The sequence below is a fragment of the Sminthopsis crassicaudata genome, chromosome 1 (genome assembly GCF_048593235.1).
Source record: "Sminthopsis crassicaudata isolate SCR6 chromosome 1, ASM4859323v1, whole genome shotgun sequence".
NCBI lineage: Eukaryota > Metazoa > Chordata > Mammalia > Dasyuromorphia > Dasyuridae > Sminthopsis > Sminthopsis crassicaudata.
Genome location: NC_133617.1, coordinates 301,223,041 through 301,344,936, shown reverse-complemented (window position 1 = coordinate 301,344,936; position 121,896 = coordinate 301,223,041). Strand labels below are relative to the sequence as shown.

Here is a 121,896-nt window from a genome sequence, read left to right as displayed (position 1 = left end):
TTCTTCTTCTTCTCTCTTCTTCTTCTTCTTCTTCTTCTTCTTCTTCTTCTTCTTCTTCTTCTTCTTCTTCTTCTTCTTCTTCTTCTTCTTCTTCTTCTTCTTCTTCTTCTTCTTCTTCTTCTTCTTCTTCTTCCTCCTCCTCCTCCTCCTCTATCCCTATTTCTCCAATTCTTCCCCCACCCCTTCCTCTTCTCTTTCTCTCCTTTTCTCCTCCCTCTCTCCACAAAAGGTGAAGTTTCCAGCAAGTACATATCTCTTTTGGTCATATACTTCTACTGCAAGATGTTTTTTGCCAATGACATAGGAGAAGAGAGAAAAATTCCCCAACGTGAAAATACTCCTAAAAGCTAAGAATCCACTCACTTGACACAATAGCGTTTTTAACTCCATTTACAATATCTGCATCTCTTCCATTCTCTCCACTAGATGAGTGAACAGAAAAGAAATACCTAAATAAGCCATATTTATGAATAAATTTGTGGTGTCAACCTCGTTTCCAGATCACTTCATATGCAAATGAAATACCCAAATTCTGGCACCCTTAATTTCAACCAGGGGATAAGGGATCAAGTCCATCTTGACCACCACCATTCCACCCGCGGCGGCTTCCCCAACAACTTGTGTAAGCAGAGATTAGTGTCCTGACTGAGGATACAAAGATATTAAGATTTTGAACTCTGACCTTAAGATTCCAATATGTTTCTCTTTTAGGCAAATCACTCAAGAGTCCTAAAGGAGATAAAAGAGTACTTATCATCTGTATTATTTATTTCAGGACCCAGGAAATGTTTTGGTTTGGTTTATTTTTAAAATATTTTTAAAGGGGGTTTTCATTGCATATGTGAAACCTGTGGGTTCAGGCTCATTACGCTAAAAAGTCAGCTTAGGAGCCAACTATTTGGGACAGGAAAGCTCAGACAAAGAAAAGGATTGAGTAAAGCAAAACCTGTACTTCCTTTTTTTTTTTTTTTTTTTTTTTGTTAATCTCGATCCCTCCCTTTTCTCCTTTTTACCTAACCTTTTAATGCCCCAGTCTTTTTTTTTTTTTTTTTTTAATCAAACTCAACTTCCTCACTTTCCTGAAAGCAAAGCCAATCCCCCTTGGCATCAAGTGCTCCTCTGCTCCCACACCCACCCCCTCACCCACACCTACACAAGCAAGGAATCTCCACTTTTCCAGAAAATAAGGGGCTGAGAAATAAGGGGTGGCAAAGCGATCCTCTGCTGGGAGGAGCGAGCGTGGGAGGACTGGGGGTGGGCTCAGCAGAAAGGGGGTGTGAACGGGTGGAAGTGCCGCAGCGCCTGCCTGGGGGGACAGGTGGCTGTGGCCGGTCCGAGGAAACCGCTGGGCAGCGGACAGCTGGGGAACTGGGGAGCTGGCGAGGGGAGGGCCGAGGGAGGGAAGAGGACCGAAGAAGGGAGCTCCAGCGAACGTGGGGCAGCGAGGGTGGCCCCGAGACAGTCCCTGCTACCGGGAAGGCACTAGAGGGGAAAGGCGCGGGCACGCGCCATGGCCCGGTTCTGCTGGCGGCGGCCCCTCTACAGCCTCCTCCAGCTTCTCGGGCTGTGCATCCTGCTCTCCCCGCTACAGGTAAGGAGTCAGAGGGGGCTGCGGGGACCGAGGTAGGGTTGGGGATGGAGGAGATCCTCCGCCTGGCGGAGCGAGTTGCGGGGTGTCCCTCAACATAACTGGGGTTGCCTGATCTGTTAGAGGCTCCCGACCACACACACATACACACCGAATAACACATATATATTTACGTACTCATACTTACACACATGCTGCTATTTATCCTCCCCGGAACCAAAACCTAGAGTCTGGCAGTGAGAATCTCTGGGAGAAGGGACGGAGGAGAATCCGGAGGGAAAATAGTGCTGCCACCGCCGACTGTGACACAAAGCCAGCCTCATCTAGCCTGGGAATTGGGCAAGGTACACTTTTTTCTCTCTTTTTTTAGTTAGTTTGTTGTTTGTTGTTTTGGAGTTTTTTTATTATATACTGTTAAATATCTGTGAGTTCATGGGACGAATATTTCCTCAGTCCGTGTAGATCATGGCCCCTCCACGTATATGCCTTCATTTCCTAAGTTTTAATGGCCAAAGGAAAAGCTTTTTCCTAGCGTTTCTAGATGTCCAAGTTTGTAGTAATGAGCCTTTCGGACATTAGCCCACTGACCCTCTGACAGAAGACAACCCAAATTGGACCACCTGTAATTGAAGCCTTGTCAGTTTGGGAGAACTTGCCAAATCTTGAGCTTCCAAGTGGCAAGGTCGCTTCCGTACCTTGCTGCTGCTGAAGCATAACATTTTAGTGGAGGATTATTATTAATAGTTTGATGGGAGCGGTGGGTAGTATTTTATTTTATTTTTTTAAAAAACAAGCACCGATGCTCATCTCCGTAATTAACCAATCAGTATCTGTAATTCAGTGCAGCAATCGAAACTCTAACCCTTCTTCTTTACATAACTTAGAAATGATGACCTCCTTTCTCCAGCTCCCCGAATTGCTCACTGGAAAAAAAGGGAGGGGTATCTAGGGTGGAGAGAAGTTGAAAAGGGGAAATCCAGAAGCCCTGGTACCAAGGTACGGGACACTTTTCACAGAGGAAACCTTCCACAGCTTCCAAAGAAGGAAGGACAGAGTGGTGTGATAGTGAGCAAGCCAAAAGCAGGGAACTAATTAGAAAAAAGGAAAGCAAGGATTCCAACTGGGATGAATGAGTGTTGAAGGTTTTGGGCTACTGGTCTCCTGACTCCATCCAACCCATTTCTTGCTACAATCCTTGCTTGGAAAGAAGGATGCTGCTAGAGAAGAATGTCTAGCTAGTGAGGAAAATTTAGAAAATAAACTATGTGAACCATAGTGATAATATAGCATAGATATATAATATCTGTATACAAATATCTATAGATAATATGGATACATAATAGCACTTAAAGGCCTGAAAGGCACTTATGTTATTCCACTTGAGCAAATCATTTAGGAGTCAGTTATCCAGGTTATAGATATTTAATACTTCTTCCTTCTCTATGTTGTGGCCCTATTGTGTGTGAGCATTTTTGAGTACCTATGTAAATTTCACTGGTAATTATTTTATCTGAAAAACTTTGGGAGGGGAAGAAAAAGGAAGCAAATTCAAAATGGTAAATTATATTGTTTGCAGCTAGTAAAGGTAGGAGAAAAGGTGGAAACTAGTTTTCTTTTACTTCCATTCTTTACCTCCTGACAGTAGAAAAAAATGAAGATTTGACAGGGTGTGTATGTATATGTGTGTCTGTATAAGCCTCTTACTAGCTTTGTGAACTTGATCTGGTTGCCCAACCTGTTCTGTGGTGTTGGTCATATAGATTTTATTAATTTCAATTTACACAAGAGTAAAGGGTCTCAGATAAGTAGGGAAGTACTGTTTAATTTTTGTCTTTGTATTTCTAGCTTCTAACATAGTATTTTTCACATTGTGGGTACTTAGCACAAGGCTTGGCACAAAACGGGCACTTAATAAAGTCATAAAAGTAATAAATGCTTGTTGAAATGAATTAAGTTACCTAGACAGCTTGGTGGTGCAGGGGATAGAACTCTGGAGCAGGAATTGGGAAATCCTGCTAGATATTTTCTAAATGTAGACCTCTATTAGAGAATATGTTAAGCAGTTTTCCTCAATTTCTTCATCTGTAAAATGGGAAGATACCTGTCTCCCATAATTGTTATGAAGTTCATGTGAGATATTTGTAAAGCACTTAGCCAGTGTCAGGCATATAGTGCTTGTTATATAATAAAAGTTATCCATTACTATTTCTTGTTCGTGGTCACATGGCTATTCATCAGTCTTAGAACCCAAGTATATTGATTCTGTGGCAGCAATGTTTACTACATTATGCTACCTCTCTTTAGGAGTGAGTTAGTGACAGTATTGCATTTTCACAGTTAGGAAAATGAATACTGAGAATATCAGGTAACTGTGCCAGAAAGACATGCTAGGTTTCTGTGACAACTGAATGGAAGGGTGATGACCTGAGGCTAATGGGGGTTAAATGCAGTACTTCCCTGAAGCTAGAGTAGTTTTGGCAAAGTCTTTTTGTTTTAGGTCAGGTTTGCCCTGGACTAAGATCACTTCCTGGGGCCACCTTCCAATAACAACATCCCTGGGAGCTCTGAACTAGTTCTGAAACATCCCTTATCTGAATAAATAATAATTTTAAATTTACATTCATTAGCACTTTAATGTTTACAGTGGATTTTTATGTATATGTAAGCCAACTTCACAATCACCTGGTAAGGTCGGTAGTGCTAAGGATTGTCTCTATTTTACTTGAGGCTCTGGGAAACGTATTAATGACTGACTATGACTGAGAGAGAATTCAAACTCATATATGGTAGAATGAACTCTCAATTTTAAGACACAAAAACCTGGGTCACAGCTCTCCCACTTTATGACCCTGGAGAAGGTACCTCTTCTCTCTTCATCTGTCCCTTCACTGTTAAAATAATAGATCCCTTCTCTCTTGAACATTATGATTTTATGATTCTGATTCTATCTTCTTTTTTTTCCCCCCTGAGGCTGGGGTTAAGTGACTTGCCCAGGGTCACACAGCTAGGAAGTGTTAAGTGTATTTGAACTCTGATCCTCCTGAATTCAGGGCTGGTGCTCTATCCACTGTGCCACTTAGCTGCCCCCCTGATTCTATCTTCTAATGTCAAGGTACTTTTAGGACTCCAAACTGCTTATCTGGACATATTGATTTTGGAGGATGCTAGTTTTATATATTCCCATGGTTTCAGTTTGAAATTAAATGAGCTATTCCTCAGTCTGCTGAGCACCCACCCATTGTCCCCAGACTTTTCCCTATCCGTGATCAAAATCTAGAAACAATTCAATTTGTTCAGATCAGAGATTTTTCTGGGTTCTGTTACCTTTACCTGAAAGAGTCCCTAGATTCTTTGTAACCCTGATAAGGATGCTTTAAGTTGAATATCGATTTAGCTTTTGGACACTGTGACCCTACTGGTAAAATAACTTTTCCAAGTTTGTATTTAAGATCTTTTGAATCTTAAACTCCTTGAAACTATTTCATCACTAAATCATCCAGTATTAGCATTGTCAATTAATTATCTATATACTTCTAAAGGACAGCTATGGTATAAAGTCTAATGTAACAACCCAGAAATCATTTATATTTGATTTGGCCATACATAATTTTTGTGGGGAGTTTGCATGTATGCTGTTTGTATGTAGATTTGCTTGCTTTATTTTGTCTGTCTTAGTCTAATTTTATTAACATTACTTTGCAAAACATGCAGCAGTACACAAAATCATGAAGTTATTTCCTTCCTTTCCAGCCTTATTAAATCTCATTCCCCTTTTTATACTCAGTGAGCCAAGGATTCTTGCCTCCTTATAATGCCTTATACATAGCATTCTATCCCCAACTTTGTTTATTGTCACTGGCTGGCCTCCATGCTTGAGATTCCCCCCCCCCTCCAACCTCTCTGCCTCCTGGCTTCCTTCAGATCTCAACTAAGTCCCATTTTATATAAGAAGCCTTTCTTGGTCCTCCTTAATTTTAACCCAATTTATCTTGTATATTGGGTTTCTCCATTGTTGTTTGCAAATTGTTTCCCCTCTTAAATTATAAATTCCTTGAGATTAGGCAATGAATTTTACCTTTTTCTGCTTCTTTCACTTAGCATATAGTAAAGGCTTAATAAATGCTTATTGACTTGTCTTCATTTGGCCTTGAAGAATGCTGAGTGGGAAGCAGAAATCTATTTAGAAATAAAAGCTTCTCACAGGTAATTGAAAGTTGACTGCATCCTGAAAGTTGGAAGTGCAATGAAAGTTTATTTTATTTAATATCTATTTTGATTGACAAAATCAATAGGACAGCTAGGTAGTGAAGCAGATAGAATTCCAAGGCCTGGAGTCAGGATGACTCATCTCTCTAAATTCAAATCTGGCCTAAGATACTTATACCATGTGTGCCTCTGGGCAAGTCATTTAACCTTGTTTGCCTCAGTTTCCTATTGGAGAATTAGAGAAGGAAATGACAAACCACTCTAGTATCTTTGTCAAGAAAACCCCTAACAGGATCTTGAAGAGTTGGACACAATTGAAAAACTATCAAATAAGTACAAAAATTTTGGCTATAAAATCATCTGAGATGATTGGAAATGAAGAAGGCAGAAAAAATCTAATGGATAAAAAAAAATAGACACTTCAGGTGTTGCTTAATATGTTTAGCAGCTTAGGCAAGGGGCTACTTCATTTGAACTGAAGAATCCTGCTCAAATGAAATAAAATCTTAGAAAAACCTGCTGTGGCCAACTAGTATGTAACCACATGCTTTTGTTGGGGATTGGAGATGGAGTCACATTTCTATAAGTGATGATAAGCAATAGTGCAGAAAATGTTTCATTTTTTTATTGGTATCCACTAAGCCATGTGCACCTAATAAGTTTTCAGTTAATGTTTGTTAAATCGAATTAAATTGTAAAAAATAAAAAGGAATAACAACTCAGATTCTAATGAGAAATCACTAGAAAAACAAACTATATTTTCCTAAGGTACAATTGTCCAGCATGAAATCCCTTAGCAGTTCTCAGCATAGACCACTTTTCACAGATTTCCTTTAGACTCTTTTAATTGTGCTTATCTGCAACTGAACAGGATGCTTCTGGCAGCAGGAAAAAAAATCACTGCACTTGCCAATTAAGCAAAGATAATATTAGGGTGAGGGTTTACATGCATGCTTTACTGACTAATCCCAGCCCCCCAGACAGACTTCTACTTGTTTTGAAAAACAGATCAAAATGCAGTGTTCAGTACAGTGCTGATGATGACTCTTTTTCCCATGGGTCAACTCCATTCCTCCCAGTCCTTGGCAGTATCATTTATAGCCCACTGAAATGTTCAATGTATATAGCTCCTTCTGCTGCTACAGGTACAAGGTTTCCTAGAGACTCTATTGTTTGACTCATGAGAACACAACTGGGGAATTTCTTGTGCATTATAGCAAAAGAGGAAGTTTCGAGCAAGTACCTTTTCCAGAAAATGAAGTGCTACTTACTTGTCATTATTACTATCATTGTTATTTCTCAGTCACCTGAAACAGATTCATATTCTCTCAATATGGCAAAAAGCCTTAACTTTAGGAGGGGAGGGCTTAAAAAAAAGAACACATAACAAAAACACAACTTGTTCATACTTTTATTTATATAACTACATGAAATTCACATGAGAAAAATTCACTTCCAGAAAAGATAAGGGACAATTAGCTGACAAACAGAAAAGTTTCATGTAATGCTGAAAGTCAGGGTACCAAAGGAACATAAAAGGGGAAGGAAGAGGGAGAGAGAGAGACAGACAGAAAAGCATTTATTTGGCAGCTATTATGTGCCAGGTGCTGTGCTTTTACAAATATTTTATATGATTCTCACAGCAATGCTTCAAGAAAGGTACTATTATTATTCCATTTTATATTTGAGGAAACTAAGGCAGGTAAAAGTTAAAGGACCCAGAATCTCACTGCTTGTAAATTTATGAAGCCAGATTTTAATTCACATCTCTCTGACTATAGGTCCAATGCCCTATTCTCACTTGTCCCATGTAATAAAGAGTATTATAAATAAACACATATTCAGCAACAATTGTATTTTGAACATTAGAAGTTTTATGTGAGAGCTATTATCTCTGCATGTAACAGTAGACAAAGGAGTCTTATCACCACCAATCCCTTACCTTTTTTATGACTTTGCAGATAGTAAATATATATATATATATATATATATATATATATATATACACACATACATACATGCACATGTGTGTAACTAGTTCATGAACACACAACAAAGAATTGTGCCTCTGAACTTTTATAGTATCTCAGTACATAAAGATAGCACAGATTTTATTGAGGTCGTCATAAGGAAGAAGCCAATTAGAAACAAGCATATTTGTATTTCAGAAGATACTTCATGTCAAAGAAGGATCCATGGAGAGTCCTCAGGAAAAAAATCACCAGACTGTGGAGCCCTCTCCCAGTTGATCTTTGTTGTTATCCAGTCATACTCTGAGTTTTGCTTGTAGGAAACAGTGAGTGTTAATGCAGAGAACCTCAGTCCTTTTAGAATCACAGCAATCCATGGAAATTTTAGTTCCCTCTTTTGTTTACCAAGAACGTTTAATTAAGATTCTTTCCTAACACTCTTCCCCACCCCTCAAAAAATTTTTAAAATCATTTTATTAAAAATAGCCTTTGTGTTGACAAATGAATAGCTGGGCTCAGATTTCCTTATCCAATTCTTATCAAGAAAATAAAACAATAAAGATGTGCCTTCGAAGGCCAATAAAGACATGTTTTATGAGACCAGGAAAAGGGAAGTCCCGGAGTTGTAACTGCTCTGCCTACCGCATTGTTGTAGAAGGTGTTAGGTGAACTTTAGCTGCTGTGTCACTGTTAAAATTCTATCTCTCCCTGCTTCTCTGTCCTTTATTTTCCTGTTCTTAGGTTGTGGAAAGTAGAAAACAGAAACTGTTTCTCTAACATTTTTGGACTTGTGACTTTTATCAGTATAGGGAACACCAGGTAAGGAAATTGCCTCTACCAGTTCAGTAACTTTTTTTCAAATTATAGGGCAGTTGTTTGTTTGTTGTTTTTTTTTGTTTGGTTGGTTGGTTGTTGTTTTTTTTTTTTTTTTTGGGGGGGGGGTAGAAGGGCACTTCTAAGAGGTGAGTTGCTGCTAGTACCTGTCAGTGGCCAGACTTGAACTCCAGGCTTTTTGACCCCAAGGCCTGCCCTACCTCTCTCCATCCTGTATATCAGGTTACTTATATTCTCCAACATGGTATTCTTAATTACTGGAAGAATAGTGTTATTTTTGCTTTTTCCTTGTATTTCTCCATCTACCTTCCACAAATAATACATCTCCTTGAGAAAGCTGCCTATTATTAGGAGCATTTGTGATAGAGAAAGGCAGTATTACTTTGAAGTAACTCTGATTGCCCTCCATGTCTCCCTTTACCTATCATTCTAAAGATAGTCATTCTTCTATGTTCATAAATCATAGAGAAAGTACACGGTATTACTTGTTCAATTGGATAATTTTTTTCTTTCTAAAACCTTTACACTAAAAATTCATCTTTTTGCAAAATTTCACCATTATAATCTCTGTATATTTTCCCCTGGTTACAATATATAGCTCTTTTAAAATATATAAGGATGAAGCCATAGTTATAATTCAGTTTTTTTTTCCTTCTGATTCAATGTTTAGGGGAAAGAAAAATAAATTTAAATAAAGCAAACAAAAAAACAGAGAGATTTGAAAGTGCTTGTGAGATTTATAGATAATTGGACATGTATTATATATGAATGTTTGCCTAACTTTGTGCATGGTGTGCTCTCATCAGAGAAGATGCTGTGCTCGTGAGCAAAGCAGAATTGAATTAGCTCAGAAAAAAACATGAGATGTGCAAAGTTAGAGAAGCCACCCCAAATGTTCATAGGAACTCTTTGTGTCTGACTTGTGACAGAGCATTCTGGTCTTGTATTGGTCTGGTCAGCCACAGTTGTATACACTGTGACCCTAACACAGTGATGTCATTTTGGTCCTCTTTGAGAACAAAGAACAATAACCAACCAACTTTGTGTATATATATGTGCACATTGTATTTTGTATAGAGAGGTATGTCCCTCTATAACCTATCTGTCTGTTCTGGATCAATACTTCTAATTTAAGTTTCCTGCAAATAAGATGGATCTATACAGACATCACTAAGCAAGTTTCCCCTCAATCTCTTTTCTAATACAAATTACTGGCATCTGTTGTACTTTTGTCACAGGGATATGTTACTTAGAGTCTGCTCAACACTGAGAAGGCCCTAATCATGCCCTAATCAGCAGACATAGTTTATGACTGTCTGATAATAACTTATCTTTATTGGTTCTGTTAGTGATCATTGAGACCATTCTCTCTGCCTTCAGTTGCTATTTAAACACCTCTCAAGATGACATTTAATTACTGAGGGTAGTAATACTGGGGTATAGGGATCATGTGTGTCTGTTTTTTCCAGATTGCTTCTACCATAAAATAGAAACTTGTTCAAGGGAGAAGCTAGGTTCTCTCTCTGTAAGCCATGTCAGAAAGTTTAGATACTTAGGTTTTTCTGTGGAAGGAAGTAGCAGGGATGGATGGAAGCATTTGAGTGAAATTCCATTGATGATAGTCTCTTACATTCCAACATATGCCATTTATAGCTTTGTGATTTTGGTTACTTTGCATTTAGGAAAGTTAGAATGATCAATCAGCACAAGCTCATGGTCTAAAAAAATTAACCTGCACCAGCTATATTCAAGTAAGATTATGAATGAAAATAGAAAATATAATCAATAGTCCTGGAAGCTCTAGGGATGACAACACCTCCCCGGGTACTGTTAGTATTCAATCCAGTCCTCACAATCATTTTCTGAGAAAGCAACCCCTGTGGAGAAAGGGCCAGCCATACCTACCAGTTGCCAACCAACAGCTACCCACAGATCAGGCAAGCTATCCCAGCTCAAACAGTAAGGCATCTTGAAGGAGAGATAGGAGACAATATGTGTCAGGCAAGTTAGACTACCACTGTCTCTTTGATGGCCATTTCCCCTCAGATTTGGTAGAATCATTCTAGGACCCTGAATCTAGAAACCCTGAAAATGGCAATGCTTCTAGCCCAGTCCCGTCAGACATTATCCTGGGAAGCAGCCTGACCACAGACAGCTTCCTGCAGGGGCTGCAGTCACAGGTAGTGAAGACCCCGAAAAGAGTTCTTGTCACCAAAATCCTTAACATTGTCACCTGCTACTATCACATCAGAAACATAAAATCTTATCAATGGGCATTACATTAAAGGAGAGGCATTAACATCTATTTTGCTGTTGCATCTTCAGAACCATGAGCCTTTTCCATCTGATTCTGAGCTAAAATCTTCCATTTGTGTTGTCTTCCTCATTAGAATTTGAGCTCTGTGAAAGCAAGGGGTGCCTCTTATATTTGTACCCCTTTCACTTAGCACAGCACATGATACATAATATGAACTATATCATTACTATAAACACATCATCCATTTATTTCAGGTTTTGACAGGTGTAAATGGTGAAATTGGTTGGTATTGTTATAACCAGTCCAGTTTTATGTATTTATACTACAGATAACCCAATAATTCCCCAATTTTTGTGAGTAAAAGACAGCTTTTTTTCAATGATTAATATGCCAAGTTGGCCAATAAGTAACTTTTAAATGGTATGCATTGCTTACTTTCATAGGCTAAAATGGAGGCATAGCATTTTTTACTTACATTTTCAATTGTAATAACCTTCTAAACTCAAAGGAAAGGATGAAAAAAAAAGGAATGGTACTCAAATTTAATGATATTGCTTCTGAAGAAGTGAGCTGTACTTGACATGATACCATTTTTTTAAAGTTTTACATTAGCATTTGAGTGTGAATGCATGTGTGTACTCTGTTCAAAATTCCATCCTGCACAGCTAGTAAAAAAATTAGGGAGCTTTTAAATAGTTTGTTTCTAATACTTGATATTTGATGTTTGCTTCCATTTTGGTCAATGGAACATTTTTTCTTTATCCAAATAGAAATTCTAAAATGTTTTAGATTAAAAATTTATTAAAACACAAGCACATACATATGCATACACAATTTAAGAACCCTGCAACTAAGCACTTAGGCCAAGAAAAAGGTGGGAAGACTCTAAACATGCAGTCTGGGTTGCATTACACAGGACTTTTACACCTTTTTTTGCATCATGATGCACTCCTTTTTTAGCAGTCTGGTGAAAGCAATGGACTCTTATTCTCAGAATAATGTTTTAATGCCAAAGTAAAATTCATCAGACTACAAAGGAAACCAATTGTATGGACACATGAACTTTTGCATTAAACCATAACTATGGTAGCCCCTTCTTTGAGGAGAAGAAGCTGGGCAGTTGTGGCCTACACCTGTCCCAAACATCTCTCTAATCCATCATTCTACTTTGCTTCAGAGAAATAATTTTCATTCAGCAGCAAAGCCAAGGCGGGAACATGTATACTCTGGGCAAAGGTTTTCAGAATATGCCAGAGTACATCAGAATAAATCCATCTGCAAAGCTAGCCCTAAGGTAGGGAGTTCATTTTTTTTAAAGAAATAATCTATTCCTTCATAAGGATATAAAAGAAAAGTAACAAGATCTGACACTATTATCCTCTCTCTCTCTGCTGGAACTTTTAAAGTATAACATTCTGAGAAAGAGTGGGGAATTCTGTGACTTCCTTTAGTATTCTTGTACATGATTGTGTTCCTACCTATCTTTCTTTTACTTCCAAGTTGTGATTGACAACTCAGATCCCTTTAAGAACTTAATGGTTGAACATGTCATGTACTTTGTGGGTGTAATAGATCTTAAGACCTTTTATAATTCCTTCTTGGGTCTATTCCTTACACTTACTACCATCTTCTTTCCTCTACCCTAAATACCATCTTTCCCTACACCTAGCTAGTCACCTACTATTTACATTTTATATTTCTTATGTATACATATTTATTCAAATAGTGTATTCCTCATTTAAGGCCTTAGCTTCAAAAGGTCACTGCATTCAGGGCCATCTTCAGTCTTCCTGATCTATTTCTGCCCATATCAAATGGCTCTGGAAGGAAAAATGAGACAGGTGACCTTGCACAGCCCTCCCTGGCTTAAATCCAATTCACTTGCATTTCATGGCATTACCTCCCAGATGTCATGGTCCTTTTCAAGAACAAAGGGCAAACACAACAACAGAATGCGAGCTCCTTGAGGACAGGGATTTTATTTTTGCTTTTCTTCATATCCCAGGTAGCACAGAGTCAGACATATCTTAAGAGCTTAATAAATATTGCTTGACTAACTGACCTAGTAGAAAATGGTATAGTGGAAACTAGAGGAATAATTATCCCTTCTGGAGAAAAACTCTCTGAAGATCCTTAAGGGAATTTAGATCTTGGCTTAGCAAGATTGTTTAGCTCTGCTTTATCTGCCAATAAAGAAGCTGCAGGGAAGTGCTTGGGGTATCAAAAGATCACTTTTGTCTCATATCACCTTCACTCCAGAGAACTGATTTAGAGAAAAGAAATTCCTGGATTCAAGTTGAGATAACCAAAGATGAGGCTATAAAATTTGCAGAATGTGTTCTAAAATCCAGAAGCCTGACTTCTGTCTCAAAGTTGACGACATTTTTTTTTTAAAGAATACAAGGGCAGCTAGGTGGTGCAGTGGATAGAGCACCAGCTCTGAAGTCAGGAGGACCTGAGTTCAAATCTGCCCTGAGACACTTAACACTTCCTAGCTGTGTGACCCTGGGCAAGTCACTTAATTCCATGGCAAAAAAGTATATTGGGGTTACAGATCAGTGTTGAGAGTCATCTCAAAAGAATTTGTAGTCATAGACATGCTCCAAATTGATGCTGTTAGTAGTAGTGCAGAGAACTGTGGGAACTGCCTCTGGTTAACGCAGGTCCATTGTGAAAAGAATTCACGAACCCAAAAAGTCTGACTGGCAAAAGGGAAGTTTATTGTTGGCTGAGAAGCCAGCTTTGTTAGGAAGACAGACTTCTGAATGGCAAGAGGTCCTGGCAGAGAAATAACAAGAGGTTATCACTGGGAAGAAGGTCTCTTCACAGTGGGCAGGAGTCCTGGTAGGCAACTGTGCCAAGAGGAGAGGTCCCTTGGCAAAACATAATTCTTACTTCCGACTTCTGCAAAGATAAGAGTTTAAAATAGTCTTTTTACAAGAAATCTGAGACTGGAGTTTCTACAGAATGAGATTCCTTCAAATGTTGTCACTGCCCCCAGGCCTAGATTTCCAATTGAATGAGACCACTTAAGTTTGAGCTAAGTAGGGAGTGGTCTTGGGCTAATCTTAATGAAACCACTTAACTGCCTTGAAGGATGGGTCTCTGTCAAAGGAAATTTTCAGAGTTTACCCCAAAAGTCAAGGACAGTTTCAGGGTTCACCCCCATCAAAATCAAGAGGCAAAGATTCTATTGTGCTGCTAAGAGAGAGCTAAATCCATAAGTCTTTAGCAAGGGAAAGGGATTTAGCAAAGGGAAAGGAAAAAGACAAGTTTCCTGGCAATAACCAGGAAGAAGATGCTTTTTTTTTTCTTTTTTGCTGAGGCAATTGAGATTATGACTTGCCCAGGATCACACAGCTAGGAAGTGTGAGTGTCTGAAGTTGGATTTGAACTCAGGTCCTCAGGAGGAGGGCACTCTATCCACTGCACCATCTAGCTGCCTCCAAGAAGATTTTATTAAGGGGAAGATGCCATGAAATGGGATTATGGCAGGATATGGCAGGCTAATTCACAGAGGTTAGCAAGGATTTACAGTATGAGCAGATCTTTTATAAGGGAAATGAATAGAGGTAAGGGAAGGGAGGGAGAAGGATTGATATTATAACTTGACTTTCTGATTAGATATAATAAAGGTGGAGTGTCTAGAGACTTACTCCTGGGGTGGGACTGTAATCAAAAGTCCACTTGAACAAAAGGACTAAGCAAAACCAAAAGGGTTCACTTATAATCTATCAATGCTCTTCCCTGCTTACTTTCTGGAATAGCTAGCTTTCCAGATTATCTACAGAAATTCAGGCATTCTCATCCAGCACCCACCTGGCTACCCAGGACCTTATCAGTAACATGGTATAGCAAGTGAAACTAATCGGGTTAAAGTCAAGAAAATATGGGTTCAAATTTTTTTTTTTGTCCACTTACTGGCCTCAGTTTCCATATGTATTAAAAAAAGGGAGTTTGATGGCATGACTTGTAAGACCTCTTCAATCTATAAGTGTGTGATCGTCTGATAAAGTATATTTAAACTTAATATTCTATATAAGTGCTTGCTATTATTATTACCCCAAGTTTTTTGGTGTAAGCAAGAATCACTGAGAACTCTCAAGATTGAAAAATCCTGAGCAAGGTCAAGGATAGATGAGGCATGAATTAATTCTAATATTCCCTGTGTCCTTTGTAAAAAGCACATCCAAAAGGAGACAATTTGTAAGATGGAAGAAAGCCTAACTTTAACACGTTTGTTTTTTTCTCGGGAAAATGAGATGTTAGTCTAGATGTCTTGTAGGGTCCCTTAAACTTCTATATACATGATGTCCTTCAGTGACATCTAGACAGTTAAGATAGCAGGATGCCTTCCAATAACAAAAGCCAACTAAAACTATCTGTTCTTTGCCTCAGAGTAATAATAACTATAACACTTCCTGTTCTAAATGCTAGAAGTACAAGAGCTACTTCCCCAAGTTACCAAAAATTTGAAGACTTTCCATTAAAAATGAGGAAGAAAAACTGTAATTTTGATGAATGAGATGGCAAAACCTGGCAAGAAGCAAAAGAGGGCATATAGTATTGCATAAGTCCCTATTCGTACCCCTAAATCTTTTGGGTAATACAAGGTTCCCCCATAAGGAAAAAGAAACCGACAATTTATATAATGCAGTATTTTTCATAAAACATTTTACGCTACTGTGATTTCTACACTTCCTTTTCTAATAGAGATAACAACTGATTTAAAAGAACATTACCCCAAAACAACGGAAATTATCTAGTTTAAGTGATAAAAGTCCTTTAGCTAATATTAGATAAGTGCTGGACCTTTAAGAAGCTTGAGAGTAGGTCATATTCTTTGTATTTGTAGCCCCAGCAAGCAGCACAGTTTGACAAGTAGCAGAAACTGTTTCTTGATTAAGTAGCTATTCCCCCACCTTAGCTCCACCTCTTATCTCAAAGATGGCAAAATCACATTGGAGTGAAATTGTTTTTAAACATCTGTAAGGGCTGAACCATTCATTGGTTGTAATTCCTTAAGTATTCCTGGGTGCTGCCCTCTCCTTTCCCTTCTCTGATCTCTCAGAACTTTGGAGACGTCTCATGAGCTTGTCCCATTTCTCACAATATTTCTGTGTAGGCAGCAAGATGATGCAGTGTATAGAGTATGAGGACTGGAGCTTGAAAGACTCATCTTCCTGAATTCAAATATAGTCTCAAACAATTTCTTGCTTGTATGACTCTGAGCAAGTCATCTAATGCAGTTTGCCTCAGTTTCCTCATGTATTAAAAGAAATGGCAAACCACTCCTTTTTCTTTGCCAAGAAAACCCCAAATGGGAACAAGAAAAGTCATGTAGTTGAGAAATGACTGAGCAACAAAATTTCTGTATAATACATATCACCCATCTAAATTATGCATTCCTTGAGGAAGGAACCCTGATACTATTTATCTTTATGTTTTCTTTAGTGTCTATCATAGTATCTTGCATATCACAGAAATTTGGTTGCTGTTCCCACCTTGTAACTATATTCAAATCTCATCTCTGGCACAACCTATGTGAATCTGGGCAGGTCACATAATCTCTCTGGGATTCATTTTCTTCATCACTCTATGAATTCTGTATTTTATTGCATTTCATGATTGCAGATTGTTTTTTGCCTCACTTTTGCCTCATTCCTGTTCCTGTTTTTCTTTTCAGGTTCCATTTTTTCCATTATTTTAATTATTTCTGACTAGGAAATCTAATTCTCCATGTCTTATTTTACCTTTGTGGAACAAGAACAGAGTCACTTTTGTTTTTTCTAATTTGCTACTTTCCCCAGAATATAATTGTGAAGAAATGGAGAGACATATATCTTTTCCCTAAAAAGCGGTGAAGTGGAAATAAATTATTTTTAAATGGGAAAATGTTGCTGTGCATTTATTGTTTATCTCAATTTGGTAATTCTTTGTATGCTAGAACATTGTTAGTTTGTAGCTTTTCTATTTTGTGGGCTCTTTAAGAATTGCTATTAACTAGCAATGGGAAAAAAAAGATACTCTACATCTTTAAGAATAGCTGATTCATCTGGAAGAGAGAGCACTGGTCTTTTACCCTGTCAGTACATCAGTTCAGTCCTGACTCAAGAGGGATGATTAGTGTGACATCTTGAATCACCCATGCCACTTCCTGAAGAAAAAACTGCTTTACATTCTTCATCTCCTTGTCCCTCCCCCCAGAGTACTGTAGGAGCCTGTTTTCACCCATCTTGTTAAAATACCACTTAAATGTGCTATAGGTTAAGTTGTATTCCCCCATACCTAAATTAATGCAATAAAATAAAATACAAAATCATTAGACTATAATTTAAAGTCCTCCATAATGAGACTCCAAATGACCTCTTCATCTTTATTTCACAATAGTTCCTTTTATTCACTGTATGTAGAAAACTACTATTCTACAGTTGGATTCCTTTCTCTTCTGCTGCCTTACATTTATGTGTACCATCTATGTTTGCAGCAGACTTTCTTCTGACTGTTAAATTCTTTCCTCCTAAGAGACTAAAATTGCTGTACTCTCCTGAGACCCTATGGTTAGATATGCGATAATTTTAATTAACATTTATATATCATTGTCAGTCACAATGTTAAGTGCTATATAATTCTCTCATTTGATCTTCACCATAACCTTGGGAGGTAGGTGCTATAATACTGAGTCAAACTGAGGTTAATTAAGTGACTTGCTCAGGGATACTCAGCTAGTGTCTGATGCCAGATATGAACTCAGTTTTCTTGATTCCAGGTCAGCTGCTGACAAAGTAGAAGACATAAATGTACCATATATACCAAATTATGCATAGCAGCACTTTTTGTGATTGCAAAGAACTGGAAGCAAATTATGTATTTCCATCAATTGGCTAATGACTGATTTTGTGGTTCATGAATATATTAGAATATGACACAAGAAAAGATGAATGTGAAAAATTCAGAGAAGTCTGTACTAGACAAATTTTCCTATAGTTCTCTGAATTCCTGGAATCATTGAATTTCCATTTCCTCAACATTGTTTGTTTTTTTAAATTTCTGTTTACTTTATACAAGCATATTGATTATGATAATGAAAATAGGAAAAAAAAGACAACTCTGGACTCATAAAGAAGAGTTGAGGAAATGGACATTTTTCTTTTCTTTGCAGAGATAGGGGACTATGACATGAAATACTGTATTTGCTGTCAGACATGATATGTTAATTGGCTTTTCTAAATTGATTTTTTTTCCTTTTTAAAAAAAATCTTTGTTTTAAGACATGACTCACTCAGCAAGGGAAGAGGAGAAGAGATTTAGAAATGGAGAATAATATAAAAACAAGAGAAAAAAATAAAATAAAATTTAGTATTTCTTCACTCAAGTTCAGCTCAGGTATTATCTCCTCTTGGAAGTCTTTCCTGCTTTTCAGGAAACTTGAGTCTCTTAATTTTCATTGACTCTCTTATGCTACTTGTTTTTATTTAATCTCTATGCATTTCTTACATTGTAACTTGAATAATAGTTACTTATGCAAAGAAATTTGAGGTCTGTTAATCCAACTTCTCATTCTACATTTGAAGAACTATGACCAAGAGAGTTGTAACTTGCTCAATTCACTCTCAGCAGAGTCTGGGCTTTGAACCTATATCTGACTCTAAAATCCAGTGAATTTTCCCTTGTGTCATGCATCTCTTGAGTGCAGAGATTATGGCATTTTTAAGCTTTCTGTTCCTTTTGTCTTTTCTTGTATATAGTAGAGTATATAGTAAGCATTTAATAAATGTTTATTGAATTGAATAAAAGCCTAATGTACCATTACTAAGGTATAAGAATTATTAAACCCTACCTTCCAGCTGTCTAAAGAGATTCTACTCTACTTTAGAGTAAGATTATTATGATTTTTGTTTGTTTATTTTGAGAGACAATTACACACCTAGTAAAGTATTTGAGGCCAGATTTTGAACTCATGTCCTCTGGACTCCAGGATTAGTGCTCTACCCATTGAGCTACCTAGCTATCCCAAGACTATTATGATTACCATCATTCATTACCATGTACTTTGTGTTCATCTGATTCATTCACCTCTAGACAAGTAATAAGAACCCAGGAGAAAACTGATAGAAATCAGGTTCCAATATCAGGAAATGTAACTCAATATTTGATTTTATGCTAGATTCCATTTTTCCCTTGATAATGATTACATCAGATCATTAAGAGGTTAAAAAGAAATTCCTCAGGACACTGGATGAAGCTGTTTTGGAGGAGGACATGGGTACAAGCTGCCTATAGATGAGAAAGGATGAATGGGTTGCCTTCTGTATCTTTATTTTTTTTTCCCCCCTGAGGCTGGGGTTAAGTGACTTGCCCAGGGTCACACAGCTAGGAAGTGTTAAGTGTCTGAGACCAGATTTGAACTCAGGTCCTCCTAAATTCAAGGCTGGTGCTCTATCCACTGCACCACCTAGCTGCCCCACCTTCTGTATCTTTAAAACGGATAGCCACATTTGTGAGATCACAGTTCTGTTTAAGTATCCTGGTCACATCATACAATTGCATGAACACAATCAGAATAAAGCATTCTTTAGGTATTTGGAGTTTTACATATGTTCACAACAGACAAATCTTCTTCCCAATTCTTTTAAAGTAATTTATTTCCCACATTCATGGTATCCATGATCCACCTGGAATCTTCCTCAATAAGAGGGTGTCTCAATCAAATAGGACAATGGGGAATTTGGGAAAGTAGGATGTTTTGTGAAGAAAGAGCATGAGCAGGGTTTTAGATTAATTTCTTTTACATAGATAGTATATCTGTCTGTACCGGGCTAGTCAGGTCATTTTTCATAAGATCGTCTAAAAGTGCTTTGTAAGTGGTATATAAATGTGAGTCATTGCTTGACTTTGAGAAGACTTTAGGTTATATATATAAGAGACCAGTTTCTGTCTGCATACCTTTTGTATTTCATTCTCATGTGAAACTGTCAAGTGACAGAAGGGAAGTCTTCAGAGGAAGGGAGGGAGGAGAGAATGATATTATCATTTAACCACAGTCATGAAGTAAAGAACTTGGTCCAAGCAGCAAGTGAGACTCCTGAGGATTGAATCAGATTGAGACCATAGCAGAGGCTGTCCCCTCTTTTAAATTTTTTATTTTATTATTATATTTTTTACCAGACCCTTGAGTTCATGAATGTAGGGAACTCTTAATGACATGCTTCCTCCACTAGTGTACATTGGCATCTTCTCTCAAAAAAAGAGCTGCCTGTGGGCATGGAAAGACTAAGTTACTCTCCATTATCTCAGGCAAAACTTGAAGTAGGGTCTTCTTAGGTTCTAACCACTAAGGAGCCTGGCTTCTTGTTGGCTCCCTATTGGTGGAATCATAGTACAGTTGTGGCAGTATCGCCCATCTGAAATCAACTCATCCCAGCAATGCTTGTAGAGAATAATCCAGATTAGGAATTCAGGGCAGTGAGGGACAGTTATGAACCAGCATCAGAACCAAGACAAGGTATTTGGAAGGTTTGCTGATGAATTCTTTCTATTTTCTCTTTGCTTTCTGGTTCTAAGCATTCTGGACAATATTCACTTATAATTTCCTGAAATATGGTATCAGACTTTTTTTTTTTTTCCTGATTATAGGTTTTAGACAGCCTGGTAATTCTTTGTAGCTGTTTCTGGTAGATTGCCTTGTTTTGTTTTTCTAAATTTTTTTTTGTTTTATTTTATATTACTTATTGTATTGTTAAGTCCTTTTTTTTTCTCTGGCTTATTCTAGTTTTGAGGGTATCTAGTTGTGAAAGGTTTTCCTTTATCTGGGATAAGGAGACTGTTTTCATTATCCTTCTTGCCTCAAAAAGTGAGAGCTTTTGTATTTCTGTATCTTATGGAGACAGAATGCGAGTTTTTGTTTTTACTACAGTCCGGCCCTCCCACAGTCTGAGGGACAGTAAACTGGCCCCCTATTTAAAAAGTTTGAGGACCACTGCTCTAGGGATTTAATACCTGGGTGTATCTCAAAACAGCGTGTTTTCTCATGGTGTTTGGCGTTTTGTTTGATTGTTCATGGAATTTGGGATAGAGAGGGAGAATGTCTTAAGCTATGTTTATATCAAGCTCCATAAAAATTGGTGTGGGCATGGCCTGTTCCATCCTAAGTATAGTGGCCGGGACCAGGCCCCTCTTTGAAGGGATCCCAGCGCTGCTTCAGTGGACTTTTTCTGGAGTCTCCTCCCTGAACTCCAGGACATCTCCTTGCTTTAAACTTTGAATGGGGTCTTCTACCACTTCTGGATTCAGAGCTACTTCATGCTGGGCTCCCAGCACCTTCATCAGACACTGCTCTCTTAGACCATGCTTCGGGGCTTAGTCTGAATTTTGCCCAGGGTCTTTCTCCTTTAAACTTGACTCTGATGATAGATCCTGCACGGAATGTCCTGAGGCTGCCTACCCTGTTGGGGCAATTTCTGGGTTCGCTCAGACGCAGGCTCAGGTTCCATTTCCCAGGGTACCTTGTTTGGATGCCCTCAGAATACCTCGAAGCTACTCTCCTTAGAGCTGCATTTAGGCATTCATTAGCACTTTGGCTATAGCACTCAGGCTGAGTCCTAATGTTACCTGTCTTGGACACCCAGAACAACTGTCAAAGTCCTTCTTTTCCAATTAAAGATCTCAGGGATCTTGGTCAGACTTGACCAGTACAAAGCATAGATATGCTATGTCGGAATAGCCTTGAAGACTCCAGAGGGACAATTCCTGCAGTGAGCTCTGACGTCTGTGCTATATTCTAGACCTGCCCTGGTTTATGTATCTCAGGATTTCTGCTTGACCTTGAAGGTCCCTGTGTAGGATTCCAGGAGTGCAGTGATGCTAATCAATCAGGAGAGTCATATATCTCTAAGCACCATGGAGTGTGTTTTGGGGGATTCTGAGATCTTTTTTTTAATCTTTGAAAGCAAATGTCTTCCTATAGTCCCTCCCCAAATCCATTTGCAAGGCAATTTGAAGTTTGAAAATTGTTCTTCTTCTGTGTTCCTGGACATCTGGAGTCTTTGCATCTTTAATGGATAACATGCAATTTTACATAATTAAAAACAACCACCACCATCTATGCACAATGTACAGAATGTTAAAGCATTGAAATGAATTTATAAATAAGAAGTGCTATATTTATCTATTTTCACATACTCCTTGTGTTGCATTTTAGATTGCTTTCTACCTCACTTGATCTTAGTCTTAACTCTATTCAACAGTCACTCTTTTCCAGCACATCCACTTTTGTTACTTTATATTATTGATATATTTTTTGAATTAAAAACTTCTTAGCAAACATGCAACAACGCTCCTCAGTTACATTTTTCCTCTCTGGCCCAGTTAAGAAAAGTCACTTAATAATATGATTGTGACTAACAGTATGTGTCATTTCCCATTCATTCCTCATCTCTTTGCCTTTACACTAGCTGTCTCCCACTGCCTGGGATCTACCTCTTCTTCACTTGTACTTTCAAGTACCATCTTCTGTATGGAACCTCTCTTGATTTTCTCAATTACTAGTTCCTTACCTCTCAAAATACCTTGTAGTTAGCTACTCTGAATTTATTCTCTTTATACTTATTTTATATATACTTGTGTAAATTACTGATTTTTTGAGGGAATGACCCACAATGGTTAACTTATCTGAGACATAAGATGAGAAAAACACTTACTGAGTTGTCTGCCTTGACAACTCACTTTCCTGGAACATACATAACTCTGCTTGGAGTTCTAAGAGAAGCTGTTACCAAAATTAAGAAAATTCTTAATTCCATTCTGAGACAGCAGTTGCTCATTTTAATATAACAAGTTGTAGCATATTGGAATGAATGTAAGTTGCTTTCTGATATGCATTTGGAAAATGAACTTTTCAGTTACTAAGTGGGGAAATATGACATCATGGTCATTCTGTGTTTATTATAGAGAAAAAGATGAGTTTGGTTACTAACCATAAATTGGAACAACATAGAACAAAATCTGTGTATTAAAAATCTCTGATAAAAATCTGACACCCCAGATATATAAGGGATTGATAAAACTCCATAAAATTAAAGGCTATTCCTCTGTAGACAAATGATCAGAGGATAGGGACAGTTTTCTTTCTTTTTTTATAAAGCTTTTTATTTTCAAAATATATGTATACATAATTTGACAACATTCAACCTTGCATTGCCTTTTTTTTCAGATTTTCTCCTCCTTTCCCCCACCCCCTCCCCTAGATGGCAAGTAATCCAATATATGTTAAACATGTTAAAATATATGTTAAATCCAATATATGTAAACACATTTTTACAATTCTCTTGCTGCACAAGAAAAAATCAAATCAAAAAAAGAAAGCAAAATGAATAAGAAAACAAAACGCAAGCAAACAACAACAAAAAGAGTGAGAATGTTGTTGTGATCCACACTCAATTCCCACAGTCCTCTCTCTGGGTGTAGATGGCTCTTTCTGTCACAAGATCATTGGAACTGACCTGAATTAGCTCATTGCTGGAAAGAGTTAGTTACATCTATCAGAATTGGTCATCATATAATCTTGTTGCCATATATAATAATCTCCTGGTTCTGCTCATTTCACTCAGCATCAGTTCATGTAAGTCTCTCCAGGCCTTTCTGAATTCATCCTGCTGGTCGTTTCTTACAGAACAATAATATTCCATAACATCCATATACCATAATTTATTCAGCCATTCTCCAATTAATGGGCATCCACTCAGTTTCCAGTTTCTTGCTGCTAAAAAAAGGGCTGCCACAAACATTCCTCTTTCCCTTTCTTTAAGATCTCTTTGGGATATAAGCCCAGTAGTAACACTGCTGGATCAAAGGGTATGCACAGTTTGATAATTTTTTGAGCAGAGTTCCAAATTGTTCTCCAGAATGATTGAATCAGTTCACAGCTCCACGCAAGCTATTCACAGCCATCTGAAAAACTAACAAAATGGCTCTCTCTTTTGTTTTTCTACATTGTACCTTTTTTCTAATTCTAGCAGTATTGATTTGGGGGGGAGGGGATTTGGGGGGAACAATAGCACGGTAGACTGCCTGTCCTAAAGTCAGGCTTCACTCAAATTCCTGAGTTCAAATCCAGCCTCTCACACTTACTGGTTGTGCAACACTGGGCAAATGATTTAACCCTGTTTGCCTCAGTTTCCTCATCTTTAAGACGAGTTGGAGAAGGAAATGGCAATCCACTCTAGTTTATTTGACAAGATAACTCCAAATGGGGACATGAAGAGTCAGGAATGACTGAACAATGACAAATGCTAAGAGTCTTTTATTCCCAATTGCTTCATTATTCCCTTGACCTTCTTTACTTAAAAACCATAATCACAAAGTTCATATGGAGTAAACTTTGTGATTATAGTTTTTAAAGTATTCCATAAAGCATGCCTTTTGATTGGAATAGTACTAAGATCAAGTTATAAATATTAAATATTTCCCAAATTATTTAGGACTTCATTTATATCTGTGAAAATTATTTTGTAGCTATTTCTGCAGATTGTGTTTGTATCTTTATAAGGAAGGAGGTTAGTTCCTTGATATTTAATACTTTTTAAAATGTTAAATGGAATTTCTCTATCTTTCCTTTCCTCTTATTTTTTATTAATAGAATACAGGAATTTTGAAGGATTGCTTTTTGTTTGTTTTGTATCTTGCTAATTAATTCTTTTTTTTCTTTTTCTTTTTATTATTTTTTATTGTTCTTTTTTAATTGTAGCTTTTTATTTACAAGATATATGCATGGGTTATTTTTCAGCATAGACATTTGCAAAACCTTTTGTTCCAATTTTTCCCCTCTTTCCCCCAATCCCTTCCTCCAGATGGCAAGTAGACCAATACACGTTAAACATGTTAAAGTATATGTTAAATACAATATATGTATACATGTCCATACAATTATTTTGCTGCACAAGAAGAATTGGACTTTGAAATAGTGTACAATTAAGCTGTGAAGGAAATAAAAAATGCAGGCAGACAAAGATAGAGGGATTGGGAATTCTATGTAGTAGTTTATGCTCATTTCCCAGAGTTCTTTCGCTGGGTGTAGCTGGTTCAATTCATTACTGTTCTATTGGAGATGATTTGGTTCAAATCATTGTTGAAAATGGCCACATCCATTAGAATTGATCATCATATAATAATGTTGTTGAAGTATATAATGATCTCCTGGTCCTGCTCATTTCACTTAGCATCAATACATGTAAGTCTTTCCAGGCCTTTCTGAAATGACTGGTCATTTCTTACTTGCTAATTAATTCTATTAATAAAGATAGTCTCTCTCTCTTCCTTCTCCCTCCCTCCTTCCTTCCCTCTCTGTGTGTCTCTGTCTCTGCCTCTATGTCTGTCTCTGTTTATCTGTCTTTCTCTGTCTCTATCTATGTGTCTGTCCATTTGTGTGTGTGTGTGTGTCTCCTCTTTTGCCTATGTGGATTCTCTGAAATTTGTTTTTGTTATTTCCATTGCCAGCATTTTTAGCTCTATGTCTAATAGTAGTAATAGTAGTTTTACAGTAGGCATTCTTGCCTCACTCATGGCCTTACTTGGCAAATACCCAATTTTTTCTGTTATAAATACTAGTAAACTCTTGAGTTCATATAGATGCTTTTGATAGTAAGAAAAAAGCCTTTCATTCCTATAGTTTTTACCTTTTAAACATAAATTAGTGCACTATTTTTCTCTGGTTTGTTTGTTTGTTTGTTTGTTTGGTATCTGTGAATAAAAATCATGTGATTTTTATTTTAATTTTTAATATGATTAATTATGTTGTTTTCCTAAAATTGAACCAGTTAAGTTACTTTTAGAATTCAGATTTGGTCATGTTGAATATTTTTGGACATATTTTCATAGCCTTTTTGCTGGTGTTTTATTTATGGTGTTTTATTTAAATTTTTTTGTACCCATTATTGATATAATTTATAAATCTATTCCTCTGTTGATTTCTCCCCAGTTTGGGTAGTAGAATCATCTTTTGTCTCATAGAACAAGTTTGAATGTAATCTCCTTTCTTTCTCTCTTTTTGAGAACAGTTTATATAGCATGGGGATTATTTTTTTTCTTTAAATATTTAAGAAAATTGGGGTAGGTAGGTGGCGCAGTGGATAGAGCACCAGCCTTGAATTCAGGAGGACCTGAGTTTAAATCTGGTCTCAGACACTTAACACTTCCTAGCTGTGTGGACCCTGGGCAAGTCTCTTAACTCCAGCCTCAGAAAAAGAAAAAAAAAAAAAAAAAAAAAAAGAAAAGAAAATTAACTTGTAAATCCATCTGGATCAGGAGTTTGTTTTTTCCTTTTGGAGTTCATTTGTGATTTGCTCAGTTTCCTCTTTCTGAGATTGGGCTGTTTAGACTTTCAATTTCCTATTTATAAATATAGATATTTTATATTTTTATAGACATTTACCTATTTAAGTTTTTTTTTTACCATAAATTGTGTATAGTAAATTTTTATAAAAATGGATTATAATATCTTTTATTTCTTCTCCACTTATTGTGTGCCCTTATCTTTTTTATCTGGGTAACTTGGTTTTCCTTTCATTTACCAAATTAGCCATTATTTATATATCACATTTATTTTTCTTTGTTTTTAGTTTTAATTTCATTTATATGTTTGATTCTCAAAATTTCTATTTTTGAGCTTGCTTTGGAATGACTAACTTCTTATTTTTAAAATTGCATGTTTAATTAATTATTCTGCTCTTTCTTAATATGTTTTCAAAGCCATGAATTTTTTTCTAAGAATTGGTTTAGCATAATCCCATTCATACAACTTGGTTTGCCCCCTCATTATAATTCTCTTTCATTATTATTTCTGTAATTTTTCCCCTTTTACTTAATTATATTTAAAATGTCCCTATTTTGTCTTTATTTTAATTTACATCTTTTGTTCATGTTTACTATATTTGTTATAATTTTTATTCCATTATAGTCTATAAAAGATACATTTAATTTATCTGCCCTTCTGCATTTATTGTTGAACATGTGTCCTAGTATTGGATTAGTTTTAATAAAGATGTGAAAACCTAAACAAACTCATTAAGATACTTTGTCCGTTTTAAATTCAATTTAAATAGTGATTAATTTCTACTGAATGCCCAAAGTTGCTTTAAGTTATATGGAACAAACAAGAAATATAAGACATACTGCTTGCCTTCATGGAAAATTTAAATGGAGAGTAAAGATGAAACCATGAAACCATTAAGATACAATGCCAAATTTAATATAATCAAATGTCATATAGAATACCAACAAGGCTAAATTAACTTTAAGTAATTTGAGGGCATTTCACAGAGAATATCAGCCAAAGCACAAGAATGGAAAATGCCTATGTGCATAAATGCTGGGAATACTAGCCTAATTTGATGGTCTGATTGATTTGTGTTGGGAAATGAAAGATGCAGTAAAATAAAGTGGGGGGTTTTGAATGTATATATAATGTGTATAGATTTGACTTGAAAGACACAATGAGGAGCTACTCCAAATGATTGAGTGGTGATTAACATGGTGAAAATAATATTTTAGCAAGAATAATCTGGCCAGACAGTTGGTTTTGGGTGAAGATTACATGATTTGGGGATGCCAGCTAGGAGGCTCTTTAAAAATTTTTTCCTTCTTATATGGAAAAACAATTTTTTACAATTGCTTTTTGTAATTTTGAATTTCAAATTCTCTCTTCCTCCCCCTTCTCTACCCTCTCTGAGAAGGTAAGACATTTGATACAGGCAAAACATTTTTCCATATTAGTAATGCTGGGAAGGAAAATATAGACCTCTCCCCCCACAAAATAAAAGTCCCATAAAAAAATAAAGTGAAAATTACTATGCTTCAATTGGCATTCAGACGCCAACAGTTTTTTCTCTGAAGGTAGATAGCATTTTCATTAGGAATACATTGTATTGCTCTATTGCTCAGAATAGCTAAGTTACCCCAGTTGATCATGATATAATTTTGCCATTACAATGTTCTCCTGATTCTGCTTACTTCACTGTGGATCAGTTCATGTTCCTGATATTGTCCTCCTCATCATTTCTTTTTTTTTTTTTTTTTTGAGTTAAGCAGTTTAATTTATTTTATTTTTTTATTAATCTTTATAATTAAAACATTTTCTTTGACAGTACATATGCATAGGTAAATTTTTTTTTTACAACATTATCCCTTGTACTCCCTTCTGTTCCGAGTTTTTCCCCTCCTTCCCTCCACCCCCTCCTCTAGATGGCAGGCATTCCCATACATATTAAATATATTATAGTATATCCTAGGTACAATATATATGTGCAGAACCGAATTTTGTTGTTGTTGTTGCAAAGGAAGGATTGTATTTGGAAGGTAAAAATAATCTGGGAAGAGAAACAAAACAAAACAAAACAATGCTCACAGTTTACACTCATTTCCCAGTGTTCCTTTTCTGGATGTAGCTGATTCTGTCCATCACTGATCAATTGGAATTGGATTAGCTCTTCTCTATGTTGAAGATATCCACTTCCATCAGAATACATCCTCATATCATTGTTGAAGTGTATAATGATCTCCTGGTTCTTCTCGTTTCACTCAGCATCAGTTGATGTAAGTCTCTCCAAGCCTCTCTGTATTCCTCCTATTGGTCATTTCTTACACAATAATAATATTCCATAACATTCATATACCATAATTTACCCAACCATTCTCCAATTGATGGACATCCATTCATTTTCCAGTTTCTAGCCACTACAAAAAGAGCTGCCACAAACATTTTGGCACATACAGGACCTTTCCCTTCTTTAGTATTTCTTTGGGATATAAGCCCAGTAGTAGCACTGCTGGGTCAAAGGGTATGCACAGTTTGATAACTTTTTGGGCATAATTCCAGATTGCTCTCCAGAATGGTTGGATTCTTTCACAACTCCACCAACAATGCATCAGTGTCCCAGTTTTCCCACATCCCCTCTAACATTCATCATTATTTTTTCTTGTCATCTTAGCCAATCTGACAGGTATGTAATTGTCTTAATTTGCATTTCTCTGATCAATAGTGATCTGGAACACTCTTTCATATGAGTGGAAATAGTTTTAATTTCATCATCTGAAAATTGTCTGTTCATATCCTTTGACCATTTATCCATTGAAGAATGGCTTGATTTCTTATAAATTAAAGTCAATTCTCTGTATATTTTGGAGATGAGGCCTTTATCAGAACCTTTAACTGTAAAAATGTTTTCCCAATTTGTTACTTCCCTTCTAATCTTGTTTGCATTAGTTTTGTTTGTGCAGAAACTTCTTAATTTGGCGTAATCAAAATTTTCTATTTTGTGATCAATAATGGTCTCTAGTTCTCCCTTGGACACAAACTCCTTCCTCCTCCACAAGTCTGAGAGGTAAACCATGCCATGTTCCTCCAATTTATTTATGATTTCATTCTTTATGCCTAAATCTTGGACCCATTTTGATCTTATCTTAGTATGTGGTGTTAAATGTGGGTCCATGCCTAGTTTGTGCCATACTAATTTCCAGTTTTTCCAGCAGTTTTTGTCAAATAATGAATTCTTATCCCAAAAGTTGGGATCTTTGGGTTTGTCAAACACTAGACTGCTATTTTTATTCACTATCTTGCCCTGTGAACCTAACCTATGCCACTGATCAACTACTCTGTTTCTTAGCCAATACCAAATGGTTTTGGTGACTGTTGCTTTATAATACAGTTCTAGATCAGGTACAGCTAGACCACCTTCATTTAATTTTTTTTTTCATTACTTCCCTTGAAATTCTCGACCTTTTGTTCTTCCATATGAATTCTGTTGTTATTTTTCCTAGGTCATTAAAATAGTTTCTTGGGAGTCTGATTGGTATAGCACTAAATAAATAGATTAGTTTAGGGATTATTGTCATCTTAATTATATTCGCTCGGCCTATCCAAGAGCTTTGAATGTCTTTCCAGTTATTTAAATCTGACTTTATTTTTGTGGCAAGTGTTTTGTAATTTTGCTCATATAATTCCTGACTTTCCTTTGGTAGATATATTCCCAAATATTTTATACTATCGACCGTTATTTTGAATGGAATTTCTCTTTGTATCTCTTGCTGTTGGATTGTGTTGGTAATGTATAAAAATGCTGAGGATTTAGGTGGATTTATTTTGTATCCTGCAACTTTGCTAAAATTCTGAATTATTTCTAATAGCTTTTTGGCAGTCTTTGGGGTTCCCTAAGTATACCGTCATGTCAGCCTCATCATTTCTTATAATACAACATTATTCCATCATAATCCTGCAATTCCATCCATGATCTATAACTTGTTCAGCCATTTCCCCATTGATGGACATCCCCTTGATTTCTAATTCTTCGTCACCACAAAAAGAATATTTTGGTACATATGTGTTCTTTTTTTTTTTAATCTGTTTGGGGAGGGAAAGGGGCCCACATGTGCAAAAATGTTTGTGGCAGCCCTTTTTGAATGACAAGAAACTGGAAACTGAGTGGATGCCCATTAGTTGGAGATTGGCTGAACAAGTTATGGTATATGAATGTTATAGAATATTATTGTTCTATAAGGAATGATCAGCAGGATGATTTTAGAAAGGCCTGGAGTGACTTACATGAACTAATGCTAAATGAAATGAGCAGAACTAGGAGATCATTGCACATGGTAACAACAAGATTATACAATGATCAATTCTGATGGAAGTATTTTTTCCAACAATGAGGTGATTCAGGCAAGTTCCAATGATGTGATGAAGAGAGCCATCTACACCCAGAAAGAAGACTGTAAATAATAGTCCAAGTAGAAATGTTTCAGTAATTAAAATCTTCCCTATACATATAAGAAAGTTGATGGTGAGAAAGTTCAATGCAATTTAGTCGACATTTAATAAACACCTGATAAAAAATAAAATAATTTTTTTTTTGTTTTCAAAGAGCTTAATCATCTCTTGTGGAAATACAATGTATTCAAAAAGAGACAAGTAAGAGGGGCAGCTAGGTGGCGCAGTGGATGGAGCACCAGTCTTGAATTCAGGAGGACCTGAGTTCAAATCTGGTTTCAGACACTTAACACTTCCTAGCTGTGTGACCCTGGGCAAGTCACTTAACCCCAGCCTAAAAAAAAAAAAAAAAAGAGAGAGAGAGAGAGAGAGAGAGACAAGTAAGAGGTACTTTTAGGAGGGGAGAAAGTACTAATGAAATAGAAAATAGAACAAGGAAGATACCACAGAGGAGATGAGAGGGGATTTCAACTCTGAATGCATTCCAGGCATTGACTATGGCTTAGAATGAGTGGTCCTCAAACTTTTAACACAGGGGGCCAGTTCACTGTGTCCCTCAGACTGTAGGGCAGGACTAGAGTAAAAACAAAAACTCACACTCTGTCTCTGTCCCTCAGCCCATTTGCCATAATCCAGCAGGCCACATAAATGTCCTCAGCAGGCCGCACCTGGCCCACAGGCTATAGTTTGAGAACCCCTGGTTAGATAAATGTAAGATTTGAATCTTGAATTCAGAGAATTACTAGTAGTTCAGTTTGAATGGAACAGAATTCTTTTTCTTTCTTTTATTTAAATAATATTTGTTTCCAATTCCATATCAAAATAGTTTTTAACAATCACTTTTATAAGATTTTTTAGTTTGAAATTTTTGCCCTTTCCTCCATCTTTCCCCCCCTCCCCGAAACATCAAGAAATCTGATAAAGATATATGTACAATCATATTAATTATATTTCTAAATAAGCCACATAGAACAGAATTATTTTTTATCAATAACATTTTATTTTTCCGGTTACATGTAAAGATAGTTTTCAACATTCATTTTTGTAAGATTATGAGTTCCAAATTTTTTTTCTTCCTCCCTCCTTTGCCTTCCCCTGTTGTGGCCTGCTTTCTAGAAAGAGCCCCCATACCGGGGTGATTAAAATATTGAGTCCTGCCTTCTAGAGCCCCCAACTTGGGGCTCTTTTCCCTTTTCATACCCCCAGAACCTTATGTAACCAAAACAACACTGGGCATGCGCCAAGTACACACTACTCACAGGGGACCATATAAACAACTTGATATTATATGTAATTTGTCACCTGGTATCACTCTTCCACCTGGTATCACTCTGCTTCAATCACAATACGGTTGTTACGCTCCCTGACTTCTCAGGAAGGTCGAGAGCCCTTAGGGGAGATGGGGAGCTGAACCAGACATTGTCAGCAAGTTCTCTCTGGGCTGAAGGGTCTTATATCTCATCCAGAGTTTCCCCACTGTCTGTGACCCTCTACATTCCTCCCTCCCCAAGAGAGCAAGGAATCTGATATAGGTTATGCATGTACAATTATTTTAAACATAGTTCTATATAATCATTGTGAAAAATTGTAATAAAAGGGAAAAATCAGAAGAAAGAAAAAGCAAATCAAAAAATGTGAAAATTGTATCTTTTGATTCATATTCAGTCTCCATAGTTTTTACTTTGAATGCAGATAGCTTTTTCCAACCCAAGTCTATTAGAATTGCCTTAGATCACTTTATTGTTGACAAGAACTAAGTTTATTTTGTTAATCTTGTTACTGGGTACAATGTCTCCCAGTTCTGCTGACTTCTCAGCATCAGTTCATGTAAGTCTTTCCAAGGCTTTTCTGAAATCAGCTTGCTCATCATTTCCATACCATAACTTATTCATCCATCCCCCAATTGATTGACATCCCCTCATTTCCTAATTCCTTGCCACCACTTAAATTCTAGGTCGGGCAGATAGAGAGGGGAGAGACTGGAAGAAAGAAAATCAATCAGAATTTTGTTATTTCATTACAGGCAAGAGATGATGGAGGGCCTATACTTGTGTGACCATTGTATAAATAATGATGAAGAAAATAAATGGATTATAGTATTGTGGAGTCAGAAGTGATTAAAAACTTAGCCAGTTATTGACTAAGGAGTGTAAGGGAAAAGGAAGAGTAAAGAAAGAGTGATGAAGGGAATAGTTATACAGCACCAATAAAAAACAAAAGGTATGCTTAGTAAAGAAACAGGTTGATGAGAGTAGAAGTGGAAGTGGTTAGAGATTAGCAGTTCTGTTTTGGATATATTAAAATGCCTAAGGTAGAAATGTCTAGTCAGTGGATAATAGATAATTCAGGATGAGATTTGTATGACTTATAATTATTTCCATGTTATCTCGCATTAAAATGGAAGCTCCTTGAGGGAAGAGACCATGTTTTTGTCTTTCTATATCTCCAGCAAATAACACTGAAGTGTCAGGGATTTTGATTCTCAGATCTGTAGGGACCAAGTTGAATTTTCAAGTGATGTCCTCACAGAAGTTATATTTCAAGATAGTGATGTACCCTCCCACCCAGGACACAAGACCTTGACTTTGTGCAGGGTCAAGTGTTCAAGGGCCTGATTTTTTTTGCCTTTGGTCTGCTGGCCTGAGATCCCAATTGGAAAACTAAGACTGCCTGTGAGATACCATAAGACATCACTTTTTGATAATATACAGCTTTACCAAAGGACTCTACAATCTTTGGGCAGAAGACACTGCATACCTCAGAGGGACTCAAATCAATATCACGACACAAGTGGTTTAGCTATATCCCAGGGCAAATTATAATACATTTTTAAAAATATTCCTTTTTATTATTAACCACATATACCAAGAATTCTGTAAATGAAGAATAAATAGAAAAAACATGTAAACTTATGATCTATTATATACAGTTTTTGAAAATTTGTTTTAAGTAGATGATTAACAGGATAATAACAAAACAGCCCTGCTTGTATGTGTCCCTTTCTGAACTTTCTTCTGATTATTTTTAAAATGTTTCATTGACAATTGCTCCCAAATAAAAGCCCTCCCTTATAACAAATAAGCATAGTCAAATAAAATAAATTCACTAATTGGCCAAGACTGAAAATGTATGCCTCTTTGAATCCAACATATATCTTCCAAGAGATGGGAAGAATGTTTCATTGTTAGTGTTCTGAAGTCATAATTGTTCATTGCATTGACTGAATTGCCTAAGACTTTAAAAGTTGTTTTCCTTTATGTTACTATAGTTGTATAAATTGTTCTCCTTGTTCTACTTACTTCACTCTCCATGGTTAGACATTTTCTTAGGGTTTTGTTTTTAATTCTGGCTATGGTAACAATTTTTAAAAATTAAAAATGTTAATGTCTCTTACTTAATATAGCACTTTAAAGTAAAAAGCACCTTTCTACCATTGTGAGATGGATATAAAAGTATCATCATGCCCATTTTCCATTTTGCAGATGAAGAAACTGAGACTTAACAAGTGACTAAATACCACTCTAGATTTGAACCCATGTTTAATAAGCCTAATGCTGATGCCATTATCTCTAAGTAAGCTGGTTTAGTGTACAGGGGTCTCCTATTAGTACCTACCCAACCACAACCAGGCTGTCTCTTGGAGGTCATACAGCTGCCATATTCTTTACTTTTCAGACTTGTGCAGATTGCTGGGAAAGAATGCTGAGTAAAAACTGAAAGGAGAGTAGGGTCGAGAAGAAAAGATGGATAGGTAGCAAAGCATTAGACGCTTTGAAACTGAGGAGGAGGAAGTTCAAGATCACCACAAAAAAGGGAAAATTGTTTTAATCTTAGAAGAATTAAAGGGTGGGATTTTTCAAAATCTAAAAGTGTAGAAAACATCTTTTTTTGAACCCTGAGAACAATGGTAGCATTGAACACAAACAGCCTATTGAACACAAACAGCAAATGATGCTTGATGATATTGTGATAAGTAAAAGCCCTACTAATTAGTATGTTTGCAAAACAAACCATCCCTATGCTTTCATATCATCTACCCCACAGCTGCAAACTTTCTTCACTGTTTGTGTTCCTGAGAAACAAAGAAACTTTCCATTAAAGCCTGTTAGTGTAGAGTTATTTCTTCATTTCCCTTTGGGGTATATATTTTCTTTTCAAAGAGGAGAAATAATAAATGCATTGTTTGACCTGAAGTAAGAAGGTTAAACAAAAATCAATAGACCTTTGATATTCTCTTGTTTAAAATAAGCATATCAAGAAACAACATAGGGGGAAAATGTTAATGTCCTTGATTTAAAAAAAAACAAACATTCAATTTATTTTGTAAAGCAGATTTTTCAAAGCTTACAAAGCCAAAAATTGTAAACAATCCAGAAAGGGGTTATTTGGGTTACTTTAAAAAAAATGATCATAGTTACTAAAAAAATTTTAAGATGTATATTGGAGATTGAACATCTGTGTGAAGATTTTCAATTAAATGATAGATGCTTTGAAAAAAACTTGTGGCAAATTAAAAAACTCCCAGCAGAGTAGTGAAAATATATGTTCTAAACATTTATTCAGCACCAGCAGTTCAGAAAATTAATCTTAGCTTCACCAGCAGCTGATCCCTGTGCCTAGGGACACTCACCTCTGCATACATATTCATGATTTATGTTTTCTATGGAATTAAGTGATGGTCTTGCCCCATCTCTGGATTATAAAGTCATTATGTTCAGGAACCATGTAAAAACCAAACATTGTAAATCCATAGCTCTGCCAATTCAATATTTATTATAAAGCCTACTATATGCAGAAGATTGTACTGTCTTGAAAGGCATCAGTGTAGTGCTTAAATTATATGTTGAAGGATGTGAGGGATTTGATGAAGTGAAAGTAAGATGGTGATGAATTCCAGGCATGGAAGGCAACCAGTGCAAGACTAAGAAGATGGACTGTGGATTGCTGCGTGTGAGGAACCGAGATGGGGCCATTTTGGTTGAACTGCAGTTGAAGGGGAGAAATGTCATATGATGCTTGAAAGATAACTGGGACCAAAATGTGAAGGTCTTAAAACCAAACGGAAGAATTTATATTTTATCCTAGAGTCAATAGAGAGCTTCTAGGATTCCCAGACTTGAAAATGACCTGGTCAGACCTGTACTGATGGAAATTCATTTTGGTTCTTATTTGAAAGATGAATTGGAGCCAGGAAAGAATGGTCTGCATAGGAGACCATTGCATTAGGCCAGCTAGTTGTTGATAAAGGCTTGAGCATAGTTGGTAGTCACGTGAATAGAGAGAAGAGGATTAATGCATAAATCATTGAGGTAGGAATGTTAAGATTTCGCTATTGACTGTATATGTGGGGTGGGATAGTAGAAGTTGAGTATACTTTACAGTCTATGAACCTAGGAGACTGGAAGAATGGTAGTCAAAAAGGTTTTTTTTTTTTTTTGGACATTTTGAGTTTGTAGTGTCTCTGGAACTTTCAGTTTGAAATGTCTAACAGGCTTTAATTTATAGAGGACTAGAGCTAAAGAAGCACCTATGATACATATGTAGATCTGCGATATGTGTAGAGATGAGAATAGCAAATATCTTTTGTATATAGTATTTTAGATTTTACCAGATGATTTACATATATTATCTCATTTGAGTCTGACCCAATGAGTTAGATATTACAACTTTTGATATCCCCATTCTACAGATGAAAAAATTGAGGCTGAAGGTTGGGATAACTTGCTCACAGTTATAGTACCAATAAGTGTCAAGGGTAATATTTGAAATCTAGGTTTTTCTGACTCCAAACCTTACACCCACAGCCCCTGATCTCAAGCTAGTTATCATACAATGGAGGGAAGATAAGTGAACAGATATTTGTCTTTTATTTTCAGAAAGGACCAGTGACATCACAGGTGATATCTTGACTTGCATGTGAATTGAATTTAAATGAGAAGTTACACTAAGTCCTCAGCCTCATTCACTCCTCTTGAGGCACTGAAATATGGTGGCAGAACAAAAGGCATTGACTAGAAGTGGTCTAGAGAATGATCTTGACTCCTTTGACATCTGGCCAAACTCTAAGCACTTTACAATCTCTTCTTCAGCTGCCTTCACGGCCATTGTTACAGGTTGTTCTCATTCACCCATTGCACTAAAGAAAGCCTTTGCATGCTTGGGGTAGATGTCCTCCAAGCTCAGATATAGCTGAGGTTGGTTACCCTGGTTTGACTTGTTGGCTGAGAGTGTTACTGGGATGTGGACTTATTTCAGCTTCTTGAAGCCGCAGGTGAAAAGTGGATGAGCTGTCCTGAAAAGAACTGTCCCACCAGAGGTACTAGTAGTCCTCCTTTAATACCCCATACTCATTGGTTCAGTGAACAAATACTGACTAGAAAAGAGTAAAATAAAAGTTCTTTAAGTTTTCTTTCCTCCCCAAATAAAGTTAATATTGTTATTCTTTTCTTCATAATGTATCTAAATTCTCCTCTTTCTTCTATATTTCCTCAGCAAAATACTCTGAAAAAACCTCTGAATGGAAAACAGACTTTTTTGATTCTGGTTTCCCTTCTTGTGTTGTAGTTTTCATGCTGCTGCTAAAGGTATTTGTTCTCACATGCTCACCTGAGAAACTTCTGTGAGTACCAGTTCCTAGGGCTCTGTCACAAACTACCTTCCTTATTTTAACTCTTCTCCACTCTCCTGATAGGTGGCCCAAGCTTCTCTCACCCTTCTCTTTGTTAGGTCCTCTTATTACTGGTCCAGCACATTGGCACACACTTGCTATGCATGGAATGCCCTTGCCCTACCTCTTCTACCTCCTTCAAAGACCTCTTAAAATTCTCACTCCTTCTGTGAAGCTTCTCAGACCGAAGGAATATGAGTCGAATATGATTCGTTCACCTCCGGGCACAAATTCCAAGAGTGATTTCAATCTTTTTCTGTGCTTCCAATGTTTTTATTCTTGAAATTGCTGTCATATCCTACCTCACTTTGTCCTATGGACTTTTATATATTGACCTTTCTTTCATCTGTAGTGATATTTACTTATTCCAGCATAATTTTCTCAAGGGCAATGACTTTGACTATTCAGTTTGTTTACTACAGCATCAAACATAAAACGCATTAGTGTTTAATCAATATTCTTTGATGAGGATGATTTTAAAAATTCTATAAGAATCAGATTCTTTTATTTAGTCATTTCAGTCATGTCTAATTCTGTGACCCCATTTGGCATTTTCTTGGCAAAGACACTGGAATAGTTTGCCATTTTGTTCTCCATATCAAACACTAGTCAAGACCAAAATTTGCCTCTTGAAACTGTATTTTATAAGTTAAAAGCAAACATTTCAATCATGTACAAAACAAGAGAGTGTCTAGCTAGCACTTACCATGTGCAGAGTAAGCCAATTTTTAAAAAATACACATATGTAACTCTCCTTGAAACTAGTAAGAGTTGGATAGCTCTCTAAGGAAATAATTTGAACCACTACTAGAAATGCTTTTAAGTGGTCATTTCAGTTCCTGCACATCAAAGAATATCAGTACAGGAAATGCAGGTAAAAATATCTCAATTCCATTAGCGGCAAGTTGGGTGTAGCCTTGAAAATGTTAGCAATTTTCACGAACGTATTTATGGGATTTCTTTCAATCTAATCAAATCCCTATGGATGTTTTCCTCACTTTATATGATGGATGAATATGCACCTAAATCAATTCTTTTTTAAAAATTGAATCATAGTTGATTTCCTTTATATACTGGATTTTCATTTATTCAGTTGGCCAGAAGTGAAGCATACTGGGAGCAGTGTGGTACATTTCATGATTTATGTTAAACTAAATCATATATTCATTGAACATTAGAACTAGAAGGGATTCTAGAGATCATCTAATTTAACCTCTACATTTTATAATGGAGGAAACTGAGGCTCAGGAATTAAGTGACTTGCCCAGTGCTTATCACTCACACACACCACACACACACACACACACACACACACACACACACACACACACACACACACGGAGCTAGTAGAAGCGCTGGCCTATAATCCAAGACTTCTAACTTCTTCATATCAAACAAAATACTGGTATGAGGACAAACAAATCAAAATTCTTTCCCGCATAATTTCAGAATTGGATAGTCCCTTAAAACATACCTACTTCATCCTATACATGAAGGAGAATTTCTTTCACAACATAGTAGGTCACTATAGCTTTTGCTTGAAGATCTCCAGTGAGAGAGAACTACCTCCCAAGCAAGCTGGTTCCCTTTAGACATAGTTTACATCAAGATTCAATTTGCCTCCTTTCAATTTCCACCTAGTTCTACCCCCTGGAGCCAAGCAATAGGAGTATGAATACTCTTTCAGGTGGAAAACTTGAAGTACTTGACAGCACTCATCCCTTACCTCCCTAGTGTTTTCTCTAGATCTCATTCTGAGAAGTCAAAATGAAAGAATACTTAAATTAAGAACTTCATAGTGAATCTGTCATCTCATCCATGTGATACTTCCTCCAGTGATATGGCTTACAACCCACCCACAGCTCTTATCCTGTGCGAGTGTTGTCCATTTCTTCCCACAAACCCACCATATAAAATCTATCTAATGATAACCTGGAAGCTTTCCTGAATCCTTTGTTCGATTCAGAAGACATACAGTCCAATCAATCAATCATGAAGCCCCTATCACAGAATCTGAGAATTGAAAGAGATAGCACTGGCTACCAAGGCCTTCCTATATCTTTGATGTGCTGAGCACCAGACCAGGTACCAAGCTGCAGGGATGGGGATATACAATGGATCCATGATTTTATTTGTATATGGAACTCCTAAATGATAAAAAATCATCTACCAATTCATACCCTTGTAAGTTTTTCTAGAAATCAAATGGGTCAAGTAATTTGCCCAGAATCACATAGCTAGTTCTGATGGCTCTTCTGGATCTGATGGCAAGGTTTCATTTACTGCTTTATAGGCGCTAGGGATACAAAGGAAAATATGAAGTAGTCCCTGACCTTAAAGAAGCCTATATCTCTTAAAGAAGTTAGCAAATGTTTAATTTATTGTAATTTAATTTAATTTTGCAGAAAGGACAAATGAGTGTTTAGTGCAACAGGACTTTTAGTTACTTTTTGAGTTTTAATAATCTCATTTTAAGGCATATGTTTTGTTTGTATATGTATGTGTGTGTATATGTATGTATATATATTGTGTATGTATGTATTAGCAAGTCAGATCAATGTCATCTACCAAATAATTCATCTTCTCCTTTGAAAATCTATGAATACCATGTCATCTTGTAAAAGTATTGATCCAGAATCTTAAAATGAGATTACCAATGATAAAAACAATTACAAGATTTTTTTACACTAAATACTCACTTTTCCTTCCTGCAAATGTGTGTATGTGTTGGGATAAGGAAATTGAGGCCAAGGTCACAACTAGTGTGTATCTATCTATCTATCTATCTATCTATATATGTATATATATATATATAGATATAGATAATATAGATATATATATATACACATATGTATTATAGTGGGTTGAGTCCCCAGAAAATGAATATTACTCCCATCAATTCTTTTTTTATCCTCTTGGAGAGAAATCTATATATCTGCACATTTTAAAATCAAAACTATAGTTCATGAGCCTCCTCCAATGTGCTTCCGTTAATAGTTAACCAATAAATACAATTAGTCCTAGCAAAGACATGTACTAAGATAGCATTGTAAGAACAATAGCTTCAAAGCATTCCTATCCTTAAAAACTTGTGACACTTCCTCCTACAAATACATATTATATATATGGGAAGAGTTAGAAGTAGTGTAGAGTTAATGAAGTACAAATGCAGGGAACATATCTAGCTAGGGGCACCTTGTAAGATTTTATGGAAGAAATGACATTTCACCTAGTCTTTGAAACACAAATTGGATTTCATTAGAGGAAATGGAGTGGGGAGAAGATGAATATAACATAATATAAATATTATATATCTTCTGAATATAAAGAGTGGTGGAAGAAAAAGGCTTCAAAAAACATGGCAGTAAATTCTGGGAACAGAAGATAATCTAGTTTAGCTAAGGAATGGGATGAGTTTAAGAGAATAGTTGACTCTGGAAAGATAGACTTCAGATAGGTTATAAAGTGTCTTGAATACCATAAACATTGGAGAATCATAAGAGCTTTATGGCAATTGAGCAACATGATTAGTACTATGATTTAGGAAGATTTCTTTAATATTAGTGTGAAAGATGGATTGTTGAGGGGAGAGATTCATGGCTAGGAATCCAGTTTGGTATTGTCCAAGTGAGAACTATTGAGAGCTTGCTTTAAGGTGGGAGGTGAGATGGGAAGAAAGTTGGGAGCAGATGCAAACTAGATAATAAGAACGAATTCAACAGATCTTGGTAATTATTTGGGAGTACTGTCTTCTTCCTTGAAGTAATTTTGAAGGAATAAAGATGAAGTACCTCAGAAAAGAATTTGCTTAAGCTTAGTCTGAGGTTAGTTTTCATCAGTGGAGGTAACTCTTGCCATCAATCAAGCAATAAACATTTCTGAAGTGCCTTCTATGTGTCAGGCACTGTGCTAAGCACTGGGAATATTAAAAAAAAGGCAATAGGAGTTCCTGTACTCAAGAAATTCACAATCTAATGGGGTAAACACCATGCAACTATATAAAAAACAAGCTAAAACAGGGCCGCTAGGTGGTACAATGGATAGAGCATTAGGCTTAGAATCAGGAAGACTTCATGAATCTTACTGAGCAAGTCGTTAAACTCTGTTTGCCTAGTTCCTCATCTGTAAAATGAGAAAGGAATGGCAAATGAGTTTCTTTGCCAAGAAAAACCCAAATAGGGTCACAAAGAGTTGGACAGGACTGAAAAATCAACTGTGAAGTTATATTTAGGATAAATAGGAAACAGTCAACAGAGGGAAGGCACTAGAATTAAGAAGACTTAAGGAAGGCTTCCTTAAGAAGATGGGATTATCCCTGGGATCTAAAGGAAGTGAGTGAGGTTAATTGTTGGACCTCAACAGGGAGAGCCTTCTAGGACTTGGGGACTGCTAGAGAAAATACTCAGAGCTGAGGATATATGTCGGAAATTCTAGGGTCACTGGGAGTAAGATGTAAAAAGCACAGAAAGGTGGTAGGGTGCTAGGTGACTAACCTGGCTAACTTTCCACCAAGTTTTACAAAAGGTTGTTTAATGTATGTAGTTAAGATTAAAAGGGTGTTGGCATAGGCTTGTCAATTGAAGAGATTATAGTGTCCTAGGCTGCCAAGTTCAGGAACAAAAAACCTGTGGCTTTAAGTTTTCTATTCTACATGTGTTTCACTGAAACTCCAGGTCTTCCTGTTGTAAGTTTGTGGCCAAATTCTTTGCGATGTCTAATGGACAAACCTTTTTCTGTAAAACAATGCAAACCTCAGCAAAACGGTATTTTGTTGAGGCATTTTTAACACAACAGTTGTTTTCCAACTTTTCTTACTTCTTTCCTCACTCCCCAAAAGATGATATCTTGGTTTGAATAAGAGTTGGGTTTCCTATTCCTTGGTAGGACAATAGTCTTCCACTTCATTTTATTCTCAGACAGACTAAAAGACATTAAGGGCTGTGACTGAGCAGGGTCCATTATCACGTGGCTGGTTGGTTCTTTCCTAATTGGGAGGAGAGCAAAGGATAAACCTGAAAAATCCCCATATACATGGGGTATGGGAGGTTGGAATTGTAGCATGAATGGGCCTTAAGCAAGAATCACGTGCTGTGGAGCAAGGAGGACTAGAAATGTCAGACAGTGTCTGAAACAAAAGCAAGTTTACAATCAGAAAATCACAGCAAAGTTCAAGAGGATGTTAGTCAAGTAAGGCTTGGTCTATGGTTCAGCTTGCAAGAGATTGTTACTAGGCAAGTAATTTGAGTGTAGAACTGATGTGAGAAGGGAGCTAAAAGGTTGTTCTTATCTTTTTCCAAAACAGTAAAGAAAGAAGAGATGACGTAAAGATTCAAAACCTTGAGGCATATAAGGAGGATAACTGAAGGATTTCACTTAAAATGGTCTTAAACTTAGAATGATAATGTTGAAGAACTGAAAGAAATTTTGAAGACCATCTTGACCAAGAGAGATAACTTATGTAAACCTAAATAGCTTGTGTTACAAAACCTTAAAGTGCTGTGTGAATGCTGGCTATTATTATTAGTTCAATTGCTACCTAAAATATGAGTGTTACCTACCACAGCATCCCCCACAAGTAGTCACTGAGGAAGTTTCCTCCTAAAAACCTCTAGAAACATGGAATTCACTCAGCCCGAGGCAGCTCATTCTATTTTTGGACAGCTCTGATTGTCAGAATGTTTTCACTTGGATTGAGCCAAATTCTGTCTCCCTGTAATTTCCACCTATTAGTTACAAATTCTGCCCTCTGGGGCCAAGTAAAACAAATCTAATTCCCTTTTCACATGACAACTCTTCAAATATCTAAAGATTTCAACCATGTTCCCCACTAAGTACTTAATTCTGTACTTCCTTTCATTGATTTTCTTGTGTCCCGCTTCCCAGTCCCCTCACCTACCTGATTTCATCTTCCTGTGGACTCGTTTAAATTTGCCAATTTTCCCACTGAAATGCCATGCCAATTATTGGACAAGATATTCTTTATGCCTTTGGTGAAGTGGGAGAAAAGTTATCTAGTGGTGGTAGAACAAGCTCGACTAGATTTGGGCTCCTGAGGAGAGAGCAAAATGTTTGGAGTTGTCACTGTTGGTGCTGGGGGTTGATGTTATAAACAAAGGCAAAATATAGTCCCTACTTTCAAGAAGCATATGACAGTCTGAGGGAAGGAAAGTCTTATAGGGAAGCTGTAAATAGTTTAAGCTACAGATCTTAGAGGGTATCAGTAAGTGCTAAATAGAATGATGTTAGGGAAGCCACAAGGGTTTAACTGTTACTAGATAGCACTGACATAATGAATGAAGCCAGAGCTGTTTCAAGGCATTCTTTTTTAAAGTATTTTATTTTTTCAAATACAAAGATAGCTTTCAATATTCATTTTTTCAAAACTCAAGGCATTCTTCAGACACGATTGACAACAGTAAATTTGAGAAATTGGATGGTAGGGGCTACCTGAGGTTGAAGATTAGCAAAGTGTGAATGATGAAAGGTAATAAGCACAAGGGATCTTGGGGGAATGGGCAGTATTGTACAGTGAAAAGATTAAGGCCTTAGGACCAGAAAGACTGAGTTCATATTTCATCTCTGAGACTTAATAACTGAATGATTCTGAATCTCAGTTTTCTCCAAGTCTTAGTTTTCACATCTATAAAAGAGAAATGAAAAGACCTATTTTAAGGATTATTTTGGTAGGGGGGAGAGCAGAAAGCACTTTATTAACATTAAGGTGGTATGTAAACTTGAATAATTATTTTTTATTATTTCTACTGGTCACCCAAATTGCTAAAGGTCAGGTTTATATCTATAGCATTTCTCTGAGGTTTGCCTTATCAAAATTTCTTGTATTGGCTGTACATCTGATGAAGGCCCATTTTAAATAGTCATCCTTGTTCATCCCTTTGTTTCCAATAGGGAAGAATGTAATAAAAATATAAAGTCCATCATTGTTTCCTTACTCTCAGAGGTTAATTTGTCTGGGAAGAACATATTTCCCTTAATCTTCCATTCTTCAAAATTCTCCACCTCTTTTACCATGGAATAAATATATAAGAGCAATATTGTTTAATTTCTATTAAGAGCTATTTTTCCTCTTCTTTAAAAATCAGAGATGAATCTTTATGAAAAAAAAAATTTCCCCGTGGACCAGGTTGAAAAGTTTTGGCAAAAGACTGTGTTTTTTGTAGCTTTATGTCATGCCAAATGTTAGAAAACATCTGTGAGCATTCTGCTTTGGAGGAAGTTCTAACCCCTACTTAGAAATATACTTTTTTCCAATAACATTTTAAAGTTTTCCCTTCTGTTTCCAGGTATCTTTAGGCTATGGGAATTCCTCTTGTGTCTGGGATGCCTGGCTCCATCATATTGTTATTTCCTTAAAAGTTTTTGACTCCTTTTATCTACTTAATCCAGTCAGTCAGACAGCATTTGATGTTAGTATCTTTTATTATTATTTTGATATATCAGTTCATAATATTTAATAAACAATTGTAGAATCACAGAACCTCAGAGAACTAGTCTGCTTATACCTGGACAAGATCTCTATTCTCCATCCCCCCACTTGTAAACATTGTCTATAAGAAGTTACTTATCTTTCCTTGAAGGAGGGAACCCACTTCTTCCTGTGATATCATGAGATTTCTAAAGAACTTCCTGAGTTGCATCTTCATTTCTCTCTCTTCCCTAGCAAAGCACACGTAGCTCTTTAAGGCTCAATATCATTATTGTCTTTTCATCACTTCTCTCAAAACAGCAAGGGAGAATCTGATATCAGTCGATTTCTATTTGTTAATTGGCTGTTACACTTTAATAAAACTCATTTTGTTTAATGTGTTACATTCCCCACCCCCAACCCAGATCCTTGCAATTTGCAAGGGATGGGGGGGTAAGGAATGAAGCCATCAAATTATATGATTTTCCCAGTTCCCAGTATCCAGTATTCAAATCCTACTTACTCAAAGGCTGGCAGTCTATCCTCTGTGCTGTCTCTAGGGTTTGGTATTCTAAATGTTTTCCCTAGCTCTGGGTTTTGTTACCTCTCAAGGGAAGTCTAGGCGTGCTAGATCGATAATTCCCTTTCCAAATTATCTTCTAAGGACAATGAAATTTTCCAGTGGGAGATACTCTTTTGTCCTTATTTTTGTATCTTGCTTATAATAAAACTTAATAAATGTTTTGAACTGTTCAATCTGCAAGTAAATGTCCGGAGACATGGAGGGTAGGGTACTGAAATCACAGTTTGTCTATTTTTTTGACCCTGAAAGTTCTTAGATTTAGAAGTGGAAGGGACTCAAAAAAATCATGACTGCTGTCACTTCATTTTCCACATCAGGAAAACTGAGCCTTAAAAAAGGCTAAGTGACTTGCCCAGTGTCACACAGACAGTAAGAGGTAGAGCTTAGAGAAGAAGTCAGATTCTTTGATTCCTAATCTCATGCCTCTACACTGTCATTATGTTGCGGCCAAAATAACCTCAATTTAATGCTTTTAGGATGATTTTTGAGGTAGTTTGGGAATGCTAGAAGGTGCCCTTTTTTTCTCCCTAGTTTTTGCTGTAGATAAACTTGGCTGATTAAAGTTACTGAGAAAGCCTAGTTCTTAGTAGGATCAGTTCTAGTTGTATTTAAAATTTAAACCTTTTAAATAGGTATTATTTTCATATTTAGTAATTTCTATTTAACCAGAACTACACCTTTCAGTTTTACCACAGGATTAAGAAATTTGATACCATCCTCACCTGAATAATTTGTAGCACAATTATCATCATTAATGTTATTTTATAAAATCTTTGGAAACTCCCTTGTTTGTTCTTCTAGATTACCTTTTTTCCTGATTTGACAGAAGGGAACAAGTCTCTTTGTCCTTTGTTATGTGTCTGGAGGTGTTTTCCAATGAGTAAGACAAGTCATTTTAGCATGCATAATAACTTGTAATTTTTATTGCTATTGGGTTAACAATGTAGTACCAAAGGCAGATTTTGTTCTGCCTGATGAAGGATAGATTAATTTTCCTCTAGAACATGTGTATGATTTTTCAAGTCCACAGTTCAAGCTTCAATAATTATATGGACTTTTGTCCTCACTGAGGTGATCAATGCAGGTCACAGCCAATCCATGCCTGAGTAAATGTGTTTCTTGTCCATATTCTCTTTACAAAATCTGCTAAATGCCTTGGAAGCCTCTCTTCTGGGCCTTTTAACATTTCCTAACATCAAATTTTCAAAGACTTAAAGACAGAAAGCATCTTTGGAGTCATCTTTTCTAACTCTCTCTTTTTACAGGTGAGAAAAGGTCCCATAGAGATCAAAGAATCATAAATTGAAAGGTGGAATAAACTTCAAAGGCCGTCATTCCAACCAGCCCTTTCATTTTCCAGATGAAGAAACTGAGGCACAGAAAAGTGGACTAGCCAACAGCCACACAACTATTAAGTATCCGAGGCAGCTTTTCACCTTGCTTTCCTGACTTCAAGTCTAATAATCTCCCTTACTGCGCCACCAAGCTCCCTCTGGCCTCTGTAGGATATTCTTTGTAATAAACATAAAGACTGATGATTTAGGGTTTTTTTTAATCTTATTGCTTTGTTGAAGTTATTGTTTCAATTAATTACTTAGGTGAAATTCTAGGGTTCTCTAATTAGAAAATCACACCATTTCCAAAAAAGTGATATTTACTTATTTCTTGCCTTTTATTCCTTCAATTTCTTTTTCTTGTATTATTTGCTAAAGTTTCCAGTGCTATGTCATACAGTGGTGGGGATGATAGACATTGTTGACTTACCTCTGATCTTATAGGAAAGAACATTAACATCTTTCTACTATATAAAATACTAGATCTGCATTTTATCTTTACTATTTCTTTTTTTTTTCCCTTTTCCTTTCTGAGGCTGGGGTTAAGTGACTTGCCCAGGGTCACACAGCTAGGAAGTGTTAAGTGTCTGAGACCAGATCCGAACTCTGGTCCTCCTGAATTAAAGGCTGGTACTCTATCCACTGCGCCACCTAGCTGCCCCCTAGATCTGCATTTTAGAGAAATACTATTTATCATACAGGGGGATCTAGGTGATATAGTAGATAAAGAACTGGATCAGCAGTCAAGAAGATTCATCTTTATGAGTTCAAATCTGGCCTCAGAGACTTACTAGCTCTGGAATCTAGGACAAGTAGCTTAACCCTCTTTGCCTCAGTTTCCTACTATATTAAATGAGTTGGAGATGGGAATGGTGCAAACTACTCCAGTCTCTTTGCCCAAAAAACCCCAAACAAGGTGACAATGAGTGGGGCATGATTGAAATGACCAAACAAAAATAACAACAACATTTATCATATTGAGGAAAGATTTCAAATTAGTCTATTTTGTAAGAAATCATCTCTGACAGTTCTAGTCATCTTTGAGTGTGAGAATGAGCATGTTTTCTTTTCTTAGAACTAGCACACAATCTTTACATACATAAGACACACCTTTTAGGGTATATTTTATCTTACCAAATCAAATGTTTTGTAAAAGATAAATGTGGACTATGTGCTCTCAGTATGTGTGAAGATGTGATTTGTTGTAGGAAATCTGAGAAAGAGTCTAAAAAGAAAATCTATTGAAGCATTCTATAAGTGCAAAGACCTTTCTTGTAACTACTTTATAGGGATGACAAAGCCAGCAAAGGAATATGTGTTTTTGATAGTGTCTTGGTTACCACTATTGTTTTTTTCCTTACTACTTTGGGATCTTCTTAGGCAAAGAGAGACTGCAATGGATAGAATATTAGACTTAGAGAAAGAAAGATTTAAGTTCAAATTCACCCTCAGCCATTTACTAGGTGTGTCACATTGGGCAAGTCACTTAAACCTGTTTTCCTTAGTTTTCTCAACTGCAAAATGGGGGCGTAATAACAGCATCTTCCTCTCAGGATTGTGATGAGGATCAAATGAGATAATATTTGTAAAGCCCTTAGTGCAGTGCTTAGCACATAGTTGGTGCTTAATAAAGGTTTGTTCTCTTTCCTTCCCCATTTTGCTGTATCTTGAAAACGGACTCCTCAGGGCTTTCAAAATGATTTCTAGTTCATTCTTCTTAGTTCATATTAACCTATATCTTGATATTTGGTAATTTAATTGTTTTTGGGTTCTCTATCAAATTGTCCTTCACTTGTGTGAATTTGCATTTCCAGTCTATTATCTCTCTTGTCTGTCTCTCTCTAGACCATTGGGGTTAAGTGACTTGGGTAAAGTTGCGCAGTTAGTAAGTATCCAAGGTCAGTTTTGAACTCAGGTCCTCCTGACTCCAGAGCCAATGCTATGTACCCTGTGTCACCTAGCTATCCCCAGTCCATTCTCTCTCTCTCTTTTTTCTGTGGCAATTGGGTTGAGTGACTTGCCCAAGGACACACAGCTAGGAAGTGTTAAGTGTCTGAGACCAGATTTAAAGTCAGGTCCAGGGGTGGTGCTCTATCCACTGCATTCTCTCTTTTTTGGGTAAGTTTACCATTGCAGATTCAAGTTTTTCTATTCTGCTGATATTTCTTCTATGAAGGCTGTAAATTCTGCTTTCAGAGTCTTGTTTAATTTTTAGATTATTCAGAAATATCCTTCTCCTTTGTTAGTATTTTCCTCTAGTGGCTGAGCCCCAAAGTTGTCTCAACCTCTTAAAATTCTGGGTAATTCACAGTTTTGTTGATCTCTCAGTTCTCTTCCTTAAATGACTTCTGGGGGAGTAGAACTGGCCCCAGGTGGATGCCAGTCTCCTTTGCCTCAGACTTGGTAGTATTCTGCCCCAATTCCACCTGATCCTCAGTTCTATGGCTTAGTACTGTTACAAGAGCTTTGCTATATCATAGTCCTAGGCAGGGCAAGCTTTTGCCTTTTGGTTTTTCCATGCTGCACAGAAAGGGTGACAGTGAATGGAAGAGGGAGTAGAGCTGAATTTGATTGAAAATGTCTGAGTTGGGTTGTGCTAGTCCTGCCAGAGCATGATGGCTGTTGGAGAGGAGTGACTAAGTGATCCAGCTTAAGGATCAGAAATGAGCCATTAGCCTTCTATGTTGTTGGTTCATTGGGTACCTTATTAGAGTTCTTGGCTACACTGTAGAAACAACTAAAGTTTTTATTTTTTTTAATCTAATGTATAGCTTATATTTTGGAGAGGTTTGAGAGGTTGTAGGGAATCAAAGGAAGTATCTGTTTCTCTACATTGTCATATTACTTGCAAATCTTGTTGTCTTCATTATAAAAGTGTTTCTAAGAGGACAGCATTAACTATGTTTAAAATATGGCCTGAGAGTAAGAAATGAATGAGACCAAAGGTTAAAAGATTATTTAGAAGCATAGCATGAATCATGAATTTATTTAAGAAAAGAGTTTGCTGTGAATATGGAAATATGTTTAGAAGAATTGCACATGGTTAACCTATATTGTATTGCTTATTATCTTGGGGATGAGGGATGGGAGAAGAGAGGGAGAAAAAATCGGGAATACAAGGTTTTTCAAAGTTGAATGCTGAAAAATATCTTTGAATGTATTTGGAAAAAAATAAAAATAAAATATTTTGGGGAAAAAAGGAAGAAAAAAAACAACAACAACAAAAGAGTCTGTTGGTATGGAAAATGCCAATTGCACCCAGAGAGGAAACTATGGAGAATGAATGCAGATCAAAGCAAAGTTTTTGTTTATGTGTTTTTCTTTCCTTTTTGGTCTATTTTTTCTTGCATAATAACAGTTTGCTTGCTTTCTTGGGGATGGGAGGGGTAAAGGACTGAGGGGAAACAATTTGGAACACAAAGTTTTATGTAAATGAATGTTGAAAAACTATCTTTATGTGTATTTGGAAAAATAAAATACTATTGAAGAATTTTTTAAAAAGAAAAGAAAAGGTGATAAACATGACAAGCACTGAATAACGTCACTGAAAATGAAACTGATTATATATATCCTAATAAGCAGAAAATGACAGATAGGTAATATATTTGACATTTATGAATCAGATGTTTTCCTGCACTTAGACCATTGACTAGTTGGAGCAAAGATCAAAATCAATAGTGACTTCACCTTTAGAAGAAAGGATAATAAGGAGATAAGAAACTGCATACAGTTACAAAAGCTACAACCCAGTCTGCTTAAATAAAATATTCAATTTGGAGAAAATATGCAGAAAAAGATGAAAGACATTAGCTAATTGATGTATTATGACACTAAAGAAAAAGTGCTGGATAGGGAGTCAAAGCATTTAAGTTAAAATACCAGCTAAATACTTATGTCACTTTAAGGAAGTTCTTATATTTCTCTAGATCTCATTTTCATCAACTGTAAAACCATTGAATTGGACTAGATGGCCATTAAGTTTCCTTCCAGCTTTCAATCTATAACCCCATAGTTATTCCCTTTGCTACTCCCACTTCTCTTTTTGAAGTTTAACTAACTTAGCAGTTGCCAAGAGAGTTTAAAAACTACCACAACCAGAGGGTTTTATTTTCTTGCTGAGTGGTGGCATGCAAAAGCAATATCAATTTGTTTACTTGCAAACCATTATGGAAGAAAAGCATGAAAATTATTATGAACAGTATCATCTCTGCTTTTCATAATTTTTTCATTATAAATTCCAAATGAATTTTCAGTAAGGATTTAAACCCAAGGGTGAAGGATAGGATTTCCACTGATTATATCTTCAGCACTTAGATGGATCTCTGATCTTACCATTGCTTTTGAGATGCCTGCCACTTTAATTCCTTGGAGGTTATAGTGTTCCATGATTTACAGTCTAATAGCATCAATGGAAAAATATTGCTTTAACCACTTCAGGGTGCAACCCACACAAAACAATCATCATTTCAACATAGATGTCTATTATTTACTGTCATGAAAAAGCCTTTAACACATGTGGTTAACATTCTGGAATAATCTTAAGCTAGCCATGAAAATGAACACTGGTCCACATATTCAGAAACAAATATAAAGAAGGAAAGACCTAAAAAAAACTCAGGAAGTCAGTAAACTCCTTTTTTTTTTTTTTTTTTTTTTTCTTTTTTGAGATTTCCAGAAAATCTCTCTTTATAATGTAATTCACATTTATATAGCTCCTAAAGGTCTGTGAATTATTTTTCTCACAACTGTTATGATCCAGACAGTACAAGTATTGAAATATCCATTTAAGAAAAGAAATTATAACTCTTAAAGGTTAAGTGATTTATTCATATTCATATTTCCAGTTGGTATCTGAAATAGAATGTGGATCCAGGACATTTGATTCTTAGTGTAGCAAATACACCATATCATTTCCAGAGAGAAACTTTGAATGTGATTTTTTACAATCATGATTGTTGTAAAGAAAATATTTTATAAACCCTAAATTACACTAAGAAGGGTATAGTGAAAGGTATTAATGAATATAGGCTGACTAGTACAAACTTAATGCATTAAATGGAATATCTATAACTTGGTGGTGTTTAAAAATTATAATACAGGGGCAGCTAGAAAGTCAGAAGAACTTGTGTTCAAATTCAGCCTCAGATCATACTAGATGTGTGACTCTGCGCAAGTAATTTAACCCTGATTGTCTCAACAAAAAGGAAAAGAAAAAAAAAACTATAATAGAACTTTTTATAATGTGGCAGAGAAGTAGAGTAAGCCCTGGAAGGTCTTGGGTTCAAGTCTTGGCTCTGACCTTAACTGACAGTGTGGCCTTGAGAAAAATTACATCTCCAATTTTATACCAAAATATATTAGGGAAAGTATTGACCTGCATTGGTAGATGGAGTTTACTCATCTAGAAGTGCCCAGTGAGATCATAAGTTCAATCCCAGTCACAGCCCCTATCTCTACAAAATATTACCATATATTGTTATCATATGGTTACTATAACTATTATAATGATTCATACTTAATCCATGAATCAAATCATGTATAATAAAATTCTAAAACACATTCAACTCTTAAATACAAAAGAAAGAAACCTGTTTGTTTAATTCAAGACCTTCCACAAATCATCACTAGTCCAGTTTTATATCTTACTATTCCTGTAGGCTAAACTACACTCCAGCTCACAAAAAGCAGGACTACTTTTAAGTTTAATCTCAATCAATCCTATGAAGGAGATTTGCAGCCTTAAAAACCCCATTTTACAAGGAGAAAACTAAGTGAAGTTGATTGTATTTTTACTTTCTAGTGATAGCTTAAAAGGATACAAAGATATTTGTATAAATTACTTTCCAAGTTTCTTCTCGAAAATTACTATGATATAATAAGATAACATTTTATCACAGGGCAGGTGGGGATACAACAGAAATAAACCTAAACAACAGGGAAATTTGGAGTGCATTAATAAGCTGTCTTAGAGTGTGCCCTAGCCCTGCATCCATGGCGGCAGCTTTTTACCCCAAGGCTTTCTTTATCCTACTTACTTTTCCTGAAGTTTAGAAATTTCATGATATCCTCATGCTTGCCTCTTTCTTTCTCTCATGGCCCTGCCCTTCTCTTTGCTTTTCTTTTCCCCCAGAAGTTTCCATTCTCTTAGCAGCCTATAAACCTTAGGGTTTCTTGGAGACACTTCCTTCCCCCAGTAGATAGAACTGCCTCCCAACTCCTGGCATTTGCCTTGGTTTGGGGCAAGAGGGAAAAGGCTGGCTAAGGCTTCTGTCTGAAAGTTTATATGCATGCTGTGAGCCAGCTGACTGTTTATGTATGTGCGGCTTTGGAGAAAAATACTCCCAACTTCCCAATATCTAGCACATAATCAATACACAATAAGGGCTTAACAAATGTTTGTTGAATTCATGGCAGACATCTACCTAATGTGCTTTTAAAAAATCTCTCTTGTCACCTGTTCTTTGTCCTACTACTGTGCTTGAAATAACTGCATTTTCCCTGAGTTTAAACAAGGAATTATTTTGGAAAGGGTTAGCACGGTAATTTCCTAGCACATCTACAAGGAGTATGTTATCCAATCAATGTTTCTCCAGTGCAGTTTATAACCTCAAAGAAAGCATGGTCTTGAGAAAATAAGACTAAAAACTCATCAGGAGGAAAGTGGTACCCAATTGCTCTCCAGAACGGTTGGATTAGTTCATAACTCTACCAATAATGCATTAGTGTTCCAATTTTCCCTCTTCAAAATTTATCATTTTATATGGAACTATGCCCAAAGTGCTATAAAATTGTGCATACCTTTTAATCCCTCAATACAATTACTAGATCTGTATTTCAGATCATAAAAAAGAGGAAAGGACCCACGTGTACAAAAATATAGCAATTCTATTTGTGGTGGCAAATAATTGGAAATTGAGGAATGTCTATCAATTCGGGAATGGCTGAAAAAGTTATATGTGAATATAATGGAACACTATTGGGCTGTAAGAGATGGTGAACAGGCAGATTTCAGAAAAACCTGGAAAGATTTATATGAGCTGATACTGAGTGAAGTGAGCGGAGAACTGTACAGTAGCAGTAACACTGTATGATGATCAACAGTGCTAGACTTAGCTCTCTTTAGTAAGGCCATGTTCCAAGACAATTCAAAAAGATTCATGATGGAGTCCACATCTAGACAAAAAATTATGAAGTCTGAATACAGCTTTCGGGGTTTGTTTGTTTTTTTAATTTCCCCTTTTGTCCTAATTCTTTTATAATGTGACTAATGTGAAAATATGTTTAATATGATTGTACATGGATAGCCTATATTAAAATTTATTTTCCATCTTGGGGAAGGGGAGAAAAGTGGGGAAATGGGACACCCAGATGTTGAAAAGGAAGAGGGAAACCTTGGAGAACTTTGGAGGGCACTGGGTAGCTGGTAAAGTGAGATGGTCTATATTTGAAAATGGTAGCAGAGGTATTAAAAATAGATTATTTAAAGATTTTGCTCTAGAGTTCTCCTAAATACTAGAAATTGGTCCAGATTAATAATATTTCTATCCCTTTGTCTAATGTTTCTAAAACAGAAACTGATATGATGATTTAAATAGTGGAAATGCTATTAAAATGTCATCATCCTCAGCTTTGCCACTGCACCCTTGGGATCATAAGATCTTTTCATCTAACTTGCAACTGAAACCTTCTGTATGTGTCGCTTTCCCCATTAGAATGTGAGCTCCTTGGGAATAGAGACTACCCTTTTTTCCCCCTTCTATACGTGTCCCCAGAACTTATTTTGTGCATAGTGAGCACTTAATAGATGTTTTACTTATTAATTTAGTATTTCATAAAGTGCACAGGGAATTGTACATTTCTTAGTTTTATATGTAAACCTATACATTAAGGGTTTTCTCTTTGAAGGATTTGATCACCATCTATAGGAAATCATAAATAATTAGTGAAGGACAAAGTATGTTTTTGTTTTTACAGTACCTTCAGGGTAGAAATATAGTTCATTCCACTTTATATTAGACAATTGACTAATAGCAAAATTGTTGCTGTTGCTACCTGGAGGTCTTCTTCAGATCTATCCATCTTCTAAGGCTACTATATTTTTCCGAGTACATGAGATCTCAATGAGAAATACCTGGTCTTCCACGTGGAGGTGCCATTGAAATATCAATAATAACAGTCATATCTAAGTGACTGTTAAAGAGGCTAGGGGACATAATTTATTTCTAAAGACATAGTTCTTCCCCATTTTTACTCATATATATCAGACTGCTGGTGTGAGCCTGTAAGCATATTGAATGAGTCATAAACATAGCCAGGGAGTTCATGATCAACATATTTAAGTCAGGTGATGTTTTGTTGTCATTGTGATTTGATGTCACTAAGATACACTTACAGAATTTTTCATATTCCTTGAGGTCAGTTTTTTTTTTCTTTACCAAATTCCCCCAGAAAGTACCTTTATGTGTATATAGCACAAGACAATACATTCTTATCTTATAAAGACTCTTCTAAATTTCTTATGAGTTATAGGCAATTGATAACTTTTAATATCTGAAAAACTACTGTTAGTTTGCTTTTTGTTGGAGGGATATCAACATTACAATAATTTTCAAATATGTGTGTGTATATATATATATATATGTTATATATATGTATATATAAAGTATGCATATATGCTTGTGTATATATTATGTATATAGGCCCAGAGTAACCTTATTAGTCACAAAATTTGCACTGACCATGTTTATTATTCCTTTCCTATTATTTTTTTTCTATTGTTTCCAAATACTCCTTCCCCATTATTGAATTAGATTGAGAAAAGATGACAATCTACCACAGAAGAAATACACTTACTATGAAAATAAGGAAAAGAAGGAAAAGGCCTTGAATATATGAGCCAATGCACACTTAATAAATGTTTATGAATTGATTAATTAATTGAGGCTAAATCATAAATTAGTAATATGGTTCTGGAGGAAGGTGATAATCAGTATAGAAAGTATTATGTTAATTATTAACAGGCTACTGTGAATCCATTATAAGTTTTCTGCTTTTTTTCTGTGGGGTAAAATTAAGAATGTGCTTCACACTCGTGGTATCAAACTCAAATAAACCAGGGCCACTGTTTCATGTAAAAAAAGATCTCATATTGAGTTGGAAAACCACATATTCACATTATCTATCTCTTTTTGTATTTTTATTTATTTTGTTAAATATTTCCCAATTACATTTTAATCTGATTCTAGCCTTACCTCAGGTCACTGACACTTCTGCCACACACTATAAGCATTGTTGTCTGAGAGTTTGTGTGGGAACTGGGGACCTCTTTTTCCCACATTGAGGTAAAACTAGACATGAGTTATATAGTTTTGCTGTATTCGGATATTTCCCAGAAAGATCTTTCAGTAGAAGAAAAATTAGTCAAACAAATATATTTTGTTGCCAAAACAGAAGAACATAACGTTCTTGGACTACAGGTTCTTGGGCCATAGGTAACATGTAGAGTGCTACATATAGTTCCGCCATTATACTTGTGGTGGGAAAAGTGTTTTGTTGGCGGTCTTCTAGAGAAGATTGATTACATTTGTCATTTTGTTTGATTACATTGGACCATATTTCACAGATTGCCCTATTTTGTTTAGGTATTGTTTGTTGTAGAATCTGAAAGATCCTGATAACTAAAAACAATTTATCTGAAACTTACTTACCATATGCTCAAAATAACCCCAATTTTCTGTAGAGATTACAATTTGACTAAAGTGACATACCTAGTTGGTAACAAAGTTAAACCAAGAATTTCAGGGCTTTTGACTCCTAATAATCCCAGCAATCCAGAAATGGTTTACACTGCTTAGTACATGTTGTCAAAGATTTTCTTACCCCTACATAATCATTATATCCTTTCCCCTTGTCCCCACCATTTATATTCTTGTAATCTTATCACTAGAGTAAACCATACATTGATCTTTTGGTGATTATAAGATAGTGAGTTGAGTAAACTGTTTTTCAAGTGTTCTTTTTTTTGAATAGTTTTGTGTTTTTCCAAATGCATGTACAGATAGTTTTCAACATTCATTTTTGTAATACTTTGTGTTCTGAAATTTTCTCCCTTCCTTCCTTATATATATATTCCAATATGTAGCTTATATGTTTATATAATCCAAAATATGTTAATTTATTAATTTCTAATTTTTTTGCTTGGTTATGAGGAACATCTATGAACATAGATGTTTCCATGTACAAAGAACAAGGCAAATGGGACCACATCTCTACTGTTTACAACTGACATTAATCAATTTAACAGTCAATTCAACATATACCAGCTTGTCTGAGCCCCTTCTAAATTCACCTTAGGTCAAATACATTTTCCTGACTCTTCATTGCAACTGTAAATATTTATGTTCTAAGTGTAACATACTTTGGGTTTTACTGTTTCATCCACTCTGCTTTTTTCCTCTATTTTATAAGTGAGTTCACCTCCTTCCCATTCAGTTACGACTGTTAATTGTATTTCCCTTTAATTATATCCTCCTACCTTTCCTTCTCATTACCTTCTGTCCTATTTATAGAGAAGAAGGTGGTGAAAGATAAGTAATGAGATCAGCACTAACAAGCTATAATTTTAATACTCTGATCCTATTTCTCTGTCTCTCTTTTCTTTTCCTAACCCAAAGCTTGTTCATTTGCTTTCTTTCTTTTATTTTAATCACCATTTAATGATCCACCCTCTGAGACTGAAATTTGTCTTGCTTGTGACTAATTCTCCTCATCTTCCATTTTCCTTTTTCATGGCCCCTGCCAATTTAATTGTTGAATTTAATGTATTTCTATGCCAAACTCTTTCTCTTTGTGTGTGTGTTTATGTGGTGGGAGGTTGGCTTGTGTGGCTATGGGTGTGGAAATGTATGTTCAATCCTCTGATGGTTCACTGGTCTTGGCCCTGTCTCTGTCTACTTCTCCTTTCACAATTTCACAGAAGATGGATCTGTCGCCTCTTGTTGCCTTGACAGGCCCCAGGCAGATGTTAAGAGTCTCAGTCATTGAATCTGCCCTATGTTTTGCCATGGCTCCAATGCTCCAAAGATTATTCTGCCAAACCTTTTCTCCCTGCACAATGCGTGATTGGAGGGTTCTGTCTCTTTTCTCTGATCCTACTACAACAGGCCTGGGCCCAGCTCTTTTTATCTTCAAGACTCATTGATGGGAACTTAGACTGGCTTCTTGCCACCTTGGAGCATCCCCAATCTGAGCTCTCATAGATTCCAGACTCTTATCTCTGTGAACTCACTCTGGCTTCTGCCTTTGCTGGCCTGGTCCTTCTTTGGGCACCAGCAGGCTCTGGCTATCTTCTTGTGGAGTCCAAGAGTAGATGGAACATTTCAGTGTTGTTTTTCTTTGGTCTTTTTGATTCTTATTTCACTAAGTACCCTCTTAGATCTTTGGTGAGGTTTTAATGATAAAGTTAGTTATTTCTAGGACCTTTTACATTGCTATCTTAACGAAAAATATTGTGGATTATTTTTAAATGCTTAAAATGAATTAGAGGACTATAGCAGTTAAACTTAATAAATTCTTAGAGAGTTGGTCAATCCTAGAAATTAATACATCAGTTATAATGAAGTCACTCAACAGAAAGCAGAAGTTGTCATTTCATGTATTTCATGGTGTTTTCTTGAGTTGTTAAGAATGTAACCAAAGGATAATTTTTTAGATTTTGATTTGAAATTAACTACTATATAATCTTTTACCTAATGTCCATTCTCTATTCTCATTTTAGCTAACTCTTCAAATCACTCCTCGGTGCAGCAGTGAGAAGCATTATGAGCACTTTGGACGCTGCTGCACCAAATGTGATCCAGGTATATTTTTCATTTATCTTCTTATTTTCCCCAAACATAATTGCTTTCTACCTAAGGAATCACTACATTATTTCTGTGCTATTCTAAAATCTACCTTTCCTTGAGTAAACAATGCTACTATTAAGTTATTATATCTGTAACTGCCCTCTTGAATAAACCACAGAAAGGCAAAATTTTGAAAAATTATTTATAGCTTCCTAAACACTTCCAAAAAAAGCAAAAGAAAATTTAAAAATTCTTGTATTTAAGCCTTGATGGAACCCAGTTATTAACAGTCTCTCAAGGAGGGAAGCAAATTTATAATATTTTTTATTTTTTTCCCAATAACCTCAAAATTCAAGCACTCAAAGTGAAAATAAGAATAGATGAACACAATTACTACTAACTATTGCTATCACTTCCTTGGACATATTCACACTGTAATTGTCAACCACGTAGAATGCCTCTGAAGACTTTATATCTTCTTTCCTTCTCTCATTGCTGAGAGACATAAGCTGTATTAGGTTACTACTTTTCTAAGTCATGTTATTATAAATGTGACTATGAATTTTCATGCCGTATACATTCTGAGACAAAAAAAAAGCTTCTCTTTTTCCTGCTATTTATTTGCACTGTCTAAATGTTCCATACTTAGCCACCATAAAGAGCATGTCATCTCCTAAAGAGTAAATGAGGCATAACCTGTTATGCCTTTTTTTTTTTTAACTCAGTTTACTCAGTCTGTTATGGTAGACTGAGTAAAATGCTCATTGGCTAGAACCCAGTAAAACTTGAGCTGACATTCTTCCTCTGATACATGTCAGCTCTGTTATGATGGGCATATCTCTCAGCATCTTAATATCCAGACCAATTCTGAAAGTCTAAAAGTTAGAAACAAAGTATGTGATCTGCATTGATGGAAGGAGTTTCCATACTGGAAGTTCCTTCCACCATTAACACAGATCTAAAATGCCTACTCCCCCCCCAATTTTTTAATTAAAATGAATAAAATTTGAGATAATAAACCAGATTTTTAAAATACTATAGAAGAGAGAGATGATGGTCCTGCCTCAGATGCACTAGAGCATAATTATAAGTGATTGTCCTTGGCATTTGAGTATGATAGGAATTCCATTCAAAACATTGTATTTTAGGTATTTTACTAACAAAACCCACTTTTTCCTTCCTTCCCTCCTTCCTTCCTTCCTTCCTTCCTTCCTTCCTTCCTTCCTTCCTTCCTTCCCTCCTTCCCTCTCTCCCTTTTTCCCTCCCTCCCTCCTTCCTTCCTCCCTCCCTCCTTTCCTCCCTTCCTCCTTTATTCCTTCCTTCCTCCCTTCCTCCTTTATTCCTTCCTTCCTCCCTTCCTCCTTTATTCCTTCCTTCCTTCCTTCCTTCCTTCCTTCCTTCCTTCCTTCCTTCCTTCCTTCCTTCCTTCCTTCCTTCCCTCCTTCTTTCCCTTCCTTCCTTCCTTCCCTCCTTCCTTTCTTCCTTCCTTCTTTCCCTTCCTTCCTTTCCCTTTCTTGGAGAGCTCCAAGAGCTCTCTTGTTGAGTGGTTCCAACCAATTAATGGTCTTTATCAGACCTGAAGAAAAATCTTTCTTAGGGGTCATCTTGGGGCTTTGTTGATAATCTCATGGGGTTTAGATTTTTTTTTCTTTTTTAAGGAAAGTATATGTCAGCAAAATGCACTGCTACCTCTGAAAGCATATGTTTACCTTGTGGCCCAGATGAATACTTACATACCTGGAATGAAGAAGATAAGTGTTTACTACATAAAGTTTGTGACAAAGGTGAGTGGATCTGCACATCCTCTGAAGTAGAGCAACCAATCCAAAGTTTAGCTTTTGTCCCAAAAATGATCTTTCAGGGAATGATTTATTCCTAGAATATATCAGAATAGCTTTTCACATTTTTGTAGATATGTAGCTAATTTTTTTTAACATTAATGAATTGTGATCCCAGGTGACCAGAGATCTCATTTGGAGTCACCATCAGAAAACTATCGCATTCGTTTCTTGCCATGGGAAAATTTAATTCTGGAAATTTAGCTTAGATTTATTGACATTGATTCTGTTTCCACTTATCTCCCAGTTTCTTTTAAAAGATTAGTGATCATTAAAAATTGAAACACCCCAAATTACATGATTACTTCAATAGATAAAGAAAAAGTCTTTGACAAAGTATAATATTCAATTATTCTAAAATCTCCACAAAATAAAGGCATAGAAGAATTTTTTAATATCAAAAAAAAACCCATCTCTCTAAAGAGTTAGAGCTTAAAGTTTTTGGATGAGAAAATGTGAACATGGAAACTCCACCTCGTGTGAAAGCACTTGATCTAATTTTTTTTTTTTTAATTCCTCACTGTCTAGTAGTGACCCTGACTCATTGCCGTCATCTGGAAAATAAAGATTCATTTAGTTCATCACCAAAATTAATTAAAACAAAATGTAATCATAAATAGCATTTGTATTGTGCTTTATAGTTTTCAAGCTTACAAATATCAAGACACTTTACTACTAGTTCACTTCAACAAACATTTGATGAAAGATCCTAAGAAGTGAGGAATTTGTCTTTGTGTCCTAAGCCCTCATCAAAGTACTTGGCACACTGGCATTTAATGAATGCTACAGAGTGTTATGTCATGATTTGGGAGAAATATAAAGTTTATATGACACACAGACTTCACTCTCATGGAATTGCAGTGCAGTAGAGTGATGTGACATAAGTACAGATACATAATTACATATGATATTTGCATTAGAGGAAAAACAAAGCAAAATTCTAAGGTTCAGAGAGAAGGTAGAACTTGTTTTGAACTTTAAAAGAAAGGTAGGAATTCAGCAGACAAAAGTTGGTGAGAGGGAGAGCATTCTAAATATTAGGTACAGAAGAGCAAAAGCAAAAAGGTAGGAAATATTGTGGTATAGTTGAGGAACAGAGAGCATTCCAGTTTGGAAGAAAAATAATATGAAATTAGGCTAAAAAGGTAGAGTTGTGCTGGATTGCAGAGTGCCTTGAATGCCAGGGAAAAGAGTTTGAACTTTACTTAGTAAGAAATGGGACTACTGAGCAGTAGTTTTGGATTTGGAGATTTGGAGCAGGATAACATGACCAGGTAGGAAGAGGACTGGCCACAAATCAGGCAAGTGGTAATCAGGGATTAAACTAGTGTGATGACTCTGATAATAGCTCGTATTTCCAGAGATGGGAACATACAATTGTAAGCAGAATTGGAATTAACAGTATTTGATGAAAGAGGAATAGATAATACCAATGTTTTGAGCATGTTAGGGCAACAGATCAAGATAATAGAGTCGGAAGGATAAGGAAGGAAGGAAATAAGCATTTATTTAGTGCTTACTCTGTGCCAGACACTATATGAAGCCCTTTATAAATATTATCTCATTTTATACTTACCATAACCCTGAGAGATAGGTGCTCTTATGGTCCACATTTTACAGAGAAGGAAACTGAAAGAAACAAAGTTAATGACTTGCCCAGGAGATACACAAGGTTAATAAATAATAAGCTAATAGGTTGTATTTGAATTTAAGTCTTCCTGATTTTAGGTCCAACTTCTTTTTTTTTTTTTTTTGTACTTTCTTTTTATTTTATTTTAATTTTTTCCTGAGGCAATTTGGGATTAAGTGACTTGCCCAGGGTCACACAGCTAGGAAGTGTTGAGTGTCTGAGACTACATTTGAACTCAGGTCCTCCTGATTTCAGGGCTGGTGCTTTATCCACTGTACTATCTAGCTGCCCTAAGTCCAACATTTTATTGACTATTCTACCTGGCTTCCTCTCAGAGAAAACTTTAGGAAGGAATGGAAGCTCACTTTTTTTTTTTTTTAAACAATACAAGTTTAAAGTTCTGGTGAGATATTCAAGAGGAAAAGCCCTTTACAAGGATACATGGACATATAAGTCTGAACAGAACCAAATAAGGCTATGATGATGTTTGGGTAGGGAATTGAATTGAATGGGACAGTGTTGACAGTAGGGAATTGAAGAGTACTGTGTAGTGATAGCAGCCCTGATTTGACACATGCTACTGATGTTCAATTACAAAGTCTATGTGAGTCAACAGATTAACAATGTGACATCACCACCAAAAACACTGATGCAAAACTTAGATTGCATTAACAGAAATATAATGTCTAGGAATTAGTGAGTAAATAAAAATCCCCTCTGATCTTTGCCCTCTGCCCTGGGAAGACCATAACTGGAGTCTGTGTTTGGTTCTGGATTCAAACTCTAGAAAAAACATTGATTAGCTGGAGAGCATTCTACAAAGGGCCACCATGGTGAAACAGGGCTATATGATCAAATCTTGTGAGAGTTCTTTGAAGGAAATTGAATGTTTCACCTGGAGAAGAGAAGATTGAGGGTAGACATGATAGTTTTTTTCCCCCAAGTATTTGAAAGTCCTCATGTAGAAGGATATGGATTATTCTGCTTGACACAATAAAAAAGAACTAATAAAAGCAAATTTAAACTTTTTATATAAGAAAAAGAAATCATAGTAATTAGAGCTAGGTCTCCTCTGAAGGTGTTTGGGCAAAGACTAGATGACTGTTCAATATGTATCAATATCTTCCTTCTCTCCCTCCTTTCTTCCTTCCTTCCTTCCCTCCTTTCTTCCTTCCTTCCTTCCCTCCTTCCTTCCTTCCTTCCCTCCTTCCTTCCTTCCTTCCCTCCTTCCTTCCTTCCTTCCTTCCCTCCTTCCTTCCTTCCTTCCTTCCTTCCTTCCTTCCCTCCTTCCTTCCCTCCTTCCTTCCTTCCTTCCCTCCTTCCCTTCTTCCTTCTTTCTTTCTTTCCTTCCCTCCTTCATCATTCCTTTCTTTCTTTCTTCCTTCATCCCCTGCCTCCTTCTTTCCTTCCTTCCTTTCTTACTTCATGCCTTTCCTTTCTTACTTCCCTGCTTCCTTCCTTCCTTCCTTCCATTCTTCCATTGTTCCTTCCTTCCTTTCTTCTTTCCCTCCTTTCCTTCCTTTCATTCTTCCATCATTTCTTCTTTCCTTCTTTCTTATAAAAATTTAGTGAAAACTGAAGAGCCAGCTTTAATACTCAGAGGGATAAAAAGAGTATCATTGAGAATATTTTATATATATACATACATATGTATACATGTATATATATATATAATGTATGTATAGTATCATATTTTATATAGTGTGTATGTGTGTGCCAAAAGTCTTAATACAGTTTTTAGCTTTTAAAACTAAACCTATACTAGACTTTTTAGGCTACCTTGTATTCTTTAGAAAAGCCTGGCTTACTTCTAATCTATGAGTGTGCAGTTCAAAAGCACTCCATCTTCAAACCCCAAGGATTTCATCATTGTCACATCTGGGAAAGAAGTCAGGCCCCTTACAACATATGTCAAGGATTCACTTTGATGTCTGTGGGTAGTAGCAGAGTGGAACCAGATACTACAATGTGGGAAGAGGGAAAAAATGGGAATTTCCCCATCACTCTTGCATGGCTCAAGGCCATGAATGGATGCAGGGATTCCCCCCACCACACAAAATGTAATTTCAAGAGTGTGTCAGTAAAGTAGGCTTCTCTTTGCAGCTTTAATTCTAACTCTAGGAACTTAAAAAACAAGAGTTGTGTGGTTTTCATTGAGGAGTATAAAGCAGACAGACCCCTTCCAAGCAAGATCCTGAGAGATGAAGTAGACCTGAGAAGGGAAGAGAAAGGAATAAGGAAGCATTTATATAACTCCATGCCTGACATTGTGTTATGTGCTTTTATAAATATGGTATTATTTGATCTTCATAACAAATCTGAAATAGGAATTATTATTATTCCCATTTTACAGATGAGAAAACTGAAACAGAGGTTCATGCAATGTTTGAGGCCAGATTTAAATTCAGGTTTTCCTGATTCCAAGCTCAGCACTCTCTGAACTATGGTGCCATCTAGCTGCCTTAGGTCATCAAATCCAATCCTCTTAATTTATAGACAAGTTATTCTTGTTCTTCATTTTCAAAGACCAATGATATCACCCCATCAAATGGGGTGATGTGTAAGTGAAATGTAGACAAGAGAGATTAAGTGACTTGTGCATTGACAAATGGGTAAGATCAGAATCAAGACTTGAAGAGGCAAGTTCTCAGATTCTAAATCTGATGTTTTTTTCTACTGAATTACACTGACTTTGGCTTTCTCTCAAGAAAAAAAAAAATTGCTTGCAATCATTTGTTTCTAAATCTTACTGCCACAGCAAAAAAATGTTTCATTTTTGTCTTTCCTCTCCCTGTTGCCTTGCACATAGTAAGTGCTTAATCAATATTTATTGAACTGAATTGTTGAATTATCTTACTACTTTACATAAATACCCAAACTATATCCCCATGAAGCTTACTTTGGCAAAATTCTACTTATTCAGAACGTAAACAGTCAAAAAAGAATATTAGTCTATAATTTCGGTAAATACATACATATATGTGTGTATATATATATATATACATATATTCATATATATATACACACATACAAATATATATTATAAAGTCAATAAAGCATTAGCTCCACGTGACTTAAGATTTACAGACCCCAAGTCACAGAGAATTGTATTCAAATCTCAGCTCAGCTCCTTACTACCCTTGGCAAATCATTTAATATAACTAATCTTTGCGAAAAAAATCACTTGAGCCTCAGTTTCTTCATCTGCAAAATGGTGAATTAGACCAGATGATCTCCCTTGTTCCTCTTAGTTCTAATTCCTCTAATGTTACCATACTTTAGAGAATACAACTAGGTGGTGATTAGCAATGATCATAACATCTCATTTTGAAGCAATTGCAAGATTCTGATATATATTTTTCAGTTTATTTTGAGTATTAAATATATTTATTATTTTCATTTCAAAAAACATTAAGTGTATCCTGTGTGTAAGATACTAAGCATTGCAAATGCAAATTTTAAAAAATCCCTTCTTTCAAGTTGTTTATATTAAAATCTAGTCAAAATGGGGTCTGCTCATTAACTGAAATATTAATGTAACGCTACATTCTCTAACTACTTTGAACAGGTGAAACTTTAGTAATGCCTTTGCTACATCTTGCCAATCCTTGTATTTTACTACGACTAACTCTGTATGTTATTTCTCTTGGTCATTGTGTTATCAAATATCCAAATGCCATCCCCCAACCCCAAAGCTTACAGCAGCCACCATACTTAGCCTCTCACTTCACTGAAAAGTTTGACAGGTATCTTGATGAGCTCTCCTTCTTTAATCATCATAACTTCCCCAGCATCATTGCCTTTACCAAAGTCATGGAAAAATTTATCTTCACTAAGACTTATTCTCCCACCTGTCCCTTTGATCCCGTAGTCTCCTATCTCTTCCATGACCTTGCTCCCATATTTAACCTTCTTTTTCATGCATCTTTTATATCTTCTCTAGTGACTCCTTTCTATATGTCTATAAAAATATTCTTTCATCAATTCTAAAAACAGACTGATTCTTCCATTCTGTCTGTTGATTGTCCCATCTCTCCCCTCTTCTCTTCTTCACAACCACACCTGATTTGTGATCTCCCTGAAGTGTGAGTACCATGTCCACTGTGGCAGATCTCAATCCAACCATACCTGGTCTTCATTGTGATCCTTGTTTACATTCTCCCCTAGACCCTCTGTAGAGGATCTGCTCAAGTAGTTAGAAAACTTTTCACTAACCCTTTTGACACAGTGTCACAAATTTGTCCAGGAACACACATTAAGTAAGGATCAGAGAGAAGATTTGAAACTAGGTCCTTAAGTTCCAAAATTTGCACATAGCACATAGTATCAACAGCTATTTTTTAATAGCTGGTCTGAAAACTATTTATCTGCTGTCCCTTTTCTGCCATTCCATCATTCCCATTGCAGGATTAGAGGGGGATGACAGAAGAGGGACATTTGATAATTTTCTGTGTTCTAGGGGTCATCATGGCCGAAGGATAAATCACCTTAGTGCCAAATGCTTGTTGACTTAACCTCGTGGCTCCTCTCATTCCCTGGCTTCTAAAATACCTCTACTTGTTCTACTACCTTTTTAACTACTTCTCTGTCTCTTTTTGTCCTCTTTCCAACCCACCAAGATGGGAATATCATGTAGTTCTGAGGTCCTGATCTTGACTGTTTGTCTCTGTCTACTCTTCTATCTGTCTCTATGTCTGCTTGATTCTTTCCCTTCCTCCTTCTCTCTTTCCTCCCCCCTCTGTCTCTCTGTCTCTCCATCTCCGTCTCTGTCTTTGTCTCTCTCTCTCTTTTTCTCTCTGACTCTGTCTAAATGTCTCTGTTTCTGTGTCTCTGTCTGTCTCTGTCTTTGTTTGTCTGTCTCTGCCTCTGTTTGTGTCTTTCTCTGTGTTACTCTGCTTCTCTGTGTGTGTCTCTCTGTCTCTGTCTCTCTCTCTCTGTCTCTGTGTGTCTCTTTCTGTCTCTGTCTATCTCTGTCTGTCTCTGTCTGTCTTTCTCTCTGTGTCTGTCTTTGTCTCTGTTTCTCTCTGTGTGTATCTGTGTCTGTCTCTGTCTCTGTTTCTTTCTCTGTCTCTCTCTATTTGTTTCTCTCTGTGTGTGTATCTGTGTCTCTGTCTGTCTATCTCTCTCTGTTTCTTTCTCTCTGTGTGTCTCTCTGTTTCTGTCTTTCTCTGTGTCTCTCTGCTTCTGTTTCTCTCCCTCTCGTCTGTCTCTGTCTCTGTCTCTTTCTCTGTGTCTGTCTGTCTCTCTTTCTTTCTCTATCTCGCAGATTTCTCTTTTCCCTCCTCTCCATTATAATTCCTTTTTCTATCTATGCTTTACACTTCCGCCAGACCTATAATCTTCCTAATGCATGTCAGGTCACTTACTCCTCTGCTCAGCATTCTGTTGATGACCCCTTTCTGCCTACCAAGTTAAGTTCAAGCTACTTTGCCTGCCATGGTCTGTTGCTCCATCCAATTTCTCCAGCATTATTTCATTTGTTCCTCTTTGTTCAGCCAAACTAGACGCCTCACTGCACCCTCCCCTAAACCTCTCACCTCTGTGCTTTAACTCATCATGTTCTCCGTGGGCTGAATGTCTTCCCTTATGGCCCCCATTCCTTCATTCTTGAATTTGTCCTTTAAAATGCTGAATGTGTCCTTTAAAAGACCAACTAAAATGCCACTGCTTCTATAAAATTTTCCTTATTAATTAAGACTTTTTCCTGAGTCAGACCTTACATTGTGCTTTGTACCTCCTTTATACTCTTATATTCTATCTTCAAGTCCAGTTACTTGTATTTGTGTCACATCACTATTTTGGATTGTAGGGTGAAAGTGAAGGGTGAGAATCATATATTAACTAAAATTGTAATCTCATTGTTTGCCTAGAATACTTTACTCTGTCCATAGTAAGCACTTAATGTTTGTTGAATTGAGTGTTATTATATTGTAATGGAAAGAGCACTGATATTATACCATTCTTGGATTTGGAAGAAGCCTAAGTTTGAATTCCCAGCTCTTCTACTTACTAGATGTGTGTTCTGGACTTGAACTTAACATTGCTGGGGTTCAGCTTCCTCATCTGTAAAATTGGAACAGTAATACTCTCCCTTACATATTGTTATGTTAAAAAGCACTCTGTAACCATGAAGCATTATATAAATATGAGATGGTGGTAATAGTTGTAGTAGTAATAGTGGGAGTAGTAATACTTGTTTATGAATATGAGTGGTACTAGAAGTATTAATAGCAGCAGTAGCAGAGTAGTAATTATAGTAGTAATGTTGTTGAAAAAAGCTCAAGCTTTTAAAGTTGGGGAAAACAATTCTGAAGACTTCACTTTAATACAGTATGACAAGATCAAGCAAATTTGAGTGTCTTAAATACAAATATATTGAATCCTGAAGAATTTAATCACACTTTCCATGTTCTAATAAGGACTAAGGCACCTTGTTTGGATGGGTTTTGTTCAGGATTTGTAGCAATATTAAAGCTGCATGAAGGATTCCTCTTTCCCCTCTACAAAATTTTGAGTAGGATCAGGCCTTTACATCTTTTTCTCCCTCTCAGGAAAAGGTCTGAAAGTAGTTCATCCTGGCAATCAAACCTTCCCACGGCAGTGTGCCTGTATTCCTGGGTACCATTGGAGCGAAGACTTTGAGATCTGTCAGCGCAATGGAAAATGTGACCCAGGCTATGAAGCCGAAAATCCTTGTAAGACCATTTTATTTTATGGAATTGCATGTTCTTGTTTTATAATAGGAAACAATATCAGGGATATACTTGAGCTGCAATGGTAATGACAATGACAACCAGAGAAGAGCAGAGAGAGGTGAAGAGCACCTCTCCCCCTGAAATGTTTTCCTTGGGGAGATGATGGAGGAAAAGATCTGAACAGAGATCAGAAAATAATAATCTCAGAGACTATTCCTCTTATCTCCAGTCTAGTTAAATGAGACAACATTCAATTAAGCAGATGGTCTGGGAATCTTGAATTTCTTCAAGATGCAGTTCTTGATCCTTCTAATAGGTACTCTCCCTTCTAAGTACAAATAGCTTTGTATTTACTTGGAATCCATTTAGCATTTACTTGTCTGTACATATGTTGTCTAGTTTAGGAATGGCAAAGTATAGCCTATAGGCCAACTATGTTTGTCACTTGATTTTATACAGCTTCCAATTAAGAATGATACACTTTAAAATAAAGTATTATTTAAAAAAAAATTTAATCATCCATAACTTGCAGATTGTGCAAAAACCGGCTTAGTTCATAAAATTATAAGCTCCTTGAGCTAATTTTTGTCTTTATATTTCCAGTACCAAGCACATTATTGATATTTAGTAATTACTTGCCCGTTTGTTGAATTGAATTGTATAAGCATGAGCCAAGGGAAAGGAATTTTTCCCTCAGCACTCTCCAGCTCTATAAAACAACTGAAGCCAATCCTAGCCTGCAAAAAGTAATAAGGGGCTCACAAATGGATATCTTAATTAAGTCTGTGGAAAAGATCTTCCCTCAAAACTCTCCAGATGTTTTCCCTTACTTGTCTAAGTCTGATTTTACCTTAATTCAGTTAAATTAAGCAAAGTTAAATTACTTTGAATGTTGAAGATAGCCTACTAGGTACCAAGGTGTAAGGAAAACTAAAATGATTCTAGTGCCAGGACTAGCCCTTATTCATTAGTTATGTTACTTGAAGATAACCAAAGAAGTTGTATGATCCCACCAATAGGAGTATTTTTTTCCAAAGTGCAAATAACAAATCATTTTCTTGTTTGATTGCTAAGTCTTTACAGTTGACATCTATATCTTTCCCAGGAGGATATAAGCTAAACACTATAGGGTTTATAAACACTATAGCCTTTTTCTGAGCATTTTTTGGAGACATCTAAATTATGGAGGAGACAGAGTGAGTGTTCAACTTGGAGTCAAAAAGAGCTGAGTTCAAATTCTGTCTCAGTCTTTTGCTAGAGGAAATAATCCTGAGCAAGTCATAGAAAAACTCAGCTCCAGTTTTCTTATCTGTAAAATGGAAATAGTGATAGCCCCTACCTCACTGGGTAATTGTGAGAATCAAATGAGATAATAATTGTAAAGAGCTTAGCACATGCCTGCCATATCATAAATGCTATATAAATGTTTAGTCATTTATTATTATAACATGCTGGAGGTACCAGTACTGCTGGTACTGTTCTATTATCCTTTGCTGTTACCACATGAAAGACTCATCATCTATTGTAGTTATACATATCTCTGTGATGTATTTTGCTAAGAAAAATTTTTGTTGATATCTTTTATTTTTGTATTACTTTTATTTCTGAGTATCTCCCTTGTGCCTATAACTCCAATGTCCCATATAACAAAGAATAAAAATAAAATGGAAAAAGATAATTTAGCAAAATTAACTAATACATTAACTGAGTCTGACTGTTTTATATTTATCTTCCTGAAGTACAAGTCTAAATATGTTACTCTCCCTCTCAATAAATTCCCCAGACTCCCAATTACCTCCAGAACCAAATGAAAATTCTTCTGGCATTTAAAAATTTTCCTTTTCCTATTCTCCTTTCCTGCCCTATTCTCCTTTTCCTGCTTTGTTGCATATTACTCCCCAATACATACCATGAACTGATCAAATTGACCTTTGTGATTTTCCTCACACATGGCACTCTATTTTCCATATCTATGCTTTTGCATTACCAGTCCCCCAAAGGTATACTGGAAGTCAGCTTTAATCAACTCAAAAGAGCTAATTATTAAGTTTTCAGTGTTTTTACACCTCAGAAGTGATCTACAATTAGGGCTTGATTGATTATTTTGTTGACTTCCTAGTCTTAAAAAATGTTAATAATGTATATAAAACTTAAAAGTGTATGTGAATAAATTCCAACCTCTTCAGCCTGATTGTTAAACATTTGCCAGTACACCCTTATATTGCCTATAAACCTTGCTTGAGGAGTTCAGAAGAAGGCTCAGACAGTGAAATCATCCTCAGACCAGAGGCCAATGACTATAAAAACAACAATAATAATAAATAATAATGATGATAGCATTCATTATCATTTTAAGGTTTTCATCATCTCTTGGAACTTTACAAATTCCTGGCAGTCCCCCTTTTCTGAAACATTCACCCTCCTCACTGTTGTGTCTTAGAATCCTCAATTTTCTTTGGTGGCTCAGCTCAAGAACCACTTTCGACATAAAACCTTTCCTAAGTCCCCCTAGCTATTGGTGCCTTCCTTAAAAATTATCCTGTTGCTGTTTTCTACATTGTATATACCTATATGTAGGCATGTCATCTCTGTTGCTGAATTGTAAATTCATTTTAGCAGGATTCATGGCACCTACCTGATCCATAATCCCCATTTTTACAAAGAAGGAAAGGAGGAGGTGCATTTTTCCCCATCTCTTTTTGGGGGCCAAACTAGGTCATTACAATTATACAACATTCAGTTTTTTCTTTTGATTTATGTAATCAGAGTTGTATCTATTTTTTCCCCATTTAGTTCACTCTACATTAGTAGTGCCTATGTAAAGGCAAGTTACTTAACTTCCTTCAAAGTTTCTTTCTCAATTTCCTTATCTATAAAATAAAATAAAATAAAATAAAATAAAGGTATTCAAAGACTAATACCTTTATTTTATTTTATTTATTATATTATTTTATATTATTATTATTATATTATATTATTATTATTTATTAGTCTTTGAAATCCATTGCTGTCTCATTTTATGATTGGATGAGCCTAGGTATCTTCCCATGCTTTTCTGAATTCCACACATCCATCATTTCTCATGGTAGAAATTGCACTCATGCACCTCGGTTTATTTATGATGGGAATTTCCATTGCTTTGTTTCTAATTTCTTACTCCCACAAAAAGTGCTGCCATATGATTGCGGTGCATATAGAACATTTTTGTCATTGGCATTTTTAAGCTGTATGCTTGACAGCGGGATCTCTTTTCCCAAAGGTTAAGGGCTGTTTCTGTTTCTGTCACTTGTTTGTCTTGCAGGTATCTTTCACTTTAGTTCATTACTTGCACATTTACATCTACCTTGTATTTTTCTCTTGCCCTTGGACCAACTGCAGTTGTAATTTTTTCTAATATTTTGATGCTTGGTGGTTTGCAGACATATAGCATTATTGGGAGTGTATTAGTGTGAAAGAGATGAATTTTCTAGCTTAGGGAGCATACTATATTGTTGAAAGCATTCTATATTTTCTTTTTTAAAAATTATAGCTTTTTAAAAAATACATACATGGACAATTTTCAATATTCACCCTTAAAAAACCCTGTGTTCTAATTTTTTCCTTCCTTTCCCCCCCATCTTCTCCCCCAGTCTGTAAGTGATCCAATAAATTCCTCTATACATATTTTCACAAATATCAAGGCATTCTATATTTTCAAAATTGCTATTCAGGATTCTTTTTCTCTCCTATTTTCTATTCATTCTGGGTACAGTTCAAAGTTATGCTGGTAAACATTTAACAACTATTTCTTCACACACACACACAAAAAAGCGTGAATTATATACTTTTAAGTTTAATATGCACTATTACATTTTCTTAAATCTAGACAATCAACAAAATAATAAAAAAAAATCCTTGATCTGTGCTTTTGTTGATTTCTGAGTTCTAAATACTCACATTAAAATTTTAACAAAATTTAACATTTAACTCTTGTGAGCTGGTTTGAACTGGCTCCAGCACATACCCAGTAGAGGTATATGCCTAATCAAAATATGTGTATTGATGGACTAATTTAATTAATTGTACATTTAACCACATATCATATCTGAATTCATCTACTTGCTTTTTTCCTGGGTGTCTTGCTAGACTAATTTCTTGTTAGAAGTCATAATCTTGTTGAGGGATCCATATTGCATTCTGGGGCTTAGTGCAATTTCATGCTATCCCAAAACAGGACCATTTGGAAGACCTCTCTATCTCCTGGGAAACCTTTTTTCTTTACAGATCATCCTCCTTAAAAGCAAAGAACATGTTTGGTGAGCATGTTTCCAAATTTCAGTTGCTTGGTGTTAAGAAATAGAACATGAGTCTCATAGTTTCATTGATATGTGCATGGACCCTTTTGACAAATACTTTTTAGAAATAAGAAAGTAGGCTTTATATTTAACAGGTTTATTGTATCATAGATTTGGAGATGGAAAGAAAGGTCCTTTGAGGCCATATAATCCAACCCCTTCATTTTACATATGCGGGAATTGAAACAGAACATTCAGTCTTTCTGAAGTTGTAACTATCAAGAAATTTCATGTGACAACATCACGTCAGAAAAACATTTTTGGAAGGAAGGATTTAAAACAGGTATCCTTGACCTTTTATGTGTCATAGACCTCTTTGGCAGCTCATGGACTCATTCTTAGAATAATATTTTTTAAATAATTGGAGAAATTGCTAAATTTCATTTGACATTAGTGAAAATAAAGAGTTATATTTTTCAAGTAGGAGTTTGTATTCTCTGTTTTTTCAGTTACTTGTGTTATTGTGGAGTTGCAGTTTATTTTAGAAAATAGTCTGTGACTATTATGGAAATATCTTACAAGACTATATAACATGTATTACTATATCAAATTTCTTGACCTTGTCAATGGGGGGAAGGATGGGAGGGAGAGAGGAAGAGCTTTAAAAACGTAACTGGGGAAATACTAAATCATTTTTAAAAAACAAGATAAAAAGAGAGAAGGATGGATAATAGAAAATAATCTGTGAAAGTCTGCTTATTCCTGTATTAACAAGTCTTGGGGCAGCTAGGTGATGCAGTGGATAGAGCACCAGCCCTGAATTCAGGAGGACCCGAGTTCAAATCTGATCTAGACACTTAACACTTCCTAGCTGTGTGACCAAGTCACTTAACCCCAGCCTCAAGGGGGGAAAAAAAGTCTCATAGTTTCAATGATATGTGCATGGACCCTTTTGATAAATATTTTTTTAGAAATAAGAAAGTAGGCTTTATATTGAACAGGTTTATTGTATCATAGATTTGGAGATGGAAAGAAAGGTCCTTTGAGGCCATATAATCCAACCCCTTCATTTTACATATGTGGGAATTGAAGGCCAGAGATATTTAGCATCTTAAAAAAAAATCATAGACAATATGATTAACTTCAAAAGGTAATTGAGAAAACATCATCAGCTATCTTGGTTCTATATTCTAGGTCAGAGAGGTGACCAGTGGCAATGAGAAGATTTGCATTTAGATCCTTTGATTTCAAATTCAAGTATTCTTTCCATGGCATCATGATTGCTGTTAATGTTTTCTCAGACATCTTTTGGAGGTAATCATACTGTCTATGATTTTTTCCTTTTCTGTAGGTATACTTTCCCCTCTGATATATTTTAAAAATTTATTCCTTGCTGCTTTAAAAGTTGCATTGCATTATAGTAGATTTCTTGCTTCAGTCCAATTGCTATTCTCATCTTCCTTCATTTTTTAGGAATTATTTCCATTTTCTTAAATTAGGCTGAAAGTTGGAGTCCAAATACTTCACTATCATTGATGCATTATAAGAGATTGCTTTTACCAAGTTCCCAGTTTTCAGAATGAATATTTACATGGATTGAGGTATAGCTTTTATAATTTCATATTGTATCTTCTTAACAGTTAGAGGACCTGGCTTCAAATGCTGCCCATAATGTTATATGACCTAAGACAAATTACCTTTATAGACCTTAGTTTTTTCATTTGTAAATTGGAGGATTTGGAATAAATAGTCTCAGAAGTCACTTTGCTTTAGCTCCATTACCTTATGATTTTAAGTTGATATGACTTTTGATCTTTGCTTTAAGTAGTTGATGATCTGACTGTACACAGACAGCTGATTTTGAAATGATTCCCACATGAATAACCACTACTTTTGATTTTCTGTGTGGGTGATCTAGAGGAATGAAAACTACCTACAAGACTGAGAATGTAAATCAAGGCTCAACCACAAGAGTCATCTTTAAATATTTCAAAAGGAATTATCCTGGTTCTACTTGGTCCCATGAGGCCAAATAAGGGATAATGGGCAAACATTGTAAAGAGGCACATTTAGACATTTAATATAGTTCAAACTAGCATTTCAGGTTTGCAAAGTGCTTTACATACATTATCTCTTTTGATCTCATTTAATATAATGACAAATTTCCTTTTAGAATTGTGAGAAGTGGAGTAGGTTGTCTTGCGACTGAATGAGTTCCTTGCAATAGAACTGTTCAAATAAAACTGGATGACTATGTACTTTATGGAGGGGATTTCTGTTCAGGGAGGGGATAGACTGGAGTAGATAGCCCCTGTGTTCTTTTCCTTTTCTGAGATTCTGTGACACTAAGGAAGTCAACGTTGGCTTATAAATAAGAGAGATACTTCTGAATTATATTCATGCCCACTATTATAGATAGCCCTGGAATAGGCCTCTTGAATTTTAGACAAATGACACATTTAAAAGTTCAATATTTTTTTTAATGAGACAGTATGCAGAGAAATCAAAAGTGTCATTCTGAAATCATCTGAGATCCAGTTAGAAATCTAGGCAAAAGAAAGTGCCAGTAATTAATTCCTTTAAAAAAAAAAAAAACCCTCATTCATGAAACTAGCTATTCTTTTTATGATTTCTTTTCAAGAGTAATTTGTAGCTTTAGCACCAGATAATTGCCTGGTTGCTCATCACATAATGCTGTTGTAATTATGCTTGCCTGTGATTTTTTTTCCAGGAAAATTACATAGGACTCACATGTAACATGTGTTGTTTGCAAAAACTTGCAATTAACTCATATAATCCTAGAAATTTTCATTTTAGCAATCCAGCTTTTGAGAAATTGTTGAGAAATACTTCCTTCCAGAGGAGCTCTTGATAGAGGAGAGCATAGGACTTAAAAGATAGAAGAATAGAGATAAGATAGAGATAGGAGGGACTTTAAAGAGCCTTTAATCCTCCTTTTAAAGATAATATCAACTCATTAAAGATAATACCAACTGGGTGTCCCAAAATGTAGTTGTAAGGCATTAAAGTTTAATAGCTATTGAAGCTCCAAGTATAAGGGCAGGGTTGGGTTGGAGACTGAGAACCAGGTACTGAGCACCTTGAGAAAGGAAAGAGAAGGATCTGATGAATAGTAGATAAAACCAACATAAGGGTCTGAATAAAGTCATATATCTACTTGAAATGAACCTTAAGTGCTAAAAGATGGTAATAAGGAGGCTTGGGACAAGTTTATATGATAATCAATTCTGACAGACATGGCTCTTTTCAGCAATGAGAGGATTCAGGCCAGTTCCAGTGGTCTTGTGATAAAGAGAGCCATCTGCACCCAAAGAGAGGACTAGGGATGGAGTATGGATCACAACATAGTGTTTTCAATTTTAGTTGTTTGGTTGCATTTTGTTTTCTTTCTCTTTTTTTTCCTTTTTGATCTGATTTTTCTATAATAATTATGCAAATATGTATAGAAAAATTTCTCATGTTTAATATATATTGGATTACTTGCTAGGTAGGGAGAGAATATGGGGAAGAAAGAGAGAAAAAATTTGGAACACAGGTTTTGCAAGGGTGAATGCTGAAAACTATTTTTGCGTATATTTTGAAAATAAATAATTTTAGGGGCAGCTAGGTGGCAAGTGGATAGAGCATTGACCCTGAAGTCAGGAGGATCTGAGTTCAAATACAGCCTCAGACACTTAACACATCCTAGTTGTATGACCCTGGGTAAGTCACTTAACCCTAATTGCCTAAGAAAAAATAACAATAATAATAAAAATAAAAAGCCTTAATAAGAAAAGAAAGGCTTAGGAGGTGACATGGTATCAAAGGAACTAAAAGAAGGTACATTCAATACTTTCAAAATCTCTACCTTTAGTAGAGAGAGTGCCTTCTAAGAATGGGATGAGTTTGTTTCCCTCATTGCAAGGAAACTGTGAGCCATGTAAGAGGAAGAGACATAAAATAAATGAATGTTTGCTACCAATTTATTGAATTTTCCATAGAGATGGTTAGGGAGAGAGCTTGATAGACACAAGACAAGGATAGGATTGGTGGAGATGGGATTAAAGTATGAAAAATAGTAGCAAAGGAACCAAGTTTTTGCCTACATAACTTTCAGCTCTAAATCCCAAGACTTCAGAGGAGGAGGGAGTTTGCTGGTAATAGGACAATAGATCAATTGTCACACCCTTCCCATTAGCAATGGTATTTGCACCCCAGCCTCAGTTCAGAGTTGATTTGATTATCATGCCCTGAGCAAAATGTGGAGCCATGGGAGTGGGAGTTTTTGGTCCAGAACCAAGTCTGGCAGTAAGAGGTGGTGGCAGAAAGCCAAATGGCAAGCAGCCTGGCATCTAGAGCCCTAGTGGTTGTAGAGGGCTAAGGCATGGTTCATTTATTTACCCTTTCAGCATCAGCAAGGTCATTTCTGTCCCAGGCTCTGCTTTGACGTAGATTTGATTTTCAAATCAATGAGAAGCCACAGGAGTTTGAGGCCATGACAGGCGGTCTAGTGCCTGGTAAATTGAAGGGCCATGACACCATTTCTGTAAAAGAAAAAGTAATCTCAATACTTCAAGATATTGAAGGGTTACCCGTACCAAGGTCTCACTTTAATATCGGGTTAGGAGTCAAAAGCCCTGGGTTAGAATTAGACATTGCTTTTAGTCATGCTCTGATGGTAATCCTGAGTTTTTGGTGGATTATGTCAATGGATGCAGATTTTTACCAAGCTGAGTAGTGATGGACTGTACAATATCTGGAGACCAGTCTAAGTGATATGGATTTATCCCAGGTCTGACCCGGTGAGATAAATTTTTTGACCACAATAACTCCACCAAGGCCAGAAGGATTGGGATCTACATTACAGGAAGGGATGCCCACACTAACAAAACTGGAGCTCCTTGGACTACTGAAGAAGTATTATATGAAAGTTTTTGTGGCTGGCTTATGGCTATTATACTTTAATACGAATGGGAGTATTGGAGCATAAATATAAGCATCTACTATTTTGAAATATAAATTTGGTAATTCAACAAAAAATAATCATTCATATAAACAAACTAAAAGTTGATTTATAGAAAAATTATAAACTCCAGTTACTTAGCGTTTGTTTTTAAAATGTGTATATTAACTTTTACAAAATAATGATGATAGTTTGGTTTGCTTTTGTTTTACTTTCTGACCTCGTTTTCTTCTGTATATTTTTTTCAGATTTTATTGCTGTTGTTATCATCATCATTACTATTATTATTCCTTTTTCTTTTTTTACATAGTTGTTATCTATGTGCTTATAGCTCTTTTGTGTTTTCTGTCATTATTCCACCTAATTTGATCTCTGTGTTTTTCATATTTGTAATTTCTTATGGTACGATATGTTCTATTATATATGGGTTACATACTTATTATGTATTATAACGTATCACAGTGTGATACATTCAATCGTCCTCCAGTCTGATACATGGGTTATTTGTTGCCCAGGTGATTTTTTTTTTTTTTTTGGTAGTAGGAACATGTTCTGTTTTAAAGGAACCCAGGCTGGCCTGAAGCAATCATAACTTCCCTCTTGAATTCCTATTTTGTCCTCTCATAATGTATGTTAAATCTTTCTCTTCCTTTAGCATAAGATATCTTAAATTCCCTGGGTTTAGTTTTTTAACTTAATAACACATTTTTTAGGAAATCATAGGAAATGCATATTTTCAATTCTAGAGTGATTCCAAAGTGAGACATAAGATTTTGTCTAATTTTTCTCACTTGCTCTTTGGATCCATTGTGATCACATTAATTTCCATATTCTATTACCTTAGTTTTAAGAGGGAAAAAAAATCACATTTTACAGTAAGATTTTCTTTAAAAATAGGTAATTTTTTAAATCATTCTTTTCTTTTTAAATTTTGAGATCCAGGTTTTCTGCCATCCATCTCCCACTTACTCTGAGAGGGCAAACAATAGTATGTCAATTATCCATAAAATACCTTTTAAAATTTGATCATGATTCAAAGAAAGCAAGAAATCTATGTATCAAGCATTAGGCAACAGCAGCAAAGATGGAGCTTGGTATTTAGCCACAAGCAGCACAAATGAGGGAGTTTGTCTTATTAGACACACTTGGATGGAATGCAAGTAGAGAAAGCAGGGGGAAGGAACAGCAGTACCATGGAGTATTGTGATGTGTCACACTAATAGATTTCATTGTGTTTGTTTTTTTGTTTGTTTATATGTTTGTTTGTTTTATGCCGCAGTACAGCCAAACAAGGATCCAGGATGTAAGCCTTGCCTCATGGGCTACTTCTCAGATGCTTTTTCTTCCAAGTGTAAATCCTGGACCAAGTAAGTGAACTTCACAGTGAAATTACACACAATTGCAAATGAATACACACAGAGATAAGAAATGGAAGGAATTAAAAGAGAGTGCTACTGATTGTAAGTAACTTGATCAAAGAAAGAATGGAGGGAAGAAAAAAGGAAGGAAGGAAAGAAGGAAAAGGAGGGAGGAAAGAAGGAAGGAAGGATAGATGGAAGAAAGGAAGGAAAGAAGGAAAACTAGAAGAATGGAAGGGAAGAAGGAAGGAAAGGAAGAAAGAAAGAATGAAAAAGAGGGAAGGAGGAAGGAAAGGAAGGGAGGGAGGGACTTATAAAGCCCTTATTGTAGATGCCCAGCACTGTGCTAAATATTTTTAAAATATTATTTCATTTGATCTTCTATAAGGAGATATTATCCTCATTTTTACCATTGAGGGAACTGAGACATATGGCTTAAGTAATTTGCCCAAAGGTACGCAGATAGTCAGTGTCTGAGGCAGGATGTGAGGTGAGATCTTCCTAAATCCAAGAGACCCAGTGCTCAAGTTTATTTGTATTGTTAGATTGTATTTTATTCAGTCTGTGTCCGCATGATGTCCAGAACAAGGAGTTAATTCATTTGACTCAGTGAAAAAGGATTGGTTGAACCACTTCTTTGACTTATATTAAATATAGGAACTTCTTATCACTTTACCCGCACCCTAATAGGGCACATTTTAAAGAATTTCATCTAAGTAACTCCTTTCCTACTTCTTATTGAACTTATGTTTATATCTGATCTTAATTTCTTTTTTTCCCCTTTAAATTGTTTCTCAATTTTTCCTTGATACATTATTTTCTCTTTTTTCATTGTCATAAGTTTATTATGTTCCACTTAGAAGTAATAGGAAATAATAATAATTTTTTAAAGGGATTAAAAACCAATGTAGAAAGATGGCCATCCCCTAATGAGCAGACTGCTGATGACGAGTCTCTCAGCATTTGGCCAGGCTGATTCCCAGATAGCAGCTGAATACCGCTGTCAGCACTGTTCTAGAAGCTTTTGAGCTCCTAGCAGAGCTTTGAAGAACCCAGGGTCAACATTCAAGGAGAATTTTGTAAAAGAAAAAATATGAAATGTTTCATTTTATATAAATATATTTTAAAGATAGATTTTAATTTTAATTATTTTAATAAATCCTTATAGAATATAAAGAAGTCTTTTATATTGTTGTGATTAAAGAGGATAAGTGGCTATATATATATATATATATATATAGAGAGAGAGAGAGAGAGAGAGAGAGAGAGAAAGAGACATCTAATAATTTTTCAAAAAATTCATATTTTTGTATGAAATCATTGTCCTTTTTACAAAATGAGTCTCTCTGAGAGTTAAACATAAGTTATGTAATGATTATTTGTGTTTGCTGGGCACTTATCTCCAACTGATTTTTTTTTTCTTTTCTACTTTGCAATTTTGTAAAGTTTTCTTTGTTTCCAACTTGTGCATTTTTTCATAACCATTGAAATTTATCAATGATCAACCTTAATTCAGAAAGGGATAATCAGCATTTCCTTTACCAAAAATATAAAACTGATCTACAAATGGCCACATTTTCATATTTTTCCTAGGGAACAATGACTGAGGTTTTCATTGTGTTTCTTCTTTTCTTTATTGAGAGCATAATGTAAAGGCTATTTTTTATTTTTATTTTTTTTATTTTGCAGCTGCACCAATCTTGGAATGGTAGAAAAAACTCCTGGGACTGATAAGTCAGATGTGGTTTGTGATCCTTTGCCACCTGAAAAACCAGAACATGGTATATGATTTACAAAAGTACACGGTGGTTAGAAGACATGCTCCAACACAATAAACTATTTCACATTCCGACTAAATTAGGTGCTATGTCTTGAGTGGAACTGTTTACTTTTCATTTTGTATTTGGAAAGATACCAATTATTAGTATAGTAATTAACTTTCCATCAGTATTTCTTTAAAATGAATCATTCAAAGTGTATTGACTCAGAATTTTCTAGGTTGGTTGAGAGACAATGTACTTATGCAGAAAGGAAAATAAAATAAGATCTAGGTATGTAAATGGGCAAAGATAGCACTCTCTCCACTGTGACACCTAGCTGCCCCTTATTTAGTGACTCTTGAAGGAGTAAAAGGTTTAAAGAAGGTGATGGGAATTGGAGGGTTTTTCCAATTATTCAAACAAGGCCTGTTGTACAATTTCATCTTGGTGTGGAGGTTAACTTGCTGTCATTTCAGTGGGACACAAACTCTAGCAGAACCTATGAGCCTCAAAAAAAGTTTTTAATTTGCTTGATGAAATCTTAGCATCTCAGCATTGGAAGGAAAATCAAAGGCAAATGAATCCAAACCCTATCTGAGAGAACATACCTTTACAAATATCCCCGATCAGTAGCAGTCATCCAGCCTTTCCTTGAATCTCTATAGTGGAGGGGAACCCACTTCCCAGAGGCAGCACATGGCACTCTTTGGGTGAAGTGAGTCATTAGAAAGTTTTTCCTTATATCAAATCTAATTTTGCCTCAGTGACTCACTTAATTCTCAGGCTCAGCTGAATAAGTTTAATCTTTCCAGCAAATGGCAGTCATCTAAATATTTAAGGTGACTAATATTTCTCTTTAAGTCTTCTTTAAACTAAACTTTCCTTGTTTCATAAATTCATGTCCCTTTAACACATTCTAATCCCGTTAGGTCTAAGTAAGGAAGTAAGGTGACCTATTACATTGACTTGGAGGCCTTGGAGTTTGGAATCTGACTTCTGAGTTTGAATCTGACTTAAACTGTGTGTACCTGAAAAGCTTACTTAACTACTCTGAACTTCAGTTTTTCTCATCTGTGAAATGAAGGAGTTGGATTCAGTATATTCTAATTTCCTTTCTAGCTCTTAATATAAAATCTTGTGATCCTTCAATAACCTGTCTTCCCCTGGATATATTTCAGTTTGTTATTGTCCTTCCTAAAATGTATATCAAACTGAACATCTCAGATATACCCTGACTTGAACAGAGTGGGATAAGACTGCCAGTCAACAATCAATAGACAAGCGTTTATTAAGGGCCTACTATGTGTCAGAAATCTCACTTATCTGAACATTTAGGATTCTCTTAATTCAATTTGAGATAATATTGAATTTTTTGGCCAACAAATTAGACTGATGACTCATTCATACTGCAGTCTGATTTTTTTCACTTAAAACTATTAGCTAGCCATGTGTCCCCAGTCTAGGCCAAGTCATTGATTAAAAAGATATTAAGAGAATAACACGCAGAACTCTCTACATTTAACTAGTTAGTTACAAAACACCCAGTTCACATATCATCTTGTCTATAAGAATGGCATGAGACACTTTATCAAATGCTTTAAGTACAAGTAAACTGTAAGCATATCCCCTCACCTAGTAAATCCTTTAAAAAAAGTAAACAGATTCTTGAGGTGTTAGGTTCTTAGTAAGAACCTAATATCTCATAGTGCTGTTGGAGAGCAGTGTGGAAACTAGATATATGACCCTACTTCCCCAATGTAGGGATCTCTTGGTGAAAAATTTCCTCCTTCAACAAACTTTGAAACCTTCTCTGCAACATAAAGACTTTCTTGAGACCCTGAGAGGTTAAATATCTTGCCCAGGATCAAATACCATCTTCTTCAAAACCCATTTACTTCCCAAATGTGCCTTTTTCTTCTGAAGCCTCTATTATAAGAAATGATGAAAATATCTCCTTTACTCCTAAAGTCTTCAGTTTCTTACCCAGGACTTTAAAATCTCTTAGCAAAGCTCTCTCTGGTTCCCACCTGTTATCCAAGTACAAGCCCACCAGGTGATAATAAATTTGTTTTTTGTCTCAACTAATTAAGTCACTTGTTAATGTATGGTAAAATTTTGTTTGTACCACTTTGGCAAATTATGAGGTCTTTAATAAAGATTGCTATTCTAGAAATATTGAATTATATGATTTGGTGACATGATAAGCAGGATTTTTTTGAAGCTTATAGAATAAAATTAAATATTAAACTAATGCATGTTTTTCCTTATACAGAATCACCAAAATACTTACACAGTATAATCTTTCTACTCCTCCTGGCATGTTTGGCAGTAATTACAGTCATCATCTTTGGAATCTACTATAGGAAGGAAGGGAAAGCGCTGACAGGTATTGTGTTTCTGATTGTTCAGGTGCCATCTCATGAGACTTGTAATTCAGGATGTATGTTTTCTTACTTTATTAAATCAAATCTGCAGGCCTTTATTAGCTATCAGCCATGTGTGGGACACTATGCTGAAAGTTGTCCTGCTAAGCCCAAGCAGCCAATCACATTTGATCGATTTTCTCAAAGTGCAAAGAGTGTGTCGTTTGTTTAACACATCGATTCCTAAATAATTCAAACTCTTCTGGCTTTCAAAAAGTTGGAGATTTTAGAGGGTAGCACAAATTTATGTAGGAGGAGATTCTGCATGCATTTAATTGCTAAATGTAAACTCCAAACAATATCAGAAATACAACTGTGCTTATTCTATATATGTACATACATATATATATATAGAAATATATATATACATATATATACACATATACACACATAAGTGCTCACTTGCTCTCCTCCCTCTCTTCTTTTTCTCTCATCTCTCCATTTCTTTTACTTTCACCTCTCTCTCTCTCTCTCTTTCTCTCTCTCTCTCTCTCTCTCTCTCTCTCTCTCTCTCTCTCTTTTTCTCTCTGTCTCTGTCTCTCTGTCTGTCTGTCTCTCTCTTTCTGTCTCTGTCTCTGTCTCTGTCTCTCTCTCTCTCTCTCTCTCTCTCTCTTTCTCTCTGTCTCTGTCTCTCTGTCTGTCTGTCTCTCTCTTTCTGTCTCTGTCTCTCTCTGTCTCTGTCTCTCTCTCTCTCTCTCTGTCTCTCTCTCTCTCTCTCTCTCTCTCTCTTTGTCTCTGTCTCTGTGGCTCTCTACACTCCCTTTGCTTATCTTTCTCATTTTCTATCTCTTTCTCTGGTTTCTTCTCTCTTGTTTCTTCTTCTTCTTCCCTTTTCCCTTCTATAGCAGTACTATTCCTAAAGCTTCCTTACTTCATTTAAAAAACATATATTAAAAGGTATTATGGCTGTGTTTGCATCTTCAGACTAAATGTGGCCTCTTATTCCTCCAGTCTACTGTGGTACTTACCTCTGTATCACTTCATATAGTACTTATTACCTGATGGCTCTATCACCCACATAGCATTTATTACTTGGAGTCTCTATTGCACTTAAAGAAACATTTAATAAGAATACAATATATGCAAAGGCACTATTCTAGGCACTAGAGACATAGTCCTGGTTTATAACTATGTCTTATCTCTTCAATGAGATTATAAACTCCTTGATGTCAGAAGTAAGTACCCCATCTCATGTAGCTTTGTAATTCCTCAGCACTGAGGAGAGTACCTTGCATTTATTAGGGAGTTAACAAATATTTGTTGAATAAATGCATGAATAGGCATATCTGTATTCACCACTGGTCTTGTTGTGTGGGTGGATCACATTTTGTTTTAATAAAAAAAAAGTAAAAATATCTTTCTGGGGAAGGAGCCAAAATGTTCATTAGATCTCATAATTAAATAATACTACAAATTTAAAAAGGGTTTTGAGAAGTAATCTGGCAATAGAAAATTGTTCAGTGATCTCTTTTGAATTATTTTAAAATACTTGTATTCTTAGAGGGACAACCCTTCTACACGTAGGCTTGATCATATCTGCACCCGTCCTTTGGAGGATATTGCTCCACTATTATCCATTCGCTTTAATCTTCAACTTCTCCCTATCTAGTGGTTCCATCCTTGCTGCTATTACATGCCCGATTCCTTCATCCTTAAAATAAATAAGTAAAAAGTGAAACTATACTTTCATTATACTTTACCATCTCCTCAAGCTCATAGAAAAAGCTGTCTATGTCTGTTGCCTTCCTCTCCTCTCATTCACTTTTCAGCCTTTTGCAACTATTTTCCAATTATCACTTAATTGAAACGTCTCTTTCCAAAGTTACCACTGATTTCTTAGTTATCAAATCTAATGGTCTTTTCTCAATCCTCAACTTTATTGACCCTTTTGCAGCATTTGACATTATTGACCACTGTTTCTTCTTCATTATTTTTTTCCTTTCCAGCTTTCTATTCTTCTTTCTATTTGATCTTCCCTGCTTAACTTCCTTTTATGGAATCATCATTCATATTACGATAGGCAATTCAACCCCACATTTCTTTTTTTTTTTTTTTTTTTTCCTGAGGCTGAGGTTAAGTGACTTGCCCAGAATCACACAGCTAGGAAGTATTAAGTGTCTGAGACTAGATTTGAACTCGGGTCCTCCTGAATTCAAGGCTGGTGCTCTATCCACTGCACCACCTAGTTGCCCCTCAACCCCACATTTCTACCCTGGATCTTCTTTTCTCTCAAAATTGTAATGGTCACATACAGATGTACCTATTCATTCATTCATTTATTCAACAAATACTTGTTAACTCCCTAGCAAGGTACTATGCTTAGTGCTGTGAACAATTACAAAGCTACATGAGATGGAGTACTTATTCCTGACTTGAAGGAGTTTATAATCTCACAGAAGAGCTAAGACATAGTTATAAACTAGGACTATGCCTCTAGTGCCTAGAATAATGCCTCTGCATATATTGTATTCTTAGGAAATGTTTCTTTAAACAAGTGCAATAGACTCCAAGTAATAAATGCTATATGGGTGACAGAGCTAGCAGGTAATAAGTACCATATAAAGTGATGTAGTGGTAAGTACCACAGCAGATTGGAGGAATAAGAAGTCACATTTAGTCAACAGATGCAAACACAGTCATAATACCTCTTCATATATTAGTGTATGTGCCTCCTAATTCCTTCCATAGTGGTATGTAGAGACCAATTTACTCTTTGAGCTGGGCTGGCTATCTCCAACCTACTCTCCCATTACAATTCTAGACTTCCAGAAAAAGACCGCTGATACCGTTACATTCAAATTCTCCCAGAGTCTAGGAGTAACCCTGTTTGGGGTTTATCTCTTGTCAGTTTATCTCTTGAGCCCCCACTGATCTGTTTCCATTTATACAACTCAATCCAAAAATGATATTTTATTATATTAACTATTTACTAAGTGATGAAGCAAAAGAAATAATATTTTACAAGTATTTATATTTTAAAGCAAGTGGGAGGATAATAAAATACATCATAATCGGCACATAATTACTCTTCTACCAATACATAAGAAACTGACAGGGAAATATTTAAGAGAGTAAAATTATAGGCTCACAGCTCGGACCTCAGTCCCTTTTGGATCAACTGCACCACACAAAAAAAACTTTTCTGCCAACTGCTTGTCTGCTTATCCTCAGTGCTGTTCAGCTGGGCAAATCCTCTTCTTTTTCATTATTTAACTGACATAGCATTTATAAGCTCTTTTAGTCACACTAAAAGAATGTTTGAATAGTATTATGGTATTAATTTGGATAATGGCTAGTTCCCTTTAAGCTATAGAATGTAAAGCCCATCAGTTTAGCTATAGTTAGTAGGCACACTCATTCCAGTCAGCTATTCACTTACCTGAATGCTGTGTTGGACAAATTATAGTAAACAGAATTTAGAGAGGAAAAAAAAAAAAATCTGAGATTGGCTCTCAGGGCAAGGAAAATCAGCCTCGTCAGCTCTTTACTCACCAGGATTCTACATCCTCCAATAATATCTCAGTATCTCTTCCTATACAACAACAAAAATTCCTAACATCTTCCCCCTTTCTGGTTTTCCCTCTAAGAAGACAGAAGCTAACAGGTATTTTTGAGAGCTTTCACCTTTTTTAAGCTCTAGAGGGCACCAAAGAATAATATGTGACATTGAAGCTTTAAGGCACTTTCTAAATAATCATGAATTATGTTGACGCTTTCTGTCTTCTGACTGCTCCAGCTCCTCTTCTTCACACACGGTTCCAAAAGACTTGATTTTCATCTCTTGCTATTCCTCCAGCCTCCACTTGTCAGACACGTCCCACTTCAGTTTCAACTTCAGGCTGAGTCTTAGTCCTCTATAATCTATATTTTTTAATGACTTAAATCAAAGCTTCCTGATTTCAGAGATTCCTGAAAACTCCCTTTCACTTATAAGATACAATTTCCACTAGGAAACTGCAAATTTTATTTAATATTTAGTCTTCAAATAATTATTCATTTTAATTTTTGGTGCATGATTTCTACCCCCTTAAGTCTTAAAACTGTTATATGCAAATAAATTGGGAGCATCATAGTGTCCTGCATTTCTGTGTTCTCAATATGGTTCACCATCTCATTTTGTATACCACAAATTGCATTTCTTCATCCTTATATTTATCCCGTTCATTTTCTGCCCCCTTAAGGCATCAACTGTTTATATACATGCTCATTGACATTTCACAAGGTGATTTATCTTCATATTTTTGAAAGTTCATATTCTCTTGCTCAGATCCCATTTAACAACCATATTTTTAATATATTTTACCAGTTTTTATTAAGTAAAAGTTTTTTCCTTCTCTTTTCAGGTTAGCTATTTTCAGGCTAACTAACTAAAATATTCATCTATGTCAGAGATAATATATTAAATTCTTTGCCAGTTGATTTTATTCCTTTTTCTTCACACCAAAAAAAAATTTTTTTCTATCCTTTCAGCAATAAACTAATCTGTACAGAAAGAGAAGTAAAGGGGGCAGCACCTACCATTACACATTACACATTTGGTGATTTCATTGCCTCATATGGGGTTTGACTATTATCTCTTTGCAAAAAATCTAGTCCTAGTCTCCAAATTCCCAGATATCCAGACCTTGTCTCTCTCCTAAACTTGAGTTCTGCAACTCCAACTGCCTGTTGGAATTTTAAACTGGATGTCTCATAAGCATGTCAAACTTATCATGGTGTCATTATTTTCCCCCTCATACCCACCTATTTTCCAGACTTTTATGTTTCTGTCAAAGTAGAGGTACTACCTGTTACTTTTAGCTCATCACTCTCACTTCATTGCACATATCTATTTATAGGAGCCTGCCACACGTGTGACATCCATCCCACTTTCACTTCTTACTCTGATGCTCCAGTACTCATCACCCCTCCTTGGACTGTTGGACTGGCCTTTTAATTGATGACTTTGCCTCAAGTCCTTCTCCATTCCAATCCATCCTCCACCCAGATGCCAAAACAACTTTCTTAAAGTGCATGTCCAAGTATATCACCCCTTTGCTCAATAAATTCCAATGTGACTCTACTTCCTCTAGGATCAAATATAAACTCCTCTGTCATTTAAAATTCTTTACAACCTGGCCCTGAGCTACTTTTCCAGACTTATTGCACTTTGCTCTGCACTACAGTTCAGCCAAATTGTCCATCAGCATCTCCTACATAGCACTCCATCTTCCACTGTGCTTGGAATGCAATCCCTGCCCTGCTTCCCCTTTTAGAATCCCTATTTTCTTTCATTAACTCAACTTCTATAGCAGGGTTGGGGAAAATCCAGCCCACAGGCTGTATAAGGCTAATGAAATCATTTACATAATCAACCACAGGACTGATCTGAAAGCTAGGTACAACAATCTTTCACTGCTTGAATTCTATAAATTTATAATTTTGTATGGCTCACACATGATGTTGTAAATATCCAAATGGTCCTTGGCAGGAAAAAGTTACCTCATCCCAGTTTTATAGGGACCTTCTCCTCAAGTTATCCAAGGTATCCTTGAAGTCTTAGTTTAGTTTAAAGCATTAATGTTTTTTAAACTATCCATTTGTTCTTGCTCTCTCTCCTCTTTTTCTCTCTCTCCTTCCCTTCCTCCCTCTCCCTCTCTCTGTCTCTGTCTCTGTCTCTCTCTCTGACTCTGTCTTTCTCTGTCTCTCTCTCTGTGTTCCTCTCTCTCTCTCTCTCTCTCTCTCTCTCTCTCTCTCTCTCTCTGTCTCTCTCTGTCTCTCTCTGTCTCTGTCTCTCTCTCTCTCTCTCTCTCTCTCTCTCTCTCTCTCTCTCTCTCTCTCTCTCTCTCTCTCTCCCCTCTGTCTCTCCTTACACTCTGTCTCTCTCTCTCTCTGTCTCTGTCTCTGTCTTTCTCTGTCTCTCTCTCTCTCTCTCTGTCCCTCTCTCTCTCTCTCTACCCTCCGTCTCTCTCTTTCTCCCCCCCATCACCCCTCCCCTCTTCCTCTTCTTCCCTCTTAATTGTTCCATTGATCTTTTTTTTTAATCTCTTTTATGGGATCATCATTCATGCCCCACCTATTCCCAATCATGGACATTGCTAAGGCTGTATCCTGGATCCCATCTTTTTCTCTGTTTGTAGTCTGTTTGGGTGATCTCAATGTTATAACCAGTATTTTTCTTTCTCGTTTATTATTTCAGCTGATCTGTGGCTCTGGATCAATGACAGATGCAGCATCTTGAGACGAAATAAGGTGAAGCCAAATGTATTTGCATATTTATCTTGAATTTATGAACCAGGTTTCACTATATAGCAGAAAAAGAACATTGGTCCAGCGGAGGCTGGAATTGAGATGCTGATTCAACACCAACCAGCTATATGACTGTGAAACTTACTTTAGCTCTCAAGAGACTTAATTTCCTCAAAATGGGCATAAAATCTATCACTGGTTTTGTTATGAAAATTGAACAAGGCCATACCTATAAAGTATTTGATAACACATGTAATTTACCATAGTTATTATTAATTATTATTAAAAATAATGGCATTTTCTTCCATAGTACTCTATTGGAGTCTCTTTTTTTTTTTTTTTTTTTTTTTTTGGAGTGGGAAGATATATGAATGGCTAAATTTTTGTTTTCATTAAGAAAGAATCTTTTAGAACCTGATAAATTAAAAATATTTCCACATATCTCCACAGACCTGAATCGATTATTTGCTAAAATTTATGTTGACTTCAGATGGAGCTTGGCTATGAAACATGCTTATTTAATGAGGCTTTGAGATTGTTATATTGGGGAGGCAAAGAACAAAATACGAAGAAGACTATTAACTACATGTTGTAGCCATTTTATTTCTTGAAATACAAAGAAATTCCACTGTCAACTTCGAAAATTCATATTGTTTAATATATCTGAAATATCTATAAATAAGGAAGCTACTTTCTAGAGTGTATGTGACGTTAAACCGCTCTAAATACTGTTTGTCTTAAGTTCTAACCATCTGTGTTCTTTATCTGTGACATAAACATTAATACACACACACACACACACACACACACACACACACACACACACACACTCTTTCCAAAGAATCAAGGCCTTTTTTTGTACTCTGTAATATACTGCGTTCCAAAAGAATTAGGGGAAAAGATTTAAATTGCATCTAAAATTATAAAATCATCATCATTATGAACAGATGGCTTTTTCTCACAATGAAATGTTTCCTATTCTTAATTAAACATGATGAATATTTTTAGCAAAATGACAACTTTTTTTTCTTCAGGCTGGTACTAGTAGAAAAAAGGAAAAATTGGAAGTCAAGAAACATAGATTTACTTCATTCCAGCAATTTTCAATGCTGTTATCATAAGCAATTAACTTAACCTCTTCAAACCTCAGGTTCCTCACTTGTAAATTGAGAATATTATTGCCTCCATGAATTATTGCGAAGAACGTGTTCTGTAAACCACAAAACTTTGTATAAATCCACATTGGCATTAGTATATATGAAGTTTTTTTGTGTGAGTTATTGTTTAATTTTGTACTCTTGGAATAGCCTTTAGAATATAAAAAGTTTCTTCCTAAAGATTTTTGGTTTAGGAGTATTTTGATTTTGATTTCACTTTGTTAATTTCCCTAATTTCTTTTAATAGTGAATTGAAAGAAAAAGGTTATGAGTGAATGGTGCTGCTAAACACTTTCGTTTCCTGGGATATCCATATATGATCATATAATAATGACTGGCATTTATTTTACTTTGGAACTCTAATTTCTGCGGTTCCCTTTTCCCCTGGGTCTCCTACTAGAGGACTAATAAGACAAAAAATGAAAATGTTTGATGTTGGGAAAACTGGGACACTAATGCACTTTTGGTAAAATTGTGGTGATACAATCATTATGGAAAATCATTTGGAATTGTGTTCAAAGAGCTATAAAATTGTACATACACTTTGATCCAACAATACCATTGTTAGGTCTGTATCTCAAAGACATTCAAAAAAAGGGAAAAGGACCTATTTGTTAAAAAATATTTATAGCAGCTTTTTTTTGTGGGGGCTAGGAATTGGAAATCAAAGAGATACCCATTAACTCAGTAATGACTAACAATTTCTAGTATATGAATTTGATGGAATATTATTGGAAAGACTTATATGAACTAATGCATAATGAAGTTAACAGACCTAGGAAAACATTGTATACAATAATAGCAATATTGTTTGTTGAAGAACCATGAATCACTTAGCTATTCTCAGCAATAAAATGATCCAAGACAATTCCAAAGGACCAATAATAAAGCATACTTTCCGTCTCTAAAGAAAGAACCGATATTGTTTGACTGATATGGAAGTGTTTTGCATAATTGCACATGTATAATATATATCTGATTACTACTTAGCATCTCCTTTATTTTTATTTTTATTTGTTTATTTATTGAGGCTGGGGTTAAGTGACTTGCCCAGGGTCACACAGCTAGGAAGTGTTAAGTGTCTGAGATCAGATTTGAACTCGGGTCCTCCTGAATTCAAGGCTGGTGCTCTATCTACTGTGCCAATCACTTAGCATCTCAGAGAGGAAGGGAGGGAAAGGAGGAAAAGAAGAATAGAATTTGGAACTCAAAACGTTAAAATGTTAAAAATTGTTTGGTTTTTTTTTTTGTTGTTGTTTAAACTTGATCAAAATGTGAATCCCACTGTTTAAAAGAATACTCCTAATATCAACAGACCTCAAATCTTGAGGAGTTTGTTACTCAACAAAAAATGACCAAAGGCCCATTGCTCTTTTTAAAAATTCATCCATCCTTTACTACTTATCTAGTTAAGGTATAGACAGTTAGTACTGGGTAGTTCTCTGCCTTATTGTTTTTAAATTATAAACTCCCTGGAGTCAGAGATTCGATGTTTTCTATACTAAATTAAATAAAAATTTAAGTAAATTCCTGTAGTAAGCAATACATTGCTATGCATTCATAGATGCCCTCTGTGTGTGTGTATTGATGCTGACAAAAATTGCTGTAAATTTCATTTCTGATGTTTGCTCAGAAGATATTAGTTATAAAGACTTGAGATAGGCAGGAGCCCTCCCCACCAACACATGGTATCCTTCCAGCCATGTAAGGGCCTGCCTGCCCAGTGGCCACCTCTGGCCCTGGCGAATTTCTAACTGAACTTTACTTCCAAATTTCTACAATATTTTTATTTATCAATCTAAAAAAAAAAGACTTGAGATAACATTTTTTTTTTTTGCCTTCTGGGTTTAAATTTGCAGGAATCGTCTGGTGATAATTTCATCAATACACACATGACAACATCTAGTGCTAGCCAGGCTTATGAAGATACTTTATTACTGACCAAGGAAGAAAAGATATTATCTGAAGACTCATGTTATCCACAGGGACACCCGTGTGGGGAAGCAGATCCATGTAAAGTAGAAGATGCTGCCATGCTGTCTTTGGTCAATGAGACTGAGGAAGATAACTTTAGACAGATACCCACAGAAGATGAATATGTGGACCGAGCTCCCCATGGTTCTGATTGTTTATTGTTGTTGAGTCGGCCTGGAAGCAAACCAGTTTCTCCTTTCTCAGAGCCCTTGGAGATTGGAGAGAATGACAGCTTAAGCCAGTGTTTCACTGGCACTGACAGCACAATGGATTCAGAGAGCTCCTATTGCACTAAATCTTCCTACAGGACTGACTCCATCCATATTTCCTCTGAACCGTACTTGCAAAAATCTTTCCACTGCAATGACAGTAACCTTGTTAAGGAGGTGGAGAGCAGTGACAGGAATCACTGGGCAGCCAACTTTGACTTCACAAATGGCTATGGGGGCTGCAAGGAGCCTCTCAGGAAATACACTGAAGCTTCTGAGAAGAAACATGACCCCATCATAGCATCCTTTGAGAATGGACCTTTCCCACAGTGCACCTGTAGCTTAGACCTTCCTCCAGATGCTGAGGGTGAAGACTTGTCCTTAGATGGGACTGACGTGAAGTTCCCTAGCACAAAAAGAGGCAGTTCTGGGTCAGGTGGTACCTCCAGCGACTCACCTCTTGCATCTGGTAAGTGACCATAGGTCCATTTTTTTTTTTACATAAAAGAACTACACTTTTTTTCAAGGTCACATATACTTAAGATAAGAAGGGAGATAAACTAAGAGAAATTAAATTTCTATGGACCTCCAGAAAGTGGTACCCAATAGTTCTTCACCAGTCCTCCCTTTACCTTCATCATACCCACCTTCCCACTGCCCTCTTGATCATTTCTTCACTCACATATATACACATATTTCTGTGTACACTTTTGTGTTCTTGGTAACCTGAGGCAAAATTGTGATACCAGGAAAGTTTACTAGTCCCAAGTTCCCCATTCTGTGGTTTCTCTACTGGTGCCCTCAGGGACCTGGTGCCCTCCTGATCCTTTATTCCACTCTTCAATCAAAAGCTCTTCTCAAAGCCTTCTTTTATACTCTCCTCCAAACAACTGATAAAATGGAAGGCTATTTGCATTTTAAGGAGTATGACACATGCTTTTCAAGATGAATCTCTGTTGATAGAATTTCAAACAGGCAGAAGATGGAGGTGGAAGAGATCCAGTTCTTTCCTATGCCCCTAAGTCATACTCTGCAGTTTTCACCCACTTGGCCTACTGATGGAAATACAGCTATATTTGCATAAATTACATTACCCTGGGCTTCCTCCTAATGAAACTCCATACTTCATCTTTCCCTGACTTTATCTATTCATTCCCCATTCAGTCAGAAATCAGTACTCTTCCTCCTGCCTCTTAGAATTAGTTTGGTATGTAATAGATTGTCCAGGCTTTCAATCCCAACTCTGCTATTACATAGCTCTTGTGACTTTAAGCAAGTTACTTAACTTCCCTAGATTTGAGGGGTTTTTATTCACAAATTGAGGGAGAAAGGTTGTATTTAAGAAACTTTATAACTTCAAATCTATAATGGTATGGTATGGCAAGCCTGTTCAGTCCTGGAACTATTCTGGTAGTTCTAGGTACCATAGTGGTATTTGTTTTTATGACATTTAAATAGGCTGCATAGAGCACTGGCCCTGAAGTCAAGAGGACCTGAGTTCATGATCCAGGCTTAGATGCTTTACACTTACTAGCTGTGTGATTGTGAACAAGACAATTACCTCACCAAAAATAGAAATAAGAATACTGTTAGTTTGTCTCAACAGAAAGCAGAAAAACCTAACCTGTTAACTAAAGTTCTGTATTCAATGCAATTCAATAAGTATTTGTGACTGGCGATGCAAAGGCAGAATGAAAAACAGCCCACTATCCTTAAGAAAGTTACATTATTTGGGGAAACCATTACAGAGATAAGTAAATATAAAATCATTTGTAGTTTGTGGTGAAATTGCAGTTTTACTGAAGTATAATCCCAAATTTAAAATTAACTGAGATTCAAGAATCTGCTACCCAAGGGGACATGATGGTTTCTATATATGTTGTCATGTTTGCCATTATTACAACTTATTAAATCATAGAATTAGACCTAGAAAATGGCTTAGAGTTCAAGTCCAACCTTCTCAGTTTATAGGTAAAGAAAAAGGCACAGAGAGATTGTGAACTTAGCCAGAGTCAGAGAATTAATAACTCTACTTGAGGCAGTATTTGAACTCAGATACACCCCCCCTTCTAACCCAAAGCTGTCTCTATTTACTATATAATTATAGAAACTATCCCCAAAATAGTAACCCCAAAATTGAGGGGATTTTTCTCATTTATTTTATAAAATGTAGCCAGAAATCTCCTCCATATTTTAAGAAAATGTCTCTCACTAAAATCTTCATGTTTTTGTTTCTTAGTAAGATTATTTTTTTCCTCCTAAATTCTGCTATTCTTTCTGTTAGAAGAGATTAGCAAAAACTCCCTCCCATTAAATACTAGATCAATGGAGCCAAGAGATCTGAACTTAATTCCTGCTTTTACTAGTGACTAATAGCATCGCCTGAAGCAAATCAATATTTCACTCTGTGAAATGGGCAAGGGGAGGTTTGCAATGAAGTTATAATGGGTTGAGATTTGTGGAATAAAAATGCTAGGTAAGGGCAAAGTGGAAATTGCTTTGAAATTACGAGTTTAAAAACAAAATCAGCTTTCTCGGAATCACAAAATGTTAGAGTTGGAAGGAAAACAGAGAAATTAAGAGATTTAGATGAGAGAGAACATTCTAGGAGAGAGGACAGTCAGTGGAGAGAGAAGGAAGATGAAACGTTTTGCTCAAGAATTTCAGGCAGGTCCACGTAACTGGATCCTGGACTGTATAAAGAAGAATACATGTGAGAAAGGTAGGAAAGATCTGGGTTATCATTTCAAGTTTGTAGACACTACTCTTTCTCATATTTGGAAGAATGTGGCTTTTACTCTTCTTCATTGCTATAGCACCTTTTCCATCGTCCATGATCTTTTTAAAAATATATTTAGTTTAAAAATTTTTTATATCATCTCCTTTTCCTAATACTCTGGACCATTGCCCAACATTGTTGTTTAGTCATTTTTCAGTCATGTCTTACTTTTCATGACCCCTTTTGGGGTTTTCTTGGCAAAGATACTGCAATGATTTACCATTTCTTTCTCCAGCTCATTTTATAGATGAGGAAACCAAGACAAACAGGATTAAATGACTTTCCCGGGCTCAGACATAAGCTAGATTTGAACTCATGAAGTTGAGTCTTCCTGACTACACCTGGCATTCTAACCACCATGCCAATGATGCCCTCATCCCTTGACAAAGATTCTAAAAAGAAAGAGGAAAAAGACCAATTTAGTTCAATATGTCAACCCAGTCAGAGTATGTGCTCCTGACTCTAAGCTACCCCTGACCTCTCTTTTAACCCATTCACATATTTCCCCACTTCTGGAAAAAAAAGTAGGGCTGTGTATCAGTTCCTCTCCAGGGTCAAGCTTTTGGTTATGATAATCACAGTACGTTCACTTATGGTTGCTCTTTTCCTTTCCACTTGCATTGCTGTAAGTCTTATGCTTCCTTCATTCTGGGTCTGTTCTAAGTTCTCTCATAATTCTCTGAATTTTCATATTTATTATTTCTTATGATATAGTTGTACCATGTAATTATATCATGATGAAACATGCCCACTCTATGGGCATCTACCGTTTTTAGTCCTTTGTTCCCCCCCACACACACACAAAAAAGGATGTTTTAGCATATATGAAACAATTCTTTCTGTCTTTGACCTTTGAATATGTTCCCTTCCCCAATATTTCATAGCAGCTTTTTTTATGATAATACCTCAATAGTCATAGCTGCCAATACTTTTCAGTACTTTAGGGTATAGATTATCGGGGCCTGGTAACTTAAACTCATCAAGAATGAGTGCTATTTTACTGTGTACCCATATTCACTAGCAAAGAATATTGAGCTTTTCCTTCTACTAATTCAGTAAGTACTTAGAGGATATTTTGCCTTTATGTTCCCCACACCTGTTTGCTTTGCATACAGCAGATGCTTAATTGATGAATGAACAATTACATTTTGGTGGTGAGCTTCCAAACCAAGATAAAATAATAAGGGGGAGGGGGAGGGTGTTAACCAGATAAGAGTATTTTTACTTTTCACAAGTTTTGCAGTGTTCTTTCTGCAGTCTCCTGGGTTTTGACAGCTCAAAACATCTACAGATAGGTAGTGTAGATTAGGAAAACTGGCACATTGGCTAAATTAATTTTTGCCTGATGAGGAGAAAGGATAGACCAGATGGATTTTTGAGGCAGTACAGCTCTTTTCACAATTACTTCTACATGAATAGACCCAGTTGTTTTTTGTTGTTTTTTTTTCTGGTTGTTCAAAACACTACTTTCGCATGACTACTTTCTTTAATTGTTATAATTCATGTTCTATAAAATGTGATGAAAGGAAAGAGAATTAAGAGGGGAGAGGAACAATAATAGAGCTTGAGCTCATCGGATTTCCTAAAAGCCAATTTCAGGACTCTTAGTGAGGTGGCCTACATTTGGACTCCTGACCAGTCAGTGGGGACCTAGAGTAAATGTTTTTCTGGCAATTATTTTTAGATGTTTTTATCATGTAAGAGTGTTTCTTTCAGGCAACCATCTCTTTTGGAAAGAATTTTTTAAATATCTCTTGCTGTTAAAATTATTTTTATTTTCTCCTTTTTTTCTTTTGGAACTCTCAAATGAAGGATCACTGTTTCAATACTAAATAATGATCATATTATGGTATTTTAAGGAACTTTCTACCAAGATAGAGTGACACTCTTTTATAACTTTTAAGGTGTTCTTTGGAGTTTTCATGATTAGTAAATTCATTAACCTATGATCATTTGGTGATGAATTTAACTAAGCTCACCAGGCTGATCCTTGGTCAGAAGGGGATGCATCCTGGGGCTTGTGGTCCAAGGCGTTTCAGCTTGGTAATATCCACCAGAGTTGGTATTCTCCTGCCATTGACTTCAGGAATGCAAGATCACCTCCGGGCCAAAATCAAACATCAGCGTAAGAATTTAGTAAAGGAGATAATGATAATAATAATATATTGGATGGCCATGAAATTATAATTCTTTGAAGGAATCATTTTGCTTACAAAATAAAACAAAAAGTTCACAGGGAAATTGGATATCATTTCCATGCCCCAGTAAAGCATAAGAGTCAGATGTTAGTGGAAGAACTATTGCACACGGTGCCTGAGTAGATCATAGTGCAGTATAAACAACACTGAGCTTGAGCTGAGCAGTCCAAACCCAAGGGTTCAAATCTCTTTGAATCCTTTCCAATGAAAAGCCAGTAATAAGGATTTACAAAGGATAGAAAAGTTATGTAAGGGTTTATTATGTAATTCCAATAAGGTCCATTAAATTTATTTGCCTTGTTTTCTCCCCTAATATAGTCTCCTATAATTGTCACCTACTGTTGCCTTACTCGTTGACAGTGTTTTGCAGCTTTTCTGCTCAGTTTATGGCATGAGCTAGGCTGCATGGAAAAAAAAAGACACTGAATTTTTCTGTCCTTTCTCCTTGCCTCTTTATCTTATTCTGCAACTTCCTGGGCACAGAAGCATTGGTCTTAAGTTATAAGTACATTAGCCAAAGAAATTTGGTTAGCCACAGGGTTGGATGAATCTGCTCCTTCCTCCAGTCTGAGTGGCAGAAAGTAGGCTAAATGATGGCATGAAGAGCAACCAGGGTGGTGAAAAGGTCCTCCCTGGCCTTTTATTCCCTCATTTCTGCCACTGAGTCCTTATCTATGTCTCCCTCCCTTCAAGGCCTTTGCTTCAGGCATCAAAAGTTTAACCATGTTCATGTCCTCCATTCTGTTCACTAACTTGTTTGACAAAAATTAAAGTTCATTTTATCCTTTTGATAAAGTAAAAAGATATACTATAAATATATAGTTGATGGATTCTAAGGCTACTATGTATCGTATACATGTAGTATTTAGATATTACTTCATAATATATAAAAAGTTGTTTTGCATACCTACTGCCAATTTTTTTCTTTGCCCTGGTGTTTCCTGTACTAAAATGGCTCATTTGTTACACTTTGGCACAAAATTCATTAATCAATGTGGTGCTATGAGTAGGAATAGGATCATCTTTGACTTAATACACACACACACGTATGCACATATACACACACACATTCATGCACATAGTTCTTCCCAATTAATCAAAGTACATTTAGAATTTCTATAAAGATAAAATAATATAAATTTGTATGTTAAATAGGAATTGAGATTCTCTCTTTTTTTTTAAGTTCATGGTAGAATCTTAAGCTATCCTAAATAATTATATGTGTATTCTGAGCACCTTAAAATAAGGTCAACGTGAGAAGATGGTGGTAGTATTATTTTCCATAACTCTGATGAGTTATTGCACATACTTTATACAAAAGAGCAAGTTAGTTAAACAACAAAGTTTGCTTTACATTTTTGAAAAGGGCATTAACTCTGACATTTATTGAATAAATAAAACTAAGATTTTCATAGATCATAGAGTCATAGATTTAGAAGCAGAAGGAAACTTAAAGGCTATCTAGTCCAACTCCCTCATTTTCCAGATAGGTAACCAAGTCTCAGAAAAAGTAAGTTATTTTTCTTATAAGAAATAGTCTATGGTTCATTTCTAGTAACAAATTGATTTTGTTGATTTGGAATCATAGAATTACAATTTAGGGGAATCTGAAATAATTTAATACAACCTTTCCCCAAGTCAGGAATCTCACTTTGAACACTTCCAATAAGTGATCCATCTAATTTCCCCAGTTTAAAAATATTTACTGACATGGCCAAGCATTCTTTTTTATGTCTTGGCTATTTAAAATGCCTCTTCCACTTGATTGGCTTTTAAATGCTCTTAGCATCTCCAAGAGTTTTTGTACAAGATAGAACTTCCTTAGCCTATCTGTGATATGGCTCTAAATTTAGAAAAATCTTTTTTTATGGACTTGCAAGCAGTTCTAAATTATCTCCAGTTTCTTTTAAATCTGTTCATTTAAAACATTAAATCCCTATAAATGCACTGTCTTCCATTTTCAATTCCAAATTTCCACATAAATAAAAATCAGATATGGCCTTATGTCATTCTTCCTTTTATACCATACTTCATAGGAGACATAAACCATTGTTCTATTTCTAGACCTTGTACTACAAGGTAATAGTAATTCAATTTGATAAACATTTATTAAGTACTTATTATATGCTCCTACTATGTTAGAGATTGGGGATATAAAGACAAAGTCAAAAACAATCCCTTCCTTCAAAGAACTTTGATTCTACCAGGGAAAAGCATCATCCCTGTGGATAAATAAATGCAAAATAATTTCAGGTGTGGAAGTGCTAGTGAGAAAGCTGGGGAATGAGGTGGAACTGGAACTGAGCTCGGAAGGGAGTTCAAGATTGTAAGAGGCAGAGGCAACAAGGAAAGCATTCCATTGTTGAGGCACAAGGACAAGGGACAGGAATGGCATGCTGAGCTTGGAGAAAAGCTGATGCTTGGAAACTACATCCATTATGAAATGGATCCAGCCAGATAGGTTGGAGCCAGAGTGTGAAGGGCATTAAATACCAAGAGTAGGAACTTGTGTTTTTCCTGGAGATCATATGTGGTGGACACACTGCTAGTTATTGAATTTAGAGTGAAAAAATGAAATAAACATTTTGTAATTTATAGATGCCTTCTGAGTTGATCCCCTTCTTCTTTAAACAAATTCTTTAAAAAAAAAAATTCTCCCCAGTCCATCCCCACAGATCTCTGCCTGATGTGTGCAAGGAGTGATGCCAGGTGTTAGATATAAATATATAAATAAATATAAATATATAAAGACAAAAACAAAAGTCAGTATCTTTGAGGACATCGTTTAACAACTAAATGTAAGCTCCTTGAGACCAAAGACTGTTGTTTTTGTCTTTATATCCCCGCACCTGGCACCAGGCCTGAAATGTAGTAAGTACTTAATAAATGCTTGTGCAATGGAGCAATAATTTCACTGGGGATTAGTGGTCAAAGGATCAGAGGACAGCTATTAAAGGATGATCACCTTTTCTTCTTGTGGCTTCTGAGCCTTCTCTGCGTCAATATGACTGAATGATCATCTGGCTTTTTTTCTCTTGGATCAAAAATAAGTAAGCTTGTGGGAACCTTCCCTGTTTCCTCATGAATTTATTCACTTAGAGCATTTTCCATTCCCAGAGGGGTTGAAAGGAAAGAACCTATATCCCCTAAGTTTGCCTCTGGCTTTCAAGACCTCATTGGTGAAAAGACATATTTCTTTGCTGCCTCCCTTCAGCCAGTCCCATTAAGATGACAAATTCAGTTCTCAGACAGGAAATATTGGGCGTTAATTAAGGGGCTTGATAGGAAGCATCCATCATGAGATTGCCTCTGCAGCCTGCCAGAGGAATGGCAAGTTACCACTCTAGGATTCAGCTTGGAAATATTCCCCTCACAAGACAGGATTCTCACTAAGAAAATATTAATCATGTCTGTGCCTGTTTTTTTCTTCCTTTCCATCCTAGGAAATGTGACTGGAAACAGTAACTCTACATTTATTTCAAGTGGACAAGTAATGAATTTCAAGGGAGATATCATTGTAGTCTACGTTAGTCAAAACTCCCAGGAGGGCCCCACCATCCCAGGAACTGCGGGGGAAAATGTTGGCAGCCCAGTACAAGAGGAGAACCTGAATCGCTGTGATACTTTTGCAGGGAATGATCTCAATTTCAAAGAGAAATGTGCTGAGAGCTCCCTGGGGAGCTTTTCTGAGGGAAAAGTGCAAAACTGCTTAAGAGACCATACACGAAGGTCAGGGCCAAGGATTCAAGAGGAAACCCAACATGGCCCCAACGGAGAGAGCGACCAGAACACAGCTTCTCAACCCGTGCAAGAAGAAGGAAGACCCAAATGCCGTTCCCTGAAAGCCTGGCAGTGATGAGAACTTACCATTGCCTCCGTCTCTTCCCCAAGGTGCCAGCCCCAGTGGGAACTCAGACAGACATTTCCCTTCTCTGGGTCTCATTTGCTGCATCTGTAGAGTGAGGAGTTCATACTAGGTGATTTGCAAGGTTCCGTGATTCTAATCATTTTCCCCATTTATCCGATAAATATAATATAATAATCATAGACCAAGGATGTCAAATTCAAATCTACAAACAGACCAGATTTTATTTTTGGAAAATACTAGCACACTGAGCAAATGCTAATTCACCAAAATTGGGAATGTTGGAGATGGACAATAGGTAACAGTCGACCCACCCATGACTCATAGAGCTATGGGTTTTCGCCTGAAAATCCTTTTATAATTTGATAGTTTGTTATTTGGCTCATTCCTAATCTGTATCCTCTGTACTCTTTTGATCTTTTCTCTTTTATTTTAAAATCTATGGCACTCTTTTTTTTTTTTTTTTTTTTTTGTATTTTTAAGGCTTTATGCATTTTCAACATTGACCCTTGCATAGCCTTGTATTTCAGATTTTCCCCTCCTTCCCTCCATCCCCTCCCCTACATGAAAAGCAATCCAATATAAGTTGGGTTTGTTTGTTGTTTGGTAATTGGTATTAAGTGACTTGCCCAGGGTCACATAGCTAGGAAGTGCTAAGTGTCTGAGACCAAATTTGAACTCAGGTCCTCCTGATTTCAGGGCCAGTGCTCTATCCACTGCGCCACCTAGCTGCCCCCACAATCCAATATATCAGGGGTTCTCAAACTACTGCCCAAGGGCCAGATGTAGTCCGCTGAGGACGTTTATGTGGCCCTCCGGGTTATGGCAAATGGGCTGAGGGGCGGAGACAGAGTATGAGCTTTTGTTTTTACTACAGGCCGGCCTCCAACAGTCTGAGGGACAGTGAACTGGCCCCCTCTTTAAAAAGTTTGAGGACCACTGCAATATATGATATAAATGTTAAAATATGTGTTAAATCCAATATGTGTAAACGTATTTATACAATTCTCATGCTGCATAAGAAAAATCAGATCAAAAAGGAAAGAAAATGTGTAAGAAAACAAAATGCAAGTGAACAACAAAAAGAGTGAGGATGTCATGTTGTGATCCACATTCAGTTCCTACAGTCCTCTCTCTCAGTGTAGATGGCTCTCTTCATCACAAGATCATTGGAACTGGCCTGAATCATCTCATTGTTGGAAAAATCACGCTAATCAGAGTTGATTGTCCTATAATATTGATGTTGTATTACACTCTTTCTATCTTGCTCTTCCTAGATAGTTAAATTTTAAAACTATTTCTGTGTTTTCATTGACTGGAGCTGTGCCAATTGAATTTATAGTTCTCATGATGGTTCATGCTACTCCTTTGTTCACATTTATCCCCATCCTCAGCTGCCTATATTTATCTTTTGTTGTTTTGGACCTATGATTTCCCCCATTGTACCTCTGTAATTCCATCTTGGTAACCACATGGCCTTCCTTGTGTGCATTTGTATATTTTCTGTCTCAGCTAGTGTTTTCACTTTGTATTCAACTATTCCAAGTGGTGCTTCCTTTCTATTTTAATTCTCTCCTTTTTTCTATAGACAAGGCATCTTCATGCTTTGGAAATAACCTTTTGAGGGGTCAGTCATGGAAGGCAGAAGTAAAAAAATCCCTTTCTGTGAAATCAGAGACTTTAAGTCCAAATCCCACCAATGAATCCTTTCTATGTAGCAAATTACTTAACTTTATTACTTTTATCAACTATATCAATATAATAATAATATCAGCTATACAGTTGAGTTTCCTCAATTGTAAAATGGAGGGATTCATAGATGCCTTCTGAGGTCCATTAAAGCTTCAGATCTATGATCTTGTGTATCTTGTCTGTGGCAAATTGTTTGGGGGCAGAAATATTAGAAAGAAGCTTTTGGAAAACACTGGAAACATTGAGAACAAAAATTTTCCCCATGTGAGTTTTTTCAGTTTCCCCCCCCTTTTTTTTTTTAAACAGAAGATAATAGAATTTTTTTCCCCTCTGAAGTGTTCTGCTCTTCCTTACTCTAAGCCAAGCTTTCCTCTGTCTTGACAAAACTAATATGTATGCATTCTAAAAGATAATTGAATTGTTGACTGTGTTTGACACTCTTGGTCTAGAGGGTTTTTTCTTTGTTTTATTTTTTAGCAATTAAATGACAAGAAAAAAGTTCAAGTCATTATGAATTTTGAAAATGGGCTAGATGATCTCCTTAAGCCTCCTTAAAGCTCTAACACTTTAGGATGTCATGACCCCAGAATTCTGAACTAATTGATCTGGGTTAGTTTTATTGTTAATTAGTATAATTAGTATAAACTATAATTTGCTAACTTAAGAGGAGAGATAGAGACATGTATGACACAGTGATATAAACTTAGCTTTCTGAGGCAGAAAATCCTGAGTTCAAATCCCACTTCTGACACATTACTGCTTGTGAGATTCTGGACAAATATGCAGCTCTTTAAGACTCTGAAAAGTTGCAGAGCAACTACTAATCTGCATTGATAAAGGGAATTTCCCTGGTGAGAATTTTCTATACCATTGAAACCACCAGTCTGGACATCCCCCTCCAAAAAAAACAGGGATAATGACACCTGTCAAATGTCTTTCCTACATAGAATTATCATAAGAATGAGAGAGAGATGTTAGAGATCCCTAAGGGAAGGGGCTATAAAAAATGAGGAAAAACAGACTTTTCCTTCTTGATTCATGTTTGTTCTTCATGTTGATGCTAAAAGTAAATAAGAACTCAATCATTTTGGAAAGATAAATCTATATCTGACCCCACTGTATGCCGCAGAGATAGATATTACTGATGTAGACAGAAGGAGAATAGGAATCAGTAAAAGGTTGTCAACTTAATATTAAAATGACATTTGATCTTAAATGCATGCTTTTTATAGCTTGATGAAATGTGAATCTTTAAAAGGTCATTTCCTAACTTTTTTTTTCCCCACATATAGCCTTTCTCTTCTTCCTATCTTCATTATCTTCAATGGTTTGTTCACTCTTGGTCCTCTCACCAGAGAAGCTGAATAGGAGATGTTGCTATGGTGACATGATCACCTCGTTGAACTTCTCAGAGTTCAACCTATGAAATCCTAGAAGGAAAGAATTTTCTTCTCCACACTCAACTCTAATCCAGGAAATGCAAAATCTTTTTTTTTCTTTTTTTTTAGGCTGGGGTTAAGTGACTAGCCCAGGGTCACATAGCTAGGAAGTGCTAAGTGTCTGAGACCAAATTTGAACTCAGGTCCTCCTGATTTCAGGGCCAGTGCTCTATCCACTGCGCCACCTACCTGCCCCCACAATCCAATATATCAGGGGTTCTCAAACTACTGCCCAAGGGCCAGATGTAGTCCGCTGAGGACGTTTATGTGGCCCTCCGGGTTATGGCAAATGGGCTGAGGGGCGGAGACAGAGTATGAGCTTTTGTTTTTATTACAGGCCGGCCTCCAACAGTCTGAGGGACAGTGAACTGACCCCCTCTTTAAAAAGTTTGAGGACCACTGCAATATATGATATAAATGTTAAAATATGTGTTAAATCCAATATGTGTAAACGTATTTATACAATTCTCATGCTGCATAAGAAAAATCAGATCAAAAAGGAAAGAAAATGTGTAAGAAAACAAAATGCAAGTGAACAACAAAAAGAGTGAGGATGTCATGTTGTGATCCACATTCAGTTCCTACAGTCCTCTCTCTCAGTGTAGATGGCTCTCTTCATCACAAGATCATTGGAACTGGCCTGAATCATCTCATTGTTGGAAAAATCACGCTAATCAGAGTTGATTGTCCTATAATATTGATGTTGTATTACACTCTTTCTATCTTGCTCTTCCTAGATAGTTAAATTTTAAAACTATTTCTGTGTTTTCATTGACTGGAGCTGTGCCAATTGAATTTATAGTTCTCATGATGGTTCATGCTACTCCTTTGTTCACATTTATCCCCATCCTCAGCTGCCTATATTTATCTTTTGTTGTTTTGGACCTATGATTTCCCCCATTGTACCTCTGTAATTCCATCTTGGTAACCACATGGCCTTCCTTGTGTGCATTTGTATATTTTCTGTCTCAGCTAGTGTTTTCACTTTGTATTCAACTATTCCAAGTGGTGCTTCCTTTCTATTTTAATTCTCTCCTTTTTTCTATAGACAAGGCATCTTCATGCTTTGGAAATAACCTTTTGAGGGGTCAGTCATGGAAGGCAGAAGTAAAAAAATCCCTTTCTGTGAAATCAGAGACTTTAAGTCCAAATCCCACCAATGAATCCTTTCTATGTAGCAAATTACTTAATTTTATTACTTTTATCAACTATATCAATATAATAATAATATCAGCTATACAGTTGAGTTTCCTCAATTGTAAAATGGAGGGATTCATAGATGCCTTCTGAGGTCCATTAAAGCTTCAGATCTATGATCTTGTGTATCTTGTCTGTGGCAAATTGTTTGGGGGCAGAAATATTAGAAAGAAGCTTTTGGAAAACACTGGAAACATTGAGAACAAAAATTTTCCCCATGTGAGTTTTTTCAGTTTCCCCCTTTTTTTTTTTTTTTTAAACAGAAGATAATAGAATTTTTTTCCCCTCTGAAGTGTTCTGCTCTTCCTTACTCTAAGCCAAGCTTTCCTCTGTCTTGACAAAACTAATATGTATGCATTCTAAAAGATAATTGAATTGTTGACTGTGTTTGACACTCTTGGTCTAGAGGGTTTTTTCTTTGTTTTATTTTTTAGCAATTAAATGATAAGAAAAAAGTTCAAGTCATTATGAATTTTGAAAATGGGCTAGATGATCTCCTTAAGCCTCCTTAAAGCTCTAACACTTTAGGATGTCATGACCCCAGAATTCTGAACTAATTGATCTGGGTTAGTTTTATTGTTAATTAGTATAATTAGTATAAACTATAATTTGCTAACTTAAAAGGAGAGATAGAGACATGTATGACACAGTGATATAGACTTAGCTTTCTGAGGCAGAAAATCCTGAGTTCAAATCCCACTTCTGACACATTACTGCTTGTGAGATTCTGGACAAATATGCAGCTCTTTAAGACTCTGAAAAGTTGCAGAGCAACTACTAATCTGCATTGATAAAGGGAATTTCCCTGGTGGGAATTTTCTATACCATTGAAACCACCAGTCTGGACATCCCCCTCCAAAAAAACAGGGATAACCTGTCAAATGTCTTGTCTACGTAGAATTATCATAAGAATGAGAGAGAGATGTTAGAGATCCCTAAGGGAAGGGGCTATAAAAAATGAGGAAAAACAAGATTTTTCCTTCTTGATTCATGTTTGTTCTTCATGTTGATGCTAAAAGTAAATAAGAACTCAATCATTTTGGAAAGATAAATCTATATCTGACCCCACTGTATGCCGCAGAGATAGATATTACTGATGTAGACAGAAGGAGAATAGGAATCAGTAAAAGGTTGTCAACTTAATATTAAAATGACATTTGATCTTAAATGCATGCTTTTCATAGCTTGATGAAATGTGAATCTTTAAAAGGTCATTTCCTAACTTTTTTTTTCCACATATAGCCTTTCTCTTCTTCCTATCTTCATTATCTTCAATGGTTTGTTCACTCTTGGTCCTCTCACCAGAGAAGCTGAATAGGAGATGTTGCTATGGTGACATGATCACCTCGTTGAACTTATTTTTTGACTTTACCAGATAACTTCTCAGAGTTTAACCTATGAAATCCTAGAAGGGAAGAATTTTCTTCTCCACACTCAACTCTAATCCAGGAAATGCAATTTTTTTTTTTTTTTTTTTTAGGCTGGGGTTAAGTGACTAGCCCAGGGTCACACAACTAGGAAATGTTAAGTGTCTGAAACCAGATTTGAACTTGGGTCCTCCTGAATTCAAGGCTGGTGCTCTATCCACTGCGCCACCTAGTTTCCCTTTTCTTTTTTTTTTTTAACCTAAAAGGAAAGTATGAACCAACCAGATTTTAGTCTTAGACACACATCATCCAGAGAGAGTGAAAAAGAGAGAGAAAAAGAAAGATTCCTTATGCAAAATGGATTCTATGATTATACTTCTACAATATGTCATTTCATAAAATATAAATGCATCCAGAGAGAGAGAAAGAGAGAAAAACAGAGAGAGAAAGAGGGAGATTCCTTATGCAAAATGGACTCTATGATTTATAACCCTACAATATATCATGTCATAAAAATAAATTATTGTAAAATCAGTACTTACTCCCTAGCACCAGCAGGGAGCATTGTCCAGCCTGTGGTCAGAAGCTGATCCTGTTAGTTCATCTAGCTTAGGAAGGTAAAGGAATTTGATAAGAGAAATCAATAATTTATATATAATGGAATCTTAAGAATTGGGAAGGATCTTCTTAGAGATGGAAAATTTCCAGATCCTTCTGAGTTAGTATGTTATAATGGCCCTAACTAATTTTGTTGGAAGCATTGTGAATTCCTAGAACTGAAGTCAAATTATTTATGTAAACTCAAAATTTGATAAAGCCAAGCACAAATAATGTTTAAAAATACAAATGGTTGGATTGTTGAATTCCTTGTGTTCCAAAAAGTTACAGGACTACTTGTTGGGGCTTAATCCACTGGGCATGGTACCAAAGGAGGGTGGCTTGTAAAGTCCTTCCCAAGTCTAGAATTCTACAATCTATAATAAATAGTCAATCTTTTCCATTTCCAAAAAAAATTGCCTGTATTTATGTAAAATCTAGAAGACTGATGGAATTGTTTATACTTCTGTTGAATGAGTAAAAAAAAAGGTGTTTCTCTTTTTGCATGAATAGGTTAGAGATTTAGTATTTACCCGCTGACTAATTCAACAAATTGGTTTGTTAGCATTTACAATGTTAGGAGAGACTAATAGACTTCAACAAGTTCAATTGGTCTCAAGGAAGAAACACAGTTGTTTTGAGATTTTTTTGGCTACATGATCAGTTATGATAACAATAAGAGACTAAATTTGTGATTTCATTTAGACTCCTTAACCAAAGTTAGCACCTTCTCTGAAAGTTAGGTTCTAATAGAATTTTGTAGACCCATAGAAAGATTAAGGAACTTGTCTGTGCATCAGAGGAAGACTTGAAACCTCAATTTTTCTGCTTCTGAAGGAGGAGGTTCTCTGTCACTTATACCATCTGATTTATGTGACTAGAAACTATACTTAGAATGAAGATAATCATGTAATGTTGTCCTAAATTCTGGTAGAAGTGGGAAGGGGAAGGGAAAAATGTATAAATAAATCATTGAACATATTTTCTTTAATTAGCATGGGCATTCTATTTTGATGGCAGAGAAAGAAGCAAACTCTTTAGAAGATTCTAAACAGAGAAAGAAGGGTCAAACTGCTTGAGAGAAACCAGACACTGCAGCAACTATTTTTTTTTTAAAGCTTTGTATAAACACAAGGACAAGGAAGCAGGGTAATAGAGTTTACTTCATTTTCTTGGTGAATCAGCCTTTTGAATCCTGTTTCTCAGGCTGCTGAGAGGAATAATCAATAAAAACAGTGTTGAAGTAGTTTGCAAACATAAAGCTTTATCGAGCTGCAAAGTAATGATAATTAGCCTGGGCAAGATGTAGGCAGAACGGTTTTACAACATGGGTGACTGAAACTTAGGGAGTAGCTGAAAGTGCCGGTGAAGGCAGAACTAGGATTTTTAAGGTATTAGTCTCTATCACAGCCTGGGGCTTAAATTACAATTTTGGTAATAATCCTTTTCTGCTAATATCCTAGGGAGTCGAATGTACCAAGAATTCAAGGCCCAGAAAATACCTGTGTCACATTCTTCAATAAATCAAAAGATCTCTGGTTTTATTGGTGAAGGCATTCAGCCCATCTCTCCACACCTTAATAGACAATTTCATGAGATGCTACAGCCAATAATATTCACTGCCTGATAAGTGAAACTTCTAAGGATTGTTTCTTCAAATTTAATGAGCTTGGCTTTTAATATACCATCTGCTACTTGGCCAAAATTCAGTCTTTTCATCTTGTTAGGACTTATGAGAGATTACTTTCTACTAAGATATGATCATTCCATCATTATACTAATCAAAAATCATCAGTGCCTCTTGGTTATCTTTTGAATAAAGCCCAAACTCCTTTGTATTCAAGATTCTTTATAATTGGCTTCATTTTGTCTTTCCAGTTATATGTCACAATTTTCCCTTTATTTTATTCTAGCTAAATTGGTCAACCCTCTCTTCCCTAAATATGTTTAATTTTCACCTCCATACTTTACTCATTCTGAATTATATATGGTATTCTTAGAATCAGTCAAGTAAGCATTTATGGACTGCTACGCACTGGAAAATGAAACAGTCCCTACTTTCCCAGAACTTATATTCTAAGGCTGTCCCTTTTCATTTGCTTTTGAATTTCTACTGCCAATTTCTTCCTGCCAAAATCCTCTCTGGTTGTACCACTACTTTGTTCAAAAAACTTCAATGATTTCCTTTTGCCTCCTGAGTAAAATTCTAACTCCACTGTTTGGCCTTCAAAGTCTTCTATCTGCATTGCCATTCTATTTTTTTTTTCATACTCTCTTGCTAAAACTCAAGGACTCTTAGTCCCCCCAACCTATTTTGTGCTTTCTTATTTTGCCTTTTCTCAAGCTCTTTCCTAGGTCTAAAATGCTCTGTCTTACCCTCTCCTAATAAATTTTTGTTGTTCAGTTGTTTTCAGTCATGTCTGATTCTTGGTAACCCCATTTAGGATTTTTACTAGTGGTTTATCATTTCTTTCTCAAGCCCATTTTTAGATGAGGAAACTGAGGTAAACAGGAGTAAGTGCCTTGCCCAGGATCACATAGTCTTCCTTACTTCAGGCCTTGGCACTCTATTATTGTGCTAGTCAGTTGCCTCAAATCCTAGAAGCCTTCCCTAAAGGGGGGGGGCAACGAGGGAGAAGGCATGTCGGCAAAGTCTGATCAGGGAGTACTCTATAAGGTACAGTGATAAAAATGTTGATCAAAAGGTTCATTACTAGGCTTCTTGAAAACTAGCTTAAAGTGTGAAATGTTCAAAGATGTGTTATAGCTCTGATGTAGTGGAACAAACCATGCAGATGTCTTATATTTGCATCCCAGCATCCTTGACATAGTAAGTGCTTAATACATGTATATAGACTACCTTGGAATGGGTATAAAATGAATATATACATGTATAAATTTATAAATATTTACATATAAATAGTATATATCCAACAACAACTCTGTATGGTTTCCTACCTAGACTACAGCCCCTTGGTATCAGAAGGCCTAAGTTGAAGTTCCCACTTCAATGTTAATTGTGTGATTATGGGCAAATCATATAATTCTCCAAGCTTTTTCTCCATCTGTAAAATGGGGATAATGGTATGTGTACCACCTACCAGGAGGATTATATATTTCAAGCCTTATCTTGCTATATAAATGTGAATTATTACTATCATTTTCACTTTAACTTGAATTTCACTTTCCCCATCTGTACAATTTTCTAAGGGAATAAAAAGCAAGAGACATTTTCACAGTAAAATCTAAGAGGTTTCCATCCCTCCAGGAGCTCCTCTAGTCAACACTTCCAAGCCGTGAAAGCCAGAAAGCTGGATTCTCACACATTGATGAGACACACTGAAGCCATTTCCATAAGTCAAACATACCAAACATATAAATTTATCATTAGGCCCATAGAAAATCTTTGGAACCTGATGCACTCTCATAAAAAGCAGCTATAATTTAATGGCTCTGTTTTGTGAGGTCATATTTTGTCCTACTGATGAAACTTTTTGCTAATTTGTCTATAAAGAAATATCCAGATCAAAGTTTCAGATAGAATCTGACTACTGTCATTGTCTTTTTTGTGGTCTCTCTTTTTGTAATGGTCTGTCTCCTGTTTACCTTAAATTTCTCTAATTACAGACAGGAAAGTATTTGTGTACACAACATATGAAGGATCCAACAGAAAAGTTTAAATTATCAATAACCCATACATACAAATGGACATGGTGAGTGTCCAAGGCTGGCTCATGCTCACTGTGAGAGCACTCCTGTTGTCCCCCCAAGTCAGAATATCTGCAGAAACTGATCTAGACATTTTCTCCTCTATCTACAGAGAAGAATAAGGGAGTCTTTTACTCTTGTGGATACGAAAAAGGTGATAACAGTACTCCAGAGTGCCCTTTCTCTCCCATTTTCCCTCCATTTGCCTCCGTAGACTTCCTCAATCCCTATCCTGCATAGATCCTGAAGATGGAAGATGTATTCCTGGTTTAGTTGGAACTCAAGTATATGTATCCTCTTAGAAATAACATTCTACAAATATTGGACTACTTGCCATCTAGTGGAGGGGGGGAAGGAGGGGAGAAAATTGGAACACAGGGTTTTGCAAGGATTAATAGTGAATCATCCATGCATATGTTTTGAAAAATAAAAAAGCTTTAATAAAAAAAGGATATAGAGAAAAGAAAAAAAAGATGTACATATATAGAGGAATATGCCTTCCTCTACACCTGAATTTGTTATTTTGCATCTAATATTAGTCATTTAAATTAGAACTGCATTTTTAAATTAAAAAAAAACATTTAAATGGTAGTTGAGTAATTTAAATAGTCTATGAGAATTATATTTCTAGCATATTACAGGTTAATAAGGTTTTGTGGACAGATCTCAACCCCAAGCTACTGTTTATTAGTAGTACCTTGTGCCTATGGGAAAATACATTCTAAATTTCAAACAAGTGACTTTAAAAATGACTATCTGTAGCACAACCTATTGATAAATTGGACCTTTCCTACAGGCTTCTCTGAAGGAGTTTTCATTCTAATTCTTCAGCTACTTTATACTCTGAAACCTTACAAACTCTTCTCTCTTACAGAAGGAATCCAGGGGCTGAGGTAGGGCAGGGTGAGTTTGGTTTCAAATGGGCCAACAAGTTCAGGCTTAGAAAAAAAAATACTTCCTGCTGCCTCATGACCTTTCTCAACAATGACAGCATTGTTCCCTGAGGTTGTGGACATAGGCACTGAGCCCAGGAGAATAGTGTCACTAGACTGACAGCAGTCATCAAAGCTATTTTAGACTTAAAAATGGCAACTGGGTAATGTCAAAAATCACCACTGCATGCTTGCTTTCAAAGCTTCATCTTTAATAAGGCTACTGGAAACTAGAATTTCTTTCTTTGTATTTTGAGTTTTCCCTCTCTAGTGCCGGAAGGAGAAATCAAAATCAAATCATACTATCCAAAGAATTGCATTCTATATGAAGCTATAGTATCTAGTGGATTTGTGGTTTCAAGTGCAATCATCTTTTTTAAAAATTGTACTGTTATGGAAATGCTTGTTTTAATCCATAAATTAAAAAAAAAATTTAAGAGCACTATTATATTAAGATATTGTTAAAACATTTAATTTAACAGCCTTGGAGCTATATTCTAAATAAAAATTGCAAACTATTTAAAAGCAAAAAAAAAAAAAAAAAAAAAAAAAAAATTGCGTTCTCACAGGGAATTTAGACCTGTAAATGTGTTTAAATGTTTGGAAATTTTAGTTGCGTTATCCATGACCTGGATATGTAAATACCACTGTTCTCCAAGCTTGGGGACAAATGACTTTAAAGGTCACCTGTGTCTACCTGTAAGCATAAACCTGCTGGCATGCCAGAAATTCTTGGACTTACCTGGAATGACTTTCTCAAGCAGTACTTAAATAGTCAACATCTGGAGGGTTTGCCCCATAGGGGGAAATGATATTTTCCTTTTGATGAGCTCCAGGGACAAAGAGAGCATATTCTTCCCAGGCTAATTTACCATGGAATCAAATCCAACTGACTCCCAGACTGGATTAAAGTGGGGGGAGGGAAGAGAAGGAATTATATATTTCATTAGGAGGCAAGGGGGGAAATGAATTTTCTTAGCTAGATTAGCCCATGTTTTTACCTTAAAGCAGGATTGTTTTTTATAAAGGGAGAGTCCTCCTTTGTCTATCAATGAGTCATGTTTGTTAACTCTCCAATTACATTGTCAAATTAATAACAACTCTTTAGGCATGCTAGGTGGTATTCATTAAAGCTCAAAGGAGAGAAGCTTTGAAGACTAAACAAATGAATTCCCATACACACATAAAGCAAGGGAAAAGAGAGAGATTTTCTAGAAAATAGAAATATTTCCAAACTCTTGAGAGAATTATCCAAAGCCCCATTAACTGTTTAATTGATACAGGGATAATCAACCCCTGGATGTTGCGTTTAGACTCAGAATATAGCCCCGAGAAAGTTAAATCCTCTACTCTATAGAAGCTGATATTACATCTTAATAGATATGTGGATATTTTTAGTCCTTTTTTACAGAGGAAGAAAGAGGAATACTGTAGAGGAAGGAGAGAGAAAGGAATAAGATATTTCTAAGTTCCTTCTATGTGCCAGGCTCTGCAAAGTACATTACAAATATTCTTATTTGATCCTGGGATCAACCACCCTGGAAGGTAAAAGCTGTGATTATCCCCATTTTATAGCTGAGGAAATGGAGGCAGACAAGTTAGGAGACTCATTCATAGTCACACAGCTAGTAATTGTTTGAGGCTGGATTTGGACACAAGATTTCCTGCTCCTGGACCATTGCTCCATCCATACCACCTCATATCTTGACTTAGTCAGGGTCAGGGCTAATCACCATCAGAGTAGGCAGTCAAACTCATGCCTTTTGTCTCCAAATTCAATTTTCTTTCCCCAATACTGTATCGATTTCCCCGAAATATCTAACTCACATTTTTTGCCAGTTAGGGAACCCTTTGGGTAAATAACCATCTTTTTTAAATGGCAGTATGACCTAAAATATTTGCAATACAACATGAATTCTTTTAATCAATTTTTAAAAAATAATCACCTAGCTGATATCTTGCCCACTAAGAGAAAAGGAGTCCTGGATGGTGGATTTAGAGGCAAAAACACCTTAAGGGCCAAATAATCCATCCCCATATTTTATAAATGAGGAAATTGAGACCTAGAGGTGACTTGCCTGGGTTGTGTTTATAGTTAAAGTAAGCTACATTTTAAACTCCAGGTACTGGCTTGCAAGGGAAAAACTCAAAAAAAAAAAAAAAAAAAAAAAAGGAAAAAAAACTCCAGGTACTGGCTTTCAAAAGAAAAATTCAAAAAAAAAAAAAAAAAAAAGGAAAAAAAACTCCAGGTACTGGCTTGCAAAGGAAAAACTCAAAAAAAAAAAAAAAAGGGGGGGGAAAGTAAGCTACATTTTAAATCCACATCTCACTTCAAATCCAAAATTTTTTCTTCACTATATCACAGAAGGAGACAAATACCAGGGAAAGGAAAGGTTGCAACTGAATTGGTTACTATTTTCCAGAAAGGATTCAAATTCCATTTATTCTTTGTGTGAACTGAGCCAAGTCACTACCATTCAGGTCTCAATTTGCTAGTATGTAAAATGAGAGAATTGAATCAGATTAACTCTAAGATTTATCTTTGTAATAACCCTAAAATTGCATGAGTGGACCCTTGGGGAGCAGAGCAGGAGATGAGAACATCCTAAGTTAAAACCTGGTTTACTTTCCCCTAGGATTCAGGGACAACCATTGACAATTCCTCCTATAAACCAGAATGATGCTTAGGAGATGAGAATATGACCCATAACTTTCACTTTTATATTCCCTAGACTCTGGGTTATTTCAATAGTTATTATTTTTATACTCTTTCTAGCTTTGGTCATCTTATTAGTATGAAAGAGTTCCTGCCAAACCTTCATTCTCAGAGTTGCCTGATTAGAAGTGAGCTAAAACTCCACAGTATTGCTCTTTCTGTGATTTATAGCTGCTTGCTGTGACTGGAGAGCTCAGCAGAGAGCAGCCCTGAGTGGGAGAACTCCCATCAGGCTTTATCAGCTCTGACTTTGCCTTTTCCTAGAGGACTTTTTAAATAGGCTCCAATTTTATATCTGCTCAGGGCTGGTTATTGTTTCTTTGGGTTGTTGTTACCTTAGGCTTATCTATATTAAATCTCATCTCCATTTCTGCCTTGTGTTGCCATCTCCCTCAGCTTGCCAAATCATTCTGCTATTTTCGTTTTTCTCTTTTGTGCTGGTTCTCAGATTTTTTTTTAGTTAACCTGTAAATTTAATCAGTGAAAGGGGTTCACATTTTCCAGGTGAATAGGCTCAACCTGGCTCTCAAGATTGATTCCTGAGGACCAGAACATAGCCCTTGCTACAGGATGGTCTCAAGGTCTCAGCTTTAAGTCAATTTACAGACAGTTTTAAGCACTTGCTGTATTTAGGGTACTACGCTTGCTGTTAGAGTTTTTTAATGGGGAGGGAAGTGAGGGGTTATGATTAATTCTACTTTGATCTTGTTCCTAAATCTTCTTGCCCACTTTGTTATCAGTTGAAAGTTTGTATTTAATTTTGATTTTTTTTTGTGTGTGTATGTGGGAAACAGAATGAAAATACAAGCTTCACAGCCATAACTCATGTTTCATAGAGAATCCCCAGGAATGCCCTGCTTTGGCAACAAATGAATGATACTTAAGATATGTGGCCAAATGTGATAATATATGCAATCAAACTATGGACTTTACTATGAACTTTAAAAGCAGGGGTTTCCCTTGGTCTTGGACCTAAGGGTCAGATCCACTATTTGAAAGAACTTTGTCCTATAAATTGAAAACTACTGTAATCTAGAGATCTCTACCATAAATGCATATGGAAGGAAAATTGGAAATTTTTTCTTTCTTCCAGTGACAAATATTAGTATAAAATTTGTATGATATTTCTATTACATAAATGATTTCTAGAAGATACAGCCTTTGTTCAGAGTGTGTGTTCCAGTGGGTGAACTCCTCAGTCAGTGATTTTTCAGTTGTGTCTGATTCTTTGTGACCCCATTTGAAGTTTTCTTGAAAAGATGCTAGAGTGGTTAGCTATTTTCTTCTCCACCTCATTTATAGATGAGAAATTATGGCAAACAAAGTTAAATGATTTGCTCAGAATCACACAGCTTGCAAGAAATATCTATAGCCAGAATAGAACTCAGAAAAATGACTCTTCCTGACTCCTGGATCTACATTTTATCCCCCTGTACCATCTAGCTACCAAGAGAGCTCCTTATTTGCAACAGAAATATACCAATGGATCACCAGGCATCTCATATCTTTTTTTTTTTTTTTTTTTTTTTTTGCCTTGAAGAAATCTTTAGACAGTTACTGAATTGCATTAGAGTTACCTAATCTAGAAGAAAGGTAAATGATGGTGAAGGGTCAGGGAGGGAAGAAGTAGAAAGCTAATATAAACTAATAACAAAATCATAATAGAGGCAATGTAAATTGTGGCAACTAATTTTTAAGACATGGCTACCATATCTGCCAGATCCCAGAATTTGTAGGACTGAACAGTAACCATCTTCTTGCTCAGCTTCTGGCTTTTTATTCCCATATGTAAACAATGAAGCCATCAAGAACACTGTCTACAACCTTCCCAGCAAGTTATCACCCAGCTTCTATTGGAAGCTTTGATGACTCTCTGGAGCAACCAGATCTACCAGATTATAAACTCCTTGAGAGTAGAGATTATGTTTTATGTATTTCTCTCAGGGACAGTTCAGTGCAAAAGTAGGTACTTAGGAAATAATTTAATAAGCTCTGGCTCTGGAGTCAGAGAGAGAATGATACATGTAGATAGATAGAGGAAAGAAAGAAAGAAAGAAAGAAAGAAAGAAAGAAAGAAAGAAAGAAAGAAAGAAAGAAAGAAAGAAAGAAAGAAAGAAAGAAAGAAAGAAAGAAAGAAAGAAAGAAAGAAAGAAAGAAAGAAAGAAAGAAAGAAAGAAAGAAAGAAAGAAGGGAGGGAGGGAGGGAGGGAGGGAGGGAAGGGAGGGAGGGAGGAAAGAAGGAAGGAAGGAAGGAAAGAAGGAAGATGGATGGGTGGATGATAAGTGATAGATGATGCAGAGATAGACAGATAGATATTGGGTAATGAATGGATAGATATATAGCATTCATTAAGCACTTAATATATGTTAGGCAGTTTCTAAGGATACCAATAAAAGCACATCAGATAATGAGTCTTCTGTAGTTCATAGGCAAGAATCATATAATCCAGGCATAGATGAGGTATGATCTCCAATGGTGGAGTTCCCTAACTGATGAGATCACAGATCCATTTAAGTATTTATTTTATGGGGACTTTGTGGCAAGTAGATCTCAAGTCTTAGATATCTGGCCACAGACTCGGGAAGACTTGAGTTCAAAGCCCAAACCTTATACATACTGTTTGATACTGGGAAAGTCCTTTAATTTCTTCTCAGTGTTCTTGGAAACTCTGAGATAATTTGCAGAATCATTGCCAGTCTTGAAGGAATTTTCTACTAGAAGTTTCTCAAACTAATGAATTTTCAAGTCTTCCTCAATATACATAAATGTATGTGTGTGTGTGTGTGTGTGTATATAAATATAATTTATTATATTATATATTTATATATGTGTATTATATGTGTATATTATATAATATACATTATTATATTATTATATATAATATTATTTTATTATTATATAATATATGTATATACATATAATACACATATATAAATATGTAATACATATGTATAATTGTAATAGAGTGCTAATTGTTTAATTGTTTTATATTTTACAAGTTAAAACTAGAAACTATATATAAATTTTTGTGTCAGTGGGCAGAACTCTAGCTCTTAAAAAGAATTTAAACCAACAAGTACTAATTTAGGGATTAAATGAGGTCATTGTAATAATTATTTCTAGGCTCATCATAATTATTTCTAGGTTTGAGAAGAAGTACAAAGATGAGGATAACGGTGTGGGACAATGCAGCCAATCTTGTGGGAATGTTTTTCTCATCTCTTCCTAACTACTAATCATTACTCTACTTGTCGCTTCTCCAGAGAAAATATTTTTTTCTCTAGCTGGAAGTCAGAACAAAATGCAGTAATAGCAAGACTCTGGAAAGGTGGGGAAAATAAGATAATCTTCATTAGCTTAGTCTGTATTTGCTTTGGGAGGAAGGGGCTTGGAAGGGAGAGGAGAGGAAAGATTATGTTTTTTTAAATAAAGGAAGGCCTTCATATTAAGGCAGAGCTGGGGTTTTATATTCATTGTTTTTATATGGAAAGGGCCAGAGATTCAGGTTTCAGGGACTTCTTCTAAAGATGGAAGAGTTTTGGACTTGGAAGGGACCTTAAAAGTCTACATCACTTTACAGATGGGTTCAGTAAAATTTAAAGTGTGGTTGTGTGTGGTCCAGTTGGTAAAAGACCACAAAGCCAAAGGCCTTAAATTGTAAGCCAAAATAATCCTCTGACTTATTACATAACCTTGAATGTGTCATTAATATCCTGCCTTAGGCCTCACCTCACTGAAAAGCAGGTTCAGCTATCTGACCTGAAAGAATAAATAAATTACTTATGGTCTGCAGGGAAGAAGAAAATGGAGTGATTGCTTAAAACTCCTTTACATTAAGGAGGAAAAAAGAATGGAGATTTGGTTGGCTTTATTCAAAATAATTGATGTTTTCTTTTGACTTTGCTGTGGATAAATCTAGGGGCTGTCTTGAGGTTTCATTGGACTTCATCTGATAGGACTTTGTCCTGGCGTGGATGGTTTTTAACAAGATACACAATCCTCTTGACCAGATTATCTTCTTGCTAAAGTAGGAATACCTTATCATAGCCTCCAAGCACACCGAGGATGATTAGTTCAAATTTATTTCACATACCTGGACTTGACCCTTAAAAGAGAAAGCAGAAAATTATCTGTGGATAATCTGGTGAACCAGAAATAAGATTTTTGGCTTGAGAGACCAATAGGAACTATTTCCTAGAGCAGGATTTCTTAAACTTTTTCCCCCTTTTCATCCAAGAAATTTTTATGTGACTCCAGGTATTTAGGCATATAAAATAGGTATATAAGTCAAGCAGTTACAAATAATAAATCATAATTTCATGACTTCCACATTAGATTACCAGACCCCATATGGAATTGTGAACCACAGTTTAAGAATCTGGCTATTAGCGGGAAGTTTCTGCAGCCATGTTACCTATTCCTCTAGGCAATCATATATTCAGTGGGTATTTATGCTTTAAGCAACAAAGATACTCCAAGGATGGCAGTGAATGGAGATAGTACAGAAGTATCAAAGAGTTCCCAGGCTAAGTTGGTAACTGCAGAAAAATAAATTGGAAGTAGTAGGATGCCAAAGGAAAAGTAATTTTAAACCACATGGAAGAGTATCTAAACTCGGTGGAGGAAATCCTAGACAAGCAGGGGCTGTGCCTGAGGAGCAGAAAGGACCTGAGTTACATGGACTGTGCAGGGCAGCATAAGGGGATCTGTCCTAAATGTTTTCCCCATAGGGCAGGGAGGGTGGAACACTTTCAGAAAGAGAGTCTCAATGAATCTGAAAAGCTATATAGGTCTCTGGGAAGTAGGAGTCCAATAGAAGAGAGGAAGAAAACCATACTGACCATTTATAGGATCAAAGATGTGTCTTTGTTGCTATTTTGATAACAAAATATTTTGGGGTTAAATAAAGCATGTTTATATTCAGCGTATTAGCTTGAATATTTTTGTAGGAACTTAAGACACTTCTCCTTTTCCTTTTTTCTAAAGACCTAGACACAAGCCAAATTTAGATGTTCCCAAGGGAAACCCTGGGTGCAGACATTAGCCAAAAGGCATCACTGTGGACATACTTCTAAACTGAACCTGTCTGTGTTAATCCACAACTTCAGTCTTCAGTCACATGCTATAACCTTTTAGGATAATAGGTGCTAAACATACCAGAGAAATGGATCATCCTATTGAGTTGCATCTCTATGGGGGGGTGAATGGAAGAAGCTCCTCTTCCCTACCATAGGATGAGGAAGTTGTGGGCTACAACAATTGAAGGGATGGGGGTGGGATATCAAAATATAGCTCCACCAAAGTATTTTTTAAAATATATAAAAGTGCGCCAGAACAGTTCCAATTTCATGATGTACAACTGAATTACGTACCTTACATTTGGGAAAAAAATAAAATTCCTTCTTAATTGACGGACATTTGTGATCCATTGTGTAGCTTTTCTCATTCCAGGAATTATGTTGTCAACACAAAGCAGTAAAAGATTACGATTGGTCTGGGACAGTTGTCTTAACCTGAGATCCACAGACTCCTAAGGGATCTGTGATTTGGAAAAGAGGAAAGAATTACATCTTAGTTTTCATTAGCTTCTTGTTTCCTTTGTAACTCTATATGTTTTATGCACTCAGAGAAATTATTTTGAAAAGGAATCCATGGGCTTCATCTGATTGCCAAAGAGGTCCATGGAACAAAAAAACAAGAACCCTTATTCTAGGATAAACTGTCTCATTATAGTCCATTTAACAAATATGATAGCAGCCTGTCAGAATGCTCTTCACTACATAAGTTCAGAGACATAACAAGTCAAACCATCTCCCAAACTGTGACAATTCCATGTAATAAAATTATGTTCAGAATGTAATTAGCCTTTATTGTGGGCATCTGTCCAACACTTGAATATCATCAATATAATAGGATTCTGCCCCGATGACATGGTGGTGTTTCATGTTAATTTAATGTCTAGCAAAAGCTCAGCTCTGCTTCCAACACATCTCTGAAGGGTCACAGTTCCTGCTCCTTTTTTTATAGGTGTGCCATCAATTTATGCCATAATGTGTCCATATGTACAAACATATTAATGTCTGAGCTATTACTGTTGTATTCATTACATAGAAACCAGCCTTCAAAGTAAGAATTAATAGACCCTTCAAGCTCATCAAACATATTCAATCCAGGCAGTTAATCTCTGTTTTGTGGCTGGACAGTCTTGGCTTGTGTAGACAATGAGCAGCCTGCCCTGGGACAGGATATCTTCTCCAATAGGGACAGATGGATGCCATTATTCTCAGTTAGCTCTGTAGTAAGAGTTATGGTCAGCAACAGTCGACTGCATCTGCCCCCTGTATGGACATAAGAAAAAGGTAGCAATGAAACAGCATCTGTGATGTTTAAAGGGGACAGGAAATGACAATCAAATCCCTCTTTCCTCTGCCTGCCC

At 36.1% G+C, this 121,896-nt stretch overlaps 1 protein-coding gene across 2 annotated transcripts; it reads left to right on the top strand.

Moving 5' to 3' along the window:
• Positions 1-1,406: 1,406 nt before the first annotated feature.
• TNFRSF11A (TNF receptor superfamily member 11a) lies at positions 1,407-103,688 on the top strand. Of its 2 annotated transcripts, XM_074279033.1 has the most exons (11): positions 1,407-1,591; positions 1,816-1,932; positions 58,395-58,476; positions 60,120-60,245; positions 68,481-68,624; positions 79,141-79,228; positions 80,909-81,000; positions 83,252-83,365; positions 89,581-89,633; positions 92,647-93,439; positions 101,391-103,688. In XM_074279033.1, the coding sequence occupies exons 1-11, from the start codon at positions 1,511-1,513 to the stop codon at positions 101,801-101,803; spliced, it is 2,103 nt and encodes a 700-aa protein (XP_074135134.1). In that variant the 5' UTR covers positions 1,407-1,510; the 3' UTR covers positions 101,804-103,688. The 2 variants fall into 2 exon arrangements, with proteins under 2 accessions (XP_074135134.1, XP_074135135.1); XM_074279034.1 differs by lacking the exon at positions 1,816-1,932.
• The last annotated feature ends 18,208 nt before the right edge of the window (positions 103,689-121,896 follow it).

Bases quoted from the DNA above. Each gene is read 5' to 3' on its own strand.
- TNFRSF11A (XM_074279033.1), top strand. From the start codon at position 1,511: ATGGCCCGGTTCTGCTGGCGGCGGCCCCTCTACAGCCTCCTCCAGCTT. The intron at 58,477-60,119 runs GTATATTTTTCA...TTCTTTTTTAAG, and splicing joins CTGCACCAAATGTGATCCAG to GAAAGTATATGTCAGCAAAA. The intron at 89,634-92,646 runs GTGAAGCCAAAT...TTAAATTTGCAG, and splicing joins GCATCTTGAGACGAAATAAG to GAATCGTCTGGTGATAATTT.